Source organism: Acomys minous (assembly GCF_964271855.1).
Source record: "Acomys minous genome assembly, chromosome: 6".
In the NCBI taxonomy this organism is placed as follows: domain Eukaryota; kingdom Metazoa; phylum Chordata; class Mammalia; order Rodentia; family Muridae; genus Acomys; species Acomys minous.
This window is the reverse complement of record NC_140487.1, coordinates 126,935,541-127,078,154: the sequence shown is the minus strand read 5'-3', so window position 1 is coordinate 127,078,154 and position 142,614 is coordinate 126,935,541. Positions and strand designations below refer to the sequence as shown.

The window sequence follows — 142,614 nt, the reverse complement described above, 5'->3', positions numbered from 1 at the left end:
GGGAGACAGCAGGTAACTGACTCCTGCGGGCTTCAGACTTGCTGTCAGCACTCGAGGCTGCCCAGCATTGGCATCACCACCAGAGGCCTTAGCTGAGAGTTTCTTAGAATGTTTTTTTTCCCTCCTGACCCCAGCCTCCTGGAGTAATGACTTATGAGACTCAAAACTCATATACAAATACCTAGGCCATATAGCTAGGCTCTTCTCTGACTAGCTCGTAACTTAAAACAACCCATTTATACTAATCTACATTCTGCCACATGGCTGGTTACTTCTGCTCAGGTACCATGCATCTGTCCTCCTCACATCTTCCTGGGCAAGTCTCCCATGCCTGGCTCTGTCCCAGAATCCTTTCTGCCTACTGGATGTCCCATCTTCTATTCCATCCTTTCCTACAGGCCGTTGTGGTTGTGGTTGTTGTTTTGACAGGTGTTGCATCCATACAATACACAAGGTATTCTCTCTACAGTCTCTCAGCCCTGTTCTGCCTCTGTCCAGATGTGGCCCAACCCTGTGAGTGCCACTGGGAAGGCACCCTGACGTATGACCAGCTGCAGATGCATCACAGATGGAACAGAGACACACCAGGGCAGGGGACAGGCCTGAGTCACTTGCTTAGCAACAGCTCTGCAGTGCAGCCACAGTGACACTTCCTCCTGAGGGTTGCAGAAGAATCTGGCTTAAGCTAGAACCATCAATGTCTGGCTCCCGGCTTTTGAAAGCTTAGCTTCTGCCACGAATGGGAAAATGTCATAATTTGACATTGAAATGCCGTTGGGTGGCTGGTGAGAGGCTGCAAGCTCAGATACAAGCAGATGAGACCGTGAGGCAGGTCGGGTCTGAATTTAGTTCCCACACATAGATGTCAACTTGGACTCTCAGATTCAGCGTTGCTCAGTTACACTGATTTAGAATATTCAGTATTAAACCACTGTGTTGATTCACCCATAGAGGTGGGTTTGAGACAGCTGGTCTACCTTCAAACCCTAATCTGACGAGCCTCTGGAAGGGAACTTGCAGACACAGTCTTCAGTCTGCACACAGCTCACAGGACCAGGGCAAGCCCAGCCATCCTGACACATTTAGGTACCTTCACGAGACAACTGGTCTTTACCATGATGAGTTAACAATGACCTGCCCAGGCTGAGAGTTTGTGAAGGGCCTCTGTCCAGGACCCAGGGGCTGACCAGGCCACTGGAAGGGAAGAAATAAGGCACTAATTACATAGCTTTCTTGTCACCCAGAGAATTTACTAAGCCAGGAGGCCTGGGCACCACTGTTCTTGGAGGAAGATGTTCATTTGCACACTGTGCACCCCGGTGCTCAGGGCAGACCTCAAGGCTAGCACAATCTCAAGCGTGACCTAATAATGCTTCACCCTGAGGAAGGCGGTGGGGATGAGTGATGCCGCGCCAAGCCTCGGGTTAAGTAGATTCCAGGAATTGTTTTGGATTCTCAGCAGCTGTAACCTGCCTGGCATGTGGTCAAGCCCATCCTCGCCACTGAGCACTGACCTTCTCCGCGTGGCTGAGGACATCCATGTTGCAGGAGCTGAGGGGCCCACCTGACCTCACCTCATCCTTTCAGGACATCTATCTCAGGGGATTCCTCCATGCTCCTGGGTCTCTGCCGATCTCCACCTCCCTCTGAGCTGCTTCCTGCCTCTCTTCCACCACTTTCCAGACCCTTTGCGGTCTCCTGCTCCTCACTGGCCAGTCCATAGAGGGCAGAGCCCTCCCAGCCTCTGTTCTTGTTTCGTTTTCCAACTGGGTCACCAACTCCCAGCATCTAGCAACTCACCCAGGATGCCCGCCATCCTAGGGCTCTGGTCTCGTAGTAGACATACCTCTTTGCCTGACTCTACCTGAAAACCAAATGTCAACATCAAAATGAGGCCTGGTGTTCTTTGCAGCCCTGTAACTGCTTCTACCATCCAGGGAGCCCGACCCCAGACCCCCAAGTCAGTTATCCTTCGCCCTTCCCTGCTCCCCATCCAACCTGCCACGCCCTTTCTCTAACTGTCCCTCTGCTTGCCTGGCTTACAGCTCATTATCCTGGGGCTTGCGGCCGTCTCTGCTCCTGTTTCTCACCTCTGCATGTATGTATGTCCCAACACCCCCAACTACAACTATCCTTCTGAAGATGCACCCGGTGACATTTAGGGTGACTCAGGCAGTCCAGGGTTAAGCTCTTGCGTTATGCAGCCTGTGTCACCGCAACAGAAGCTTTGAGATGAATCAGTTCATGAGGAGAATTTTGTTTTAGCTCAAGATGGGGGGGGGGCTCAGAGGTTCATTGTGTGCTCGGCCATTTTGGACCTGTGGTGAGGCTGAGCATGCCTGTGTGGAGTGGGTAGAGAAATAACATAAAACTCATGGTGGCCAGGCGGTGGGTATGGGGAGGGAGAGGGAAGGAGGGAGGGAGAGGGGGAGGGGGAAGGGGAGGGGGAGAGGAAAAGGAGGGGGGAGCGCCAGGCTAATACCTTTTTCAAGGATACACTCCCAATTCCCTAACTTCTCATAAGAAGAAACCAACTTCAGAAGGTTCTAGAACCTCTTTCCAATCGTGGCTCAGGTTGGCAACTGAGCCTTCAGACATGGCTCTCTTGAGGGATACTCCTCACCCAGCTATAATACTTATATGTCAGCCCTGTCTTGTGATGGAGAAGGTACCATTTGCTCACTCCGGGTCCAGTACATAGGTGGTCTATTTTGAAACACTGTGTGCTGTGAGGCTCTTTAAAAAGCTTTGTTTCCAATGTGTCCTTGGGAAGAGCCTGCATCTCTGACAGGCTGGTCAAAACCACCCACATGAGCAGCATGACATTTGAGGTGACTTTTCTTTCTGTGGGAATATTCTCAACATGGAAAGATAAGGCTCTGGTGTTGAAGAGAAGGCATCTGTCTTTCAGGGAAGGCTGGTAGCTCTGGGCTAGATCCAGGATAAAGCTGTGGATGGCAAAGCCAAGAGCACCTGGAGAGAAACTGGGAGGTGGTGTCTAGACGCAGACCCAGCTCTGGTCCACGTTTTCCTCATTCCCAGAGCAGGTGCACCTGTTGTCTATTACATGTCACTCTATGTGACAAATATCCTTATACCCACGCTGACCTCTTAACCCCTGGGAGGACAGGGAAGGACAGGCGATGGTGACCCTGCTGTCAGCTCTCCACTACTCTTGAGTCTTCCCTGTCCAGTGTTACCAGTGAGAGATTCAGGTGACCCTTCTCAGCACTGAGATGCCCCTTTCTCCCCTCCTTCATTTGTCCAATACAATATACCCCCAGGGCACACCAGGGTTAGAAGGACTGCAGGCATCAGAGGCTGGGTCTCCACGGAGAGTAGCAAGGACCAGAACTCAGAATTCCCAGCCAATCACCACTTAAAACCCCTTGCAGTTTTGTTCCTCAAAATTGGGACAAAATAACGCACACTTCATTTTTCTTGCTAGAGAAGCGAAATGCAAATTACTGCTCTGGGGAAGCCGGGATGCCTGTGTGAGACGGGTCGCTCGTGCTCAATGTCCCTGGGTGTGTTTACTAGTCTCCGCCAACTTGTCATAACCTAACGTCACGGGGGAAGGGCAAGCATTAATGAAGAGTCGCCTGTAGGGCATTTTCTTGATTGATGATTGGTTTGGAAGGACCTGGGCCATGGGAGGTGGTGCAAGCCCTGAGCCACTGGCCTTGGGTTGTGTAAGAAAGCAGACTGGGCGAGCCACGAAGAAAAGGGCAATAAACAGAACCCCTCCACCTTGTCTGCCTCGGTTCCTGCCTCCAGGTTCCTGCCTTGACTTCTTACTCTGGTTTCCTTCCACCACGGACTATGGGTCTTGAGCAACAATAAACCATCTTCATCTTCTCCCCAAGCAGCTTCTGCTCAGGCTGTTTATCCCAGCAACACAAACTTAAAAAGGATGCTGGGACACTTCAGATGTGCACACGGCCAGCTAGGACTCTCTGGGACCCCACGAGCCCCTGGGCATCTCTGTGGCCTTAGGTCAGGCCCAGACACGAAGACCCTAAAGCCTGCAGAAATGAAGCTGGGATGCTGGGAAAAAATAACAAGTATAATACATGTTAGAACCAAACAGAATGGTGTCAAATGCCAGTTGTACAGTTTGGGGAAGGCCACTTTCCTGCACGAAATCGAGTTCCTGCAGTGAACTGGACACATAAACTGTGTCTTGTCGAGTTGTTAGGAAAACTGAATCAGAAAATCCAGCCCATCTGGCGTGTCAACACTCAAAAACTCATGATCTCTTCTTTTTTCCTGAGTGGAAGAAGGGAAGGCCACCCTCAGAGACCCGCCCTGAGCTTTCCTGACAGGAGATAAATGTTGTTTTGCTTGTCAACAGGAAGTTAAGGTGACACAGTCAGCGAGTGGTTAGTACCTGACAATGGTTCCCAGAAGCAATCAACCTCCCCTGGTGGGACCAAGCAGGAGATGTCAGGTTTAAAGCTTTGCTCTCCAAATGTGCAACTTGATGGTCAAATGTCCAGCCAGGGTGCAACTGTCTGTGGATTCCTAAAGGACTTTCACGTCCTGAATAGTGTGTGGTTCTGGGACCTGTGCATTTCTGTTTCTATAGCATAGTAGAACTTCCAAGGGGGAATGCTCATGCTTGATTGTTTGTGCTGGGCGGGGGCTGGGGGGAGGGCAGGAAGGAGCTAGGACACACTCACTGAGTCGCCATAGCACACGTTTCTCTGTAGGTACCCAGGTCTCTTGTTCTTCCAACCCAGGCAGCTGTGTCTCTCACTTACAAAGGAAAAGATACATACCCATACATACGCTTTTAGCAAAATCAAATCACTAACATGCACTGTAATAGCTTAATAGCCATCCTTGCTCAGAGACCATGGGATTGTGTAGGGATAGAGTGAGTTAAAGTTCTACTTTAGTTCGCTCAGTTCTGTGAGCTTGTTAAAGCCCTTTCCCCTTATCTCAGAAAAACAAAGAATTGCAAGAAACTGCCTTAAGGAATGATTAACATGGCTATCTGGTCGACCACAGATCCTGTTTTCTAAGGAGAGAATTATCTTCTACCTACAATGTTTGCTCCTGTAAGCATGCCTAACTGGGGTGGAAATTTCCTTGTGTGGGCACGGGGCTCGGAGACCGCCCTGATGGTCACGTAGACAGAGATTATCAGCACCGTTATCCAACCAACGAAAGCTCTAAGAAACTGTGGGTTGATGCTGAACGTCTGTGAAACACAAGCCTGAGAGGATAAGGCTGGGTGTCCCCAGTCCCCTCACGTCTGCCCGGTTCTCCGCCGATCGATATTTCTATAACATCTGCCTTTTATGGATCACCAAGACTGACCGACTCTGCTTCTGGCTGGCTGAGGCAAAGCCAGGAACAGAGGAATCCTCCTCAGGACACCAACCCCTGAGTCTGCTCCTGGAATGGACAAAGCCAAGATGTAGAAGCCCAGATGTAGGCGTTCAGAAAGAAACTCAGAACAAATGGACATACCGCCTTAGTGTCCGCTGGCCTCCAGCCTCAACTCAGCACCCGGGGCTCCTCCCACTTCTTCCGGCACCGCCCCCACCCTAAGCCTCCACAGCGCCTGAGAACGTCCCCTCCCCCACCACCTCATTCCCGTAGCCTGCCATTTTGGCCATGCGCTCTCTCGGTCTCTTTGGCCTCTGTCTCTCTTTGCTCTCTTTGTCTAACCCCCTTTTCTCACTCCTCCCACCCCTCCTCTCTCGGCCTGGGTCAGTCTGCTGGCCACCTTCAGTCTTCTAGTACTTTCCATCTCTACTCTGGACCCTCCCAGATGCCTCTGGCTGTTCTCTCCCTCATATCTACAATAAGTGCCTTCCCTTCAAGCACACCCTGTCCTTGCTTTATACCTAGTTCTGAAACCCACCCCCACCCCCACTTTATGCCTAGAAGAGACGAGCTTCCCCTACATTGTGGCAAAACACCTCCAACTACATGGCCCAAAGTAACAGGCACTACTGCTCTTTGGCTCCGGAAAGCACAGGTTTGGGATTGTGGCACACGTGGCGCAAGCGGGGTAATGGTCCCTCTGAGAGATCCAGGGTAAAATGCTCCTCACGTAGCCATCCAGCCAGTATCTGTGGCTTAGCTTCTGCACAGTTCTTTGCTTCTGTCCACACATGCTCTCCCCTCTCCTCACGTCACAACGGACTCCATCCTACTGTCCTCAGTGAGCCCTGGCCTTAGCCAGATCCATCTGCCATGGCTTCATAACCCACGCTGTTGGTGGCTCAGAGACGGTGACCATCCTCTAAGCTGGGTTTCACTGGAGGCTGGCTGTCACTTCATCCTTTGTAATGATTGTCAGTCTCCAGACCCATGCTGGATGGAGCTGGAGGCCGACAGACGTGCCCAAACCACTCCAGGCAGAAGAACAAAGGGATGACCCAAACTGAGAGCCTCAGAGGAAGAGACAAAACTGGTTTTGGTTGGCCAATCCCTTGCCCTTCAGTTGGTGGGACCTTGTGGCCAGGGCCATGAGAACTGCTGACAGAGGCTCAAGATTCCCAGGAAGAGACAGGGTAGGGGTCCTAAAGGAAATATGTCTCCTTTTCCTACAGGAAGGGGATGTGACTCCCCTGCACAAATGAAGAAGGCACCATCAGAACAGGCAAAGCAGGGCCATCTCAGCTCAACAAGACCCCAAATCTAAAGGCACTCAAGCGTGCTAAGTAATTCACAGGTAATTCTGATGAGCTGCAGTAAAATAGCATAAAGGCCTCCAGCCTCACCCTGAGCAGTGCAGGTCTGGCCTTCAGGGGCCCTGCCGACCTGGCTGTGTGTCTCAAGGGCTGGAGGTGGTGTTGTGGAGATCTCAAACACTCTCCTTTGTTTTCAAGATAAATAAAACAGGAGGCAAGAGAGCTGCCATTTTACTAATCATTAGAAAGAAGGACAAGGTGACAAGGGAAGGGTGGCCGGCCGGATAGCGCCTAGAGAGGACAGGCAGCTAGTGAGGCTGTGTCCTAACTCCCTGGAGTGGGCTTCGGATGTTTTCAGTGAGGACAAGGGAAGTGGGAAACGGGGGCGTCTTCTGGATGGGCTGAGCAGTGACTCATGAGAGCTGATAGTAAGACTTGGGGCGTGGGCAGTCTAGGACCAAGGTCCTGTGTCCTGAGCATCGGCAGAACACTGTCCCTCCCAGCCTCTCCTCTCTCCTTTTGTCCTACTGCCACTCCCCGCCCCCTCCCCCCCCCACAGCTCCATTCTGCTAATCTGTCTGAAGGATCAGCACGCCATGACAGCTGTCTTGACAGGCAAGGTCAAAATCTGCCCTCCATACAGCTGGCGTCCCTGGGCTCTCCTTGGCTACCGGTTGGGTGTTCTTGACAGAAAGACTATCAAGAAACATCCAGAAAGCTGTGTCTAGAACCACATCCCTGCAAGGCTCCCAAATGGGTCCCTGCGGATTCACAACTCTGCTAAGCTCATCCCTCCGAGGTGAGACCAGGCCAGGGGGCGTGGGTGCAACTCCTCTTATGAGAATGCCTCATAATCTGGCCTCTCCCTGTTCCTCACTCCCACTCCTGCCCAGGGCCTCAGACAGACCCCAGGGCTGGGTTGCCATTGTGTCTTCCTTGCCCCGTAAAGTGTCCTCACCGGATAAATAGAAAAATAAAGTTTAGTGGGCCCTGGGGTGAGTAGGGTTGGGGAGAGGGGGTATTGGGGCCGCTAAATGGAGGCTCACACATTGTCAGGTGCCCAAGTGGAGGCAGTAAATTAGCAGTTTCTCTGTAAATCAGGTTTATGGTTCACACTTTACATGTAATTGTTAAATTGTGCTAAAAATAAGTCACCTGATAAAATGGATAATGATTCAGTTTGCCTCATCCGGTTCGGGCCAGAGCTGCCACAGCTCCACCGTGCTCAAGCTCACCGTTTGGCGGCAGCAGAGAAAGGGACTTTATTTGGCTGAGTTTAGGACCCACTCAAACCAGAGAACTCTTAAGACTCCGTAGTCAGCTTGGACATGGGGTGCAGCTCAGTTCTGTCCTTCTTGCTCAGCCCAGCTTGCTTTCTCCACCCTAAGTGGAACTTGGTGGAGACGGAAACGTATCGAGGTAGAAGAGAAAACCCAGATCTAACAGCTCACAGAGGGATTTAAAACATCCTCAAGGGGCGTTGGCTACTGAACCCCTTACCTCAGCCTCTGCCTGGTGTCTACACCCTTGATGTCTTCATGACCATGGCTTCCGGAGTGAAACCATGGCAGGTGTGGGGCCTGGCGCCATCAAGCCACGCTACGCGAGGCCAGGTGCACCCAGTCACTAATGAGGCTGCCGCGAGAGCCAGGCTTTCTGATTTTGACTTTGTAGGTTGTCATCATGTAATCCCGGCTTGCGGAGTGTGAGGGGAGGAGGAAGTGGGGGGGGGTCCAGGGGGTTCAGGCACTTGATGAACACCTGGTCCCTGTCCTGTGTCTCTGTGAGCTCACGGACAGGTGGCCCCCATGAGAGAGCCACAAGCAGTCAGGAGGTGCAAAGTTGGGGCCCACCATGTGTACATGGGAGGGTGGGTAGGACTCATCCTTGGTTACCCTTGTGCCATAAAAGGGAGAAAGGTGACCCTTGGGGAGCTGGTCTCAAAGTTGTGACCAAAGCTGAGCAGGCTTTAAACAAGGCCCGGCCCTGGAGACACTGGTGGCTGAGTTAACCCCATGTGACTGAGTGGAGATAGTAACCGTATGGATGGCCGGACGCACTATGGGCAAACTGGGTCCCTGAAAACTGTAGTTGGGTGTTAGACCTCGAATGCACCCCACGGCTCCTATTTGAAGACTTAGACCCCAGCTGGCTGTGCTATTAAAAAGTGGTGCAGCTGGCTGTAAGAGTGACCTTCCCTGAGGGTCAGGCCTTTCCTTTGAAAGCGTGCATTATCCCCAGACCCCTCCATCCCTGCCTCTTCACTTCCTGTCCTCACGCAGTGAGCAGCTCTGCGCAGGCGCGTGCTTCCTTCATGATGCCGCTCTATCACCATGGCCAAGAAACAGCAGGAGCAGTGACCACAGTCTAAAAGCCTCTGAAACTGCGAGCCAAGGTAAACCCCGTCCTGCCTGCTTCAGGTTGACACGTGCAGTGGCTCTGTCCCAGGGAGGACAAGTAGCACAGCCAGGAAAAGGCGGGGCAGAGCCAGGAAGAGGCGGGGCAGAACTGGGAAGAGGCGGGTCAGAGCCAGGAAGAGGCGGGGCAGACTATGTAAGGAGATTGCAGTAGACAGTGTGTGGCACGCAAACCATGGAGTGATGTGTCCTCTATGCTGGGAACATCTGCAAAGCCCATCCTGGGTACCTGTTCTGCACAGTTGCCCACACAGTTGCTCCAGAGATGAAGGTGTGTCCCCATTCCAGCAGACCCTGTCCACAGAACAAAGGCTAGTCAGCCCACATGGGTCTGTGGGCGGGCTTGCAGAGACACTGCCTGCCCAAGGGCCACTGTTTGAGCCAAGTCTAGGAGGAATGAGCGGCGGGGCCAGATGAGGAGCTTCGGATGCTCCTGGCAGAGTGTCGGGCAGGGTAGGGGGTAGGGAGCGTTCTGAGTGATGGGGCCAGATGGGCATTGCCTATGCTACCTGGTCTGGGGAGTGGGAGTTCTGAGGATAGCGGGTTCTGAGAGGGCTGGCCTAAGGTGTGCAGCTGGGCAGCCACTATGACAGAGCTTAGCTCATTCTAAAGGTGACGATACCTGCTCCTGCCCTGATCTGCCCTGCCATACCAAGGCTCCCCCAACACGGTGCCCAGGGGACAGGACAGTGACAGAGGGGTTGAGGATGAGAAGATCCAGGAGCCGGCCGGGTACCGAGTGTTGCAGGAGTCGCACTCGTACACCTGTCTGCGCAGGAAGCCATTAGCAGGTGTTTTGATTGGCTCATTATTTTTTACAGGGAACATTTCCTAACCACTTTCCTTGTCACTCAGGGCGGCTGCTTCGAGCTGAGTCCCCCAAGCCCTTATAAGTACGGGAGCAGACACATTCAACCAGGGCTCGCAGGTAAAAATAATCCCTGTGGTATTTGCATGGCGGAGCACAGGTGTGAGGCCTCATCATGTCGCTGGAATCAGGGTCCCCAAGAGGCCGGGGTCTGCGACAGAGAACTCACTCAGCCTTCTGCTCATCCTGGGCACTCCACAAACCAGAACTTACTGTGTAGGCTTTGGCCATGCTCCCAAACACACCACAGGTAAACAAAGGCAGGTTCCCCACCCTCTTCAGCAGGCAGAGCACCCTGAAGAGCTAATGTCTGCAGCACTGTGTAGGCAAAGTTGATAACATGTAAAAGAACTTTCCAATCTGTCACGAAAATTGAGGAAGGTCTGAGAATAAAGAAGCATATAAAATAAATATATACTTTTTATATATTGATATATATAAAGTGCAATCCATTAGGATATATCTACATATTGACTATTTAATAGACATAGATAGAAATACAGAACTATGTAATACTTTTAAACATTTAAAAAGATTTACTATTTGTTGTTTGGGTGTGTGCACCAAGTGTTTGCCTGCAAATATGTATGTGCAGCACCCGTGTGTAATGCCCTAAGGGGCCTCAGGAGGGCACTGGATCCTCAGGCGCTGGAGTGGTAGATGTTTCTAGGTCACCATATGGGTACTGGGAACTGAGCCTGAGTCAATTGCAAGAGGGGCAGCCACCGAGCCATCTCTCCAGCTCCTATATGTTTATTTATCCTTTTTAAAATTTTGGTTTTCAATACATTGAGGAATCCATCGAAAATTTTCTGGAGGGGTTTTCCCCCAGTAGACTCTTAACATTATTTCTTCCTTCATAAAATTTCTGTGTTCTGAAAAGTTGCATTTTTTCCCCCTTTTGGTTAATAAATTTGAAATGGCCAACACCTTCCAGGGACTCCTCTCTGTTGGACCATGACATTTTTAATTGAGACAATTTTCTCTCCACGGGTGCTCAGGTACCTGGTAAGCTAAAAGTAAATTCTGCTCACTGCTGATTTTTTTCCCCCTCATACTAAAGTATGTAGCTATTTCAGCAACCGTGGCTGTGCTGGCTTCTTGCTTCCAGTCAGACGGCTTTACAAGAACGGGAAGCCTCACAGAACTCCTTCACGGGAGGTGGCTCCCTGCGTAAGCTGTCCGGGTGGAGTTGCTCCTCTGTGTTCTCAGAGTTTAGACGCAGCAGCGGACTGGTAGGCCCTTTAATGTCGCTCCCTTCTGCTCCTGGAATAATTAAAAGCGGGGGTTTCATTGCAGGGTGCTTCCTGTGAAGTGCGATTATGTAATCCCACAATTAAGTCTTGCATGTGTGATGAGGGCTCTGGTTGTCGAACTCCTTTGGTCCCCCTTCTTGGCTTGGATCAAGACGTCTCCTGGTTGGCAAGCTTTGCTGTTAATAATTGTGCTTCCCTGTAAGCCGTAAAAGCCACTCTTCTTTGTTGCTGTTTCATTTATTGGGTTCATTGAATTATTTGATACCGATCAAAGGGAGACAATTTGTTTACAAGCAGGTTCGGGACAGTCCTCTACGGATGACTCCCAGCCTGACTCATGAGGCAGCTCCTTAACGGGCCCCCACGTCCCTAGCATCGCATCCTCTGGGCGGGCTGTCTACCATGTTGGATGAAAGCTTTGCAGAGATTGGATGCCGGCTTTGGTAGGAAATGCTGTCATCAGGTTGTTGATGACTCAATACCCAGAAACACTTGCAAACTTTGCAGAAACATGACTTGGTTGCTGGCTTGCTGCACCTGGGGTCACAGTTTCTAGTGACAGGGGGCCTTGAAGCTCTTTCTTAGTTGGTGTTTGCTACTTAGGTTTCTTCTGAAAGTGTGTCAGGGTGCACATGGTATGACGCAGGGACGCAGTTTTGTTTTAGTGTGGGACCTGGTGACTTTTTTATGTCCTTTGCAAGAGGTTTGAGGCTTTACTTGGGCCAAATGAAACACTCAAAGCTATGGTGTTTGTTCGTGAGTGAAGCTGAAAGGTGTGACGGGCCAGCCTTGAGATTTGCATGTTCCTACGCGACCCAAGTGTGTCTCCCCAGGGCCATGTGGGGCTTCTAGGTTGGGTTTTGAGCTGAGGAAATAAGACGCCATCCTCCAGGCTGGAGAGGAAGGGACAGGAGGAAGGGGAAGAGAAAGACAGCAAGCAGAGCAGTGTGAAGTGGGCTCCGGCCAGGCTGTTGTGTAACACCTGTCACCCAGCCAGGGCTGGGGCTGAGACCTTGTCCTCTGTCCTGACAGGAAAGGTCCTCCCGGGCACCTTTGATTTCTTCACAAGGTCCTGCTCTCCAGCTGTCCACACAGCACACATTTGCGTCCTTCGTCTTTGGGCTGCACACACTGCTGTGGTCACACTCGGTCACCACAACTGTTTCCTAAGTTCCCTTTGCTTGAAAAAAACTCATAAACCACAAGCCACAGGCATCTTCCGCTGACTGCTTTAAACACAGAGCAGCTCTGAACCTTCCTCAGATGGAGCGAAGGCTGTGAGAGAGCTGACCTGGGGTTGAAGTTACCGATGGGCCTGGTAAGGGGCCTCCCTCCAGGAAGGATGCTGCGTTTCCACATCAGGGCTTCCCAGCTAAACCGCAAAGGTTGAGGGACTCAGAGCTCAACACAGGACTGCTTCTAGCTCTGAACACAAATGTGAGCCCAGAACCCCCAAATGTGAGCCCAGAACCCCCAAATGCGAGCCCAGAACCCCCAAATGCGAGCCCAGAACCCCCAACCTCTCCTGGGATTGGACATTCACTAGAAAGGCTCCTAGAGGGTGCTGGGATCTGAAGCTATCGGTGATTACAGGAAAGGGCACTGAGAAAGGAAAGGAGGACAGAGAGACTCTGCAGAGGCGGGTGGGCCCCGTCTCAGCTTTCTTCACCCACTCTCTGAGGGTCAAGGCGCCTCATGCTACAAACTTTGTAGACCATCATCACTAGCTAGGGAAACATACCAGGCCTCAGAGGTCAGCCAAATTCAGGATCCATTCAGGGTATATGACAGATGGCTAGGTGGTTGGTGTCTGGTGTCTGCATGAAGGGACGAATGAATGGATGGACGGATGGATGGATGGATGGATAGATGGGTGGATGGATGGATGGGTGGATGGATGGATGGATGGATGGATGGATGGATAGTGGGTGGATGGATGGATGGATAGTGGATGGATGGATGGATGGATGGATGGGTGGATGGATGGATAGATGGATGGATGGATAGATGGATGGATGGATGGATGGTGGATGGATGGATGGATGGATGGTGGATGGATGGATGGATGGATAGATGGGTGGATGGATGGATGGATGGATGGATGGATCGATGGGTGGATGGATGGATGGGTGGATGGATGGATGGATGGATGGATGGATGGATGGATAGTGGGTGGATGGATGGATGGATAGTGGATGGATGGATGGATGGATGGATGGGTGGATGGATGGATAGATGGATGGATGGATGGATGGATGGATGGTGGATGGATGGATGGATGGATGGTGGATGGATGGATGGATGGATAGATGGGTGGATGGATGGATGGATGGATGGATGGATCGATGGGTGGATGGATGGATGGGTGGATGGATGGATGGATGGATGGATAGATGGATGGATGGATAGATGGATGGATGGATGGATGGTGGATGGATGGATGGATGGATGGTGGATGGATGGATGGATGGATAGATGGGTGGATGGATGGATGGATGGATGGATCGATGGGTGGATGGATGGATGGATGGGTGGATGGATGGATGGATGGATGGGTGGATGGATGGATGGATGGATGGTGGATGGATGGATGGATGGATAGATGGGTGGATGGATGGATGGATAGATGGATGGATGGATGGATGGATGGGTGGATGGATGGATGGATGGATGGATAGTGGGTGGGAGGATGAATGAATGGATGTAAGGTGGTTGGATGGATGGACTGAGAAGTGGATAGAAAATAGACAGATGTATGGAAAGATGAATGGATGGCGGGTAGGTGTATGGATGGATAGATGCAAATATGGCTTGGATGGATGGATGAATAGATGGTAGAACAGACACAATGTTGATGGATGGATTGAAAACTGACTGGATGATGGACAGATGGATGGATGATGGACGGATGATGAATGGATGATGGACAGATGGATGGATGATGGACAGATGATGGATGGATGATGGACGGATTGAAAAGTGAATAGATGATGGCTGGCTGGATGGATAGATGGATGGATAGATGGATGGATAGATGGATGGATTGAACACCAACATCTGATCTTAGTCTGTTGTCAGCTGCAGTTTCAGTCTCTCTGGCACAGCCAACCCATTGTAAGTGCGCATATGGTGTCCCCTACCCTCCCTTGGGATGACAAAGCTTCCCAGTAGGTGCTAGGGTGAGGGCCAGCTTCTCCTTGAGTTAGGCCCAGGGTACTCCACTGCATCTTGTGTTGCGCAGCTGTTCCTCAATTTAAAAAAATACCTGGGTGAGGTATCTCAGAGAGATTACAGAGGAAGAGTATGGAAGACAGAGATGGGGGAGGGAGAAAGAGAGGAAAGGGGAGGGGGAGGAGCCTAGTTCACCTCAGGGCTTCCTCACAGGAGGGGGACCAGGCAGACATAGATTCCCATGTTCTTCAATTCACATCTGAAGATGGGCAGTCTCACAATGATCTCAGCCCCATCTCAGTACAGAGGAGGCGCTTCCTCTTGCTCAGCATCCTCATGTGACCTTTGACAGGGACGATAAAGGACATTAGTAGACACAGCTTTAAGACTAATAGCCATCGCATCCCTCTTCCACAGCAGGTCCCAAGACCAGTCCTATACCCAGACCATCATCTCTGCTTCCACATTTTCCCCGTTCCTGGAAAGTGGCTTCCCTCAGTTGGCCATGCGTCAGCCCCTGAGCGATTGCACCATCCTTGGTATCTGTTTTCAGGCATCTGCAGAGCCCAGATGGCAAGGTCTCCCCATAAAATGAGGTGACCCAAGACCTGTCTGTCACTGCAAGTCTGACCTCAAGGGAGGCTGATCCATGTGGGAATGCTGTCTGCCAGCAAGGCCACATCTCACCCAGTCAGACCTACAGTGTGGTACGGCTCTGGACTCTAGTGTCCACGACAGGAGAAAACTATGTCCTGGTGGGCAGAGGATCTTTGTTTGAAGACCCCCAAACACTTAAAGTGCTGCTGGCATTAAATGGCATTTCCTGAGCTCTTTGGTTTTCTGCAGGAGTCTGATTGCCCAGTGCTGGGCGTGGTGCTGGCATTGTCCTGCTGAATGAGTGCCTTGGTAAAAGGCCTGGATGCAGATGTGTGGCCTGGGATACAGCCACTCAGTGGTCAGGGTTTAGATGCTGTGTGGCCACAGGCTTGCACTTGTTTCTTTGTGTCTTGACATTTCAACCTAGGACTCTAACCCAAACACAGAGTTAGGTAGAGGGCCTGTCCACCCTGGGTCATGAGGCTTTTAGAACATACATGTCTTCCTTTGTCTATTCTGTTTGTTTCTGTTTGGGGAGAGGCAGGCACTCTCCCCAAGCTGATGTTCAACGATTTTTACTGAATTCACCGATGGCCTTTCCAAGCTAGGGCACTTGGATGCATGAAGAACAAAGGCCCCTTTACTTTTAATCTTGGTGGCCTGCATCAGCACACAGCCCTGGCGCAGCCTGTTCCCGGCCTGGCGATCCCAACTCTCCTGAGGACACTTGGAGTTCATGTGCAAACTACTTCCTGAATGAATTTGCCCTCTCCCTACTCAACAACACTGACAGGAGGGGAGGTACCCACTCACAGCAGGTCAGCAAGGCCACCCGGTGGCCCAGCTTTATCTACAGGACATAGGCCATCTTTCTGGTCCTTTCTGCCAAGTTTTCTTGGAGGCTTGGGATCTTCTGATTCTGTATAGCCCAGGGTCAACCCTGTATACAGGCCTGGACGTCCATAAATTCCTGTGGGATGAGTCACTGCTCCCAGGGGCGTGGCAGAGGTACCTCCACCTCCCTGTGCTGTTACCCTGAGCACCAGCATCTGGTATTGAGACACCACACTCTCCTGTGGTCCAGAGGTGCAGTTTGCCCTTGTAGGTGAGCAGAGCTGGAGGCTGGGCTGTGTGGTCCTAGCCCAGGGGAACCCAGGAGAACCTGTCATGTGACATGGGTCTGGAAGGCACAGAAGAGAGTTGAAAATGACCTTGAGGAAGATTTCAGGGGACAGTTAGATGTTTCTACCTAACACATCTGTGGACTGTGGCCTCTGCTTAGTATTAAGGTCTATGAGGACAGGGCCTGGTGCGCTCTGCCTGCTAAGGTCCAGCTGCTCTGGAGATCACTGAGGCAAGAGGCCCACTCGCAGAAGATGAGGTGCCTCCCACAGATCCGCTTCCCTGCCACGGGCCTGTGCTAATGACACCAGCTATCTAAGGGTGTCCCGTATGACAAGAGAGGCCCACAGGGCACCTATGCTTGGCCCTCCATGTTTGAGGATTCTACGTGCTTGCATTCAAGCCATCGATAGGCTGGAAAAAAAATATATGTATTTATTTAATGTGTGTGTAAAACATGTGGGTATCTGTCATTGTGCCCTGAATGCTGTGGGATGACAGCAGTCTGAATTGTAGCAGGGGTTGCAAGTCACTAGAGGAAGGAGGCACAGGAGAGGTCACACTCCGGGCACAAGCTAGCTGCATACCATTTTATATGAGGAGCTGGGGTGCCTGTGGGTCCCAAAGGGCTCCTAGAACGGCCACCTGTTGGCACCAAAAGACAACTACAGTCCAATCCCTGTCTCCTCCTGTCCTGGGAATGTGGTGGATGGCGCTCAACAGGGCCATGCAGGCCGCTGGAGAGCCTACGCACCCAGGGATTTCTTGGAGAGGCCTAGAGGATATTTGCTTTATCCTAAAGAACAAGACAGGAAAGCACAGGCGCCTTCTTGTGAGCTGCCCTGCCCTCCCCCCGCCCCCCCCCCCCCCCGCCTCTCAACCCCCTACCTCCCCACCCCCACCCTACCCCTGCTTGGTCCCTGCATGCCCACGGGTCCCCACTCCCACCTCTGCTGCCTGGCGGGGGGAACTGCCCTCCGGATGCTCCTCCTCCTCTGAGCGTGCCCTGATTGTTCCTGCTGCTTTATATAGCTAGGATTACAGAGACTCTGCAAGTTCATCGGGGCAGCTTCGGCCTGATTCAGCTTTGAAGCACCTGCTCTGTGCTCAAGGCTCCCTGTGGCCACCTCCAAACTCATGCCAGCCCTGTCACAAAGCAACCTGCCCCACCCCCACCCCCAAACCTTGGGCAGCCACCTGGAGCTGTGTCACAGTCCCCAGAGGCCTAGCATTTAATCTCTTTGCTTGATGAAATTTCCAGAAATTTGAGAACAAAGGGACAAAGAAGTTGGGGAGCTCTCTACCCCCTCCCCATTATGACGTAGACCAAAGCCAGAACTGTCTGAGGGAAATGGCCTAGATCACACAGGAAGTGGATCACCCAGGAAGTGGTTAACATGGGAAATTTCTTCTTGGGCCAGGCTAGGTGGCGCCTGCCTGCTGTCCTATCACCTCAGCCATTTGGGAGGCTCTGTCCAGAGGATTACAAGTTCAAAGCCTTGCAGGACAAGTTACTGAGACCGTCGCAAAATATAAAACACAGTGGTAGCGTACGTACTAAGCATATGCAACGCCCTAGGTTCAATCCCCAGTAGTAGTTGTAGTAATAGTAGTGGTGTACATGTGTGCATGCGTGTGTGTGTGTGTGTGTGTGTGTGTGTGTGTGTGTGTGTACACTGTATGCATGGCACAGCCCAGTGAGACCACCCTCTCTATGCATCCAATGCCATTGCCACGTATATTTATTATCTTCACAGATGGCTTGGGGCTAAGAGCACTGGCTGCTTTTCCAGAGTACTTGGGTTCGGGTACCATCAGCCACCTGGCGTCTCACAACCATCTGTGTGTAACTCTAACCCCAGGGAGCCCGACACCCTCTGCCAGCCTCCTTTCTTACCAGGCACACACGTGGTACACAGCCATACACGCAGGTAAAAAATAATCCCCGCCCCCGCCGCCTCACACAGCAGTTAAACTGAATGCATGAGTGTAAAGAGTCGGAGACGTTTCGACCACGAGGGTGTAGACCCTCCTGGTGTCTGCTCCTGAACGCCTGCGGGGCCAGCAAAAGCCTCAGGGTACAGGAGCAACTGCAGCGTGAACCCAGGAAGCACTTAGGGACTCTGGGGTTCATGTGTAAGTCCTCGACTCCTTGGTGGCCAGATGATCTCTTCCAGCTCTGGAGTTCGGGGTGAGCAGCTCCTACCCTACCGTTGTCACTCAGCTCTGACTGACAGCTCATGGTGACAATGTGGCTGCGCTGTCTTCTGGATCCCACTCGCATTCTGGGCGGGACCTACGGGCTCTACCAGAGATTACGAATCACGTGACTTCTACTTACACTGACCCAGCCAGAATTTCATACAAGGCAGACCTGGCAGAGAGGGAAGACTTGAACATGGAAACTTTCAGCTGGGCACATTTATTTGTCTGTCTCCGCCTGTCCACTGCCACTATAGTTTTGTTACAAAAGAAGAAGAGAAGAATGTCACTGAGTAACCAGCTGACAGCCTGTCCTATAGTTATTTAAGATTCACAACCACGTGCCACCAAGGCACAAACAAATACATGCTTTTCACTGGGGCCCAGCACCATGGGAGAAATATGGGCCTCTGTTTCTGCAAGGATGGCAGTACTGTATGTAAGGAAACAACGCAGTGGCTGAGAGACCGGAGAGCTCTTCTCTTGGCCATGTGTCCTTGGCCTGGGTTCAGAGAGTGCAGTGAAGTAGGCCAGGGCCAGCCTTCCCCACAGTCCTCCACACTGCAGCCTCAGACCTCCGCCTTGGAGCACAGGAGCTGTTTCAGTTACGTTGGCTCTTGAAGAAGCCCCAGAGCGCTTGTGCCTTCCATGCATCCCTGTGTGGTCATCTGGGCAGGCTCAACACTGTGGTGTCTCAGCCCCGTGCTTCCCAACACTGCCTCCGATTCTGACAGCTCCCTGGCCAGATGCCTGGGAACAAGTGAGCGGCCACCTGACTCTGTGGCCTTGGTCTCCAGTGTGGACTGTGAGGAAGTTGAGATCGTACGTGTATAAAGCCTCTCGGGAGAGTTGAGCTGACAGACCGAAGTAAACTTTAGGCCCTCTGGGGAAAACTTGCTGGGCGTCTGTCCCTCGTAGGGCTGTCCGTAAGTGACAGATTGCCCTCCCTTCAAGTGTGTTCCGGAAACTGCTCCACATCAGAGAACAGAGACTCTGACAAGGCAGTGCTCAAGGAAGTGGCTTTTCTGCTGAATTACTTTTTAGATTGGCAGTGAACATCCCAGATGCCACTTGAGGCACTGCGTGGGAAGACAGACTCTGGCAATTACTGGTCAAGTAAGAGGCCATGGAAGGATTAGCTGCTCTTGGATGTGCTGAGAATGGCTCTTGGCATGGGCTGAGCCCCAACCAAATGGCAAAAATTGATGATGATGATGATGATGATGATGATGATGATGATGGTAATGGTGGTGGTGATGATGGTGGTGGTGGTGGTTATAATAGTGATGATGATGATGATGGTTACGATGGTGGTGGTGGTGGTGATGATGATGATAAAGATGAAATGATGATGATGATGGTGGTGGTGGCGGAGGTTATAATGGTGATGATGATGATGATGATGATGGTTATGATGGTGGTGGTGGTGGTGATGATGATGATAAAGATGAAATGATGATGATGACAGTAGGGGTGGTAGTGAGGATGATGATGGTGGTGGCAGTGATGGAGATCATGGATACAATGACAGCTATGGCAGAGATGATGGCGCTGTTTATGGTTACAGTAATGAAGGTGATGGTTATGACACTAAACGGAAATGTTGGCGATAACGATGGTGACGATGACAATGGAGATGACGTTGACCCCGAGGAGCCCAGTGGTGACGGTGATTATCGTCATGGTGGTTCTAGTGATGAAGGTTATAGTGATGACGATGATAGAAATGGTGGTGGTGTTAATAGTGACGGTAATGTTGGGCTCAGAGATGATGGTGATGACAGTAAAGATGCTGATTTTTATTGACTGATCACAATGTTCTCTTCCAGCTAGAGGCATAATTGCCAATCTCCACCTTGGAGTCAGATGTGAATCACTCAACCCACAGATTAGCAGCCGACTCTGCATGCTGGCGGTACAGCCTGGCACTTGCACCAGGGGCAGGGGCTCAGGTCAGTCCCAGTGGTCCTGGTGTTGAGATTCAAGGCCCTGTGGCTACCGTGGGAAGGGAAGAAGTTGAACAAACCTACCAGACTGTCTTCCTTCTCACGGTCTGTCAAGTTCAGGGCCTCAGGCACAAGAAGATGCACGTTCTCTTCTTGAAGTGTTGTCCTTGGAGAGGGTGGAGGGGTGGGATGTCTGGCTGAAGAGTGGTTGAGGCCCGTGCTTCTTGCCCTATTGGCATGTCAGCACCCCGCTGGCATCGCCTCGGCCAGCGAGATGTGAGCAGAGGTGATTTTACCCCTTCCCAGCGGGCACCGTAGGGCTGTAGTTGGGCTCTGCTGATAGGCTCGCCATTGGCGCAGCCCCCAGTTAGATCTTAGCCGGCTATGGTGTGGAGCGGGCTGTGTTGGCTCCTGACACCAGGACCATGAGCAGGAACTCAAACCTGGCTGAGCCCTGGACTGAACTCTGGGGTGCTTTGTTAATATGAGGAAAACCGGTCTGAGCTGGCTGCTGTGATTTATGATCAGGCTCGGGAGAGACACGGGTAGTGCAGACTCAAAGCTGGGATCACACTCTGCTGCCTCAGCCTACATCCAGGAGTCTTAGAGCCTCGTGGCCTCAACCGCTTCTGAGCCTCACCCCGTGCCCTGGCATCTGATGGTCGTCCCACCTCAGGCTTCATAACCCCTCGAGTTGTCCTCCCCAGCCAGTGGGTTTGCCAAGGATGAGAAACCGGTCCACACAGACTCTCTCGTGCCGTGCCCTTTACCTTGTGCTCAAGTATAGTCAGATGTCTTGTTCCTCACGCCCTTGGTTGTCTGCCTCTTGCCACCTTAATGGCTTGGCTAAGGCCTACCCTGAAAACCTGGTGAAGGCCCGCATCCCTTCCAGAACCCTCTCCAAGGCTCAGAGCATTCTGGGAAATGGACAAGGAGAGGCCTTTCCTCCAGTTTCTACTCCAGGTGGTCGCTGTGCCCTAATTACTTCTGTCCTTTTTTTCTCACTATGGCTGTCTTCCCCTGGCCGGCCTGCAGCAGAGACTCCTGTCCCTTCCATTCCACAGTTTTATTCCGTGGGGCACCCGGAAGCTTGGTGGGGCACAAGGAACTGCGACACGGGACAGAAGCCTTAGATCCAGGCACTTGTGCCAGCAGAGAGAAGCAAGCATTCCCTGGGCACCTTCCCGGGACCTCCCCAGCGCTCCAGCCTGCATCTGCCCACCCTAGGAAACACTCACTTTCTTTTCTCTCCAGCTTTAGGCTTGTACCCTTCCCAACCCGGTAGTGCCAGGGAAATACTTTCCAACTGTGCCACTTTCTGAGGCAGATGGGTCCTCTTTTCCATCTGAATAGAAAAGGCAAAGCTGTTGTCTGGAGACACCTGAAAGCTCTACAGTGAGAGGCACGGGGTCCTGCTGGGACAGGATGGGTGGCCCTCTCTCCTCCTGCAGCTCCACTCAGAGCACTGGGGGCTCTGCCTTCTCTCAGCACAAGTCCAGGGAGCACCTTTCCCCATCTCTGCACCAGCAGATTGTCAGACAGAGCAGAGGAGGCTCCCCCCCCCCTTTTTTTTTGTCTGGCCCTGAGATGCAAGCTGCCTGTCCTGTGAGCCATTTTGCTGGTGGGAGTGTCTGTCATCTTCACTGCCACCTCTGACAGGCTAGCCTGGCTCCTCCTGCCTGAGCTCAGCAGTGAGCAGCCTTGATTGGAGACAGTTAGGATGACAGGAAGGATTCCAAGGCCCCCAGCACTGAACCTCTCTGAGAAGGCAAGGTGACTCTTGGGGGGGGGGGGAGCTAGCAAGGTGGACGGGGTGGGGAAGACACCTGTGTGAACACAGTACGGAAACTTATAATGATTTTAATCAGCATTTTTCCTTCCATTTAAAACCCCAAACTTAGCTACTTAATCAAATGTCATGCTTAAGACACATTTACCTCCTTGGGAGAAAAATGAACAATGGCAGCTCAATTTGGCCTTGGATGGGTTTTAAAAATAGTCAAGTCTGGGAGGGCCATTAGGTAAATGGCCTCAGAGAGCTTCAAGGAGGACCTCCCGCAGGCCTGCGGCTCCTTTGTGTTGAGAAACTGGAAAAGGGAGAGGTGAGGACAGCAGCCTGTTGTGGTGCTTGGCGGTTCCAGGCCAGGATGTCTGCCAGGCAGAAGAGAAACTGCCAGAAGCCGGAAGAGGACCTGCACTTTGCACAGAAAGCCTCAACAAGGGGGCCTGTCTGTGCACACTGGGGCTGACAGGTGTATGTGTATGCGTATGTGTGGGTGCATGCATATGTATGTATGTGCCTCTGTATGTGCAACTATGGGCACAAGAGTATGTGTGTGCACCTGTGTAGCAGCACACACGTGTTTGCATTCCTGTAACGCTCATGTGTGTGCGTGCATGTGTGCGGCTGTGTATTAGGTGGAGTGCCACATGCTCTCCCCCACTCCCCAGCCAGCTCTCAAGGACAGAAAAATAAATCATCTAGCTACAAGAGAGCCCTGAATTCTAGGGAGCAGGTCACACACGGTGAGATGGAAGTCTTATTTTTTTTTAATCTTTAAAATAATTAGGATTTTTTAAAATCAAATAGAGATTAAAACACACACACAAAGAAAGAATACACAAGGGCTTGCCTTGGGGAGGTTTGGGTGTGAGTTATCCCAGGGAAACCAAAGCTGTGTGCTGAGGTCCCAGGTCCTAAGAGGTTACATCAGTCCTGATGGGGGGGGGGGGGGAGGGGCTCCTCCCCAGCCTAAATGGAGCGCTCCCATTCATTTGTATGAGTGTGGTCTGTCTTTTTTTTTTCCTGGAGACTTTCGTCATTTAATGTTTCCATCCTTGCTTGCAGAAAATGCTTGTGGTCTTCCTTAGTCCAGCCCCTCCCTGTCGGGACAGCATCCCCCAGGTCTTGAAACACAGGCGAGGAGGATCTGATCTTGGCATAGTTAACTCCCCTCTGAAGTTGAACATTTTTCTGAGTCATAACTGTAGACTGAAGCTGACGGCTGAGTGTTGTCTGTGACATCAAATAGAAGCCACTTTGTCCCCGGCAACTGAGGTGGCGAGTGTCTCAGAGTGCATGTGGGTGTCGGTTTTATTGGTCTTTGCCACTTACTTATTTAGTGTGTCAAGAAGAACATACATTTCCAAGCCATACGTTGGCTCCATCAGCCCTGTCCCTGGGCGTGTGCTGGGATTGAAGCCGAGGCCTCACCTAGGCTCTTCCGCTAGCTGTACTCCAATCATGTTTTAGTAATCTTTGAGATTACATCTCAGTAACTCCCCAAGTTTAGCGGGAGTATATCCACAACGTTCCAAGAGGGAAGTGGGCGTTGTAAGTCCTTGGAAAGGTCTGTAGAAGAAAGAAACCAGGTCGGAACCTCACCCCCAGCCACCTGGCTGCCCAGGCTAAGAATTCTCCCAAAGGACTGACTCCTCAGGCTGCTGGGAGGTCCTCCCCTGCAGCACCCGGGATCTTCCGCTAGGTGGCAGCAGTGCAGGCATCTCCTGCTAGGTTAGCAACTGGATCCAGCTTCTTCCGCCCGGACCTCCCTGCTCTTTGCTTTGTAAGGTCTCCCTCCAACCCTTCAGGACGAGTGCTCAAGGGGATGGCCCAGAAGCAGCCAGGCAATCAAAGTGCTGAGTCACCTGAGTGTCTCTCTGGACCACAGACAGGCACACACGGCTAGTAGCAGTTGCACGTGTGCACAGCCAACCCATTTAGTTCTAATTAAAACCTCCAGGGGGAAGAGACTAGAAACCCAGAGGGAAGAGACTAGAAACAGGCCTGGCCTTGTAGATGAGGGGGGCAAGAGTCAGAGAAGCTGCATAACACACCTAGGACCCCAACACAGTAGCACCCCAAACCCAAGTCCAGCCTCTTGCTACCATGCTACTCTGCTCCCCGACACTTTCCTAATGCCTTGAGAGGGAAAACAGAACCACTCTTGTCCTGTCTGGCCTGCTGGGGAGAATCTCTGGCTGCCAAAACCTTTGCTCTGGAGCCTTAAGGGGAAGGGCCTGCCTGGGTGATCTGCGAGTCCCAACAAGACTGCCGGCTCCTCCTCCGCCACCGGCAGCCCTCCCAGGGAGGACTCATCCTCTCAGACAGGGGCAACAGCTGGGGTGAAGCCACTGCCAGTAGCACTGTGGGCAGGCAGAGCTATCCTCTCTTTATCCGTGTGGTTCTGACGCCCACATCCAAGCAGGAAGGCGGCTGGCTGGAGCCCATTTCTAAGGCCCTCGACTTTCCACTTCTCCCCGCCCCCCCCCTTCCCGTGGTGAGTGTGTGGAGTTCAAAGCTGGGTTTTGCCACTACACTTCCTCAGGGACTCAACAGCTCTGGCGTCCAAGGGAGCCTCTGCCTCTATGTCACTTCTGTCAGAGGAAGAGGACCACAGAGTGCCCGTCTGTCATTAACCAGCCACGCAGATAAGACTAACCAGGTAGGCACCGGGAAATGCTGGGCAGGGGTCGGGGGTGGGGTGCACAAGACGTTTGAGAGAGAGCCATGTTCATAACTCTCTGGTTCTGAGAAGGCAGCAGTTGCCACAAAAAACGAGGGAGGAGGGGGGACAATGGGCAATTGCACGCTCCAATGTAACGCTGAAACTTCCTGTGCCTGGACGGAGGCCAGGCTAGCGGAGACCCTTTCCAGCGTCCCTCTACACGCCCCATCCCCTACACACACACACACACACACACACACACACACACACACACACACACACACACACACAGCCTCTGTCATCACCAGCCAGCGCCTTGCATCTCCGCAGGAGGAAACTTTTTGCACAGCCCCAGCTCCCGAGTCCCATGAGAACGTTCCCTCCCCAAATCAGCCCTCTGTGTTCACTGGGTGTACTTAGAACCGGGTCCGAACCTCTTAACTGCTTCGCATGCCATCTGGTTACCGTGGCAACACCATCCGGCGGCGCCCGGCGGTCCAATCGGAGCCTGCGGCCTCTTTCGAGCCTTTCCCAAGGTGGAGACCAGGACGCGGCCAGGGATGGGGAAGGGGTGGGCCAGGCTCCTGTTTCTGGCGCCGCCCAGGCCACTCAGAGCCCAGGTCGCCAGTCCGGCTCGAGCAAGGTGGGCTGGCAAGCCAAGCCAGCCGGCCCGGTTGGGGGCTCCGACTCCAGGTTGAGGGGCGGGGAAGGAGGGTGACGTGAGCCGGGCCGGGCGGGAGGAGTTGGGACCCGCTTGCAGAGGCGGGGGCGAGCGCTCCCGGAGGCAGACGCGCAGAAGGAGGCGGCCGAGCGGCGCGGGCGGCTCTGCGGAGGGCGCGGTGGGCGCGGGCGGCGGGGCCCGGGATCCCCGCGCGCCTCCTCCGCGCGGCGGCGCCGCGGCGCGTCCCCACGCCCCGCGTTCCACGCGCCCTCGCCCCGCGCCTCCCCTGCCCACCTTCTGCCAGCCTCCCGGCCGCGGCCGTCTGCAGAGCAAGCGCTCAGACGGAGCTCTCCCGCAACTTGATCGGTGGCGGAACACGGGACAGAACCCACTCGACTCGGAGGCGCGTGGGAACGACCCGCGTGGGCCAGAGGGGCAATCCTCTAAAGCCCCCGGGCCCGCCGATCACAGCTTCGCAGCTCCGGCTGGAGGCTTGACCCTCGCACCGTGTGCCGAGCCGCCGGATTCGCTCTCCGCCGACCCAGTGGCGAAGCTCCGTCCCTCGGACTCCCGCAGCCGGCGACAGCTCCTGAGAGCGCCCGCCTCGCCGCCGCCCGCTCCGTGTGGCCTGTGGAGGGGGCCCCGCGTCCCGAGACCCGGCAGAAGGATGTGCGCCCCCGCGGGCCGGCCCGCCTGAGCCATGCGCCCCCTCGGCGGCGGCGCGCCGGCCGGCATGGAGCCCCGCGCGGCCGCGCTCTGACTCGCTGTGCGCCCCGCGGCCGGCGGGCGGCGGGCGGCGGCGGCCCGAAGCCGGAGAGCGGCGCCACGGGACGGGAGCGAGCGGGCGCGGGCGCCGCGCAGATGGCCGGGGCAAGCAAGGTCTGAGGCTGGGTTCCCTGAAACGTGACCATGTGGATCCAACAGCTTTTAGGACTCAGGTAAGCGACCCGGCTGGAGGCAGGGCGCGCGTGGGGGTTGCGTGGGTGCTGGGCTGGGCTGCTGCTCACTGTTGCAAACGAAGGCACCGCTTCTCGCCTCCCTGAGGCGGCCCGCGTGGTGCAGCCGAAGCCGTGCAGCGCAGCCGCCTGCATCTGGTGCCTGAGGCCGGGCAGGGAGCGACCATTCCCGCAACCTCCGGAGTCGTGGGGTCGAGGCAGGGGCGCTCGCTCCAGTGACCTGGCAGGCGGGCTAGCTAGGCGCGCCCGCGTCTTGGGGCGCCAGCAGCGCAGTGTCCTGGCCGGCGGCCCCGGCGCGCCTCCTCTCGGGAGCCCGGCGCGAGTTGCGGTCCACTGGGCGCGGCGGACTCGGGGGCCAGGGCTGACGCTGGAGCTGCCGGGGAGAGCCACCAGCCTTCCCAGTTCCCGAGCAGCTTTGCCTCGGAGTTCCAGGAACCCAGAACCCTACGGCCGCTCCACCGATCCTCCTCTCGGCTCCTCGGGGGCCCTGGGGCCCTGAACTGGAGTGTAGTAGGAGCCCAGCTGCCGCCCCAGCTGCTTTGGGGTGACCTCCGGGCAGAAGGTCGCACGCAGCTGGCAGGCAGCTGGGTCTGGAGAGCTGGGATTCTGGGGGAGCGATAACAGGCAACCCCCTCCAATCACCCTTTGCAGGCACACAGACACACAGGGCTTGTCTATGCCTGGGACTTTGGGGCCAGCAGGAACTCAACAAGCCCAGCGAGGCTAAGGGGCCGGCCAGAAAGACCCTTCTCTGCAAACTTTGCCCACCCACCTAATCGCTTTGGTTTCTCTGTGTTCTGCCTTGGGCGGATTTGGGGCTCGCAGGACGCAGTTGCCCCTTTTGCAGCGCAGAGTGCCTAGCTCCCCTGCCCCCAAGTAAGGGGTCTCTAGGCAGAGCTGCTGCGCCTGGGTGGGTGGGTGGGGGGGACGTAGGCTGAGCGACACTGATGGGAGCTGAGAACGGCTGCTTGCGCTTCTAGTGTTTGTCCACTGGGATGCACTGCGCTCCCGCGTGGAGGACACAGAGGGTCGGTGGCTGCTGGAGCAGGCTGCCTCAGCCACCCCCACCAGCATGAAGCTGGGGAGAAAGTGGGGCCGAAGGGGGGGGGACATGTGCGCGACCTGATTTTGAGAAGTCTGAAGGAGACTGGCATCCGAGTGCTTTCTAGCTGTCGTTGATTTTGCGAGCGGAGTTGGCGCCCAGGAATACTTGCTGGTCAGCATCATCTTACACGCACACGTCATTACTCGCATTCCTTTTCCCGGCGGCTGGGTTTGTTTGCGCTGTGGGCTTTAAGAGGTTAATCATCAGGCCGGTCTGCTGGGTGTGGGGCTCTGGCTGAGCCTCAGTCCATTACTGGACAGTGGTGAGATAAGGTTTAGGCTCCCACAACTCTGGGGTGTGGACCGAAGGAAGCAAAGGACAGCTGTTTGGGGCATGAGCAGGATTTAGGTGCCCTGTCTGTCTATCTGTCTGTCTGTCTATCCGCCCTTGTCCTCCGGACTATCCCAGTGCTCAGCTAGATCCCACAGCTTCTGGGCCAGCCTAGTGGATGCCCTCCCTGAGCAGAGGCAGCTTGAGCTCCCAGCTGCTTCGGGGAGCTGCAGCCTTGTACCTGCTTGCCGCTGTCAACTTACCTGCACAAGTTCTTAAATGGAAAAGGTAGCACATTTCAGTGCTGGGGCGGGAACAAATACCAGGCCTCAAAATTCACGCAAGCAGTTACCGTAGGGTGACAGTCACCACATAGGAACATGGCCAGGCTTTCAGAAACGGTTCTGTTGGGGGGTTTTGAAGTTTGACCGTTTAGGGTCCCTTCCTGCGCCCCCCCCCCATGTTAGCAAGCACGATTTTCTGCACTTACAGGCCTGAGGAGGACCTGCTACTCTCAGCAGCCCTGGGAGCAGAGAGAGCCCTGTGCTTGTGGCAGAGTGTCTTAGATGGTTTTGTCTCGCTCTGGACAGGCACTTGAAGCCTAAGCCCCGGAGTTGCACTTGTGCCTTTTCCTGAGGCTTGCCGCTGCTCCCTGAGTGAGCCCGGGGTAGCAGCTTGCATTCAAGCTTGGAGCCTGGTTAGGACAGGTGTCACCTCCAGCAGAGGGATCCGAAGAAGGCAGCATTCCTTCTGCCTGGGGAAAGGAGGCTCCCTGGAAGCCGAGGGAGGGGCTTCCTTGTTCCCATTCGGAGCCAGGCTCCGTTGCTTCTGCCATGGAGCCGAGCTATTCTCAGAGCCTTGGTGCTTTCGGAAGCAGAAGTGGGTGGAGCTGGAACTCTCTGCTTTTGTTTGTTTGTTTGTTTGTTTGTGGTTGGGAGATGTATCAGGGCTTCCTTGAGTCCGGAGAAAGGTAGCCCTTGACGAAGACTTGGGGGCTGGCTGAGCTGCCTGGTTCCTAAACACTAAGGGGGCGGGGGGCGGGGGGAAGGCGGTGCATCCTCAGCAGGCAGCCCAAGCCCCCAGGTCTGGCCCTGGTTGCCAGTTGCCTCTGAGTCTGTGACCTAAGGAGACTGTGGCCTCATGGGGTTGTGTGGAGTAGCTGGGAACAAGCGCCCACAGCTTTTGCTGGGTTGCGTTCAGGACCCGGCGGGCGGACAGCCATAGACTCAACCCTGGCCTTGGTCCTCAGGGTCATTCCATCTGCTAGGGAGGCCCGTGTGTACACGTTAGGAATGCAATTCACAGCTTTCGCAAGCCATCCACTCTCCCCCCCCCCACCTGCCCCTCCCCCAGTGTGTTGTGTCTGGGCTTCCAGCAGGATCCACGGGGATGGCTGTCACCATCGTTGTCGGCGGCACCAAAACCCTCCAGCAGCTGGGGCCGCGCAGCCAGGATTCAGTGGACGGAAGTCAACGCTTTGTCCACAAACACTGGGCACAGGGTGAATGCTGGCGCGCTCTCGTTTCCAGCTGCTGCTACTAAATTGATTGCAACTGGAATCCATCTAGGGTCAGAGGCCATGATACTCATCTGGATAATAATGCTGTGGAATAAATGGTAAATTTAGAAGGTAGTGGAAAGCGTCCAGCAACACCAGCACACCCCACCCCTCTCTCTCTCATCCTGGGGCCAAGTGGAGGAGCTGGCAGTGACACCCCCTTCCCTGCCTGTCTCTGTTTATTACTTGTTTGTTTGTTCCTTTCTCTTCTGTGTCTTGAGGAAAGAACCAGGCCAGTAGCAGCTCCACGCCTCCCTGAGCTGTCTACCTCTGGTCCCCGGAGACGGGACAGCTTGTTTATCCCTCTGTGTGTCTGCATCCTACTAGCTGGGAATCACTTGGGGGTGGGGGGAGCTAGCTGCCCCCACCCTGCCTTGTAGTCTCGGTGTCATTTCTGACCCCAACAGAAGCAGGGCGTTCCTTAGACATTGGCACGAGGATTCTTTGGGAAATAAACGGATGCTCAAAGGGTGCCATGGGAGCCTGGGGTCTTATACAGCCTATGGGTTTGGAACTCCAAGCTGTGGGTCTCCCCAGACTGGGGCTTTTCTCTAGGGGTTACGTGGGAGTCGCATGGTTTTAATGCATGGTTGCTAGGTTTGCTTCAAAGGGTTACAAGTCAGTAGAGACCAAATTGATGTAAAGATTAGCTCAGAAAGCCAAATATATCCTTGATCTAGATTCCTGCGTTTGAAGTCTGGCTGGAGAGGGTTTTGCTTGCCTCCTGCCCGGCAGACGGAGGGGGAGACAGGCTGGGGGCTTGTGGGGCCGGAGCAGTGGAGCGCAGCTGTGCCCAGTCCTCCTCTGAGACCCCTTCCAGGAATTCAGAGGGGCTGGTGACTCACGGCGTGCTAGTGGGGAGCTGTTGTTACGTAACTCAGACTAACTCAGCTGAGCTGCCTGGAATATCAAGTCTGGCCAGAGTGTGCCCCTGTCAGAGGCCAGGGTCCTCTAGTGGCCCCTGGGTGCCCCAGACGCCCAGCCGTTATTGTGGGGAGAGTCAGGCCAGTTGTGGGGATTGGTCTGGTTGCTCAGGACTCGCACCCAAGCCATCGTCAGCCAGGAGTGTGGGGTGCTTCTTCAGGGTACGCCACGAGGGCTTACTTGGAGAACTCTAGCACGCTGAGGACGGTCCCCTGCTTCCATTGGAGCAGTGTGATGGCTACTGGGCTGTTGGCAGATGGCCGCATTTAAGTGGGACAGGCAGGTGCAGGGAGGAGGCTGGAAAGCTCTTCTGCGCCGCCCCCCCCCCCGCCCGACTTTCTGCAAAAAGTTCCAAGGATGATGGGAATCCATAAATCCGATGTGGGTCTGTGGGACTCCCCAAAATTCTTCACCAGAGAAGAGGCCGGAGTGAGGGCAGTGTTTTGAAATTGTTTGTAGTTTGCAAGAGCCAGATCTCCTGTGCCTCCACCTATTCCTTCCCCTCTTCTTCCTTCCTTCTCAGTCTTATCCTCCCTGGGTCCAGGGCAGGGGAAGGGGAAGAGAACTGTGCCTGCACCCTGCAGAAGGCCACGTCTCCCACCGGTATTCCTTCTGTTCCGGGAAAAGGTTGTGGTACAGGGCTGAGAGTCACCTGCCCAGTGGTTCATGTTACCTGTCACCTCCACCTTCCCCTGCTTGGCTTGATGAGGGTCTCCGTCTGCTTGTTGTCTTTTGTCACACTTAAGAGGGCCTCCCCCTTGCTGTTGCCAGCCTTCTGGGCAGTTGCTTGGGCACGGTCCCCGAGCCTGGCTGACTGCTGTCTCACGGTGTTGCCTCCATGCTCCTGCTTGTGTTTGGCATCAGCAGTGGCAGGAAGGGGCCCCTCCCTGTGGGGACTGGACGCAGTGGGAGGGAGGTGGCGTCATGTACGGGGCCCAGTGACACGCACACACGGGCACCCTGGGTTGTGCTGGAGGGGACGTCCAGGGCCCACGGGCCACCAGGCTGCCTCGCTCCTCATTGCTTCCCGGGAAGATTGCCCGGCGAGTGGTAGATGCACGGGGAAATGCCTGTACAAGCTTAAGTGTGTCAGCGTGGCACAGTGCCCCTGTTTTTATCAAGTCCCACTTCTGTGCTTCTCCCTGGCTCTCTACTGAAATCCAGGAGAGAGTTTCCAGCCTTAGGCTCGGGCGCTCTCATGCTCCAAATAGACATGGCTTCTTCAGCTTGCTTTACTGGGGTGAATCACATCATTGGGTTTTTACCATTAGAGATGCATTCCTTTGACTTAAAGATTTTTTTTTTCACAATTAGAGTAGAGACATGGTTGACAGAACAATCCCTTCTAGCTCTTTCAGTCATTATCAGCTCAGTATGAGAGACAGTTTCAGACTTTTAACTGTTTGGGAGAATGAGGCTTGCGGGTGAGAAGAGAGCATGGAGGTGGTGGTTCCTGCTTGGCACTGGGTGGGGGAGGGGGAGCCCCAGGGGGAAAGGTGGGCAAAGCTGTGTCTGGCCTCTTGTCTCTCCTTGTCTGCGGCCAACTTTTCTCTGCCCTTTAAGAACGTGGGTGCTCGTCTGGCCCAGCTCGCTCTGAAGATGGATCTGTGGTCAGTGTGCGTGTGTGTCTGTGTGTGCAGAGGAGGCTGACGCCGAGTCCGTTAATGAGCTGTGGCCAGTTACACACCCGAGGTGCCTGCTTGCTGTGCCAAGCCTTGCAGTAGAACTGTATCTGGATGAGGCTGCCCCCCCCCATCTCAGTGCCTCCTGCAGGGGATGGATGTACCCAGCTCTGCCCTCACCTGCCCACCCCAACCACGTGCGCATGGAGGCCAGGCACCCACAGACATCAGTCCTTTGTGTCCTCAGAGGTGTCACTGACCAATGATGGCACTCAGCTAAGGTGTTCTTCAGAGGGTCGGGACACAGAACGTGGGCTGAACAGAGACTTTGAAATTTCCATTAGCCACATTAAGATAGATGGTAGCCACTAAGAATCCGTTTTGCTTAGTCTAGACAAACAGTAAAGTCTCAGGTTGTGATTGTGACTCCGAACAAATCTCAAGTGAGGTGTCTGTGCCCTTCTTAGGACACCAGTGGCCACCTGGGACTAGATGCCATTATGCACGACATTGGCTTGCTGAGCATACTTTCCACAGAAACACAGGCAGGAGCAGAGTGATTTTTCTCTAAGCCCGTTCCCTCTGCCCTCACGCCTGCCCCTAGGACAGCGTTGACTCAGCACAGGCTCTGTGGCCAGTTCTGGCTACAGCCCTCCTCAGCACCGAGGGACTCCTGACCGGGCCTTTGCTTTGTCTCAGCATGGAGGTGAGGACAGCCCTGATGTCATCAGAGGCCCGCAGTCCAGAGAGCGGAGCTGCTGAGCCAGCTGGGCCCCGGGTGTCTTTCCGTCATTTTTTAAAAAACAGTTGTCTGACACTGGGGACCTAAGGATGGGTTGCCCTGCTCACTTGTCATAGCGGCCTCCTGAAGTCAGGAGATAAGAGATAAGGGGCAGCATATGCAAAGGGTTTAGGCCACCCAGGGAAGGGCGAACTGTCCTCTGCGGGAGGCATCACCAACATCCTCCTCCTATGATGTGCTCGGACAGCACTGGGGTGGGTCATGTATCTGCTGAGGTCATTCATATAGCACGAGACACAGGCCTCCCAGGCTGCCTTCTGGGATCTGTGGGCTGCGTGGAGCCACTTTATTCTGTCCTTACACTGGGCACCCAATACAGATGCCACCTGGGACCATATGGAAGAGGAACAATGCATTTTATGTGTGCGTGCGTGCTTGCACTCTGTGTGTGTGTGTGTGTGTGTGTGTGTGTGTGTGTGTGTGTGTGTGTTGGGGAGTTGGGGGACCAGTGTATATCAGACCCTTTGTCATTGGGAGAAGAACCAGCTTTAGGGAAGAAAACTTTCTGAAGGAGACTTGAGCCCTCTCAGGGTGGACTCTGAGTGAAATGCTGTGAAATACAGTTATAGCCTGCCCACTGCTGCTGCTGCTGCCACCACTGCTGCCAGAGAGAAGCAAGGGTCTTGGGGTGAGTGTGTGTGTGTGTGTGTGTGTGTGTGTGTGTGTGTGTGTGTGTGTGTGTCTTTCTTCTGGCACTAGGCAGCCGGCCAGGCCCGGTCTCTCTGAGGTGAAGCTTAGTCTGTGTAATGGGATGATCAGAAAATACCCGGCACCTGCCTACTGAAGACCCAGCAGAACCTCAGGGGTCATTTGTGGCCACCTCTCCTCAAGTGTTCAGGTAAAGAAGTTGGGTCTAGAGTTTGAAGTTATGTCTAAACCAGACGGGAAACTGCGGGTTCTGAGTCAGTGACGATTGGATTTTGCTGGCATTGATAGCAGGGCGCAGATTCCTTCCAAGATCCCTGACTTCAAACTTGAGAAGTTTTAGTCGCAGAGGAGCAGGTCACGTGGCTTGGCCCGGGCGGATCCAAGGCTACAGCTGCACCGGCTTACGGATTTCCTCAGCTGTGGCTCAGAGTCCATCAGAGAGAGGCGCCCAGATGCCTGGGGCTGTAGGCGCAGAGTGGCACTGGAGGAGAAAGGGCTTGGTACTGGCTGGTGAGCCACAGTGCAGCTGGGCTGTGGCAGTCATTTCTCTGATTTAGAAAGGTGTGTGAGAGAAAAGGACCAGGGTTCCAGCAGAGGCAGCCTGCCATCTGTAAAAGGCTGTGGAGAAACGAATGTTCTTTAATTCATTGTATAAATCATTTTGAAATCAAACTCAAACAAAGCTCTCTCCCACTCACACATACATCCTTACAAACTAATAATATCCATAAAAATGCACAAAATATTCTTTAAAAAACCATTTTATGTGCACAAGTGCTTTTTCTTGCTTGTAAGTGAACCACATGCATGCAGTACCCAAGGAGGCCAGAAGAGGGCACCAGATCCACTGGAACTGGAGTTATGGATGTTTCTAAGTCTCCAAGGGGGTGCTGGGTACTGAATCAGGGTCCCTCCACAAGAGCAGCAAGTTCCTCCGCTGCCCTTCTCACAAAAATAGTCTCAGTTAAATACTAGTGAACAGATGTCAGCAGCAGGCTAAACAGAGTTCCCAAGAGAAGTGAGGTTCATCTGTAAATGCAAGGACGGTTGGATACCGGACCATTGCCCAGTGCAGCCGCCCACTTAAAAAGCCAAAGGAAAAGGTCAAATGATCGCCCTCCATGGGTACAGAAAGTGAACTTGACAAGGCTCGGCCTCTTCTCATGACGGCTCTGAGGCTGGGAGCAGGGTTTTCTTTTTTTCTCAGCATCATAATGAACAGCTATCTGTATTGGCCTGTGACTCGCATCATTCTTTTCTTAAAAATATATTTTATTAATTTATTCATATTACCTCTCAATTGTTACCCCATCCCTTGTGTCCTCCCGTTGCTCCCTCCCTCCCAGTTTTCCCCTTACTCCCCTCCCCTATGACTGTGACTGAGGGGGACCTCCTCCCCCTGTATATGCTCATAGGGTATCAAGTCCCTTCTTGGTAGCCTGCTATCCTTCCTCTGAGTGCCACCAGGCCTCCCCATCCAGGGGACATGGTCAAATATGGGGCATCAGAGTTCCTGTGAAAGTCAGACCCCGCTTTCCACTCAACTGTGGAGAATGTTCCTGTCCATTGGATAGATCTGGTTAGGGGTTCGAAGTTTACTGCACGTATTGTCCTTGGCTGGTGCCACAGTTTCATTCTTGATGGTGAAAAGCTGGCTTCCTTTATATTGAGACTGGGGACAAGTGGACAATGCGTGCGGCCGTCACTCTTGCTCCACGGCAGACACTGTGGCCGGTTCAGCACAGGAAGGTGGGGACATTGCAGGCAGACAGATAAGGGGAGATGACCTTTGCGATGGTGTGATCGCCTATGTGAAAATAATAGCATGCAGATTGTTAAAAAGCAGCTTCTTAGAACTTCTGAGTGAGTTCCATAAGGGTCACAGGAAACAAGATAAATATACAAAAAAAGTTATTTTTGTTGTTGTTGTTATCTCTATCCATTGGCAATGAGCCCACGGGGAATGAAGTAAGAAACACAATACCGTGAATTTCAGGCTCCTTCCTCTTGCTGTGAAGATCATTTAGGGAAAGGCATTTATTTCATCTTACAGGTTGTGGTTGACCATTGAGGGAAGTCAGGGGAGGAGCTCAGGCAGGGTGTGTGCCAGAAACCATGGAAGAATGCTCCAGCTTATACTGCTGCGGCTCACCTGCCCAGCGATGGCACCATGCTCAGTGGGCGGCGTCCTCCTACATCAATTGCCAATCAAGAAAATGCCCCCACAGACACCGCCGCAGGCCACTCTGACGGGGGCAATTCATTCTTCAAGTGAGGGTCCAACTTAGAACTCTGCGCTACGTCAGGCTGACAGCTGCAGCCAACCAGAAGACTGTTATCATCTTTCCTTTCCTCTGGCAAATGCTGAGCTCATCCTAAGAGAATGGAGGACTTATTTCGGCTCACAGTTTCAGAGCTTTCAAACTACGTTCGCTCGGTCTGTTGCTTTGAGCTGGGGTGACAAGGAAAAAGGAGGCGGGGAATGTGGCAGCATAAACTGCCTACCCGCCTCATGGCAGCTGGGAGGCGCCGGGGCTCTACTATCTATCCTCTTCTGGTGCACACCCCAATGACCTAACTTCCTACCGCTGCCTCAACAACCGACAGCCACCACTTCTCAGCAGCATCACGAGACGGCAGCCAGACCTTTGACACATCTTGGAGATGCAATCCAGTAGCTCAGAATTAAACCCTTGTGGGTATATCTGAGAAAGAAACAGACTGTTGACGCTCCGTGCCTTGAGAACTATACAGTGCAGTAAGAGACATCTAAGCAGCGGACGGAGAGACATACCATGTTCATGAACCAGACGGCGTCGGTTCTCTTCAGATTGATTAGCCTCTTCTTGATCACCACCTCTCACCCAAAACTCAACAAAAATTGTGTATCGTGAAGGGGAAAGTTTCCATGTGAAGCCAAAGGAACCAGGTCACCTGACGGTAAGATTCACCATATACCAGCTGTTGCAAATAACTTATCACTATGGCCTGGAGCGCAAATCACCGAAACAGTGAGATTACAAGTGTGTTTTAAAGCTGCAGCCACTACTCTGGGCAGAACCTAAACTACTATAAGCCTATGGCCTCAAAACCTACATATATACCAATAACTTGCCAGTCTGATGACTCCTGGGGCGGCTTCCTTCCCAACTGTCAACTGTCCCGGCCTTTCCAGCTCCTCCAGACAGCCTCCCTTGGAAGCCCCGCCTTCTGCTTCCTGTCTTTCTGCCCAGCCAATTGGCTCAACAGCGCTTTATTGACAGCTGCTACATCCACTCAAGGCGTTCCTCCACAGGCAACATTGTTGTCTGTGAACATGGAGACCTGTAGGCCAGGGACACAGAGCAGACTTGGGAGTGAAGCCCACGTCCGCGCCTGGCTGACTCTTGACAGAGGGGTTCAGGTTCACTGGCGAGAAGATTGCTTTTGTTCCAGATGGGGCTGGTGCAGCCACATACCCAGTGTGGCAAAGGAGCACGCTGAGCCACAGCTCTCACGCCCTAGTAACAAGCCAACTCTGGATGGTTCACAGACTTAGGTGCCAAACGCAAAACAGTAAACTTAGGAAGCAAATTTCTTCCGGAAGAGTCTTCAGACTTGAAAACATGACCTGTACAAGGAAGAATGTGATAAATTGGTCCTGATCAGAATTGTGGAGTGTGGTGACCGAGGAGGCGGCCCCCCAGTAGATGAAGACCTCACTGCTGGATGAGGATCTGAGTTTGGATTCCCAGGACCCGTGTTAAGAACCAGGAGTGGGGATGTGAACCTGTGTAGAGGTGGTGATCCCTGGAGCTCCCTGGTCTCCATGTGAATACCCACATGTGCATGCACACTTAATACACATGTGCACACACACACATTTTTATTAATTTAAAAATTTTTTTACACATACATTTATATTATTACACATATATACAATAAACTACCTACAGAAAGAAGAACCATGACACAACCAGGAATTACATAAATGTTATATTCGCACTGTTTTGGCTCTTTGTATTTGGCTTCCTCAATGGAAACATCTTTCCTATTTTGGTGAGTCTAGAATTCTGAATGTAAATTAGTATTTATCATATCTCATCATTATCAACTTAAAACATCTATCTAGACCTAAAAACATCTTAACTCCTAAACAACTAAGCTTAATTGTAAAACTAAACTGTCTGGTCTTCAACCCCATCAGAGACTTGAGAAGGAATAAAATTAATTATCTGAATAGACAGGAATTGCAGGTTAGCAGCTTCCAATTTGAAAAAATGACGAGACAGTTTACTGCCTGAACAGCCACCCAAAACTCTCTACAACGTTGGAGCAGCATCTTCAGCCTTCTGGCCCAATATATCTGACAGACTTATTTGTGAGGCAGGATCTATTGAGGACTTGCTTACTCTGTATTGGCAGAGTTTGACTCTGCCTGCATCCATGCTTGCCTATTTTTAGGTAGAGTTCTGTCTGTGGTAGAAACGAGGACATTTTGCCCAGTGGCTAGTTTGCTACATTTGAAGCCATCTCCATAAGGAGGTTCCTTGATGCTCATCATCCTCTTGAGGCAGGCTGGGAGTTGGCAAGAGTCAACCGGTCTCATTTTCAAAGAATTCTCAAAACGAACAAACAAAACCTTTAAACGCCACATTCCGTAGGTCTCTGAGGTTTTTGAAAACTTTAACTATTTTACCTTATCTTTCTATAGAATCATATCTATCTGTTGCACCTAAGATATATTCTTGTGATGAAAATAGACTAGTGATTGATATGACCATGATTTGATTAACTAACAATTAGCTTATTTATCCTAAACAGCCTGTCTAATTCCTAGCTTGTTTAACCATTTCCTCAATTTTATTTGAGCCCCTATAAAGGTATTATTCGTCCCAAATCAGCCAGAAGAAACCTTAAGAGAATGATGCCCCATTTCCTTTAAGGGGGGATGGGTACATTTTTTTGGTTGCTTTCTTGGGCTATAGAGGGTTATTTTCAATGGGAGTTGGTTATAAGTTATTATTGGTCTTATTTAGAGAGAAAACAAGGTTGGACTCAGGGATGTCTCTCTTTTCCTTTATCTTCCATTCTTAGGTTTGGAGATAGGGGTTGAAAAGAGAGAAGGGGGAATATAGAAATATATAGGGAAGATAGAACAAAAAGTAGATTAGTGAATCTACTCCTCAACTTAATGCCTCAATTGTCACTCAGGGGTTATTTTTAATTCACCAGTATAGAATTTTGTATATAGATACAAAATAAGTTTAATTTTAGATATAGTGGAATAGAATTCAAATTTAAGATTATTCTTCACACAAAATTATACACACACACACACACACACACACACACACATGCAGTATTGTACCCCTATAACTCAATTATAGTACAAGATTTACTTCCAATACTTTGAAAGTGCCGTATGTAAAAAATTTAAAGGCTGTGGAAGAACAATCTTACGCTGAAAGTGGAGGAACAGAGTGGGAGTTGGTACTTGTGCGGGGTTGCTCTTCTTAAGGCAGACAGAGCCCTTGAACCTAAGAACTGCACTGACAAAAAACAAAAGCAAAAAAACCCAAAAAACCAAACAAACAAAAAAACCCAAACAACAACAAATACAAGAACAACAGAAACAGCCAAGAGGGCCCATTCACACGCAAAAATGCGTACATGACCCACAGCCCAAGTAATTCACTTGGGGAACTGTGAGAAAAATACTCAGGGATACCCCGGCCAGACACACTGCCTGTCCATCGGAGTGGCTGGGATAAAGAAAAAGAACCAACTTGGCTCTGGCAGAACACTGGCAGGGATGTGGAGATGCCGTGGCTGTGCTGAGAAGATCTTGGCGGGCTCTCCTGAAGTTAGCCGCCTGCACCTGCCCTGCACTGTCTGTCTCGACTTTCTTCGCGTGGGCAGAAGGAACCTGCGTGCAAACGTTTGTAGCTGGTCCGTGTGCAGTTCGAGCAGGGCTTCCAGTGGGTCCCCAGCTGTACAGACAGGCACATCCACACACAGAATGGGGCTCATAGGCTAGGGGCAGGCTTAAGTACCCGGCAGCCTGCAGGGATCGCCAGGGAGTGACTCTGGGAGAGCTGCTCCCAGAAGGATGTACGCGTGAGAGTCCCAGGGCAGGATTTGGGGAAGCTCTCGGGGTGTGGTGCCTGGGGCCCTGGTTTCTAGGGGCCCCAAGGAGAAAGGAGTGAGGGGGAAGCGGGTATGCTGACATGAAGGCCAGACGGAGGAGGGGTCTTGGAAGGGATGGTGGGCAGGGCTGCCGTCCACCTGGAGCCCGGTTGTATCATTTACTGTAGTCTCTCAAGGTGTCACCACGAGGCAGGACTGAGTGAAGGGTGCATGGGAGGTCACCGTACTTCATGGGGCCACGGGAGTGAATGTACGGTGAACTTAAAAGCAGACGTTTAATTAAGGAAAGCAAGCTGATGCCGTTTACTCATGTGTGGGAGACCAGCACCTGCAGATGGCGTGCGCCTGCGTGCTGGCCTTCTCCGGGACGCAGATCTGGATACCGTGGCGGTGGTGACTTGGAAGTGTGTGTGTGTGTGTGTGTGTGTGTGTGTGTGTGTGTGTGTGTGTGTGTGTGCGTGCTTCTTTACGAAGCTGGCTGCAGAGTTGAGTTGTGGGGTGGGCCCTGTGTGTGACTGCTGCAGGGCCCTGAGTGTGCGATGGGGCAGGAGTGTGTGAACCTGGCAGGGCTGGCTTTGAGATCGGCTGCAGTGGGGGTGACAAGTGACCTCCTGCATAATTACAGGGTCAGACGAGCTGTCCAAGTCCTTACGTAAACCAGGTCAACTCCGAAAATAGAGCAGCCTTTTTGGGGTCAGTCCTACCATCCTACATTGGCTCCAGTGTTCCGAGGCCAGACTCGGAGATCTGAAGTCTGACATGAAACAGCCAGTGTCTTCTTCCTGGTTCAGTGAGGTGGGGAGACAGGTGGGGCCGGGGCGGAGGCCGCAGTGGCCCTGGTCCTCACAGTTTGCTTGGGGGAGGGAGTCCGCCAGTACAGGCTGCTCGAAATCAGAAGGCAGGAGAAAGTGCTACCCTGAACTTGGCCGTGGGCTTTGGGTGACCTCATCTGCACCCCATGTCCTGAGACGGATACATCCCCGCCTTCTGCACTCTGGTTTTGTGCCCAGCTGCAGTGAGCCTGACACCTGATCTGTCTCAGCCCTTCCTCATGGCACTCGTGCGAAACAGGAGTGGCTGTCCTCATTTCTCCACAGGAAGAAAAGAACTGAGCCGAGAGAAGTAAGCTCACTTACCTAACGCCACGCGGCCAGCAAGCGGACGGACCCTGGGTCTGAACCCAGGTTTCAAGGGCTCCAAGGTTCACTGTTCCTCTTCCCACAGTTCCCTGAGGACTTTGTGTTTTATGTAAAATTTCTCCGTCCCTTTCTCCAGTTACTTATTAGCCTTTAGGGAAAAGAGAGGAGAATAAATAAGTAATCAGAAAATCTGAGCTGTGGTGACAAGTTCGTCAGTGCTGTGGAGTCAGCCCCAGGTGCAGCTGACACTGAAATCACAGCTCTCTGGCACCCACGGCCCTCAGGAATATGTTCTCGGATTGGGTGGTTATTTTGCATCACTGTGCACGTTTGAGAATGCATGTGTGTGTGCGTGTGTGTATGTGCGTGCACGTGTGTGTATGTGTGTGTGTACGCATGTGACACAGACATTGCTGTCCAATGTATTTAGCAAATATAAATAGCACATCTGGGAGGTCCCTCGGGACGGCTCTCACTCGAGACGTGGTATATGTCGCATAGAGAGCGTGCAGACGCGCATTAAGCTGTGAGCTGGCGCCATGTCTGGGAAGTCTGTCCCTTCCCCGTGTCTGTGTGTTTGAAGTACGTTGGACACATTGTGAAATCCCTAAGTTCAAAGATCCTGTCAGCTCACTTGACTGAGCTCCTGTCTGCACAGCCCTGGTGCAGCACAGTTCGAGCCCTGGCAAGCTCCCTCTTGCTGTGCCAGGCTGATCTGGGTATTGGACCCTCCCCTAACAGCCTCTGACCTGTCCCTCTCTGGGTTCCCCTGCCCTGAGATAGCCTGCAGGCGGAACCCGTCACGGGAGGGCTTTGTATCTGGCTTGCTTCGTTCAGCCTCCGGGTCTCAGGGTCTGCCCATGTGGACCTGTGTTTCTTTCACTCTTTTTTTTTTTTTTTGGATTTTCAAGACAGGGTCTCTCTGTGTAGCCTTGGCTGTCCTGGACTCACTTTGTAGACCAGGCTGGCCTTGAACTCACAGCGATCCGCCTGCCTCTGCCTCTCAAGTGCTGGGATTAAAGGTGTGTGCCACCATGCCAGGCTTTTTTTTTTTAATTGAGTCGTGTTCCACTTATCTGGGCATGGCACAGTGTGTTTCTATTTACTATTTGCGTGTGTGCCATTGTGATTATTGCCCTCATTCCTGTGCCTCATTGTTCTTGTGTTTTAATGTGTATGTGTGTGTCTACACACACACACACACACACACACACACACACACACACACCTGCACCATGGTTGCTGGCAGGGCTCAGAGAAGAGCCTCATGTGTTGGTCCAAATCTTTCTTGTTGTTTGAGCGAGCCCCTTGTTTACCACTGTGCACCAGGCTACCAGGCTGCAAGCCTGTGCTGACTCTACCGTCTCTGCCGCCCATCTCTGCATATGCGTGCTCGGATGACAGAAGCTCACTGCTGTTATGAGTTCTGGGCGGCTGCTGCCCCCAGGAAGCTCCCAGTATGTGCTCAGGCTGTGGGGTGCGCGTGGCCAGCTGGCTGGCGTTCACTTCTGGCTGGTCTCTGAGGAGACATGTTCTCTACAGAGACTACTGTTTCGTTGTCTGTTTCTCCGTCCATAAACATTTATTATGTGTCCTCTGCGTGCTCCACAGTGCTGTGTGTTGGTGTGCTTAGTCAAGGGCAGAATTTTCCATTCTCCTTGGTACAGAGACACTGTGGACGGGGACATTTTAGCTCCTTAGAAGATGGGCTCTTGGCCAGTGCAAGGCTTGGAGTTAGGGAGGAGATGCCACCAGGGTCCCAGAAGGCTCCACTGTGCGCATCCCCGTGAATAAGGGTGACATGGCCTGTGGGAAAGGAGAGAACGTGCCACCTCCCAAGCGCCTCTGGGACCATCTGCCTTATAAATCGTCCTGTGGCCAGGGCCATTATTTAGATGCAGGGAGCCAAAAGTGCGCAGCAGAGCTCCAGGGAAGCTCCAGGAACGCACGGGCCTCTCTCTGCCCTGTGTCTCTCCGTGGAAGGACATGGAACCCTAGATAGGATTGTCCTTGTGGGAGCCAGGAGGGGATCTGCTGTTACGAAAGGCAGGAAAAACTGACAGTCACCTTCTTGGCAGGACAGGACAGTCCCCTGGGCACTGTTGATGCCCTTCTGGAGCTGTGGGGATGCCTGGAGCACAGGCTGCGTGGCCTGCCTGGGCTCAGTGCGCTGTGTAAACCCAGCTCTGTGCTGAGCAGAATTCTGAATTCTGCAGGCTAAGGGGACAAGGCTCCTTTGGCCGCTGGTCACACTGGGGTTGAAGTGTGACAGCCCGAGTGGTTTTGTCTTTTGGAGGACCGTGCACCATGTGCACTGTAGTTCTGAGGCAACACCCTCCACAGAGGCAGCCGTAGGTTCTGCTACTGAGCGCGGCCCTGAACCAAGTGGTGGCCACATTCTCCATCGTCCTCGTCCTCAACGCCTGCTGGTCTTCCCAGTGCCATTGCTGCCCTGAGGTGTTTTATTTAATCCCCTTTCCCAAAACAGCAGGAGGACTTCCGGGAGACGCTGGGATTTTATTTATGATTTTGGATGGGGGTAGCCTCTAATCTGATGTGCAACCGAGGACTTCTGATTCTTCAGCTTTACATCTGGGTGCTTGGCCTGCAGGCTCACAGTGCCACACTTAGCCTACGCAGTGCTATATGGATGGAGTCCGGGGTCCCCACACGCCAGACAAGCATTTTACCAACTGAGCTACATTAAAGCCAACAACTTGGTATCTTTAACAAATGTTTTATATGGGGGGGTGTTGCCTGCATGCACGTTCATGCACCATGTGTGCGCAGTACCAGCAGAGGCCAGAAGAGGTCAGGGGCCCCCCTAGAGTAGGAGGGTTACAAAGGGGTATGAGTGCTGGGGATGAAACCTGAGCCCTCTGTGAGAGCAGCCAAAACTTGGACATGCCCCCCCCTCAACTTCACAACTGGATGCTGCATTTCATGCATCTGAGCATTTGCATGCATGTGTGTATCTATATGTGCACCACGTGCATGCCTGGTACCTGCAGAAATCAAAAGGGCCATTGGATTTCCTAGAACCAGGGTTTCTGACAGCTGTGAGCCCACGTGGGTGGTAAGAATGGGCCTTAGGTGTCCCGCCCTCCCCCCCCCCCCCCCCCGCCTCCCCTTCTGTGCCCATAGCCACTGAGCCGTTCCTCCAGCTCCACGGCTGTGTTTTTGTGAGTCGGTGTCCAGGCAGGTCTCTATGCCCAACATCTGGAGGCAGCCTTTGTGCAGATGTGCAGATGCTGTTTCCGGACTGCCAAGGGCCTAGCTCTCTCCCAGGGCTGTGTTACCTCTGTGGTGAAGACCCTGCTTCCAGCCAGCGCTGGGCCCCTGCCCTGCCTCCTCTGCTCTGTAAAGAGAAAGTTCTAGGCTGTGCTGAGATCCTGAGGAGGGCTGTGTTTCCTGCTGCGGCAGATTCTTTAGGGAGCCAATTACACGAGGAGAGAGCAAGCATGTTTATTTTTACGACACTGTTTCAAAACCCCAGAAATTGGTGATGGAATGGCCCGGTTAGGTCCCTGGTGCTGTGGCACTGTGCCGTAGGCTTCCTGGGCCTTTGCCTGGATCCTAATGCCTGGCCTGGGCTGGGGGGTCTGATTGGCACAGATCCCACCCAGGAAGTCACTTCAAGCCCCTGCCAATGGCTCTGCTGCTCCTTTCAGTCTTCCCAGCCCTGTCTGAGGCCGGCCGGAGCTGAGTTCGTGTTACAGCGGCCTCGCTGTGGCTAACTAGAGATGGGGAGCTGTCTTGTGCTGGGCGCCATGTGAACACAGGAGGAGGCAGTGTAGAGCCATTCCCAGAAGCCCAGGAGAGCCAAGGGCTGGAGTGAGGTCAGCTGGGATTTTACAGGTGCCGGGACGAAGCAGGACCCTGGCTTGGTACAGTGAGAAGTGAGGATCGAGTCTTGTGAGAGAACCCCAGGAAGGGCTGAGGGAGAAGGGGAGGCAGGGAAGAGGGAGAGGAGGGGGAGAGGTTTCACACAGAGGGGGTGGGGGACAGACAGAGAGAGACAGAGAGGGGGGCGGAGTTTAAAATCCCTGCTTACTTTTGTGAGGCATCAGGGCACTCGCTGGTCCAGGCCTTCCTCAGCCCCTCAAAGAGAAGTACAGTTGCTGGAAGGGACCAGGGGCTGGTGGGAGGGGCTGCAGAGGGAGCAGCCAGGGCTCCCACTTTGATCAAGTTTGGAGCAGTGGAACACTCTGGGGAAAGACTCTCGTATGTCCGTGGAGGGGGAGAGAGGCTACTGGAAGGACAGCGCGTTTGGAACAGGGGGCCCTGTGGGAGCTGCGTGCAGAGCCCCGTGTCCTGTTCAGAAGCCCGGTTACAGGAAAGCACCCCAAACCCAGAGATACACAGAGAGAACCGTGAAGGAGGGCCTGGGCTCCAGAGGGCAGTGGCCTGGCCAGGCAGCCCCTCCTCAGCCAGCTCTGCTGCCTCCCAGACTGGTTCCCAACTGTATCTCCAACCCTCAAGCTGGGCCCTGGGCCCTCACCCCTTACCCACCCTCTCGGGGATGTCACTGGCCCACTAATACGAACCCAGGTGGCCCTTGTGCCGAAGTTCGAGTGAGCGTTTGGGGCTGAGCTCCTGAGATGTGGGTGTGAGCGCGCAGCTGGAGGCAGCGGATGTTGCCGGTGTGGTTGGTCTTGCAGCTCCTGCCGTCTGTCTGTCTGTCTGTGGGGCTGAAGCTGTGCTGTGGTGAGGCTGAGGGTCTTGTTCTCAGGGTGGCAAGTGGGAGGAACAGTGTGCAACAGTGTGTTTCTTCTGTGCCTAGGAGTGTGTTAGGTGCATGAGTTCCCATGAGTGTGTGTGTCTCACCCTCTGTGTGTGGCTGCTGTGTGCATGTGTGTCTGATATGTATGTCTTGGTGTGTATCACAGCCATATCTGGTGTGTGTGCCTGGTGTGTGTGTGCATGTGCACACGAGTGTGTGTATCTATGTATGCATGCCTGGTATGTGTTGGTATGTGTGCCTTTTATGTGTATGTGTTTGTGTCTGGTGTGTGTGTGTGTGTGTGTGTGTGTGTGTGTGTGTTTGTGTGTGTGTGTCTTGATGCCTGTGTGTCTGATATATATGTGTTTGTCTGTGTCTGGTGTATGTGTTTCTTGGAGTGTGTGTGTGTGTGTGTGTGTGTGTGTGTGTGTGTGTGTGTGTGCAAGTCCTATGTGTGAGTCTGTATCTGGTATGTGTATGTGTTGGTGCGTGTGCTGGTTGTGTGTATGTGTCAGTGTGTACGTGTGCTGGTGTGTGGATATGTGTCCATGTGTATGTGTGTGTGTGTGTGTGTGTGTGTGTGTGTGTGTGTGTGTGTGTGTTTGTGTCCTGTGTGAGTCTGTGTCTGGTATGTGTATGTGTTGGTGTATGTGTTGGTGTGTATGTTTGTGTCAGTGCATGTGTATGTGTGTGTGTGTGTGTGTGTGTGTGTGTGTGTGTGTGTGTATGTGTGATGTATCTACATCTCAGTGTGTGATGCCCTGAGGGGTGTGGGTTCTGAGGCACCAATGAACTTGAAAATCACCAGTCCCTCTACTTGTGCCCTCTCCATCTGCAGCTGCCCAGCAGTTCAAATACTTTAATTAACAGACTTGCTCAGCAGTTTGTTGAGGTCAGGGAATATCATTAGCCTTACTTCACAGATGGGTAAACTGAGGTGGAACAGGGCTAAGCAATTCTCCGAGGTCTTGCAGAGTCAGCAAAGCAGTCCCCTAAGGATACCAGCTGAGCTCGCGTGATGCTGGTGCCATCTACCACTGTCCAGCGGGGGGATCCGGTGATGCTCTGTGCACAGGCATGAGGCCCAGGGGCTGGAGCTGGCCCTGGCGAGGCCTGCAAGGCCCTGGCCTGCCTTTTTTTTTTTTACCCTCACTCACTCTGTGTGGGGTGTGGGGCTCACACAGTTTCTGGGCCTGGGAAACCCTATGCCTGCCTCCTTCACCACTGCACTCTCATTTCCAGTGTCCAAGCCGTCCTGGGCAGGAGTGCCAGGACTCCGAGTCACACTAGATAGGATTTGTGTCCGTGGCAACAGGTACGTTTGGGTTTCCAGAAAGGACTCGGAGTCATAAATACTGGCTTGGACTCAGCCTGACTAGTAGGAAGGACACAGACTCAACCCACTGGAGTTGATGGCGGTGTTTAAGGCTCGTGCCTCAGTGGTGCTTAGCTCATCCCTAGTCATCACTGCTCTCCAGTTCCAACCCCTTTTGCCGTTGTCTGACAGGCAGCTCTGCAGCCTTCAGTGTCCTCCCCCTGGTGACAGTCCATCTATTTCCTACTGTCTACTGGCCAATTCCTGCGGATTGCTTAATTCTGGGCATTTTATGTAAATCTTGGGAGGCCGGTTGGGCCTGGCCTCTCTCGCTTGGCATGGTGCTTCTGAGAGTCACTCACACTGGAAGGAATCAGTGAACGAATGCGGGTTCCGTGCCAGCCTGTGGCCCTACTGGGTGCTGCTTCATACCTTCCTTCAGAGCTGCACTGCCTCTGGCTGTTTAGAGTGGTGCTGCGGAGGATATGCGTGTGTGTGTGAGTGCGTGTGTGTGTGTGAGTGCGTGTGTGTATGTTTCTGTTCAAAATTCTTTTCGAATTCTGCTCGAATGCTTTTTCTTGTCACTGTGACCAACACTTGGCTGAAAGAGTTTAATAGACAGCCTTGTCCTATTCATGTTTGGGGAGAGTGCTTTCCACCGAGGAGGGGACCCTATGGAGGGGCAGCCAGGAAACAGGGTACAGACTCCAACCAGAGCAGTGTAAACTGCCCCTACAGGCCTTCTGCCAGGCAGGCCGCCCTTCCTAAAGGCTCCACACAGGTGTCATAGGCTGGAGATTGAGTTAAGGACTTGAGCCTCTGGGAGCATTTCAGAGCCACAGCCTGGCAGGGTCACCCTGGCTTCTGTCTTGGTCGGGACTTGCCTCGCTTCCCCTCAGACACTGCCTGGGTTCCTTCGTCCTCCTTGTGTGTTTCTGTGGTTCCTCTGAGCTGCAGATGGAGCTCCTATCACTCCACAGAGGGACCTGAGGCTGGCAACTTCCAGGAGCGTGTGCCTCTTACCTGGTGACACTTGGAGACTCCCGCAGGCCACCCAATCCAGAGAGAGGCCCTAACGCACTGGAGCACAAGTTCTGAGTGGCCTTCCAGTCCGTTTTCTTACCTAACCGGTCCCCTGGGAGGGAAGCGGGCATTTTTATAAGCTCCGTGCTAAGCAGGGATTAGGAGCCATTTGGGGGAGTGGATTAGTGCAATTGCCCCTGGGATGAGTTCTACTCTTGGCGACTTCTGCTTTTTCCTCATCCTGGACCTTAGCACTGAGCCATGTGGTCTATTGAAAGCACCTAAGCTGACAGTGATCCCTTCGCTCAGCACCAGCCAGGACCCAGGGTAGTGGAACCCGTGACCCAGCCATCTCATGAGCCCGCTGCTTCCCTGCTGTGGATCCCCTGGCTTGGAAGCCTGCCTGTCACTTTCTGCTTAGTGCAGCTTTCTTACCAACTCCAGTCTGCACTGCTTGGTCCTCTGGGGCTCCCCACAAAGTGTCGGCCACAGCCTCTGGCTGGAGGGACAGCGGTCTTTACTTGAAGCCTTGAACATCTGCAGGCTCTGACTCCAAGCACACGAAGGCAAAAGCAAGAACAAGCCCCTGTTAACCAGAGCAGACTTTCAGCCGTGTTTTGGGGGGTGGGTTCCAGAATGTGCTGGATATTTTTTCTCTTCTTTTCTGGAAAAGCAGACATGTAGATATTGGGGGCTGAAGTTTTCCCACAGTGCGTCCCAGGGAGGCAGTGTCTTGAAGCCCTTTGCCCTGCTGGAGGGGCAGCGCTGCCCTGCAGGAGTTCACTGGACTTTCCCAGATAATTCCCTTGATCTTCACAGGGTGGAGCTGAGTGGGGGTTGCGCCTCCTACAGACAAAACAGAACAGAACAGAGGCACGGAGTTTAAGATTGACACCAGCGCCTTCATCACGATGGTGACATTAATAAAATAGCAACAGCAGCTCCGGGTCCGCAGTCGGGGATCAAGCCGTACCTCCCACTGTGTGTGCCTCCTACTGTGCGCAGTCCTCTTTCTTGGTCCTCGCCCACCCGCTCCAGGCTTCAGTGCCCTCAGAACCCAGGTCCTCCTTGGCCCTCATTTCTTCTCTAACGCTCCCCCTGTGTTATAGCCAAGACCCTATCACATCCCCGTCCATCCACAGAGTTGGCGTGAAAACCAGGAAACCCCTCACCTCTGAGTCCCAGGGTACTGGCATTTTGGGGGGGAGCTGGTGAGACCTGATTGTCCTGCAGCCCCCCTCTCCACAGGCTCCAGACTGCTCCAACCTGCTCTCCCAGGAGCTGCTGAGAACAGACATGGGTGTCCCAAGCCCCACGCCCCACTTCCGGCTCAGGCAGTGTCCGACGCCCTTGTCTCCTTCTGAGACTCAGAACTCATGGGAATCTGGAAATGTCATGTATACATTGAGCGAGTGGCCTGTCTCCAGTCCACGTCATGTGGCATGATCTTGGGGCCCTCAAAGTGCCTCGGAGCAGACAGAACACTCTGAGTCACACTGGCCTCCACAGTGTGCTCTTCCCCCATTGTTTTCTTCTGGGGTTGTTGGGCCCCAACTCATCTCAACATGGAGAGGATTAAGGTTTGGCCGCCACGAAGTCTCCCAGCCACGTTGCCTCAGCCCCCAAGCCGAGTGAACATACAGTTGGTTTGGACAGACCTGCTCTGCCAGCCTCAGTGCAAGCTAGTGGGCTGACCTTGACCTCACAGAGACCCACGTGGCAGGGGATGCTTTGTTCCTCTGTATTTGTTACCAGCTCGCCCTCCTGGCCTCTAGCCCCATCACCAGGTGAATCTGGGGTTGGGAGAGGCCTCTGCAGGAGTGCTGCTGGCTTCACAGTGTGTGTGTGTGTGTGTGTGTGTGTGTGTGTGTGTGTGCACACGCATGTGTGTGCCTGTGAATGAACCATCCTGTGAATGATACGGGAGAATTTCAGGTCCCACTGAGATGTCCTACTGGAACTGCAAGTCTCACTTCAGCCAGACGCCCCAGGCGAGCCTGCGCAGCTTTGGCCCAGTTCCGCCGGCATGGCTCAGGGCCAGTCCCAGGCCCAGGGTCAAGGAGAGGCTGGCATAGCTCTGCCGGGAGGATACAGGACATGTGTGCAGGCCACATCTTCTCCTCTCTCCCGCCTATGTTTTTGGATCTCTGGCAGAAAGTTTGGTGCAAAAGAAAGGCTCGCTTCGTCTCCGTCTCCACGGGCCTATTTCTGTCGTGCTGTCTGCCTCTGCCCTTCCTTTTTTGACATTCAGCGTTTTCAAACACAGATTTTGCACAGATCCAGTGTGAGTCACAGGGCTGTGTGGCCACACGGAGAATTCTGGAGTGCAGGCTGCAGCGTCTTCCTGCAGGCTGGTGAACACTCCCCTCCCCCACCCTGCCTTTGATGGGGGATGGGGACAGACATCTGGACAGAAAAGAGGTGTGTACCCATCAAGCTCTGTCCCTCCTCACTGTTCTGAGAGCCCCCACTCTGACACCCTCCTTCAACAACCTCACCCCAACACTCCACTCTGACATTTGCTGTAGCTACTGGGGTCCCAGGACCCCCAGACTCCATTACACCCAAGACGGGCAGGAAACAAATACTTCCATACTAGGAGCTACGTTCTGTCATAGAGAAGGGACATGGACCCCAGTGCACCAGGAGAAAAATCGTGTGGGGCAGCAGCCAGGACAGAGTCCAACTGACCCATCTGTATAGTCAAGATATTCCACTATGCTGCCATGTCCTGTGGGTGACAGCACACATAGACATATAAGGCGCAGCCATATAGGCATGGCTGAATACTACACGGCCAACTTCTGTCTCAGTCCTCTGGGGCTTGGGGGATGACCAGTGTATGGCAGAGACATTTAAGTTGGACAGAATAGCCCAGTGGCTCATGCCTCCCAGGAGCTGAGAGCAACGGCCTCTTCTAGACACTTAGAGTCCTCACCACCCAGTGTGCCATGTGCCGGAGACCAGATGCTTCAGAGCCTCACAGTCTACAGCGGGGACCCTAAGGCAGCTAGGCTGCCTGGAGAGAAGCCGGGGAGAAGCCACCAGTGCTGTCCCGCCCTCAGCAGGACTCACCGGCCAGCTTCCCTCAGGGTCAGACACCCATGTCCAGGAGAAAGCCTTGCGATGTCCCTGTACAAAGGCAGCCAGCCTGTGGGTCGCTCGCTCGCTCTCCATCTTGCGTGTCCTCCTGGCCTTCCCAGACACTGACACCCTGCTCGGGGAGCTGCCTTCCTCTGGCTTCTTGTTGCCGCGGACACAGAGGCCAGCACCACCTCCGTGTTCCGTTTCCCCTGCCTCCGCGTTAGTCACGCTCCTCTGCCTTCCTCATCTCCCATACACACTCGCTCGTTTGATTTAAGGGGGGGAAAACAGCTCCAAAAAAAGATGATTTGTGTGAAGGCACTGAAAATTGAGTTTATTTACGACAAATCAGTAGAATCCAAACTTTGGCAAAAAAAACTCCAGAAGAGGCCGCTGGCGGCCCAGGCGTGCCTGGTGCGTCACCGAGTGTGACGTTTCTGGTCCAGCTGGCTTGGGGAGGCTCTGACCTGGCTCTGCCTCCTAAGGACAGATGCCTACCTGGGCAGCGTCTCTTCTCAGAGACCTCATGCCAGCGCCACAGAAGGGACTCTACAGAGCTGCCAGCTCCAGAGCAAAGACAGGAAAAAGACGTAGTCCTCTGGGGAATCCGACTCAGGAAGTGCTGGCCTTGGGGAGAATGAGGGGCTCAGGGTGAAAGGTGGCCCACTTGTTTGTCCTCAGACTTTGGGGACAACATACCCCAGACAGGTTCTTTCCAGGCCAGTCTGTTGGAGAAGCCAGGAGACAGGACACACAGGAGGAGGGCTGTGCTCTCAGGAGCACACAGGGAAAGTTTACTGGATTTGCCTAGAGTGTAGGGAGAGCAGTGGCATCGGTGTTAGCTTCAGAAGTTAGCACCGAAGATCCAAAAGCCGTGGTCCGAAGAAGGGCCACGTTCTCAAGGCGAGCAGGTGGCAGTCCAGCCACAGGGATTCCCAGAGTCACCCTGGCTTGTGACTAGATCTTATAAGCCGAAGAAGGTGTGGCCAGGCAGAGTGCTTGAGCCCTCCTGGCTGCCCCAGGCTGAGCCCCTGTCTCTACACTCAGCTTCAGCTGGTTCTTCAGAGCCAGGTGGCTTGGCTCGGTCTCTGCCCAGAGGAGGGCCGCTGGGCCTCATGGCTTGCCCACACATGCAAGGTACTGAACTTGCAGGACAGTCCCTGGAGAGGACCCTGAATCTCCTGCCCACACCCTCTACACTCCTTTGTGTTCATTGGCAGACACGGTAGGCCAGACCATTACTTCAAAAACCATGGAGAGAACATTCTGGAAGCAAGAATAGCTCTCTGGAGGGGCTGGGCACCCACACTTTTCTTGGCTTGGTAGTTCTTGCCTTGCAGGTCCTGGTGCCAATGGTTTTCCTCTGGCCACCCTACCCATGGGGCCTGCCGTATTTTTGTCATGTTTTTCTTGTCAGTGAGGCACTTAGCTCTCCTCTGGTGACTGTTCATGCTCCTCACTCAGTGACAGGTGTCTGTGGCTTTGTTGGTCAGCTCTTCCTGGGTCTCTGCTCCTGGCTCATTCCTAGTGGTGCCCAGATGTGGCATACTTGCCACATGGGTGAAGCATCATGGTAGAGAGGAAGAGCCTGTAGACATGTATTTACCCAGGATGGGAGGCAGCTTGGGAAGTGGAGAGTGGGGAGATCTGGACCACAGAAGCTGGCATGCTAGGGGCGTGCAGGCTGAATGTGTGTGCAGACCCCAGGCTATAGTAGGGTTACCCAGAAGCTCGGGGCGGTTCAGGGTAAGCAGCGATGCCATCATAGGATATGTCTGTCAGGGAAAGGAGGGAATCTCCGTCACGGTGAGGATGCGTCCCCCCTCAGGGGAGGCAGGTTAGTCTGTGGCCGGCATGCGGCAGGGGCTATGTCCACGCAGATTGCATACACTGTGGTTTTGTGCAGGTTTCTGCTTGTACGAAGGCAAAGGTGGAGGGTTCCGACCTCACAGCCAGCCCCCACCCGCGCATCCTGGGCTACCTGCCTTCACTGGTAAGGGAGCCTCCACACAGAGGAAGGGAGCCTCCACAGCGCCCGGATGGCGGCCTCCCATTCCTTCCCTTTCCTGGAGAGAAGTCTGCTCTGCTTTTTCCTGGCCTGCTGGTTAAGCGACAGAGACAGATCCAAGAGAGAGGGGAGCGCATTATTACAAATCTCTAATGGCTGACATCAAAGCTCACCATGCTGGGCATGCCAATGGCCTTGGCACATAGGGATGGCTCGTGGGGTGGGTGGAACAGTGACGCAGCAATGCAGGGGACAGCATATGTACCTTCAGGCCATGAGCAGCTGAGACCAAGCTGGCTGGTCCTTCCACAGCTGCTGTTGCTCCAGTTGGGGCGCAGTTCACTGAAGGCATGTGGTGGGCAGTGATCCTTGTTTGAGTGGGATGGGGGTTTTCCTGGCTGCTCCATGAGGCAGAGAGGGGCTTAGCATCCCCCCACCCCCAAGGCGCTGATGGACATTCAACCCGCACCCAGCAGGGATAGCCCTCCAGCGAGTCAACAAGGCGGTTCCCCTTTTCCAGTGAGGGGGCCTGGCTGACTTGCTCACTGAGTTTGTGGGGTTCCTGATGAGTCCCTAGGGGAGTCTGTAGAACAGGCTTAGACATAAGTGCCCTGGCGGCTTGTACTGTGAGCTTCGGCCCTTCTGAGCCAGGACTGTGCTCTATCAGCCCATCTGTTGCTGACAGACTACCCGCAGCCTGGGCATCTTGATAGTGCACACGTTAAACCACCTGGCATGTTATACGTGGGCATGGCTAGGCTGGGCACTGTATAGGGCTGAGGCAGGTGCCTGGGGTCAGGGGCAACGCGCATAGCTGGGCCGAGTACATTGTAAGGCTGAGGTCGAGGTGTGGGGTCCGAGCATGGGCGAGGCCCAGCTGGACATGGTGCAGGGCAGCATCAAAGCTGGCAGCTGGAGGTTGTGGTCTAAAGTGCAGTTTGGCTGGTAAGAGTGGCTGCCAGGCTCTGATGGTAATGGTGGTGGTGGTGGTGGGCAGGATCCTGGAGGCTGGCTGGCTGAGGGTCTCTGTTTTATGAGGTCTGTCAGCTCTTCCTCATAGGGCCGCTGACACTGGGACTGTGGCCTTACAGTCAGCAGGGAATTCAGCAGCAAGATGGACTTTGCAAGTGGTGACGCCACTTCTGTGACCAATCAGTTCTGCTGCAACCGATCTGTTCATCAAGAGCAAGAAACGGGTCCCACATCCTCACAGGAGAGGTCTGTGCAGCGTGTGAACCAGGGGGTAGGGACCCTGGATGACTCCCTGCATCCCGTGTGTGTGTGTGTGTGTGTGTGTGTGTGTGTGTGTGTGTGTGTGTGTGTGTACACGTGCAGAGAATTGGGTGGAGGAGAGAGAGAGAGAGAGAGAGAGAGAGAGAGAGAGAGAGAGAGAGAGAGAGAGAGAGAGAGAGATGTATAGGGCTCAGCTCCTTTGAGAGTGGAGGATAAAAAAGTCCCAAGATTTTCAGGACATCAGCAGCTGGAGAAAGAGTGAAGCTGCCATCAGCTCCTGTCTGAAAAGGGTCAGTGAGAAGAGAGCCTGCCGCGCCACCCCGCTGTTCCCTCAGGCCCTGCGTCAGTTGGACACTCCTACTCTGCCCCCACTCGAAAGGCACCAGCTTTACCCATCTGTGAACTCAGAGGTTCATCTTGCCCAGAGACACCTCACAGAACATGCAGAGTGATGTGTGACTGACACTCGGGGTACCTGCATCCCAGTCTCCTGGATATATCCTGTCCTTGGCACCGCTGGGTGTAGGGTCTCCCCAATATGACACGGCCTCATCTTTGCTCAGGCACATCTCAGAAGATGCTAGAACCAAAACACGGGCACAGTCTGAGGCTCAGATAGACCTGGTGAGATGGGGGCACTGCTGGGCCCAGTGCACAGCTGCAGGAGGAGGTGTTGGCTGAGCAGGTTTTGGGGTACATCCCTGTCCTGCCAGTTTCTTTCCTCTCCTGCTCCAGGCTGCCCACTCTGCCTCAGGGGACATTATCAAACGAGCGAATCTCACAGAGCCACTGGCTCCCATCATTAGCCACCCTCTCCACCACCAACGTCCATCTTCTCAGTCTTGGGAGGCTACCCTTGAGCCCGAGAGTGATGCTGGGTGTTGGCGCCTTCTTGGGAGAGAAAGATTAACAGCTGTATTTGCAGGTGCACTGGAGTTTTATACAGACATAAAACCCGTTTCCATCCCAGTTAAATGGTGGAGTTCAATGTCGCGTGGTTCCTTGGGCTCCTTGACTCCGTTGTAGGCGTCTCTTCAGCGGTGTTTTTATATGGACTTTAGGCTGAAGGGAGTGTAAATGGCCCATTTCTCTTCAGGATTACACTTTACTGTCTTATAACCTGTGCAATATATGAGCTAAATAATGGGTCTTTGGCATCAGAATCTTGGTGGATTTGGAAAAACAGCAAAGATAGGCTTTTGAGGAGGTTGTGTTTGAAATAGAGTGTTCGCGAGCACCCAATATTGGCTTAAAATCCTGGGGGGAAGAGTTAAATAAATCAAAGAGACAGGTGCAGTTTTTAGATTAAACAGCCAAACTCATACAAAATCCCTTTGTCTAGACTGGACAAACACGGAGTGTTATTTGAGACACTTTGGTCAAATGCCCCACTGTTAACCGCAGCCCGCTAAATGCCCACAGTGTTTGGGGAAAGCCCGTGTTTGGGGCACCTCGGACAGTGTGCAAAATTGCCACAGACTGTGGCAGGGAGGAATGCCAAGTGGGCCACGCTCAGCATCCCTGTCACCAGCCCCCAGCCAAGGAAAGGAGGCTGCGTGTCGGACACACCCGCACACACTGCAGGCATCTGAGAGGACCAGCCTGGGGACAGGCCCAGTGGGCAGTTTTCCTGCCCTGGGCAGGACTGGAAACCAAGTCTATAGAGAGACCAAATCTTCCTGCAGCACCCGGATAGATGAAGCCAGCAGGTGCATTAGCACAGGGCTAGACGCTGCGCTGGGTGAGAGTGCTTCTCCATCCACCGAGCTCTGCTCCCATTCCCTGGCTGTGCACCTGAGAGACCTGTGAGCAGGAAGCTGCATACCTGGGCTCAGGTAAATAGAGGAAGTCAGTAGCTTGTGGTTCCTGACACGCCCTTATGCTCCCTGTGCTGGCCTAGGCACCCAGAACTCCATGACCGCACTCCATCGGCAGCTGTGCCAACTGCTGGGGACCCAGCTTTTTAAATGAAATCAGCAAGCAGCCAGGGTTCAGCATCACCTGCTGCATGACCACAGGAGCTTCTGGTCCTTGGGAGGTGCAGTTGATTCATGCCGTGGTTTGCCTGCCCTTGGCAAGGATGGGGCAAGGCTTTCCTTTAGCTGGAGTTCTGAAGTGTGGTTCAGAAGCCCACATTTACCTGGCCCCAGTCTGCCACATCAGCATCACAAGCACGAGTGGCGCTGATAAAGTGACTCTCCCATCGGTCCCTGAGTGATACCTGTACTACAGAGCTGGGAATCCCGTTCTTGGGGAACTCCGAGACAGGCTCTAAGTGTCCATGGTTCTGTGAAACAAGGGTTTGTTAAGGATAGATGTGACACCCACTGCCCAGGAAAGCAGGCTAATGGGGCTGCCCGTTTCCCTGCAATTCAGTCCCATAGAGTAGACTCCACATAGAGATTCACCGGCTGACAGTGTTCATTATTCATTCCATATGTCTGAGGGGACTGGGGTACCTGCTGGCACTTGAACCGTGCAATGTGAGTGGATCAGGTCTCTGGCGTCACAGAGTGCAGCGGAAAACAGGCCTGGGTGGTAGAGGAGAAACAAGGATGACGGCCTGGCTGTCTGGGGACTGACTTAGGCTCAGCAAGTTGCTGCCTTATGTAAGGCCCAGGGCGAGCATGTGGGTAAAGTTCTCAGCCTCCTAGCTGTTTGGAGCGCAGCGGTGAGCCAAGGCTGGTTCTCCCTTGAATGACCCTCCATCTGGTTCCGTTGCTCTTGGCTCAGCTCAGCTCCAGGCTCAGGAGCCAGAGCATTTGCAGAGGAGCAGGCCCATGCTAGGGAGTCACAGTGCCTTTGTAGGTGGGTTTGGGGACATCTGGCTAGCAAGCCGTTGGAGAGGTCTGGGTGCAGCTGGGGTGCTGCTGTGGAGGTGAGAACTCACAGGTGCACTCACATGTCCCCACTGTCGTGAACCCCGGGTTTCTCCACTGCTTTGCGTTCTTCCCCTGAATGCTGCAGAGAAGCTGAGTCTTAACTTCCAGATAGACAGGCCTGTGTCTGCCTCTTAGAGGCCAATACCAAGGCTTAGAAATGTCCAGGCAGATAATCGAGGTTGAACAACTAAGATACACCTGACATGGGCCTCTTGGCCAAGCCTTCTCCACCTGGGACTGTTAAAGAGGCTGCCAAGGTGGCAAAGGAAGTATCGTGGTCCTATTTCAACAGCACGGTCCAGCAGTGGACGGACGTGGTGAATGGCATTCCAGTCCACCCCCAGGCCATTGTCTTTTCCGTCTTTGTTACTGTAAGCCCTCTTGGCCAGGGTAAAAATGGCGGGACACCAAAATCAACGGGGCTGCCAGCTTCCTTTCTGGCAAAGCCTCCCTAGAGATGTTGACAATAGCACACCCCGGCTCCCGTCCCTTCCTTTCTGGGTGTGGAGCCTGTGAGAGCCCGCCTCCCTGGGTATGTTGCTAGTGCGATTGCGTCCAGCACCAGGGGCTGCAAAAAATGTTCCAAGTTCATAAATCACGAGAAACAAGGACGCAACCTTGGTTCTCAGCGCTGCCAGTACATTTCTAATCCAATCGTGAGATGGAAGAGCGGCAGCCCCATTTGTATAATTCCCCATGAAAAGTCAGCAGATCTTTGCATTGTAAGTGCTGCCCATCCAGCCTGCTCCACTGGGACGACCGACCGTGGCCTCCTTTTGATGGAACAAGTATTGAGCAGGAAGGATGCAAACAAGACCTGGTGTAGCTACTTCCTTCTGAGGACATTTATTTACGGCCCTTTTAATGCCTAAACCTGCCATGGCTTCTTTGAAAACGGTGTCCAAGACACCAACAACGAACATCTCACGATTTGATGGTGTCGGGAGCAGCCACCGTGCAAAAGACAGATGCTGACCTGTCTTTAGGCTGTTGCTGGCTGTAGGACCCCACTCCTCCTGCCGCCCCTGCCCAAGTGGGGACGGACAGACGCAGTGACGAGCGTGTGTGAGTGGTATATTGGTTTGTACTGCAGGGATATTCAGTCCACTCATCTCAGGCTATTTATGGAGCTTAAGCAGCCATCTGGTCAACCTTCGACACAAGCCTCAGATCTACTGGGTTAGTTGTAGCAGCAAGCCTGTGCCTCAGAGCTGCAAGGAAGTGTCGGTTACATTAAAGGGCCCACACAGGCACTGGACCACATGTCAAGTCTGAGAGGACCCCTTTAAGGGCTGAACTCTGTGTCCTCTGGGTCCAGCTTAAATGCATGTTGGCAGCAAATGTCCAAGGGGTCGACACATGGCACACAGGGGCAGCTGATAGCTGATGTCTTCTAAGTGGGCTGGAAGATCTGGTCTCCATCTGACGCCTTCACTGGGGCCCTGAGGGGCCCCTCAGTGCTGACTCTGTCAGGTCACCACTGAGTTAGTGTGCTGGATTGCATTAGGAAGTCTCCACAAATTACGTGTCTGACGCCAGCAGGAGTCCTTTCTGTGTTGTGCTGGAGGTCGCAAGTGCAGAGCAAGATGTCCTTGGTGCAAGACACCCATCAAAGGCTCTTGGGTGTGGGGCCCCTTCCTATCTCTGCCAGACCCTGGTAGCTCTTGGCCAGCAGTTGGCTTCCCACCTTCCCCTGTCCTGTGCCTCAGACGTCTGTCTCCCTTTGCCTTTTGACGACACATGCCTAGTGATCCCAGCCCTCTCCCCGAAAGGGCACAGGATGTCTCCTTGCATCGAGATCTTCATTCTTAAGCGTGTCTCACTCACAGGGACAGGGGCTTACAAAGGCCGTTACTTCTCTGGAGCGGCCAGCCGGGACGCTACAGTGACACAGGCATCTGACGTCCCCTCCCCATCATTTCTGTTGCTCTTTAGGGCCCCCCCCCCGCCGTGGGCATTTGTGTTCTCCCGTGACGACCCAGGGAGCCACAAGACAGAGAACACGGAGTTACACCGGAGCCACGGCTGCGCTGAATGTCAGTACAGTTAAAGGCAGATTCCCCCTAAGCACTCTGGCTGCTTCCCTGCCGCTGTGCAGGCTGTGCAGTGCAGTTAGTACCCTAACACCAGGCCCAAGTTGTACCCTGCCTCTGTAGAAACATAAAAATGCATAATAATACATACATATGCATATAATGCACACATGAATACAAATGCACACATACATACACATGTGCATACATAAATACATGCACATACACATAACTATTCATATATATATATATATAGCACATAGGCATATATGCACACTCACACAAACACATATACGTACAAACAAATAGACATATAATCACAATTCACGTATGAATCCATATAGGAACACATAAACACCTGTATGCACATATATTCATACATGTTCTCACAAATAAATTCATATGCATATACATACATGTACACACAATTTAAACATACATAAACACATAATGTTAATTCGTGTGTAAATATACAATGTAAAGATACATGTTTATACATACAAGCACGTGCATACTAATTTACATACTTGTATATATGGATACAAACACACACATAAACATATATATTCATAAACGCATACATACATGTATAAACATAGATTGAACTAATGCTCATGTACATACATAGACATACATATGTGTAAATATACATGATCACGTGAACATACAAATACACACATGTGAACAAACACATTCATGTATACATACACACATGTACAAATATATACAAGTATATGTATACACATGCAGATGTACACATACACATGCGTAACCGTCTGTGCACACATTCATTCGCATATACACATTCATAAAACCATGTCTAAACATGTAGTTGTTCGGCTTCTATAAACAAGTTAAGCAAAAATGATCTGCTTAAGCCTGGCCCAGGCCTCCCAGGTTTCTCAGAAGAAGGTGAACATTAGAAATTCACTTTGTCTCTGCTGGCCAGTGACCACAGCACCTTACCATGGAGCAGGAGGGTGGGCGGCTTTCATGGACACTGAGGTTCTAGAATGTTCCCTACTGCATGGCTCTGGTCAGGATAAGGGCCTGGCCTCAGCACTGCTTTTGAGGCCAGGGACCATTGTTCATCTTCCTCTAAAGGTGTCATAGGTACATCTCAGTTTCTGACGATCAGCTCAGTTTGGGGCTGTCGCTCTCCACCCAGGGGACACCGCACCACAGGACATAGTGCTCTGTGCTCATTTCCACACCCCACCCCCAGGTCCCCAGGGCTGCTCTGTCAGTCACTGAGCGTAGCCAACCCCCCCTACCCCCCACCCCCGCTTAATGGACGGAGCCAGGGACTAGGCCAGTCCCACCACTGGGCTTTCTTACAGACGCCATGCCTCTGCCTCTGCCTCTGCCTCTGCCTCTGCCTCTGCTTCTGCCTCCTTCTTCTGGTCTCTACAGACTCTGTCCCAGGAGTGTGGAGCCAAGGTCACCTCAAGAGTGTCAGTTTGAGGGGTATGCCTGAAACTCCTTGAAACCTGCCACCAGCACCCACCACTTAGCAGCGCCCCAGGGGAGTTTATTTTGGGAATCCAGGGATGGTTTTGCCACATCTAGGTAACTGTCTGCTCCTCTCAGCTGAGACTTGGAGCTGAGTGGCCCTAAGTTTCCAAGCATGGGAGGTACAGGGACACCCTGCTGCCCTTCATCTACTGCAGTGTACTGACTCCCTGGGACTTTCTGGGGTGTACGGTGGGGTGTGGTGGGGTAGGGGTGGTATGCGGTGGTGTGGTGGGGGAGGGGTGGGGTGTGGTGGGGGAGGGGTGGGGTGTGGTGGGGGAGGGGTGGGGTGTGGTGGGGTAGGGGTGGGGTATGGTGGGTAGGGGTGGTATGCGGTGGTGTGTGGTGGTGTGTGGTGGTATGCGGTGGGGTGTGGTGGTGTGTGGTGGTGTGTGGTGGTATGCGGTGGGGTGTGGTGGTGTGTGGTGGTGTGTGGTGGTGTGTGGTGGTATGCGGTGGTGTGTGGTGGTGTGTGGTGGTGTGTGGTGGTGTGTGGTGGTGTGTGGTGGGGTAGGGGTGGTATGCGGTGATGTGTGGGGGGAGGGATGGGGTGGGGTGTGCAGTGGGGTGGGGGGTGTGCAGTGGGGTGAGGGCGTGGGGAGAATGGTGAGTGAGACTATGAAGAGGAGAGTACTGTGGGTGGTCCGGTGGGCAGCATCAGCACAGAGAGGAGGGAACGACAGCGACTCCTGTGCTACTTACGTACAGGCACCCTGATGGCTCACACAGCGTGGCAGAGTTAATTACGGCAGAGAATGGGCCAAGAGCTTTGAGCAGTTGCACGGAAGTTTGGATCTCCAAGAACAGAACATCCTTGTCTAGACCTCGTGTAGATTGGATCTCTGGGGGCAACAGCTGATCAGTGCGGGTTTGCAAAGAGCACATGGCTGATCCTGAGAGAAGGCAGAGGAGAGAGCTCCATGCAGGCTCGGCACGGCAGAGGGAACACAGCCTTGCTCACTCTTCCATATGTCAGCCTCCTCATCCCCAGAGCACCCTGTGTGGGTGCTGTGGACACAGGCGGATGGAGACCCCCGGCCCTGATGGAAGGTGATGGACAGCAGGCCAGCCACGTGAATCGTCTAAGCTAGAGTCTCCATGGGCCTTTCACTGATTACCCCTGAGTTGTTTCGGACCGCAAAAGGGTGTCAGGGGATGGACGACCCCTGGGCCAGAGGGAGGACAAGTAGGCATCAGACAGGGACCGGCTTTTATGTCCTACTGGGTGAAGCTCCCTGTTGTCTTGGCTCCCTCAGTCTCTTGGGTGGGCAGGTAGACAGGACGCCGAAGTGTGGATTGTGTCAGACGGAGAGGGGACTGTCCGGGCCTGGCGACTATAGGCACCTGCTATCAGGGCTCCTGCCTGGATGAGGCTGGCTCTTCTGTTTCCAGCGTCCTGGTAGATGCGGCCCCTCACCATCTGGTGACACGTGGTCTGCCCAGGGTCTCTTGCAGGCTGCATCCTGAGCTCCTGGCACCCTTAACTGCCCGCCCCTCGCCCTAAGACGTGGCTTGTGTCTCGTCTCTTATGCCCAGAGCTTGGAACGAGAGCCATACAGAGAGCCCAGCCCTGTGTGTTGACCAAAGGCCGGCTGGAGGGACGGAAGAGGAAAGAAAGGAAGATGGATATGTGCAGGTGGCGTGGGGTCGGGTGGAGGGGAGTTGAAGAGTCTAGTGAAATGACGCCTGGGAGAAGCGTAAATACCAGCGTTATTGGTCTTATTTAGGGAAAACAGCTCCTTGTAAACAAACACGCGCTTACCTCTGGGGAGAAAAGGCCCCGCGTTTGCCGTTTCTCTTCATGTTTTATTCTCCAAGATCATCTCAGCCCATGAAGCCCCTGGGAGATTCCCCGAGCACATCTTTCTGCTGAAAGGAGAACTGAGCCTGGGAGTCACCCACTGTGCTGCCCATCTCTGGCTTGCCACGTGGTGTGAGTGCCCGCTCACCGCCCATGCTGAGAAGGGCTTAGGCTGGGAGGCCTGACCATCTCCCACTCAGGAGTGGCGAGGCAAGCTTGTAGAGCGGGGCCTGAGATTGTGGTCCACTCTGCCCTTTCTTCTCCAGGGAGCATCCCCCCAGGTCTTGTGGAAGGAACTGAGCATCCAGACCTGACAGGAAAGATACAGAGAGAAACACTGAGAATTCCCTGCCCTGAAAAAGGTTTCAGACACAATTACCGGTAAATCAGAAGGCCACACTGGTGGGAAGTCAGCTGATAAAAGTGGTTAAATTGTTTTTCCCTTGCCAAAGGATTGCCCGGTTAACCACTGAATAAGCAATTTGTTGCAACTAAAATACCTATTTTGTGATTTAATAGTCAGGGGGAGTGGAGCCTTGTGTAGTCCTGCGCACAAGGGCCAGGAAGAGGGAGGGAAGGTTGTCCTGTGGGACAGGACTCTGCACAGGCTGGGAAAAGCGTGTGTACGGGGGACGGAAACACAGCGACAAGATACAATGGGGGCTTTAATGCTAGGCTCAGATTCAGATCTTTGTGTGGGGAGAGGGATGCAACTGTCACTGGACTCATGCCTCAGTTTCCTGAGCCTGGGGCATGAGGGCAGAAGCTGATCTTGTTTCCAGGGGCCACAGTATCTGGAATGACCTTGAAATTGGGGTGAGAAACAAGTGTCTGCCCTGTGCTTTTGTCAGAAAAAGAAAAAGTAAAAGAGTCGCAGAAGCCATAGAAGCACATCATCCTGTGTAAAGGGAAACTGAGCCTCAGTCAAGCGTTGTGCTGCCCATGTCTGGCTTGCTGTGCGGTGTGAGTGTCTGCCCAGCTTTTATGACCCCTAGTCCCGGCTACGCCCCCCCCAGAAGTTGGGCATCCCCCAAACATCCACACAGGAACCTGTGTGCTGGCTCCAGACTCTGGATTTGTGGGGGCCACATTTTTGACTGCGGTGGAATCACAGGCTGGGGCTACCCCGGGTTCCAGCGCAGGCGTCCGCAGCCTGAGAGAGGTTCTTGTTGCTAGACCCGACCTGTCCGTCTTCTCCACTGGGGAGCACTAGACTCCCACCCTTGATCTAGAAAGCTGCAGCTTTCATCTGCTTGTTGAGTATCAAAGTCCTGGGCCTGGGGGACAGTCCTTCCTCTGGCCCCATCCTTGATGCCAGGACCTGTTTTTCCAGATGTGGGTAGTTTAATCAGCTGTGAGCCTCATGGTCCACAAGTCAGGATAGGCCCTCCTCAGGCCATCTTAATTCTTGAAGTGCTCAGACTGTATGTGGTGAGAAGGAGCCTGCCCACAGGAACTGCATGCAGGGGCATCTTTGCTTACGTTGGCAGAACTCTTTACCCAAGGGACCAGGACTATGGGGCAGCCAATGGGCTCTGAGTGATTGGTTGACTGTAGCTGGCCTCTGTCTCGTGTCTGTCCACTGTGATCTCCAGTCTTCCGGACTCGTAGCTGGTCCCAGAAGCATGTAAAGGCGTCCTGTGGGTGGCATGAGGCCATGAGCAGACAGCTTCCCTGCAGAGGGAAGCAGCTTGAAGCCCAGGGTACCGTTCTGAGCCCCATGTGCTAGGCATGAAGAAGAGGAGGCTGCAGCCCCGGAGTCAGGGGCTGTGAGGTTGACAATGGCGTGGCTCCTACTTATAAAAATGACTGGGCTGAAACAAGGTGCAAGGCACCCATAGTGCCCCATCAGGATCCTAGGCAAGGAACTGGACAGTGTTCAGTCACTCTAGAGCCATGACCTCCCCAGCTTTGTGGGACAAGGCCAACTAGACCCACAGTTGGGTACTGTGCACGTGGCAGTTAGCAGGGTCAGTGATTGCATGTGATGTCACCCTTGCCTCTAGTCCCCCAGTATCTACTGTCCCTGCTGAGCACATAGGGGCCCGAGGAATCACTGCACACACTGTACTGGGATGGCTCTGAGGGTCCTGAGAATGTCCCACGGTGCCGGGTCTGTGGGTTCATCCTGTCCATGAGCCTGAGGTGTTAGACAGGAATCCAGGAGGCAACCGACAGCATCTAGGGGGTGTCCCTACAGGCACCGGCAGTTGGCACTGCACAGTAAGAGCATCCATCTACCCAGGGCTGTGTGTGGGGGTTCTGTACCTCCTCCTTCCTGAGTGACCTCACAGATCAAGCTCCAGCCTTCCCTCTGTTCTCCCCAGTACATTGCTACTTGGTCCCTGAGACTCCTCAGCCTACCTAGAACTTTGGGGGCTTGCTCAGGAAGATCTGACTCACTCCAGGATGCTGACTGGCTTCTTCTAGGCCCTGAAAGCTGAAACATCCATTTTCTTTGGGTGGACACTTACTTAGCTGCTGACCTACCCACCCTCTCACCCCCCCTGTCTACCTCTTCATGCACCCGTTCACTCTTCCATCCACCCATTCGCGAGTCCGTCCGTCCGTCCGTCCGTCCGTCCATTCATGTAGCTATGCATCTGTCCATCAGTTGATCCACCTAACCACCCACTCCTTGATCCATGTATCCACCCAACCCTTCACACACCAATCTACCCATCCATCTGCCCACCCAGCCACACATCTGTCCCTCCGTCCAGGCATTGCTTTACCCACCCATGTTGCCATCCACCCACCCAGCTGTCTATCCATCCACTCCTCCCTCTGCCCATCCACTCATCCATCCACCTGTCCATCCACCTGTCCATCCATCCTGCCATCCAGTCATCCACCCACCCAGCTATCTACCCATCCACTCCTCCCTCTGCCCATCCACTCATCCATCCACCTGTCCATCCATCCTGCCATCCAGTCATCCACCCACCCGCTTATCTACCCATCCACTCCTCCCTCTGCCCATCCACTCATCCATCCACCTGTCCATCCACCTGTCCATCCATCCTGCCATCCATCCTGCCATCCAGTCATCCACCCACCCAGCTATCTACCCATCCACTCATCCATCCCACCGTCCACCCATCCACCCAGCTATCTACCCATCCACTCCTCCCTCTGCCCATCCACTCATCCATCCCACCGTCCACCCATCCACCCAGCTATCTACCCATCCACTCCTCCTTCACAGGCTCATCCACTCATCCATCCCTCCATCCAGTCGTCACCCACCCGCCCAGCTCTCCACTGTGCCCTGTGGTAGACAGGAGAGGAGGGGACATGACTACTCAGTCCTGGAGCCTGCTTCCCCACCCCGGGTGCTTCGTAAGCGAGTGCTGAGTAACTGTATCAACTTAACGTGAATAAGCGCGGTTGGCATTCATATTCAAGCATGATCAGTATTAAACAAGAATCAGGCTTCCTGAACACCTACCTTGTGCTCTGCTGGCTTGTGCAGCTGCCTCTGTCTTGGTTCCCCCAGAGGCCCCCATAATGGCCAATACTGTGAGGAAAGGAAAGACCATGTACGTGCTCAGGAGACAGGTACTGACCAGGTCACTAACTGGCATAGGTGCCAGAGGCATGCCTGGTGAAGAAGGAGTCATGGGCAGGAAGGGCCTCCTGGTCAGCAGTGGGGTGGCCTAAGCCCTGATCAAAGGCACCAGAACACATCTCTAGTTGGCTGCAGGGTGGTCCTTCGAGACTGTCCGTAGTACTCTGGGCTCCAGGGGACTGATTGATGAGGGCAATTAGGGGCGGCAGGTTAAGCCAGGTAGAGAGAGAGGGGTCATGTTAGGGGCCATTCTCCAATTGCTGGGCAGTTGTCTTTTTCCAGTTAAAAGCTCCAAGACTCTCAGTGTGAGCTTACCTTGGGGAAAAAGGCCAAGTCCTAGCCCACCACAGGCCTTCAGCCAGCATCCTGTGTGTGAGGTTGAGAGAAGGGCAGCAGCCACTGTCAGGCATTCATGTGCCTGAGGTCAGTCTAGTGCCTGTAGGCACTTGTCTTAAGTTCAACATCAAGGGCTACCAGGGCTCTTCCTCCTCTTGGGAGCCTCTCTTTCAGGCATAGGGATTGTGTCTCCCCTCTGTGCCCCCAGCCTGGGTCTTACCCTCACCTTAGAGAGGCACCCCAACACTGAGCGGGCCTGCCTTGCCAACCTCCCTCTGTGCCCCCAGCCTGGGTGTTACCCTCACCTTAGAGAGGTACCCAACACTGAGCGGGGCCTGCCTTGCCAACCTTCCCTCTGTGCCCACAGCCTGGGTCTTACCCTCCCTCACCTTAGAGAGGCACCCCAACACTGAGCAGGGCCTGCCTCGCCAACATCCTTCCAGTTTCCCTCTATTCAGTGCTTACCTTCAAATATTGGCACCTTCTGAATTGTCAGGATCTGACAGTTGTCAGGAAGGGTCAGGATCTCATTTGTCGACTTGGGAGATAAACAGTTTGTCCATGACAGAGCCTCGCAAGGGAGGAGGCTAGCATGAGGGAGGCTGGACAGCCCAAGGGAAAAAGAAATCCCCTGGTCAGTAGGCGAAGTTCACTGAAACCATGACTTGGTTTAGGAGCAGAGGGAACGTCTGGTGACCCGAGACCCCGCTTCCGTGGTCATCGTCACAGAGCAGTGAGTCAGAGGAAGAGCAGAGCATTCTGGAACAGATGAGGGCCCCCCTCCCCATATGGGTCCTTCAGGGAAGAACTTACCTCACGTCCCACAAGGGCGCGTGATCGTGCCCAGTGTTGGGGCTCCAGTGTCATTATGTTTTCCTCAGGTGCTCTCCTGAGGGACTTGACCTCGCTCTCAGCATCACACCTAGAAAATGTGCAGTGCCAACGAGAACCACCTGGCCTTCCTCTTCCTCTTCAGAAACCGCCTGACCACCTCCACCTACAATACAACAGACAGAACATCCCAGATCATGATGTTAAATCCACAATGAAAGAAGCTGGGTGTGGCCAGGGAGAGGCTCAGGACCAGCAGACACTAGAAGCTTGCCCACGTTAATTCCAGAAACTTTAGGTGTGTTGCTGCAGGTGAGGGGGGACCTCCAGGCCCAGCCGCTCGGGCCTCCGGTCAGCCAGAAACCAGCCCCCCTGGACCTAGTGTTTCCCCTGTTTCATATCTCTGGCCAGAAACCCAGTCTTCCAGGAAACACTGTTGGGTTTCCAGGCTTCCACAGAGTCCTGTGACACCTACGTCCCAGGAACACAAGACAGTGTCACTAAGAACCTGGCACCTCCGATCCCAGGGGAGCCTCTCCGGGGCTGCACAGCTGGCTCAGCTCCACTGTGCTCTTTGGAGGAGTAATTACCCAACGACTACATCTTGTCTCCAAGCCAGCCACTTCCTGTCACGGAAGCTTCATCCCATGTCATCCCTGCTGGGCTCTGGTTGCTCTTCTGGAAGGCCTCTGCAGACAGTGTGCTGCAGGGAGGTGACCGGGAGGGTCCAGGAGATACAGGGATCACCAGAAAGGACAGTGTGTGTGTGGGCTAGTGATGCTGTGTGTATGTGCGTACCGTCTGCATGTCTGTGCAAGTGCATAAACCTGTTGGCACACATTTCTTATGCGTGGGTGCTATGTCTGTGCATGCACGTGTGGCGTGAGCATGTGTGTGCATGTGTGCCTGTGAACTGTATGTGCTGTCCGTGTCTAGTCCCGTGACTGAAACTCTGCATGTATGTGCGCATCCATGTTCTGTGTTTGCAGAGGTGGCTACGTTGGGTCGCATGTGAACCAAAGATGAGGATGCAGCATAAGAGCAAAGGAGACCTGGGACCCTAGAATCAGGAGACAGAAATCTCCAATAGGTATTGAGGAGCCTCACACGGGGAAACTTCTCGGACACCGCTGTCTTCAGTCCGAGTTCTTTGTTGTGAGACCCCCAACCCACCACCACCAGCAGCATTTCAGTTCAGACAGCAACCAGGAAACCACACGCCTGCTCTGGACCACTCTCCATAGGGCATCCAGACCTTGGGGGTTGGACTGGCCTTCTAGACATCTACACTGACACTGCTGCCTCTGCACTGCCTCCCCCTGCCTCTGCACTGCCTCCCCTGCCTCTGCACTGCCTCCCCCTGCCTCTGCACTACCTCCCCTGCCTCTGCACTGCCTCCCCTGCCTCTGCACTGCCTCCCCTGCCTCTGCACTACCTCCCCTCCCTCTGCACTGCCTCCCCCTGCCTCTGCACTACCTCCCCTGCCTCTGCACTGCCTCCCCCTGCCTCTGCACTACCTCCCCTCCCTCTGCACTGCCTCCCCCTGCCTCTGCACTACCTCCCCTCCCTCTGCACTGCCTCCCCCTGCCTCTGCACTACCTCCCCTGCCTCTGCACTGCCTCCCCTGTCTCTGCACTGCCTCCCCTGCCTCTGCACTGCCTCCCCTGCCTCTGCACTGCCTCCCCTGCCTCTGCACTGCCTCCCCTGCCTCTGCACTGCCTCCCCTGCCTCTGCACTGCCTCCCTCCCTCTGCACTGCCTCCCCTGCCTCTGCACTGCCTCCCCTGCCTCTGCACTGCCTCCCCTGCCTCTGCACTGCCTCCCCTGCCTCTGCACTGCCTCCCCTGCCTCTGCACTGCCTCCCCTGCCTCTGCACTGCCTCCCCTGCCTCTGCACTGCCTCCCCCTGCCTCTGCACTGCCTCCCCTGCCTCTGCACTGCCTCTTCTGCCTCTGCACTGCCTCCCCTGCCTCTGCACTGCCTCCCCTGCCTCTGCACTGCCTCCCCTGCCTCTGTACTGCCTCCCCCTGCCTCTGCACTGCCTCCCCTGCCTCTGCACTGCCTCCCCTGCCTCTGCACTGCCTCCCCTGCCTCTGCACTACCTCCCCTCCCTCTGCACTGCCTCCCCCTGCCTCTGCACTACCTCCCCTGCCTCTGCACTGCCTCCCCCTGCCTCTGCACTACCTCCCCTGCCTCTGCACTGCCTCCCCCTGCCTCTGCACTACCTCCCCTCCCTCTGCACTGCCTCCCCTGCCTCTGCACTACCTCCCCTCCCTCTGCACTGCCTCCCCCTGCCTCTGCACTACCTCCCCTGCCTCTGCACTGCCTCCCCTGCCTCTGCACTGCCTCCCCTGCCTCTGCACTGCCTCCCCTGCCTCTGCACTGCCTCCCCTGCCTCTGCACTGCCTCCCCTGCCTCTGCACTGCCTCCCCTGCCTCTGCACTGCCTCCCCTGCCTCTGCACTGCCTCCCTCCCTCTGCACTGCCTCCCCTGCCTCTGCACTGCCTCCCCTGCCTCTGCACTGCCTCCCCTGCCTCTGCACTGCCTCCCCTGCCTCTGCACTGCCTCCCCTGCCTCTGCACTGCCTCCCCTGCCTCTGCACTGCCTCCTCTGCCTCTGCACTGCCTCCCCTGCCTCTGTACTGCCTCCCCCTGCCTCTGCACTGCCTCCCCTGCCTCTGCACTGCCTCCTCTGCCTCTGCACTGCCTCCCCTGCCTCTGCACTGCCTCCTCTGCCTCTGCACTGCCTCCCCCTGCCTCTGCACTGCCTCCCCTGCCACTGCACTGCCTCCTCTGCCTCTGCACTGCCTCCCCTGCCTCTGTACTGCCTCCCCCTGCCTCTGCACTGCCTCCCCTGCCTCTGCACTGCCTCCTCTGCCTCTGCACTGCCTCCCCTGCCTCTGCACTGCCTCCCCTGCCTCTGCACTGCCTCCTCTGCCTCTGCACTGCCTCCCCTGCCTCTGTACTGCCTCCCCCTGCCTCTGCACTGCCTCCCCTGCCTCTGCACTGCCTCCCCTGCCTCTGCACTGCCTCCCCTGCCTCTGCACTGCCTCCCCTGCCTCTGCACTGCCTCCTCTGCCTCTGCACTGCCTCCCCTGCCTCTGCACTGCCTCCCCTGCCTCTGCACTGCCTCCCCTGCCTCTGCACTGCCTCCTCTGCCTCTGCACTGCCTCCCCTGCCTCTGTACTGCCTCTCCTGCCTCTGCACTGCCTCCCCTGCCTCTGCACTGCCTCCCCCTGCCTCTGCACTGCCTCCCCCTGCCTCTGCACTCCCTCCTCCTGCCTCTGCACTGCCTCCCCTGCCTCTGCACTGCCTCCCCTGCCTCTGCACTCCCTCCTCCTGCCTCTGCACTGCCTCCCCTGCCTCTGCACTCCCTCCCCCTGCCTCTCCACTGCCTCCCCTGCCTCTGCACTGCCTCCCCTGCCTCTGCACTGCCTCCCCTGCCTCCTCACTGCCTCCCCTGTCTCTAAGCCATTTCCCCACCCTCTCTAACTGTTCCCTCCTTCTGCACTGCCTGTCCAGCTTCTGCACTGTCACTACCTGAGACTTTTTATGTAGTGACCTCAGAGAAGAGACTTTTTCTAAGCTTCTTCCAAACCTTAGACTCTAAGAGATGTCAGAGAGGCATATGGTGGAAGTCAGAGCGGAGGTATGGGTAGGTGTGGCCTAGGGATCAGAACACTGTGGGACATATCTGGCTGTTCATGCCACCCACTTGGTCACCCCTTCCCAACACTTCCTTGGCTGCCTATCTTTTAGTTTTGGGCACAGCTACTCTGGAGACCATGGGCCACCATGGCCAGACTCCACGGTCTCCTCCCCACTTCCAGCAAGTATAGCTAGGATCTCCACAAGAGCTCTGCCACAACTGGCACATCTGTAAGTGGCTGGAGAGGCCAATGGACTCACACTGGCCGTTTAGCTAGGGGACTCTTTGTGGCATAGATGTCAGTTCGCAGTCACCTAACTTCTCTATGTCATCACGACCACTTGTCCTTGGGGCCCGTGGCAGCCCTCTCTGCCCACCAGTGCATCTCTCCCTCTGTGTCCTGGGCGATTAAGCACTGGGGCCAGTCATCTGTGCTCTCCACTCGTTTCTTTGCCAGTTCTAACAAGTTCCTGGTTGTCTTCAATGTAGCAGCTGCAAGCAAAACCAAAACAGAAAACCCCAGTGGGTGCTTCAAAAGCTGCTACAACCTGGCATTTGTTAATAATGAGCTGCCATGGTGTCCCCAGGAGCAGTGGCTTCAGGTGTGGGCAGCTAACTGGGCCGATTCTGCAGGTTCCAGTCCAACAAGCCCCCTCCCCCGTCCCAGGACAGACTGCTTCCTTCTCTCCACACTGCTCCCTTTAGTTTGCATTTTAAGATACATGCCTGTAGGGAGAGAGAGATGCCCAGCTACTTTTTTTTTTTTTCCTCTTCAAGATCGGAGTAACGGCATCTCCTCTTCTCGGTTCCCAAAGCATGTGACGAACAGTGAGAGGAGACGCAGAGCTCCGCGCCTGGCTCGCCACTGTTGCTCAGTCTCCGTGCTAGCTAATTTTGGATCCCACCATCTTTTTCTCTCCACACACAGTTCTGTGCTGTTTGGCTTGCCATAGTTTAGATACGCACGGTGCCGTGGCTCTTGTGTTTTGCATGGTGGCCTAGAACCTTCGCCAAGCATCTACCCAGCCAGATATCCCTGCCTGGGAGACTGGGTCTGCCCAGACCCACGCTCTGCTGGAGGGTCTACCCCATCACCAGCATCCGGCGCTCTCTCCTGACACCATCTTCCCACCCCCACCCCCAGGCTGTATCTTTTAAATAGAATTAAAGTGAGGCCCTCAGGTGATCATGGGAGATTTCTGACATGCCAACCTCGGGAAGATGCCCAAGAGGGCTTTTTAGGGCCGGCAACTCCCCCATGGCAACATGAAGAGTGGTTCCTGCTCCTTGGCGCTATGAGATTACTGGAGACATGGTTGTTGGACTGCAGGCCTAATCTGTGTATCTGTGCCTGGCTGTGTCAAGTCTGCCCTGTACCCACAGGCAGATGGAGAGGGCACGGGGCTTAACCCCGGTGGTGCATCGGTTCCTTCTGGGAGGCCTCATTTGGACCTTTGTCCCTCTCTGCAGAGGAAGGCTCAAGGCATGTGGCAAGGCAGCAGGCAGATGAGCCATTTCCGACTCTGGGAGACGCAGATGTGACAGGGGATATGGTGGCAGCAGCTGAGCTAAGGGGTCCGGCGGAGCTACAGGCGCTACAGAGAGGGGGCAGTTCCTGTGTCTCACTGGGGGGTTTCTGTAAGGGGATCAGCCATTGACACAGAAGGAGGCTCCCCACTGCTGGGACTGAGAACTGAGAACATTGCCACCCACTGTCCTGCCCACACGCAGCTTGTCACCACTTCACTCCTCCGGAATGCTTGCGGGCATGTTGCCCAGGCAACCAGAACGCCAGCATGTTGCTACCCTTCAGTCTCCTTCAAGCACCTGTGAAGGCTGTGGAGCCACATCTCCCTGGCCCCAGAGTCATCATGTGCTCCCAGCAGGGAGCAGGGGCCTGGGCTTGCTTGGTTTCATGCAATCAAGAAAGCATAGAGCCTCAGAGTACCTACAAAGACCGTGGCCGACAGCACTCGCCACACTAACCCCCAGTGTACCTTGCAAAGAGCTTCCTGAGTTTTACTCTGCTTTGTATGTAGGGAAACTGAGGCACAGGGCAGTCTGTAAATTGCCCGTGCTCATATAGGTAGTAAGTTGCAATACCAAGGAGGCACAGGCCACCCTCTGAGACGGTCTTCACTCTTGCCAGGGTGTTAATGAGATAAGAACAATGCTTCAGGCCTGGGTGGCCCTGCTTTCCAAAATTACAATCCCAGTGCCCCCAATTATCAGAGCCCAACTGAAGGACATCTGCAACGAGTCCCATTACCCTATAGATCAAGCTCATCAGAGTCCAAAACAGAAAAGCAGCAGTTAAAAAGTAGACAGAGGATGTCAGAGGCTGCAGGCAACATCAGGCGGGGTCTGGCGAGACTGCAATGGAGCTCGGAGCCGCAGCCGTGAGGTTGTGAGAGGGGGAGCCTGTGGTGTGTCGTGTGTCATGTGTCGTGTGTCATATCAGGAGAAACCGGGAGGAGAGCCCCTGGGACGCACTGTTCCCTTGCAACTTCTGTGTAAAACTGAAAGTATTCTGAGGTGAACAGTTCTCGGCAAGTTCACAGAGGTGGGGAGCAGCCAGCAAGTATCTGGGTGTGGGATCAGGGTTCTGCCGCCGCCCCCCTCCCCCCGGCCCAGGTGAGCCCCCAGCGAAGGGACATCCTGATCACACACGGAGAGGGAGGGTTTACACAAAGCAGACCAGACAACATGTCTCCAGGCACTTGTCTCAGGCTTGTGGAGGCATTACTGGTCAAGGAAGCTTGGGTCTCCTTCGAAGGGAAGGAGGCCTCACATTCCACAGTTTTGCTGTTTTTGTGCTGGTGGTGAGAAAACAGGGCCTCGGGGAGAAGAATCAACCAGCCTGCGCTCTGACTAACTTCTAACATGGTGAAGAGCTGGCGTAGCACAGCAGGTGCAGCTCCTGCGATGGGCCCTGAAGTGGAAGCAAGGACCGCCATGTCTTGGCAGCTCCGCCACCTTATACTACCTGAGGTTTCTGAGGTGGCCCTGACCACACAATACCAGGGTGCCACCCTTCCAACTCCCCTCGGCTGTGTGCCCCACCACCACCGAGAGGAGGAACTGCTGTTTCCGGGAGCACGTGCTGCCACATTTGGGCCCCCAGGGAGGATGTGACTGTGGGTGAAAAGACGTCTCTGTCTCCCTTAATTGACAGTGATTTTCTTCCTTGGAGGAACTGTACAGAAGGGAGAGAATTGAAGCTCAATCCACTGAATTTTATTAAACCGTTCTTGGGGGAAAGTGATTTCAATAAAAACTTTAAAAGGAAGAGAAGCGCAAGGAGCTGCAAACTAGAAAATAAAGGCCGGCGGAGGAGGCAAGCGAGCACACACGGTGTGCGGGGTCTGTTTTTCTTTCTGCACAGTGTCCTTGGAGACGCCAACCAAGAGGTGACTATCATGAGGCTTATCCTCGAAAGGGTGGGTGTAGGTGTCTGTGTTCAAGCAAGGAGGGGACCCTAAGTCCTAGGCATTCCCGTGATGCCGACTGTATACAGCCTCCACAGGGCACCAATTGTATACAGCCTCCGCAGCACTCACACACCTTCCCTATGGCCCTTGTTTGTAGCCAGGGTCCAGGATTAGATGGTCACAGAGAATCCCAACCCCAGACCTTAATACACTTACTCCCTTCCGGGTCCAGGCCCCTTTTAGTGGTTACTGAGGTGTAATATTCATGCTGTTAAGTTCACTCTTTTGAATGCATGGTCCGGTGGCTTTTGTGTATCTGTAGTATGTGCGGCCACTGCTGCAGTGATCCCAGAACATTCCATTACCCCCCACAAGGAACCCCTCCAGTAGGCAGTCACTCCAAAGCTCCCTTCTCCTGTTTCCTTAGCTGCCACCAGTCTCCCTGCAGTGTCTGCCCCGAGTCCTCTATCTGTGTATGGCTCTCCTCCTGGCTCCTGATGAGGTGGCATGGACGGCCCTTCCTACATTTTGAGGGTCGAGTGCTACTCTGTTTCTTGTCTCTTGGGGGATGCTTGCCGGGCGGGGGTGTTTGCACTCTTGGCTGCTGTACACACATGAGCACACATGTATGTACGTTAAACACCGCCATTGCCACATCGGGGGTAGCTCTGGTTTTCTCAGGGAATCACCAAACCGTCTTCTACAGTAGCCAAGCCAGTTCAGGCCCACCACCTGCGCGTAGGTCCCATTGTCATCGTCAGTGCTTGGTGTGTTCCGTCTTTACCGCTCTGAGCACCTTGGGGATGGACGTGTGGGTGACGTGTTCTGGAGGGGCCAGCTCGACGTCCTGGAGTTTTGAGGAAATGGTATCCTCTCTAAGTGGCCTCCTGGGTGAACACGCGGCTCACTGGCCCCTATGAGCTAATAGAAGGGTTAGGCCGCCGTGTTTGCAAGACCTCCTTCTGCCCTCTGGGTGGATGGCGGACAGCTGGCGGCGCCTTGCTGCCTTCCTGAGGTGGAGTTCTCCAGGAACAGTTTCACTTTGTAGCTGAGCGCAGGGGAGCACCCCCTTCCCCCATGCTGAGCATCCGAGGTTCTGCAGGAGGCACAAGGAGAGGAGATGCTGGTGGGGTTACAGGAGTCCTTAGACTGCATCAGGTGTGTCCCTGTGGACCAGGCCTCGTGCAGGGCTCAGCATCTCTACTGTCCAGTGGGACAAGCCCGGTCCCAGCTGACAGCCACCTCCCCTGCACTGCCTTCTATTTCTCCTCTGAACAAACACACCCCTTTAAAAGGGAGCCTCTGGGCTGAGGAGGGGCAGGACATCCGCCTCCCCAGCCCCACTGCCACAGTTAGGTTTTCTGCATAACAGCTGGGTGTCTTGGAAATGAGAAGGTTTCTATGGTAACCAATTACAGCCTGTGATTGGTGGAAAAAAATCACAGAAATATCCTGTGTGTGAAGTTATACTGGGGAGGCAGGTCCAGGCTTAGGTACTGTGGATTTAATTTCCTGGGGCGACATTTCTCCAAGTACTCACGGCAGGCATGGTTGCTCTCAGTCTTTCCCAGTCAGGCTGCCCAGTGGGGCTTGGAAACATCTAGAGGGACCTAGTAGGGCCTGCTGGCATCTGGCAGAATTTGGACCTACTGAGTTCTAGTGGGAGGTGATGGAGCCTGGTGAGGCCATGATAGGTCTAGGGGAGCTTGAAGGGCCCAGTGTGGGGCCTGGTAAGGCTGGGGCGTCTGGACAGGTCTCAAAGGGCAGCTGGGATCAGGGCACAAGTGTTTCTGAGGCCTGGAAGGAGGACCTAGTGGGGCCTTCTGGGATTCAGTGGGGCTCGGTGGGGTCGGGTGGAGTCTGGTAGAGGTGAGTGTAGCGCAGGGGCCTATGGTAAGACTTGGTGGGATCTGATGAGACCAGGAGGGCATTAGAGTATTCCAGTATAATCTGGTAGGGTCTGATGAGCCCTGGGGTGAGGGGTGGGTGCTCAGGGGCCCTAGAGAAGCCTGGAGGAAACCAATGGGATCTGGTGGGGCCTGCAGGGGCCCAAGGGGCCTGGCAAGGTTCAGCAGAGACTTAACAAGAGGCTGGTGTGTGGTGCCTGGAAAAGCACGGCAAGGCTGGGTGACGCCCAGCGGGCCTGACAGAGCCTAGTAGGGCCTCGCGCTTAGTGAGAGAGCATCTCACTACAGGGACCCGCCCAGATACACAGGCAGGGAGAGGACCCCGGGGCTCCCAGCATCCCAGCCCCACAGGGTCACCTGCGGCTCTGAGGAGATGCTCTCGCACTGGCCCAGATCCCTCCTCACAGCCATGACAGCCCTGTCCCTCCTGGAGCGCAGAGAAGCTACGACCCGAAGGTGGAAGCAGCGCAGAGGAACCAGCATAATTAGCTGGCTCTCCTTCCAGCAAAGCACTTCCACTCTGATTAAAAAGCCAGGCCTTCTTATTTGGGGCCCAGTCCTTCTTTGCTAATTAGTCCCAGCCAAACTCCAATTCCTTTCTCGGGGACCGGCTTCTTCCCAAGCATGGAAGAGTATCAGCTTCAGGCACGTGGGGTTCAGCACAGGCCGAGAAGGAACGTGAGCACCCCTGAACAGACACGGTTACACACACTGAAGGGCAAACAAGGACATGCTTGCACGCTCGCACTGACAGAGACCCACACTTGTGTGCCGTGGCCCGTGGAGATATGTTGCTTAAAGGTACACTCACCAACGCACACGGATACACACAAATACAAGGCAAATAGATGTATGGTGCCTTCTTGCACGCTGGCTCTCACACCCAGAGGGATAGTCGTAGACACATCATCACGCCCACACAGGCTCTGTCTCACGCTGGCGCACACACACACACAGATTAACCCCCTCCTACTCTCAACGCACGTGCAGTCACATCCGGCACTCGTGCACACCCACCTGGATGTGCTCCGCCCACTGCCAGCTCGCACACGTCCATGTGGACTTAATATGCATAGACAGTGGCACACCCTGACACATGCAGTTGCTTTTTAAAAAGCACGTGTGACACCTTGTAAAGAAAAACAACCCCACAGGTGTGTTGCTGAGCCTGGTGAGCACAGCTGTGGAGGCTGTGGTGCTGTGTGTCTGACACTCCTCTGCCCTCATCCCCCGTCCCCACCCCCCAGCAGCCTCTGGGGGGAAGTTTTAGACTCCTTTCTGACTTTCAGATGTGCAGTTGATTGGAGCTGACTTTGAGTGGCACCTATAATCAGTACTCAATTACCTATGCCTGGGGAAGCAGGGGCGTGGGCTGCAGCCTCCACGCCTGGCTGCGTGGGTCTGCGTGCTGCTCTGTGGCGCTCCTGTGATGTTTCAGCATCCGTGGGTCTACAGAGGACTTGTGCCCACCTGGTGGAGGTGCCCACAGACTCGGAGGCGGGGGAGACTGCCCCGCGGGGGGGGGGGGATTCAGATGAGTTGTTGCACCTGCCCCCAGCAGGCTGAGCATCAGTCTCGTCTCACCTCCCGCCTGGCTGTGCTCAGTCTGGCCTTTCTCTCCATCCAGCCCCAGCTGAAGGGGAGACGTTTCCAAAGCGCATCGACGCCGGAGATAAACAGGGCGAGTGGAAATGTCAACAGAGCAAGTGCCTGGTACCGCAGCTTCCAGCCTCTCCTGAGTGCCAATCAGTCCCCACAGCGGCACCCAGGGAAAGGCCGACCTAGGGGCTTTGCCTGGCTGGGCCCAGGCGGAGTGCAAGCAGGTGTATGCTCAAGCCAGAGCGGCAGGGCAGACCATGGGCTCTAGGGACGGCCCCCTTCTTTCTGCCCCAGGTAGCCTTCCAGATCCTGTGGCCTCTTTCATTTACAGGCCTCAGGGATCCTGGTTCTGAGTCAGTTATAAGGGGGGGGGGGATTTGTTCGCATCACCTTTTGTGCCTTTTGTATTCTTGGAGTCTCAGCTCCCTTGTAGGCAAGTCTTCAAGGGCACTTTGCAAGATGGACATAGGGGACTTTGGCTACTTGCTCCCTTGCCATTAAAAAAAAAAAAGCCTCAGGTTACCAGCCAGGAGGTGCTTGAGGTGGAGCACCTATCTCTGGCACACAGCAGGCGCTGCCCTTCCAGGTTGTAGAGCAGCAAACTGCCTGAACACACCAGACAGCTTCTGGAGTCCTTTCTGGGTTCCGATGAACGCTCTTTTACAAGCAAACGTGGTCCCTACCCAGTGGGGGGGGGGCGTGGATAAATGTGGAGTCTTCCTGCTGCCCGGCTGTCCACTCACCACTCTGCTCTCTCTCCCCAGCTCCATGTCCATCCGCTGGCCCGGCCGCTCTCTCGGAAGCCAAGCCTGGATACTGATAGCCATGCTGCAGCTCGTAGTTGACTTCCCTCCCTGTGACTCGCTGGGCCCAGGGCCTGAGTTCCGGCTCCTGTCACGGCCACAGAGGCCCCAGCGGCTGTGGAGTCTGCGAAGCGGGCCCCCAACGAGGCTACCGACGCCAGCCTGGAGCCCACGCGCTGCCAGGGCAGAACGTGCCCACGGACCCATACAGACACCGACTCCCCGTGCTCGGAGGGCCCATAGGCCCAGGGACCAAGTAGCCACCCTCGGACCCAGAGGGGGACTCACCAAGCCCCCAGCTGCCACCAGTCCTAGCCCTTCCCTCACCTCTGCCTCCTCCTCCTCCTCCTCCATGGTGGCCGCCGGGGCTGCAGAGCATCACAGCCTCCTGAGGCGGGGCAGGAGGCACACGCACGATGCAGAGTTCAATGATTTTGACTTCCGTGGTGGCAGGCCCACGACAGAGACAGAATTCATAGCCTGGGGGCCTACGGGGGACGAGGAAGCCCTGGAGTCCAACACTTTCCCTGGTGGGTTCGGCCCCACCACAGTCTCCATCTTACAAACACGGAAGACAACTGTGGCCGCCGCCGCTACCGCCACCACCACCACCACCACGGCCAGCACGGCCACTGCCGTGACACTGCAGACTAAGGGGGTCACCCAGTCCCTGGATCCCTGGAAAAGGGCCCCTGTTGGGGTTAGCACAACGGAGCCTTCCACCAGTCCCAGCAACAATGGGAAAGACATCCAGCCCCCACGGATCCTGGGGGAGACCTCAGGTAGGAGACCTCTTTCTTGTCTTCCTACTCTGGCTTGGGGGGAGCTGGGACGCAGGGTGGTTTGAAGCAGGGTGACAGTGACATGGGCCCAGGAGCATAGTATAAACAGTGCTGAGCGTGGACCCCAAAAGCAGAGATTGGGTGCCGTAGGGAGCACAGAAACTTCAGTGTCTAGCTACATGTTTGTAGCTAGGCGACAGTATCCTGGGCACATCACATGCCACGGTTAAAGGGACTGCACCTGCAGTCCTCAAACCCTGTCAGATGAGGTTTTCCCACGGTTGCAAATGACCTTGAATAGCAGGAAAGACTAAGGGCAGATAAAGGGAAGAACTTCCTGTGCTGCTGACTAAAGTTCTGCCGATGCAGTGGTCAGGCCTGCAGATGTGGTGGTCAGCTCTTCCCTCAGGGAGGAGCTCGGGAGGGGACGAGGTGCAGGGCTTTGGCTGTCGGGCCCTGAAACCTCTCCTTGGGCTGTGTGCACAGTTGCAGCTCCTTGGCTCGAGGCATCTCCTTCTGTGCAGCTCTGTTCATTTCCTTACGTGCTTATTTCTCTAGTGGCTGCCACAAGAGTAGCCCTGGCCACATCCCAGGCCAGAGTTGTGTCCCCGTGCCAGCAGTCATGGGAGAGCGAGCTGGCAGCTAGATCCCTTCCCACAAGTCCCAGCATCTGCCTCTGTTGACAAGCGCGGCCCACGGTGACGTGGAAATTCACAAAAGGCACATGGGCAACGCTTTCCACAAACAGCATCTCTTGCTGACGCTCCAGTGTGTGTGTGTATGTGTGTGTGTGTGTGTTTTCCCCTTGGATGTGCCTCATCTGACCTTGGGCAGGCAGACAGCAGCTAGCAGTGGATGGACTTTCTCAGGATAAGCAGGCTTTGTCCTTTGGCTACCAACATCTTTCCGCCCTTTACTGAAGAGCAGAGCCCACTGGTTTGACCCTGCAGCACCATGGGTAGCTCGCCTCTGGAAACAGAGCCGGAGACTTGTACCAGGCACGGGCAAGGCTGAGGTTGGCAGCTCCTGGGAAGGAGATCTAGGGCTGCATTGGCACCTCACAGCCTCCCAGGGGAATCCGCATGTAAGAGTGGGTCACAGAGTGGGTGCGAATGGCTGTTTAGCTCAGACGCCTGCAAGCAACTCCCTTAGCATCTGTTTTAACCTCTACCGAATCATCAGCCATAATCATAATGGAATTTGGCGCTCCTCTCACTGACTGTCACCTCCCTTGAACACGTCACTTACTGTATAGACACGGATGAGGAAACAAGTCCCCATTTGTCCCAAATTACATCTGCTATTACGAACGCTAAACGCCTGGGACGGCACTGTGAGGCTCAGCAAATTAACTCATGGTACATCGGCTGTTGCTAATCCAACCCGACAGATGCTTATCTCTGAAAAGATTTATGGTTCTTCATAATATAATCTGCTGCTAGATTAATTTGTTTAGCAAAACAGATTTAGAAGAGGGAAAATATGTGTGTTTGCTTCGAATGCAGAGAAATGTAAATTCTGGCAATGATGCCAGCCTGCAGGGAAGGGAGGCCTCTGAGCTGGCCCTATTGGGGGCTGGACCATGGAGGCTCAGTGAAAGAAGAGAGGACTTTCAAGGACTCCCGGGAGCAGACGCCCTACGTCCCAGCTGGCATTAGCTCTAAGCAGAAGCCATTCAAGTTAGACCCTGGGGAGAGCTGGCTATTGGTACCGAAGACGGGATATTTTCTTGGATGACTGAGGGAAGACCATGTAGTCTCCTATCTTTGTAAGATTCCTGGGTGGAGAGATGCTTGGAAGGAGGTTTGACTTTTTGATCCTTCGACCTCCATGAGACATAGACCTGGGCACCTTGCAACATCCTATGGAATCTGAGGCCGTAGGAGTGGTGTAGCTGTGGTCTGTGGAGGTTCCGAAATCAGGGCTGAGAGCAGAGTCTAGCGGCTGCAGAGAGGTCCCCATGCCGACCTGCTGTTTTTATACCCAGCTAGCCTAACCACAGTACATCTTTGGCCATCTCAGAGGCAGAAAAGCTCAGCAGGGACTGGAGAGTCTGGTCATCTTACCCCAGATTTACCCAGTTCCTGCTGATGACACCCTGACACTTGGAAGTCAGTTCCATTCTCCACGGAGGAACCTTTTGGCATCTGACTTGGGAATTCATAATTTGCTTCTGTTGCTCCTGTGTAGAACAATTTAGGAAAAGGGTCAGGTTACATTTCCCTGTGTGTCTTTCCGAGCTCCAGGAATTCCTATCGGCAAAGTGGGGAGCTCTGGAATTACCCAGGGCCTAGGGTTAAAGCAGTAGCTGCTGGGACTTCTAGAAAGTTCCTCTCTCAGGAGTCAGATGACAGGTGAGATAAATGAGAAGTGTCCTTGGACAGCATGTTTGTCCTCTCCATGGACACAAGAGAGATAACTGCCTCATAATATTGCTGTGAGGACAAAGTACACAGTTCCCTTCATGAGCTTAGGGTCTGGCACCTTGTAGCTGTGTTGGGTGCTCTTACTGTAAGGATGAGGATGATGATGGTGGTGCTGATGATGTTGAAGATAGAAGTGACAGAGATGGTGACGGTGATAGTATCAGTGGTGGTGATGATGATGGTGGTGGTGATGGTGATGATGATGATGGTGATGGTGGTGATATGATGGTGGTAGTGATGATGATAATGGTGATTATGATGATGATGGTGATGATGATGATGATGATGACGATGGTGACGACGACAGAATGTTGAGATGATAATGGTGGTAAGGATAGTGGTGAGGAGGTGATGATGATTGTGTTGACACTGGTAATTGTGGTCATGCTGGGTTGGTCATTCTGGTGAAAGCGATGATGATGTCAATGGAAGTGGTAGTAGTATTTCTTGTGATCTTGAAGAGGGTGGTGACGTTGGTGATGGTAGTGATGCAATAATAACGGCAGTATTGATGGTGAGCAGTGGTGATGGTGACAGTGACAACGTTAGCGACGATGATGATACAATGATTAATGGTAGTAACGGTGGAATGTGAGTGACAGGGGTGATGATAAAGTTGAGGGTGGTGATGGCATTGGTGATGGAACTGATGGTAGTGACTACGGAGATGGTAAAGGTGACAATGGCTACAGACTTGATGGGGACAGTAGTGGTAATGGAGGTAGGTGGTGGTGATGCTGGTGCTGGTGAGAGTGGCAATGATGATGATGGGATGGGAGCAGGAATGTAGGTGACACAAATAACTTCATTTCCTGTCCTTGTGCTGACTGGCCGTGGCCAGCTTTGAGGAATCCTTTAATGAAGTCCGAAGGCTTTGTCTTTGACCTTGATGCTCCCTGCAGAGCTGTAGATGCCCTCGTGCGGGACTGCTTAGGATGGAAAGTCACCTGGTACATGAGCACCGAGGTGACAAGCTGCAGCCTAACGTGAGTGCTTGCAGCAGAGGGGACAAGTCAAGTGGGCCACCAGTTTGCCTGGGCTTGAGCGAGAGGGCTCCCTGCAGGGCGGCTCTGTCCCACAGCCCTCTCATTGGCCATGAGTCAGAAACCAGAGTCTCTCAGAAGAAACCAGAAGTCCTTGCATGAGTCTTGGCCTTAAGCTCACAAAGGAGTTCATGGGAGCTAAATCCGACTGATTGTGGCTACTGGATGTGCCCACTGTGAGAATACCTGGAAGGGGGGAGTTTGGCTACAGTTAGGGCCTGGACCTGCACTGTGGCCTGTGCCCCTTGATCCCCAGAGGACTAGGGGGTAATCCGACCCTTCTTCCAGCTGTGAAATTCAGGTCTGTCAGAAGGTGAGGCACTGAGGAGGGCAGCCAGGCCTGGAAGAAGACAGTGCTCTTCCTCACCAGCCCATCCCTTCTTACGATTCCAGCCCCTTGAAAGATGCAGCGGCTTAGGTGCCACTTGGGTCTTGCCTTGTCATTTTCTAGCTTTGAAATCCACTCTCCACTCGTGCCTTTCCAAGTTGCTTTGTGTTTCTCGCCTACCAGTAGGCTTTCAGTGCCATTTGTGAGCACTAGAGTTAGGGTTCTTGTTTTCTCAGCAACTCAGTGGCCAACTGGCCTGGGCAGAGGGATACCCAGTCTTGGGATCATGCCCCGTGACAGCAACGTGTTCTCTAAACACTGGGGTTGGCGTGGAAGGGAATCAGAAACAGTTAACACTGGTAAGAGAGTCACTGTGGCGATCTGAACCATGAGCCCCGTGTAACTAAGTCACTGGGTGTTTGCTACCAGGAAAGTGGATATGTCCTTAATTTAATGGTGTCTGAAGCAAATGGGTCATGGACTTAAAAAGTTTTGAGGCTTAATTGGGATAAGAGCATCAGAGAACAAAAGTATAAGAAGCTACGCAACACCTTAAATGGCAGCCTGCGGTCTCCGGAGTCTCTATCTGAGCCAACAAAGCCCACAACATGGGGACGCTATGGGGTCAGAAGATGCTGTACATGTTTGGTTGTACTCACAGATGAGGACGCAGGATGGCCAGCCACCCACTGGTCCCACAGAGTCTGTGGAAACAACCCTTCCCTCTGCTTTTGCTGAGAGAAGCTCTGCTCACTCAGAGGTGGGCCATTTCTGCTCTCCACGCCTTCTGTGGGGGGCTTCCTTAACGTCCCTCATGTGTGCTGTGGCCTTGATTTATTGCGCTCAGCACATCTTCAGCTCCTCTCATCCCCTTCTGAGAGCACATCTGGAACGAGAGGCTCTCCAAGGCTGACCCCGCCCATAGCCCATCCTGAGCCCAGGTTACCTGGGAGCTGCAGACACTGGCTTTTCCCAGCCTTTCCCTTGCTGGGACCTGTGGCACTGCCTCCGCCTGCAGTGAGGGACTGACCTGCTTAGAAGCGAATTTCCTCTCTGAGGGCGGGGCTGCTGCCTAGGCAGGGTTGGGGGAGTCTCATGATTGTACCCCGATGAATACGTCTCACGTTGCACGCATAATGCTGCATTGGAAGCAACTCTGTGTAACACACATATGGCTGCGTGTATGGCTGTTATCTGTGCCTGGGGGAGCCATCCTAGAGCACTGAGCTTAGATATCAGACAGAATGCCATTTTTAGCACCATTATTCGCGCGTGTAAGAAGACTAGCTTTAGAGTCTCCGACTCCTTGACCGTTCATGCACCAAGCCATCAGCTCTCTTTTTAGCTGATGTAAAAGACTTTGTTTCTGGTGGGAACAGAGAGAACAGGGCTACCCAGCCTCTTACGCTCTTTCTAAGATGTTTAAAGACCCATGTGGGAAAATGAGTCAAGCCAGGACATACCCCTGAGTAAGGACAGCAGAGCTGTCACAGAGCTACAACTTCATGAGTGACACTGGCAGTAAGTGCTGGGGTCAGAGGAGACCGCTGACATGGGAGGGGGTGGGGGTGGTGGCTTTGATGATTGGAGTGGGTAAGGCGCCTACAAACCTGGAGTCCTTGGTGGCAAAAGTGATTCTGAAGTCCCACTGCTCCTCCTCCTCCTCACTTACCTCCACCCACCTGCCTCCAAAGCCCAGTCCACACCCAGCTGCTGTAGTGAACTGCTTCTGAGCTGCTTGGCTGTTGTGGAGAAGGTTCTAGAGCTGCCAATTTGCAGTTATAAGACCTCTCCCGATCAGCTCTGCCTTTGCTCTTGAGCAGGAGGGTCCTGCCTCAAGGATATCAGATAGCAAAGCCACAAGGGCTGTCCCAATAGAGTGAGATTCACTGGCAGACGTGAGTCACCCCCACCTTAACAGCGGGGAAGCTCCCAGTGACGCTCCAGCCCCCAACACCCCGCCCCAACACGTCACAGTGTTGGCCAGATTCTGCAGAGTCAGCCAGAGTCGAGTCGCAGCAGCTATCAGCCTGAAGGATGTGCCAGATGGTCAGACACAGAGATGAGGCTGCAGGCCTCTGCTCAGCTGTGGATCAGTGAGTCCCGAAACCCGACACCTTGCATTCTGTAGTAAGGGTGCAGTAGTCAGCAGGAATGGAGGAAGAAAGGTTCCTTTCTAGAATTTTCTTCTAGCAGTAAGGGCCAAGTACAGTAAGTCACGGGGGGGGGGGGGGGGTTAGAGAGCAGATATCTGCCCGGGGAAGTGCTGGAGGGCCAGTTGAAGAGAGGAGGCCAGTCATGGTGGGAGGAGAGCATGTAGGCGAAGCCCAAGCTGGGCCTCTGTCCATGGTGGCATCTCTCCGTGTCCTCGACTCCACCTTGTGACCTCACTGCCCTTGTGGCTTCTTTGCTTGCACAATTAAAAAGGAGCTTTCCTCTTCCAAGGTTGTTCTGAGAAAGTGCTTGGCCAGTTGTGTGGACACCAGCACCGTGGCCCGTGGCCAGGCACATTAGACACATCCATGACCATGCCCTTTGACGTTCCTGGGTGTCTCAGTGTGGGGGCTCAAAGGGCTGTGTCTTCCAGCCCCCTTTGTTACGTTCCCCAAAGTCGACAATCTAAGTCTGTTCTGCTCCTCTTCTTCTGTGGTGGTCCTCCAGACCCCAGGACCCCTCACACTGAGGTGACAGGTCCACCATTGCCCTGTGCTTTGCGAGATTTGCATGCCAGACTCATGTTTTAGGGGGAAGGAAATGTCCGTGTCATTCCTATGAAAAGCTAGTCATGTGATGAACAGAGCATTGCATTCATGTCTGTTCCATGAACCGGCACCATGGCCCAGTCTTAAGGCTCAGAGGCAGCTGCTCTGTCACCCACTCTGCACCAGTGTGTGTTGGAACTATCCTGACCCGTCGTCACAGCCTGCTGGCTTGGACCAGACGTGTTTTCTTAAAGCCCTGGAGGCCGGAGGCCTGACTTTGGCTGAGGGGGGACCGTGTTGTGGCTGGTGGCCCCAAGGGAGGATCTGACACACCTCTGAGCTCCTGCGGCGGCGGCAGGCCGTTCTCAGACTGTGGCTGTATTGCTCTGACTCCCACCTCCCTAGCATTTCAGTACCCTTCTGCCTGTCTCGTAAGGCCATCTGTCTTAGATTTGTGTCTGCTTCGATAACTGTCACACTTGCACCGCCAGGCACTTGGCCGCATTGCGTCTGTGGGGCCCATTGTCTAAATGAGATCACACCCAGGAGTTCTAAGAGTTAAATTCATACTCAGAAAAGAAGGGTCTTGTCTGGCTGAACTGTCCAGGTCCTGTGGTTTTGGGGTGTCAGGGTTTCTCTGCAGGGTTTCTTCACCCCAAATCCATTTGTGCTGGAGAGGAGGATGGGGCCAAGGGGGCTTTGTGGGCTCCCCAGAGAGCCCTGGGACTAGAGTGGGTATCCTCTTGGGAGATGGGGCCTCGAGAAGATGAGGCTTGAGGAAGCTGGGACCTGGAGGAGGTGGGGCTGGCCCTGGCACTGCTTGCAAAGCTGCCGAAGCTCAATACACAGGAAGTGCCTGCATCCCATGGGCCTTGCCCACGGGAACTGTCTGTCATCCTCCTGTGAGCCTGCAGACTTGTGTGCAGTGTGGTCAAGGCAGAGGGCAGCGACCCCCGCGACCCCCCCCACCATCTTCCCACCTGAAGCATCAGGCGTAAGAAACGAGAAATCTCCACCTCTGTGGGAGGAAAGGCGAAGGGTGCCTCAGAGATGCTTCTCTCTGAGCTCGCTATGTGGATGGACCTGACAACAGTGGAGGAGGCAGCAGTGATACAGAGTGTCCGCTAAGCAATAGGCCAGGAAACAAAGAGCAGGGCAGGAGAAGAAAAACCTCCCAGGGGCGGATGAGGCATCTCAGCCGTGGGATGCTAGGAGTGGGCAGGGCCAGGACCTCAGAGGTGCCCAGAAGCTTCTGTGACAGCATAGGATCACAGAGTACGATGGGGTTGGCCTGGGGAGATGGCTCAGTGGGCAGAACGCTATGGTACAAATGTGAGGACCCCAGTTCAAATCCCCAGGACCCGTGTAAACCTATGCATGTTGCTCGTGTCTATAACGTCCTGGATGAGAGGTGGAAACAGGCTCCTAACAGCTAGCGTGGTGGATGCAGCGGCCAGCAGGAGACCCTGCCTCAAATAAGAGTGAAGGACCAACACTTAGGATTGTCCTCTGATGATAGCACGTGTGCTCTGGCCTACAAGCACTTGTACTCACACTCAAAAGCATGCACACTCAAGTCACGCTTACACTCATGCACATGAAATGGGTATGATGGGGTCACGGAGGTCACGGGGTGATGCACAGTGACTCTGGGAAAACCCCGGTGTTCTATGGACAGGTGCAAAAGGAAGATGGACCTGGGTTCCAGCCTGGTGACCACACCTGGGACATCCAGGAAGAGCCTTCCAATGAACAGCATTCAGTGGAGAGTCACTTTCAAACTCATGTTAAGATGGCTACGTGAGCCAGGCGTGGTAGCACACGTGTTTAATCCCAGCACTTGGGAGGCAGAGGCAGGCGGATCGCTGTGAGTTTGAGGCCAGCCTGGTTTACAGAGCGAGTCCAGGACAGTCAAGGATAAATAGAGAGACCTTGTCTCAACAAAACAAAACAAAACAAACAAACAAAAAAGATGGCTATGTGTAGGATTGACGGGGTAGGTGTAAGTGGTCAAGTTTCCCCAATGCCAGCCTCCAGATGCTGGGGAATTCCTCCTCGGCCACAGATCCCTACTTGCAGTATGCCTCTGTGTAGTCTGAGACAGTTCTTGGATATGCCTCGTTGTTTTATAAGCTTAGTCAGTCCCCAAGAGGCCCAGCTCAAGGCTTCATGAGACTCAAATGTACAGGCCCTGTGGTAAATGTGGCCCTCGACTTGCTTCTGTAAATAAAGTTTTATTGTCACGCAGACACTTCCTTCAGGGTCTCCATTCTTTTGAATTCTCTGGATCACATTGGCATCTACGCAAGTCCATGTGCAGGGTTACTCAACTAAGTTACGTTATGACGAAATTCAAAATAACCTCATGTTTTAAGTAAGTTTATAACTTTGTGTTCAGCTGCATTCACAGCTACCCTAGGAGTCTAGACTGTGTGTTAGACAGCCCGGGGTGTTCTCAACTCCTACTTGAAGAATTGAGTGGTCGCAGCATGGACCATTATACCCAGAAAGATGAAAGCACTCTCTGGCCATTTGCTGATAAAGTTTAGCGTCCTCCGACCACTGCAGGCTAAGGCGGGCCCTAGGTGGGAAAGTGTGCTGTCTGTGACGCCTGCGCTTGCTTTAGTTAGGAGCAAACAAGTGCTGGAGACAGGTGTCAAAGGAGAGAGGCCTGGATGCGCCAGGGTCCTGCAAAGGGATCTAGTCGGAGAAGGGCTACAGTGCGTGTGGAACATTGTAGCTTGGCTCTCTTGGTCACAGGATGGTTTAGGCGAGTCTCCTTTCCCGGGCATGCCTCTGGCCTGGGACAGTCAGAGGTCAGTCGCGGCATAGCACCAGCCACTGACACGGGAAGTGCAGCAAATCTGTCACAGAGACTTAGCATGCCTTTCAGACACGGGGCGTGGAGGGGGGGGTGGCGGGGGGGGGGGGGGAGTTGGGCCTGGCTAGGGCATTGGCAGACCTACGTTGGCAGACCTGCTTTCTACAGCTATGAGCTGCTAAAGTGGCAAATTTGGGAGCCTGGGGTAGATTCGAATGTTTCCGTGCTGGAGGGCCTGGCCAGCTCTGTCCATGCACTAGTGGAGTCGAGCCTCCTGCACTGCACGGACTGTGGTGGTGAGAGCCCTGCTCCCCTGCTCCCCACCCATGGAGTTAGCACGCTTCTGGTCCCTCTTGGCCTCAGAGAGAAGCCAGGGCAGCTGAACTCAGAAGCCCCATGTAACGGCCGCACAAGAAGCAGCAGCCAGGCACCTGGTGCTGTTGTGAGAAGCCACCTTATTTTAAAGAGGTGTTTTTATTATTTAAAATCATATGCATGTGTCTGTGTGTATGAGTGCAAGTGTCAGAGGGCCCCCCGGGGGCCTCTTGGAGACGGGGTTACAGGTGGTTGTGAGCTGCTGACATGGTTCTGGAAACCAAATTCAAGCCCTCTGGAAGAGCAGTAGGTACTCTTAAACACCAAACCATCTCCCCTACCCCGGCCCCCACCTCTAAAATAGACTTTAAGGCAGTGAAGGAAGGCCATGGCCCCAAAGGGATGCCCCATGAGTGCCCCACCCTCTTCTCGTGGCCTCCTCTGGGTGTTGAATCTTCACAGAAGGCCCAGCTCCCAACCCCCAAGCCCTTTCTCCCCCCCTCCCCCCTTACTACCTGTGCAGCGGTTCAGTCTGAGGTGTGGGCGACAGCTGTTCCTCCCTGAGTCATCAGCTCACTCGCTCTCTCAACACTCCAGGTGCCGTTTCCCAGGCTCAGGCTGCTAAATACCAGAGGATGACAAACCCTCACGTCCCTCAGCGCAGCCCTGGGATGCTCAGGATGCAGCAGGCCCGGAGGCACACTGACTGCTGCAGATCCCCTTCCTGTCTGACTCCCCAGCAGGTGTCTGCTCCCATCCCCCACCCTTCCCATGGTGCCTCAGGAGCCTTAGATCCCCACCAGTGGTGTTTACCCCTGGTCACCTCACCCTGGCCTCTGCAACCCTTGGCTAAGGCTACCAATGACCTTAACGTCGGCGTCAGCGTCATATGCAGCCTTACCCTTACACCTTTTCCCCTTACCCTTGGGAAGCAGAAAAACTGTGGTGTGTCCCTGCGTCCAGCCTGACCAGAGCCAGGGGCCAAGCACACTGAATGAAATTCCAGAACACTCCCTGATGCTGTTCCTGCATCTGCAGAGCCCTCATTCCAGCGTGGGCGGGGCCATCTCCCACCTGTAACAGGTGGATGTGGTCATCCGAAACTGTTTCAGGTGTAGGAGTCTGTCCCATGGTGAGCGGGCTCATTAGGAGGCCTGCCTTGCTGGCCTGGTGGACGTGGCAGAACTCTGTGAAGGGGCCGACGAGGGTCCGTGTGGTGGGGAGCTGAATGCTTAGGAGGTCCTGCGGCTTCACAGACAGACACTGAGGAGGCGGGCAGTGCATCGTGACAGCACCTGGGGTGAGCGTGAAGCAGGCCCTGCCAGGCAGTTAGGACCTAGAGCAACCTCAGAACAGGGAGGCTCTCACCTCCCTCAGATCTATGAACCCCTGAACAGGGCCCTGAGCCTCAGCCCCAGACCCAGCAAGGTTCCTGTCCCATGTCTGTCCTTCTGTCCTGTTCTCCGTCAAGTCAGGGTGGGGAGTGGGTCTGAGTGAGTGGGTGAGTGTGGAGTGGACACAGCCAAGGGCGGCAGGATGGGGTCATTTGGGTGAGTGACTGTGCCCGGCTGACCCATGTAGCCGCCACCATTGGCTGCTTAGTGTTAATGCTGTGCTGGTCTGAATGAAAATGCGCCCCTGCTCCCCCATCCCCCCACCCACCCCCCACCCCCGCCGTAGGCCCATGTGAGGTGGCACTATTAGGAGGCGTGGCCTTGTTGGAGGAAATACGTCACTGGGGGCGGGCTTTGAGGTTTCAGATGCTCAAGCCAGGCCCAGTGTCTCTCTCTGCTGCCTGTGGATCCAGGTGTAGCGCTCTCAGCCCCTTCTCCAGCACCACGTCAGCCTGCGTGCTGCCATGCTTCGCACCATGATGACAACGGCCTAAACCTCTGCAGCTGTGAGCCAGCCCCGGTTAATTGTTTATCTTTACAAGAGTTGCCACGGTCATGGTGTCTCCTCACGGCAACAGAGCACCAACCGAGACAAATGCCAAGACTCAGAGGGACTTAGGTTATACAGCAAACTGTTTTCCCAGTGTTCCCTGCATGGTGGAGGCCCATCTTCATTAGATCATAAAGAAGCCACTGCCATCCATCCACCCTGCCCTGGGTGCCATCCAACATCCCAAAGGGCCCCTATGCTTACTGGGTACCTGACTAGTGGGCATGGGAAGAGTGGGTGCAGGGACAGGCACCCACAACCTTACAACACAACCAGGAGGGCAAGAGGAGCTGTGCTCAGTGCTCAACCCAGGACGTCACAGCTAAAAGCCACAGCACTGTTGTGGAACTTCAGTCTTCGGTGGCAGATGGCTGGGTACTGGCACCCTACAGCAGAACAGGGTATGCTGGGCAGAGTTACCGGTGCTTTTCCCTAGCCAGGCCCAGGGCTCTTTGCTTCTGGCATGCAGCCAGGCTCTGTCCCCCAGCTTCCAGTATCTTCTGTGGACACATGGCTCTCTGGGCATCCTTTGGAATGTGGCCTTGATTACAGACCCCACGCCCGTCTCCCTTTACCCACACACGCACGCTTAGGGTGAACCTTGTACCTGACACCCCAAGGAGACTTACACATTGTGCTTGTGGTGCACGGAGCTCTAGGTCATGTGGTATGAGGCAGCCTTGGGAAAAAGTCACTGAGGTGAGTTCAACTGCAGCTCCCAGAGATGGTTCATTCAGTAACGAACAGCGCCCTGGACCTCCTCTCCTGAAGCGTCACCTACAATAAACAGATAAGCAGCCCAACTTCTCAGATCAGGACACAGCGCGTTGTCCTATTGGCAGAGGCAGGGCAGGTTGGAGGGACAGGATAGGGTCTGCATAGTGTCCGCATGCTCCAAGGACCGCTCCACCCATCTGCTCTGCCTGGGGAGGGATGCCGCGAAGGCGGAGAGATGTTGTGCGTGCTTCCGTACCGAGGCTCTTCTTGTACAGCCACAGTGTCGGGCTCCTCGCCAGTATGAGCGGCTTCAACTATGTGGGCTCCGACCAGCTGCCCATTGGTCCTGAGAGCACAGTGGTCACGTGCAGGTCTCAAGGAGGCTGGAGGCAGGGGAAGGGGGTGTCCCTGCAGTGATCCCCCAGCAGTAGGCAGGGCTGGTTCCTTCTGAAGCTGAGGGAGACTCGGTTCCTGCTTCTCTCCCACATCTGGTTGCCTCGCGTTATTCCTTGCCTAGCGGATGGACAGATGCTTCTTCCTTTTTCACGTGCTTCTGCCCAGAACTGCCTTTCTTCCCAGGGACCCAGCCGTGACTGCCCTTGATGATGTCATGGTAGCAAGGCCACATTCACATGTGTTAGGGGTTAAGATTCTGGTTTGCGGAACGTCAATGCACTTCCTGTGGACTTGGAGGTCATCTGATAATCTAGAAAGATCCCATCTCGGAACGTCCTAGCTTGATTCTATCCACAGAGATAGGTCTTCCACAAAGTCCCATCCACAGGTGCCCAGGTCAGGCCTTCGCTGTCCCAGGTTTAACCCATGTGGTCCCCTCCCGTCACTCTGTGCCCATTGCTTAGCAACACGGAGTGCTTCTGAGAGCCATGGCCCCCGTGTAACTCTTTCTGGGGGAAGCTTGAGGTGAGCTGTGAACAGATGGGGTGCAGAGGGAAGGGCAGATCTGTTAGAGGTCTGCATTGTGTACCCGCCTACAAACTTCAGCCCAAGGAAAGACAGGCAGAGCGGCCGGGCCTGGGGTCCTCGAAGTCCACTTCCAGCTGGTGCTCGCCCCAGCTAGGCCCTGGAGAACACCCGCCCTCCTGATCTCTCTTCCCTACAAACTTTCAGCAGAGCACGAGCTACAGGTTCTCCCGCTGAACTTACGTTGTCGATTGCCCATCGCTGCCTGGAAGGCACGCTGTGCCCCTGCCAACCCAGCAGCAGAGTCCCTTAGCTCAGTCATATTCCTAGCCGCTGTTCAGACCAGAGCACTCACCTTCCACAGAGGGGAAGGCCACTTGTGGATAGCACCCCGCTGGAGTGAAGAAGGCCCCGTGGAGAACAGTCAGTGACCCTGGAATGCCTGCTGGGGCGCATGGAGCTGGGTACCCAAAGGCCAGATGCCTAGAGCAACCCTGCCTAGCTCCGCTCCTGCTGCGTGCTGGTGTCTCACCCCCCTGGATCAAACATCAGAGCCTGTCTGTTGCTCCCTTCCTCCTTGTCTCCCCTTGGTCTGGTTCTGTAGACTCGACTCCCAAGACTTTAGGATGCCCAGTCTGTGATCTCATGGAAATTCACATCTGCTCAGGTTTCTTCGTGACGCTGTGGCCACGTGGGTACACAGCCCTGCTCTTGTGTGAAGATGTCTCCTGAAAAAAGCTGAGACTTTGGGGTCACACTGAATAAACAGGCAGGCAGGCAAAAGGAGGCCTTGGGTATCCTCATCTGTGAGTCTCCTTACTTCAGAGTTACAGGCGCAGCTTGAGGAGTGAGGAGGAAGCTCAGTGCTCCTGGGACCACTGCCGGCCCTGTTCGCATTCGTTCCTGCTGTGAGCACAGCAGGGCTCTCCGCTTGCCTGGGAGGAGGAGGAGGCTAGGACTCAGGTGTGAATGCACCAGTTTCAGGAGAGAGGTCAAAGTGAGGGCTTTTGGAAGAGTAAAGGCCGCTGTCCTCTGCACCTGTCCCGGGTACCCATTGCTCCTGTAAATGCTGCAGCTTGCCAGCGACGACCTCTCTGCCGAGTTGGTACTCCGTACCTCTCCATGGTCAGCGACATCTTGTGAACTGAGTGAGGGCTTCAGGTTAGCCAACACTGCTGTGGCATCTGTGAGCCTGCTTCCCAGGGTGGCTGGGTGCATAGTGGGAAATAAACATCTTTGTGGGAGCGACAGCCGCATCGCCCTTCCCTTCCTCAGGACAGCCTGAGGGAATGCTGGTTAGTGGCTGATGACCCCTCTGCTCTGAATTGTTCTGGGGATCCCCCATTCTATGATCTTCAGGAGACCTTTTACTCTTTCTTTGATGCATATTTCACTGTGTGTGTGTTGGGAGGGGGGGGGCAGGTGCAATGTTCCTGTGGCACTCAGGGCAAGGTCGCCCCCTGGGGGTCAGTAGGAGATATTGTCTGACTTACCCCAGAGCCCTGCCAGGGCCTCTGCTTTCCTCACATGGCTTGTCAGCAGCCCCCCCAAACTCCCCTCAACCCCCCCCCCACTTCTCCTGAGTTCCCAAGGGCCAAGGAACTCAGGCTTCTTAGTTCCAGACATGCACCATTGCCCCACTGCCAGCAGCCGGCCTCTGTCCTCAGAGCTGCCCATCCTGGAAGCCTCACTGTGTGGGTGGTGGCAGCACAGAGCTGCCTGGCAGGAGCCCTCCTAAGGGACCTGGGTGAGTTAGAGCATGTGCCTGGCACAGATGGGGAGGTGAACAGCCACAGAGTGGCGTCGTCTGTCCCATAAGGCCATGCATGGGACCCGGCTGTCCTGACAATCAACAGGCCCCCCTGCCCTCGAGCTGTGTGGCCATCAGGCAAAGCCTCCAGCTGAGACCCTGCATCTTCTAGAAACCACACACAGAGGGAAAGCCACTTTGCTTTGGGCCTAGGCCTTCAGCCCTGCTGTCTACAACTCTAAACCCTGAACACAGCCCAGAAGGGCATCCTAACAGGGCCCACACTCTGAGCAGGAGAAGCTGCTCCTGGGCTGCCCACTCACCTGTTCTTCACTCAGCCCCCCAGAACACACTCGTACCCATGCCACACCCTGTCCTGCACACTCGTACCCACGCCACACCCTGTCCTGCACACTCGTACCCACACCACACCCTGTCCTGCACACTCTCACCCACGCCACACCCTGTCCTGCACACTCTTACCCACACCACACCCTGTCCTGCACACTCTCACCCACACCACACCCTGTCCTGCACACTCTTACCCACACCACACCCTGTCCTGCACACTCTCACCCACACCACACCCTGTCCTGCACACTCTTACCCATGCCACACCCTGTCCTGCACACTCTCACCCACACCACACCCTGTCCTGCACACTCTTACCCACACCACACCCTGTCCTGCACACTCTCACCCACACTACACCCTGTCCTGCACACTCTTACCCACACCACACCCTGTCCTGCACACTCTCACCCACACTACACCCTGTCCTGCACACTCTCACCCACACCACACCCTGTCCTGCACACTCTCACCCACACTACACCCTGTCCTGCACACTCTCACCCACACCACACCCTGTCCTGCACACTCTCACCCACACTACACCCTGTCCTGCACACTCTTACCCACACCACACCCTGTCCTGCACACTCTCACCCACACTACACCCTGTCCTGCACACTCTTACCCACACCACACCCTGTCCTGCACACTCTCACCCACACTACACCCTGTCCTGCACACTCTCACCCACACCACACCCTGTCCTGCACACTCTCACCCACACTACACCCTGTCCTGCACACTCTTACCCACACCACACCCTGTCCTGCACACTCTCACCCACACTACACCCTGTCCTGCACACTCTTACCCACACCACACCCTGTCCTGCACACTCTCACCCACACTACACCCTGTCCTGCACACTCTTACCCACACCACACCCTGTCCTGCACACTCTTACCCACACTACACCCTGTCCTGCACACTCTTACCCACACCACACCCTGTCCTGCACACTCTTACCCACACTACACCCTGTCCTGCACACTCTCACCCACACTACACCCTGTCCTGCGCACTCTCACCCACACCACACCCTGTCCTGCACACTCTCACCCACACTACACCCTGTCCTGCACACTCTTACCCACACCACACCCTGTCCTGCACACTCTCACCCACACTACACCCTGTCCTGCACACTCTTACCCACACCACACCCTGTCCTGCACACTCTCACCCACACTACACCCTGTCCTGCGCACTCTCACCCACACCACACCCTGTCCTGCACACTCTTACCTACACCACACCCTGTCCTGCACACTCTTACCCATGCCACACCCTGTCCTGCACACTCACCCACACCACACCCTGTCCTGCACACTCTTACCTACACCACACCCTGTCCTTTGTGAGAAGCCTGGACCCCAAGGTGCACAATCAACCCAGGGTGAGCACTCCCCTCCTACTCTCTGTGTCAGGGTCAGGGGAGGGATCCTGTGACACATACTATTTCCCAGAAAGCAGAGCAAAGGCTGGCCTTGGGCTCCGCCCACACGCCGTGGTCTTTTGGACCAGAAATAGAAGGGGAAGCATCTTGCTCTGACTTCTGTGCTCATAATTCTAGGACAGGATGCCCTTATGAGACGTAGATCATGGAGGGGGGCATGTGATTGGTGTGCGGGGTTGCATGTCCTTGACAGAGCTCCAGTGAGCGGCTCTCCTAAGTGGTCACGTCTGCGTATTGACTTGTCTCAGCCTGGAGAGCAAGAGAGCAGAGACCAAGAATCCGCAAAGGCTTCCTTCTCATCACGACAATTAAAATGCAAATTCAGACAGATGGGCAAAGGCCCTGAACCCCGGGCTCCTGCTCTGAAGAACAGACACACACCCAGACTCCACACATTTGCAGATGAAAGCAACACACAGTGGCGCGGGTCTCGTTGGCACCGCCTGCCTTAATATTAGCACTTAGCACAGCTGTCCCGCGTCCTTCCAGAGAGCACGTGCTAATGGTTCGTCTTGAATTAAGTCTAGAAATGTGTGCAGATGATCCAGGAGGTGGAACACGCCCTGAGTCAGCTGAGGGTGGTAGCAGAGGCTCAGAGAGGTTAAGCCACTTGTCCTAGGTCACACAGCCTGGCAGGTTAGGGTTAGGGTTGGGCTTGGTGTTGGGGTTGCAGCTGTAATTACGCATTAGCCTCGTCCTATTTCTGTCATAGCCCGGTGAGGTAGATACTATTTGAACAAACAGTGTTGCAGCTCAGGAAGTTGAGAGAGTCTGACATCTCCATTCCTGCTGTTTGACCACAGAGCGCACTGGGTGGAGCAACATCTTGTGGGTGGGGCGTTCTGAATGTGATCCTTGTGCAGCCTTTGTGGGGCTCCTGAGGAGAGTGAGGGAAGGAGGAGGTGCGCCCCCCAGGAGGAGCTATGGGGAGTGTGCAGCAATGTGGGGGTATGGGACCTATAGGGGGAGGGCAGTGCTCTAGCCGCCCCCCCTCCCCTTCGGGGCCAGGAGCATCCTTGAGCTCTTGAAGAAAGTGTCGCCTTTCTGATTCTTCTGGTCCCCAGCCCCCCACCCCCAGGCCCTGCCCTGCCTGAGCTGGGTCACTGTGCTGGTTGTTCGTTTGTTTTTGTTCGTCAAGTTGACACAAACCTAGAGATGTCTGAGAAGAAGGAATCTTAGTTGAGAAAATGCCTCCATAAGTTTGGCTCCCTATACAAGTCTGTGGGGCGCTTTCTTCCTTGATGGCTGATGTGGGAGGGCCCAGCCCACTGTGGCAGCCTGAGCAGGCTGTGGGGAACAAGCCAGTCAGCAGCTTTCCTCCGTGGTCTCTGCACCAGTGCCAGCCTCCAGTTCTTTCCCTGACTTTCCTCAGCGATGGGCTATACTCCGTGAGGTGAAATAAACCCACCCCAAGTTGCCTTTGGTCACAGCAAGAGAAGGCAAACTAAGACAGTGATGAGGGTTGGCCTGCTGTAGCCTCCTCTGAGACACCAGGGTGGACCTGGGGGGACCTCGTGGTGACCCTGGGGCCAGTGATGCTGGTGTGTCTGGTGGCCAATAGGAACAGGGCCTTGGAGAGTCTCATGCAGCCCGTCCTCAGGCCCCACACCCCTCTGTCCTGAGAAGAAGGAGCAAAGATGAGAAGCAGCCAGTTCCAGGCTCTTCCCCTCCCCCGCTTCCCCCCCTACCCACCCCCCCACGACAGCTCAGTATCTCTCCTGTTGGGGGCGCCACTCAGGTTACAGGGAGGAAATTCTTTCCTTGGCGTGGATGCGATAGATTCCTGGCCGTGGGGGGCAGAATGTGGCTGGAAGACCCACCCAAACAGTGCCAGCCTCTCTGGCTGAAGGTCTCTCCCACAGTGACAGTTACGTGTAGGCCTCACCTGGCAGGGTAAAGGCAGGAGGTGGGGCTCCTGGCTGGGCTGTTTGGAGGTGACCTATGGAAAAGGGTAGCTGTGAAGGGAAAACCTACCTTGCCAGTAGGGTCGGCGTCATTTCCTGCTGACGCCCAAGATGGAACCAGAGCTCAAGGGAGGTCTGCCTTCCCTTCCTCTCCTCTTCTGAGCGGGGCTGCCTTCCCTCTCCTCCTGTCCTTCTGAGTGGGGCTGCCTTCCCTCTCCTCCTGTCCTTCTGAGTGGGGCTGCCTTCCCTCTCCTCCTGTCCTTCTGAGCGGGGCTGCCTTCTCTCTCCTCCTGTCCTTCTGAGTGGGGCTGCCTTCCCTCTCCTCCTGTCCTTCTGAGCGGGGCTGCCTTCTCTCTCCTCCTGTCCTTCTGAGTGGGGCTGCCTTCTCTCTCCTCCTGTCCTTCTGAGTGGGGCTGCCTTCTCTCTCCTCCTGTCCTTCTGAGCGGGGCTGCCTTCCCTCTCTTCCTGTCCTTCTGAGTGGGGCTGCCCGTCCTTTTTCTCTTGCCTGGTCCTCAGAGCCCCAGCGTGTTCGGCTCTTGCCCCTGTAGCCCTCATGTTCCCTGGTCTCAGATCTGTGACTGAGTGGCACCCTAGACGCCCTGGCTCCGGGGAGCTTCCCTGGGTCTCATGCTGCACACAGCCCCAGGGTGGGTCCACTCAGCCTCCATGACTCAAGCACACTCCCCTTCTGGGTCTCAGACACACACCCCGTTGCTTGTAAGGGGTCTGAGTCTGGGCTTTGCCACTTTGCAGCCATGCAAACAAAATCACCCAGTACCTCCCGTAGAAGCTGCGCTTGCAGTGCTGAGTTTGGGTCTGACTTGGGCCAGGACTGTGAGGTGTGAGCCTTTCCTGTGAGGTGTGAGCCTTTCCTGTGAGGTGTGAGCCTTTCCTGTGAGGTGTGAGCCTTTCCTTAGGCGCTGGGCTGGCAGCTCTGCCAACAGCAGGGACATAAATGGCTTGCTCCCTACACCGTCCTGTGAGGCTAAGACAGGCTGGGTGTTTGGGGGGGGGAGGGGGGCTGCACAATACCTGCCTTTCCAACCTGTGCCAGCATCAGCTCGGTGTAGGCTAGGCACAGTGCAGTCTGTCTGAAGCTGAGACTGTCTGTGTCCCTGTCTATACCGTTATCCTGGCTTCTCAGAGAATCCATGATTAATGTACCCACCAGAGTTCTGGATGAAGAGCCCAACAGGAAAACAAATGAACAGAGAGTTTGAAGATCAAACATGCTGGAAACAAAGCAGCCATCACTGACCGTGCCAGAGGGTGTCAGGGGCACAGCTAGGGTTGAGCAGGCTCAGGTTGAGGATTGGGGGTGCGGTGGAGGACAGGTCAGGGCCACCTTTTATCCTCTCCCTAGGAGGCTGCATTTTCCATTGATTGGTTCCTGGAAGAGGCTGCAGGTACCCGAAACTAAATGTCAGGGCGATTGAGCAACCGTGGAACCCCATGCCCCAGCCCCAGTGTCCCACCCAGGCACCGATGGCTGCCTGCTGCCCACGGTTTCTGACATCCATTGCTACGTGGCACCAGGAGGCCCCTGTCCCACACCTCCCACAGAGTGTTAACTGCAGATCTCCTAGTGGCCTCTGGAGCTTTCTGGGGGAAATAAGTCAAAAAGTTAATTTGATTTTGAACAGATTCTTAAACTAGTTCCCAGAGGCCTTGATCACTTTGCATTCTGTGCTCTGCCCTCTGGATGATGGCACAGGGGCAGCGTTGGTTGCTTTCATGTTCTGTCGCCCACAGAAGTGACCCTCGGAGCACGGGGTTTGAAGTCACAGCCAACCGAAGACAGGAACAGGCAGACAGAGGGCTCTATAGGCTCCTTATTTTCTTTTGTGCTTCTGATATCAGTCTCTTGTGTGGAGGCCCGGCTGCGTGGCCCGGCTACGTGAAATGGCTGCGTGGCCCAGCTACGTGAACTGGCTGCGTGGCCCGGCTACGTGAACTGCCTGCGTGACCCGCTCTGTGGTCCAGCTAAGTGGCTCTTAACACTGACATGGAACTGTGTGTTTAATCAGACAATTATTTGATTTCCTGTTTCTCTACAAGCTTTCTTCACCTGCTCCCAAAAGAGCTGTAGACCCTCAGCACTCTGCTGAGCGGATTTCTCTATACACTCTTGACAGGCACAAAGGATCTTACAGGTCTGTACCCCAAATGATTGACAGTAGGGTGCCACCAGATGTCGACTCCCGTGTTCATAGTGATGCTATCAGCAGGAATTGAGTGGTGCCTGTTGGCAGATGAGCAAGGTGCTGCACGGCCTTCAAGTGGGAAGCAATTGTACCACCCAGCTGCAGTGTGGATGGGCCAGAGGCATGTGCCAGAGGCCAGGTACTGCTCATTTTACATGGCAGTTCTTGCATTGTCTAACTCTTGGAGACAGGCGGCAGGACCAACGTGGTACCAGCCATGAGCCGTGAAAAGGTGCTGGGCACAAGGTCTTGGGCTGAGGTGTGAGGAAGTTCTGGGGATTAACAGCAGTGACAGTTGCCTAACATGAGTGACCAGGACACTTCGGGTGGACACTTAGAAATGGCTACCTGTGTCACGTGCATGCTATTAAGACATACAGCATGTCTAGGCAGGAGGAGCGTCTCGAAGAGACGAGAACCAGATTCCCATCCTGGGCAGCACCTGACTCCCCATCTCTCCTGAGGTCCCAGCACAGTACCTTGGTTAGAGGTGTGGTGGCCTGAGCGTGGGGACATCCAGCCAGGATGTGGAGGTCAAGTGCAGTGAGTAGTCAGCAAGACAGGTTTCCTGCATGGAAGAGGGGCACACATGGAGGCAGGTCACAGCTGCAAGAAGCTTACCCTGCAGGGCCACGCCCCTCCAGGTTCCGGGGCACGGTGTCCCGGTGTCCCTCGGCTTGCAGCCACATCACTCCCCTGTGCTCCCCGATCCTCTGAGGCTTCACCCTTGAGCATCTCTGTGCCTTACCCCTCTCCTTATAGACAAGTGCACATGGAGATGACACCTCCGAAGGTCTCTCCCCCAAAGGGGTGCATTCTGGGACTTCCGGTGAATGTGTATAGCAGTGCTGGTTCCGGGCCTGTTCCCGAGGACACCCTTGGCTCCCCACCCACAAGTGCCCTGCACTCAGACTCCTGTTTCCAGCACTCTCAGCACTCTTCATGGGAGGAACCCCGGCTCGGTGTTTAAGAGCACCTGCCGCTCTTGCGGAGGACGGAGGACGGAGTTCAGGTCCCAGCGCTGATATGATGGCTCACAGTATCTATTACTCCAGTTCCAGGGAATTCCCGACAGCCCTCTTGCCTCCTCAGGCACCGCATTCATGTGCGTGCACCTCCATACAGACACACATGCATACACATGGTCCCAAGTGTTCGTTGTCACTTCAAGATGTCCGATGACTGTCCCCGTCAGGGTTTGGAGGAATCACCCTGGTGGGGTCCAGACGGAAACCGCGTTAGTGATTTTACTCAAGTGCACTTCAGGAGAACGGCCCGTGATGAGATAACTGGCCGTCTGAAACACTGCAAGGTCACGGAAGCCTAAAAGTTGGTAACGGGAGAAATAGAAGCTGTGAGACACTCAGGACCCGCCCCCCATCTTCCTGCTTGGGAAGGCAGACGTGACACCCTGGGGTGGGGTGCCGGTTAAGGGTCTCTGCATCACCGCCTCTTCTTTCCAAGCTTCGAAGGTTGAAATTGTTTCAGAATATAAAACAAATAAACCAAATCGGTAAATCGATCACATAAATCCTGTTGCCTTTTTCACTTAGTCTTCCTAACACAAGGGTCACGTCCCCTCGGGGGAAAAAGTTTCTTGCCTGTGAATTCGGGTGAGGCACTGTGGGAAGTGCTGCATTACTGGTCACACACGCGCACGCATGGTTCTCCTCCTCCCTGGGGGTTGTTGGCCACCAGCCCACACAGGCAAGAGGAGCAGAAGGTGAGACACAGAGCTCAGAAGGCTGTGAGCCCAACAGAGAATGACCACTCTCTCCAGGGACAACTTTGGGGAGCTAGTTCTAATTTATTTGGGGAGAGCAAAAGCTATATAGCCCTTGGGGAGGTGGAGCTGGGGAGGCTTCCAGGGCAGGTGTACATAGTTGGCTGAAATTGGGCACTTTAATGATGCTTTGTTTGCATTTGGCAGTATGCTTTGTTCATGTATGAACAGGAACACAGTACTAATTGTCTTATACACGTGGGGAGGGGAGAGCCAGCGGGGAGCTGTGTCAAAGGCACACATCAAGTGTGGTTAGGGGCATCTGTGTCTAAAGACACTCTCCAGATGAAGTGAGGCAGAGAGCAGGAGGCCTTGGTTGAGAAAAGGAGTCCCATGTAAAGCTGAGTTCAGAAAGGCTGTCCAAGCCGGGAGGATGCAACCTCAAACAGCAGGGCTCTTCCAACACATGCACACGCTGCAGTCTTGGCAGGACATTGCAACTCTTCACAATTGGTGCTTTTTCCTTTTTCTTTTTGTTTGTTTTGTTTTAAGGCGTGTGTGTGTGTGTGTGTGTGTGTGTGTGTGTGTGTGTGTGTGTGTGTGTGTGCACATATACACAAGTGTGCACATACATGCAGAGGCCAGAATGGGGTGTCACAGCCCCTGGAGCTGGAGTTACAAGTGGTGTGAGCCTCCCCATGTGTGTGTTGTGAACAGAACCCTTATTCTCTGCAAGAGAAATAAGCGCTCTCAACCACCCAGTGTCCCCAAGTCTGGTGTTTTCTTTCAGTCACTGTGTTTAGTACAGACTTGTGTCCATGGCGTTGGTGAAGGCCAAGGGACCCAGCCAGTGTGCTAGGCTAGAGTTCAGACGCCAGCTACCGAGAGGAGAAGGTGCGGGGGTGCAAAGGTGGTCTGAAAGTGCCCTACCAACCCCTTGTGGGTTCTACCTCTGTCTGTAGTGTGTACTAGGGGTCCCAGAGCCTGGCTTTTGTCCCTCTGCCACCCCACTCTCATGGACTCTCTTCTCTGAGCTTCACTTGGCTGTTACAGTGACACCAGAGAACCCGGGCTCGCCTGCTGAGACCCTCCGCCATCTTGTTGCTGTTCTCTGGCTGCAGGTGGTGGGAAGGGCCACCCGGCTGTCTGTCCCCTGACATTCCAGACACTAGGGTGCATAGATGGGCGGACTGAAGCAGAGGGCTCCACCCGTGTGGCGTGGGGAGGCTGTCACCCACTCTGGGTTGGGAGTTGTCAATGATAGAGTTGTGTTGGCTCAGCCTCAGTCCCCTGTGAGTCCTCCGTGCCCCGTGGCCTCCTTTTCCCATGTTTCTGTAACTATGCTTCGGGAATTCATTGCTTCACCAACCTAGACATGGGTTGAATCATTTCTTTAGTCTGTCATCCGTCTGTTCATGATTCCGAAGGAAAAGTTGTACCACACCCCCCACGGTCACCACAGCACTGACTTTGTCTCTGACTGTGTCTGCCCTCAAAGTGTGGAAACAGAGCCCTATTCTCTGCTTAGGACCCATGGGGTCAATTGGCTCTTTGTTGCCTGGGTAGTGGGGAGACTGGCTGTACAGCAGAGCCTGAAGGACTAGGATCTGTCAGGGGTGTGGCCAGGGAGGGAGCCATGAGGGCTGAGAGCATCAGGGATGTGGCCAGGGTGGGAGCCACGAGGGCTGAGAGCACAGTGAAGGGGCAGGAGATGTACCCAGGCAAAGAGTCTGAGAGACAGGCTGGTGTGGAAATATAATATGGAAAGATGAGCACCCTAAACCAGAGAGAGAAACTGCGGGCATCACCTGCCTACTGCTCGGTACACTCACTCATAGAGGTGTGCGGTCACTCATTCCTTCGTGCTTTCATTCATTCATTGACCCACCCACCCACCTGCCCGCTCACCCACCCGCCCGCTCACCCACCCACTCGCTCGCTCACTCGCTCACTCACTCACTCGCTCACTCGCTCACTCCCGGATGTGTGTGATCACTCATTCACTCTTGCATTTGCTTATTCATTGATTCACTCATTAATTCATTGCTTCATTCACTCACTCACTCATGCATTTGTTCACTCACTCTCACCTACTCACAGCAGGCCAGCTGCTAGATGCTGAGACTCTGCAGAAGACCCGGAAGGACTTTCTGGTCCCCTGCTTCCTCTTCCTGCCATGGAAGACTTGTCCTGAGCAGCTAAGCTTGAACCCATGGGTGCTTTGGGCAGCAGGGCAGGGCTGCAGTTGAAGGTCAGGCGGACCCAACCCCATCTTCAGGGGGCCTGCAGGAGAAGAATGCCTGACTTACCTGCTGGAAATCGATCAGAGGGAAATTGTCCTCCTGACTTGAGCGATCTGCATGCTGTTCTGCCTTGATGATATAATTATGGAGGAGGCAGGGCTGCAGCAAAGCCCAGAATGAGCCCATTCGGGGCTCTGGCTCTACTACACACTACAGAGCAGGAGGTGGGGAAAGGCAGTTTTATTTGGGGGAAGCCGAGACCCATGTTCTCAGGGCCTATGTGTTGGATGCTCAGGCCTCAGAAAGAGTGGAGAAGACACAGAGGCATGCTGGATTCTGCCTGTGCTACAGAGAACTCCAGGGACCTGGGTGTGAGGTCAGGTTGGCTGGGGAGGGTCTGAGCCATTGTGTCGGTCACCAGGGCCACTTACACGTGGGGGCTCAGAAGGCGCCCAGGCTTCCTGTGGTAGCACAGGAAGTTCCTCGCTTGCAGAGCACAGCCATTCCCCCTCACAGGAGCTGCACGCAGAGGCCTCCTGTTTGCACAGTGCTCTGCAGTTGTCAAGGGCTTGCACCTATTGGTCCTCGGGCAGATGAGTAGGCTGAGAACGTAAGTGATTTGTCCAAGGTCAATGAGTCAATCAGCAGAGCAATTATTGAACCCTATTAGAGAGCTCGTTGCAGCAGCCTCTGGGAGAGGCTGGTGGGGAAGGGACGCAGACCTGGCTGGGCTCTGCGGATTGGGAGGAAGGCTGGGTGCAGAGAGAGAGACACACCCCAGGCACACTCCAGAAGGCACATTCACATATGCACAGGCACCACGTCCCTTGCACAGGTGTGTGTGTGTGTGTGTGTGTGTGTGTGTGTGTGTGTGTGTATGTGTGTGTGTGTGCACACAGAACATATGCCTTCATGCCTTCATGCCCAGCCATGTCACAGAGCACACGCACTCACACACGCAGGGGCACACGTACCAACCTATACACACACGCACACCACATACATACGAAGATGATCACTAGAGTGAGGTCAAGCCTGGTGGCTTGGGTGTGGATGGCTGTCACCCACAGGCGTGACCTGCGAGTCTCGGAAGCAGCCCCGTGGGGGCCGAGAGCTTCCGAGCTGACAGAACCCAGCGCCAGACTTGTGAGGAGCCAAGTGTCCGGATGCAGTTGCCCCACCTCTGTCTCAGCCACCGCACCCCACAGTCCCCTTGGAAAGAGTGAGTGAGCCCAGGCAGGCGTTTCTTGCTGCGGCTCTCTCAGCAGCTGGAAAGGAAACAATCAAAATAATAGGAGCAATCATGCTAAATAAGGCTGCCTAACGATAACAAATGGTCTTCGGAGACACCCTCCGAGGCCCGAGTGTGCTGAAGAGAGCACCGCGACAACTTCCTAAATTAATTGTTTCGGGCCTTCCAGCCACAGGCAGCCTGTGCCGAGATGCGATAGCCTGAAGTTACCTGTGCTGGGTGTGGCCGGATCTTCCATGACCCCCCAGCTCCCCCACTCCCCCCAGTCCCCCCAATCCCCCAACCCCACCCTCGCCACTTTTGCCCAGGGAGAACATAGAGTCCTGGCTTGGCTCTCTCTCCCATGAGGGCCTGGGCTCTCCTGAACGCCTTTGGCAGCGATGCTCCCCACCTCCACCCCCATCTACAGAAAGCCTAGCTCTGTGGGGTCTGCACTGTGGCTCTGGTCCCCGTCATCTCCTTCAGGCCTCTGCCCCTCATCGGTAGTGGCTTCTGTACTTGCTGGCTCATGGGACCGAGTTGTGTGTGCCTTGGGGTTCCAGGGTCCCCGTAATAGTACACTGTAGATGGTGTAGACACTCACAGAGGGGGACCTTCTCCAGCCTTTGTATGCCGGAGAGATGAAAAGGACCTCACAAAAAAATGTGGGGCCCACTGTGTGACTTTGGCTCCAAGCATTGAGCTGTCAGGTCTGCCATGAGGGAGCTGACAGGGGCCCTGCAGTCTCTCTAGAGGCTCCACAAGGATCCTCCTGTCTCCCCGCACCCCCCAGCTTCTGGGGAGACAGGCAAGCCTTGGCTTATGCATCTTTCCTGTTCCTCTCTCTGTCTTCACAGCGCCAACTCAGATGCTATGCTCCCATCTCCCAGCATCGCCAGGGTCTGTCCTGTAGACAGGCAGAACCTAGCTTCGCACATCAGAACCCTCGTGTGGAAGTCTGTTTCTGCTCTCTGCTGCCCAGGCCCAGCCGAGGGTGCGGGCTGACCTTTCTGGCCCCTGGGTATCAGGGCACACACTGTAGATGGTGTAGACACTCACAAAGGGGACCTTCTCCAGCCCTTGTGTGTGGGCAGCACCTGCTGTGATTTCACTGGCCCTCAAAGGTAGGCTGCCCTGCAGTGTCTTCTGTCTTTGTGCGAGGGCTGCCCGGGATGCTGGGCTCAGCTTCGCTAGGAGCTCGCACCGAGGTAATAAGCTTCTGCCTACGTAAGGTCTTTATGATGGATTAGCATCTTTCAAAAGAGATGAAATAAGCCTGTCCTGCTGTGAGGACAATAGCAAGCAGCCATCTTGGAAACAGTGGGTCCTCAGCAGACACTGGATCTGCTGGCCTTGACCTTGGGCATCCAGCCTTAAGAACTCTGAGCGCCCTGTGGGAGAATGCTGTTACGACTATGCCAGAGGACCATGGTAGGCGTTCATCTGCCTTCCCTGGTGGACAGGATTCTACTGGTAACACTGCACTCAGTGACCGTCACACCCCAGCCCCAGCTCTCCCCTCCCCCCACCCTCTGGTTCCCACGCTTGCTCATGCTGCTCCCCTCTGGCCCGTAAAGCACCCGTCAGTGAGTTTACACAGCTGCCAAGAGCTACCCCAGGTTTCAAGGGATTTGCAACATCTCTTGGGGGACACAGTACCCAGGCAAAAGGAGCATCCCACATGCTGAGTCAGCACCACCTTCAAGCCATATTCACTGAGCCAGCCAGTGTCCTGCTGAAGTCACCTTATCCCGGAAGCTCCGTGTCCCTGTCTGTAAAATAGAGATAAGTCTGACTCACCACCGGACGGTGTTTCTACAAAGAGGAAAAAGTAAGATAGGAGATGCTAAAATCCCAGAGCTTCAGATGTTGGCTGATGCCATCTGTGGTTCCTGTCATCATTCTCCAGGCCGACAGACCTGCTTTACACACACGCACACGCGCACGTGCATACACACACACACACACACACACACACACACACACACGCACGCACACGCACATACACACACACACATGCACACACACTCACTCATACTCACACTCACTCACATACACTCATACTCACCCACACACGCACACTCACTCACTCACTGGTACTCACACACTCATACTCACACTCACACACTCACTCTCACACACATACTCATGCACATGCACACACTCACACACATTCATACTCACACATACGTACTCACACACAGTCACATGCACATACTCCTCACACACATCCTACATACACTCACACACACATACACACACTCACACACACGCATGCACATACACACGCATGCACACGCACGTATGCACGCGCACACGCACGCACACATGCACACACACTCACTCATACTCACACTCACTCATACTCACACTTACATACACTCATACTCACCCACACATGCACACTCACTCACTGGTACTCACACTCACACACTCATGCTCATACTCACACACTCACTCTCACACACATACTCATGCACGCGCGCACACACACATTCATACTCACACATACGTACTCACACACAGTCACATGCACATACTCTTCACACACATCCTACATACACTCACACACACATACACACACTCACACACACACGCATGCACACGCACGCACGTGCACACACACACACTCACTCATACTCACACTCACTCACATACACTCATACTCACACACACACACTCACTCACTCACTGATACTCACACTCACACTCACACACTCACTCTCACACACATACTCATGCACGCGCACACACACACATTCATACTCACACATATGTACTCACACACAGTCACATGCACATACTCCTCACACACATCCTACATACACTCACACACACATACACACACTCACACACACGCATGCACATACACACACACACACACGCATGCACACACACACGCACACACTCACACAAACAGAGGTGACAACACTCCTGTGTACATGGAGGAGGATCAGAAAAAGTAGATAGAAGTCTAGAAGTCCTGGGTGCAGAGGAGGTCGCAGGAAGGGCACACGTATGCTTTGTGCATGTGTGTACTTTGTGTGTGTGTGTGTGTGTGTGCATGTCTACCCGTGTGTGTGCATTTTATGTCCATGTATATGTGTCTGTGTCTCTGTGCTTGTGTGTCTATTCATGCCTGTGTGTGTTCACAGCTGTGCATATTTACATGTTTGTGCATGCATGTTTATGTATGCATGTGTGTATTAGTGTGTGCATACATGTACACCTGAAGCAGACACTGGACATGTGAACAGACTTTTCCCCTGAGGCAGGTGTCTGGCTGCCCCACATTGCTGACCTCAGACTCTGGCCATGGGACCTCGAAGTTGTTTTCAAAATCAGTTTCCGGTTTTGAAAGAAAAGTATACATAGCGACTGCCTTTACAGACAGAGCCGCCTTGCCTGCCAGGTCTGGGTGAGCCACTGGGAGGGAAGGGACTGCAAGCCTCAGGGAACCCCTGACCCACTTCGCCATGTGCGGATGAATTCTCAATTCAGGAAGAGCCCGTGGTCCCACATGGGACTAGATAAGAGGGGTCCCCATTCAGAGAAAGAGGATAGTATGGCCCCTCCATCCCATGGCACCCCTATTTCCCAGAGAGCAGGGACACATCGGATGGGGTTGCTAGAAAGCAAGGCCAAGACCTACACCTCTGTGGCTCATGAAAAAGGGTGAGTGGAGGAATTTATGGAGCTTGCACCGATCTGCAGAGGTCACCAAGCTGGCAATGGTGAGGTCACAACCAAACATGTAGGCCTCCAAGACTAATGTCCCCCTGTATTTCTCAGGACAGTGGCTGACTGTCTGACTATGAGCCTGCCCAACAGACAGGTGCGTGCCCTAGTAACCATCTGAGGTGGCCGCAGCTCTGTCAGGAACGTCCCCAGCACTTGCAGCTCCACTTACACAGCACTTTGAGTCGGCTCAGTGACAGAGCACGATGCGCTCGCCGGACATGCCCGCTGGCTCCCTGACTCGTTATAGGAGCCTCCGAGGGAGGCCTGGCCCACAACCAAGCTGTGCCTCTGGGGAACTGAAAGAAAGAGCAGTACCTGGGACGGGATCAGAGGCTGTCTCCTCCTCCACTTAGTCAGTCAGTCAGTTGCCAAATATTTACTCTGTGGCTGTGCTCTAGGGACACGGAGCCGAGAGAGGCACGGTGCCTCATTCGAGGAGTGCACAGCCCAGGCTACTCAACTCAGAGCTGTGCGCATCCCGCCCCACAGTTTTATACAGAAACTGGCCAGTTTGTCTAAGAGCAGAGAGACCTGATGGGCAGGCAGGATGGCAGTGCTCTGTCCAGGAGTAGAAATCACAGTGCCAGATAATCCAGAGGAGACCCCGTTGCCTGAGCAGTGTCATTACGTAAGACAGGGCTACAGGCAGCAAGTCCCCTGAGTCTCCTTGAGGACCTGGGGCAGAGCTGATGGATAGGACACCCCTTGGCTGCGTGCTCATCTTTCTAGCCTGATAAAAACTCCTCACGCCTCAGCTTTCTGTCTCTCTGGATCACAGTGCTGCTGGCTCGAAGGAGACAGGGTTGGGGTGGGCTTGGGTTGGCCAGGAAAGAGACAGGCCAAGCACAACCCTCGGCTTAGATGGAGAGAGTTCCATCCTGGCTGTGCAACACAAAAGGGTGGCGAGACAGCATCATGAAAGAGACTGGCAGTGTTGGTGGTGGAAGAGAACAGGACGGAAGGGAGAAGACGGCCAGAGAGCTGGCAGAAGTGGGGTGGGAGCTGGAGACGGGAAGCTGCTGTGGTACCCGCTGGGATGAGGAGGCAGAGGGGGCAAGAGGCTCGCTGTGTGATGGAGGCAGCTCTGAGCTGCCTTGAAGCCACTGTCAGCCCAACGCAGGGGTGAGGAGTTGGGTTAGAAGGACCTGCTGGTGTGGCCAGTGCGCAGATGGATGGCTGTAGGACTGGGAGGTGAATTGGGCAGCCCCGTGCTACCCTCCTTACAGAGCTATGAGACGGGCTGGCCCGCCTGGCAACACAGTAAGTCTTAGGCGGATGACAAGCTGGAAGGACCTGGCCCAGAGAGTGTCTGCAGGGATTTGTTGTGGGAGCTGGTGTCCATCTGCATCGGTGTCTTGTAGTGACGAGATACGTGGCAAAAGCAAAGAGTGAGGGTTTATTTCCGGTCACAGCTCATTGTGGTGGAAGGGTGGACAAGGCGAGCAGGAAGCAGTTGTCACACTGTGGCCGCATCACATTCAGGAAGCAGAGGTGACTGACGTTCAGTTCACTTCCTCCCTTTTTGTCTGTCCAGGCTCTGTCCCACCAATGTTCAGGGAGCTTCCTCAATTAACCTAATCTAGATAATCCTCACAGGCATGCCCGGTTTCCATGGTGACTCTAAATCCCATCAAGGTGACTGGCAAGATTAGCCATAGTCCTACTGAGTGTGTGTCCTGCCAGGGGCACCTTCCCTTCTCTGAGCCACCTCTGTCATCAGGAGGAGCTCTGACCACTCGTGACCACTCCTACCCTGCTCCCCTGTGAAGATGCCTCATGACAATTTACCCTTCTGAGCAGAGTCTCTCAAAAGGCAGGAGGCAGAGGGTGGCTTCTGAAGGTTTACCTCAGAGACTGGCTGGTTCTTCGCAGACTTCTGCCGTTCCAGCCTGGGGATCCCTGGCTCCCGGCCACTGGTGGCGGCCAGTAAGTCCTCTTCCACGGCCCCCCTCTCCTCAGCCTGCCAAGAGGCTAGATGGAGCCTACGTCAAGCTGGTGTTGCCCCTGTGCACTCACCGATCCAAGATCCAAGGAGTGTCAAAGTTCTTTTTGGCCGAACCTTCCTTGCTGTGTGTGGGGGGAAGGCAGGTTCAAGGGGAGTAGGCTGAATGGAGACTGAGAACCCAGGGAGTTTTGTCTAAGGCTCCATTCTGGCCCCAGCCGTCACAGTCTTAAATCTTTAAGGGAGAATCTGAATGCAGGCAGAGGACCCAGGCCCCACTTTGTCCACAGAGGGCAAAAAAACCACACCCAGCCCAAAGGAAATAAAGCATTGCTCACAACCAATGACAGTGTGATTAACAGGGATAAACACTTTCCTCAAACACTTGACATGTATTATTCATATATGAATTATTCATGCACATTATTTACATATATAATATCAGCATTATCTGTGTCCCAACTCTCTCTTGGAATTCTCCATCCTCTCATATCTTTTTTATGTTTATTAACCACTGTTCTTTCAGAGCTAGCATCAGGGAACTGCAGGCCGTAGTTAGTGGTTCCCTGCAACGCCTTCTTGGGTCTCGTCCCTTTTTTCTTTCCCTGTCCTCTGGTGTGTCTGGTAATCTTGTGTTCCGTGCTGGCCTCTGTGTGTGTACAACTACAAAGAGGGCGCGAGGCTGTGGATCAGAGTTTGGCAAACGACAGCCCATGGTCCAGGTTCAGCCACTTTGGTGTGTTTAAACGGTTGAAGGGATCAAAGGTGTGCTCCTTCTTGGCACGTGGAGAGGGCTTGAAATTTGAATTTCAACATCCATATGCAACATCACATGGGTGCTTAGCCACGGCCCTCCACTTGTATTTGTCCTTGGCAGAGTGAGCGGTTGCTACAGAGATGGCGTATCATCCCCAGAGCTGTCCTTCTGCCCTTCCCTGCGGGGGGGGGGGGCGGGGGGGGACTCCTTTCTCTGCCAGCAAGCAGCCGGTCTGGGACTCTGAACTAAGCACCTGGCTTCTGTCTCTACAGCTTGCCTTTTTGGATATTTTTTTTTTCCTTTGTAGCCAGTGGCTGCTGCTCCCGGGGCCTCCAGGGATGCTACTGTGGGGTGGGAGGGATCGAGGTTTGCTGTGTCCTCCTGGCTTCTGATTTCCCAGGCTGCACCTGGATGTTTTGGGCCCGTATGTATCTCCTGCTCTCATGATGATGTCATAGTTGTGGGCCTTGGAAAGCCTCTTTGGAAACACAGGTTAGGACGTCATGGGGACCAAACAGAGCAAAGAGCCGGTGGCTTCCTGCTGGCTGCTTTCTTCCCAAAGGAGCCCCCGAGCTCTAGGCCTCAGACTCCTCCTCCCTCCAGTCTGTCACTCTTTTGGCAGAGGACAGGCATGGTAGGGACGGTGCCTGGAGCTGATGCTACCAGGTCGCTCGTGTCTAACTTACAGCTACCCCAGTGGGCAAATTTGAGGTGGGCTGCCCGGCTTGGGTAGGACTCTCCCTGGCTGGCAGTGAAGCTGGGCGTGGGGTCTGATATTCCTCAGGCCGTGCCGTGCTCTGCAGGCGCCTCTGTGCACAAGGATATGTTGACTCTGCCCTGCTCACTGAGAAACCAGAGAAGGGGTTCAGGGGGCGCAGGAGGGGGAGGAGCCTTTCAAGTGGACGTGCTCACCCTTCACTGTGTTAGTGGCATAACTGTCGTGGTTGCTACTAAATTCAGTGACAGTCCCTGGGGGAGCCTTGGAAAGCACCAGAGAACCCTCGGGGTTCTGTCTCCACATTGACCCTTTCTGGACTGTACCCTAACTTCAGATTTCCCTGCAGCTGCTCAGCTGCTAGCTGGAGCTCCCCCAGGTTCTGCGAAGGCTCTGAGAATGACGCTGCAGGCACATGAGGAAGCCGGGCTTGTGGGGAGCTGTGGGTCTTGCTCCAGGGTGACTAGGCTGGGGTCACCCTGCCTCTGCGGGCAATATAAGCATGGAGGTGTGACTCAGAAATCTTGGGAAGCTCTGTGGCTAGGGTCAGGGGTCAGGGCACTGCTGGATCATGGGGTGGGACACTCTGCCTGGCGCCCTGGTGGGGCGTGAGGACCTGCCAGCACACATCAGGGTCTTGCTGTGGGGAGGAAAGGCAGCCAGCCCAGCAGGGCAGGTGGGGACCAGCTTGGGGTAGCGCCGAGGTGCACAGACGAACAAGGGGAAATCCCCATGGAAAAGGGATCTGGCTAAACAGATCTACCTGGAGTTTTGCTAAAGGCAAGCGGGGTCTCTGTGGAGTTTGGGGTGGAGGATGAGGACCCCAGTGGGGGCTCTAGCTAAACTGACTGGTAAGGCTGGTAAGGTTCTAGGAAAGCCTGGCTTTAGAGGGAGTGCACATAGGCCTGGGAGCCGCCGTGAGTCTGGTCAAGCACAGACTATCACTGATTTGAGTAACTCCATTGGGGCTAGTGCTTTCCAAGGTGGCAACAGAATATGACCGCCACCAAAAATCCTCTGCCGGAGGAGAGGGGGAAACACAGCTGGGTAGAGCTGTTCCTGCGTGGTGGTCAGGAATCTGAGACTGACTGGGAAAGGATGGTAAGATGATTCTCTTCAAAGCTGCACCCTCAGTGACCTAATCCTTCCAGCAAGAACCACGTTCAACCGCCCACAGCCGTGCCATTGAGTCAGAAACCAAGGAGGGGGCTCTTCAGATAGGAGTTACTCCAGTGACCCATCTCTCGGCGGTTGCCTCCATTGACACCAAGCCTGCATCAGGTGACGCTCCCAGGATGATGTGCTTGATGAGCAGCCTGGAGCTTTCTGGCGGCCGTAGCATGGGCCCTTTTATTTGGACCCAGTCTCCTCTCTGAATGTCTTGCACTAAGCCAGGCATGTCTTGCCTCTGCCTCTTTCTGTAGAATCATCCAAAGTCACAGCCAGAGTGAATAGTCACTGCCCTCTGAGAGGCTGCTGTGTGCCTGCAGGCCTCCGTATGGGCAGCTTTATCTCAGGTTCCTCTGCCCGCCTCCCCAGGCGTTGAGCCGTTCGCACTGAGCCTTTTCTGAGAGGTCATTGTAGACACTGGTGCGCTGACTTTGGTAGGAGCTGCCTTCCCTGGCAATACTGGCCCCATTTGTACGTAAAGGGTTAGAGTAACCAGTGTTGGCAGGGGTGTCGGGACCTCCGGGATGGGGTGCTGAGTGCCTCTGGTTGAGGTGCTGAGTCTAGAAGTTCAGAGCTCACAAACGGCTTGCGGAGCCTGGGACCTGGCCCTGGAAAACGTCTGCCTTGTCCCGTCCGTCACTCTGCCAAGTGACGCTTCCTAGCCTGAAAAGAACCTTGAGGTGTCCTCTCTACACTGTGTCCCCTCCCCTCCTGGTAGTTGCCCCTCCTCATCTCTTCTTAGCACCTATCAAGGCCAGTTTTCTGGAACCAGGCTCTGGAGCTGGCTTCTTTGCTCTGGAGCTGGCTTCTTTGTAGAAGATTCAAACGCGGCCTGAGCCTGAGTGGTCTGAGTTCAGAGAGAGAGAGAGGGAGAGAGAGAGAGAGAGAGAGAGAGAGAGAGAGAGAGAGAGAGAGAGAGAGAGAGAGAGAGGGAGAAGTGGGTCATTTCCATAGCTGTGTCTGCTCTCCAGTGAGATGAGCAGTTCGGGACATGCTGCTGCTGCCCGACTGAGCTCCTGAGTGGAAATGCTGGAAGTATCTAACGCAACCCTCCCTCCCTCGGCAGGCTCTGAATGTCCCTGGTGACGAGCCTTCCTGCTGGGGAAGACACTGCCTGTCAGGCAGCCAGCAGAACCAAGTCTCCTCCATCGCAGTCCAGCCCCTGTCCCTACTTATCTGCCAGGCTGCAGCCCATGAGGGTCAGCGCAGCAGATGGATGAGCCTGCCTTGTCGGCGTAACCCATTTCCAGAGCCAACGAACTGGATCCGAAGGCGGCAGCCTCCTCTGGTTTTCAGAGCGGTTGAAGCTATGCCAGCTCCCGCTGCCTGGGCTGGTGATGCAGTAGGAGGAAGATGGAGCAGACCCTGATGCCTCCCGCCCTCCCTGCCTCACCACAGCATCCACCCTGGAGCTCTAGAGTCCTCCTGTGCAGCAGCAACAGACATGCTAAAAACATCGTGCGTGTGACTGTGTGGGTATGTGTACATGTGTGTGCTTGTTGACATGTTTATGTGTATATGTACACACATGCATGTAGACACCAGAAAACAGGGTCAAGTGTCATCATTAGGAACACAGTCCACCTCCTTTTGAGACGGGGCCTCTCACTGGTCTGAAGCTGGTTTAGACTGGCTGATCGGTGCATTCCAGTGATGCCCCTGTCTCTGCCTCTCCTAGCTGGGGTTGCAAGCATATGTCACCCTGCGAGGAATGGTTCTGGGGCCTCTGGGGATCGGACCCAAGTCTTTATTCTTGCAGGAGAATCACGTGACTAACTGAGCTCCCTCCCCTGCCTAACTGGCCAGGTGGATGTAGCCCGGCCTATGGAGGCTGCCTCTAGGGAGGATGTAGAAAGGAGTGGGTCTGGAACATTCCACCAGTGGGCCTACCCCACCATTCCCTTCACTCTTTCTTCAGACTGGAACTGTGGGGTCCACATCTGCAGGGACAGGTGAGGTCGGGAGGCCCGAGGCATCAGGGTCCATAACCTTCGCCCTCCCTAGAGGTCTCAGGTGCGTAGCTGGATGCAGGTTCAGAGCTCTGTGCATAAAAGCAGCTGCTCATGAGGACCTGTGCGCTGGATGTGGCTGAGAGGCCATGCCCGTCCTCTGCATGGTCCTTCCTACACCTGGTCAGTGCAGTGTGTGGCTTCTCAGGGCTGCTTTGAGAAGTAGCTGTTAACAGCCACTGAAAGGAAACAAAACAAAGCAAGAGTCACTGCCTGCCAGTTCTGGAGGTCCAGCACCCTGCTGGGAGTCATTTCTGGAAGCCTCTTCTCTGTGTCTTGGCTCCCGATACCCCGTTTGATGGCTGTATCACTCTGTGCTCCCCTCTGTCTTGTCACGGGATTTCTGAGCGTCTCCTCTCTTGCCCCTTAGGAGGACACTATCTATGGATCTGAGGCTGATTCTAAATCTGGGTTAATTTTGTCTTGAGATCCACAGGGAATCAAGAGACCCAACTGAGACCCTGTTTGAAGTGAGCTGCACTTGGATGGCTAAGGAGGAGGCCTGGCTTCCGGAGGGGCACCTTCCGAGCTGCCACAGAAGGCTAAGACACCTGCCCAGCTCCCACGCCCAGGGAAGGCATTGGGTTATGATTCCTTCTCAGGGCCACCATCCTGCTCACATGCAGGCCACTCCTGCCTTTTGAGAGCTGGACACAGCTGCCTTTTGAGAGCTGGACACATGTGAGGAGCAGGAGGGCCCCCCAGAACTCACAGAGGCTGAAGTTCAGTTTGTCTTTGGAGTCGAAAAGTGGCTCTCAACTTTTCTAGTGCTTTGACCCTTTAATACAATCCCTCATGTTGTGGTGACCCCAACCATAAAATAATAGTAATAATAGTAACAATAACAACAACAGGCAGGTGTGGCTTAGTTATTTATTATTGTTGTTGTTTCTCGAGACAGGGTTTCTCTGTGTAGCCCTGGCTGTCCTGGAACTCACTCTGTAGACCAGGCTGGTTTCAAACTCAGAGATCTGCCTGCCTCTGCCTCCCCAGTGCTGGAATTAAATGCCATTTGCACTACTTCACAAGTGCAATTTTGCTACTGTTGTGAACCATAATGTAAATATTTTTGGAGATAGAAGTTTGCCATCTTGTCTTGGGAGCCGAGGGCACAATGGCTCCGGTGGTGCTCCGCAGGTCGTGACCCACAGGCTGAGAACTGCTGCTTTGGCCTTTGTCCTGGATAGCATTTTTGTCAACTTGACACAAGATAAGATTCAACCAGGAAGAGGAAACCTCAGTTGAGAAAATGCCTCCTCCATCTGACTGTCTTTAGACAGCCTGTGGGGTATTTTGTTGATTAGTGATTGATGGGGGAGGGCCCAGCCCACTGTGAGTCAGGCATGTGCTCCCGGGTTGTATGATAAAGCAGGCTGAGCGAGCCTGCTTGGGTCAGTTGCTTTGTCTTAGCTGTGCGTGCAGTACAGGTTCGCCCCACCCTGAGAAACATCCTTTATTTAAGTTCCTAGCGGGACCTCCATTAGGACATCCTACCTAACAGGATTACTTTCACTTGTTTGGGGGCTTGGCTAAGCAGGCAGTCAACCACGCCTGCCTGATGGACACCGAGCTAAGAGGACCACCTGTCATGGCCACTACACACGTTGATATAGAATTATACTGGGGCGGGGTTGCTATGCCCCTTTCACTTTAACTGTCTATTGGCGTTTCTGTCCCACTTTAGACCATTTAGTCCTGGAATGAAAGACACAGGGACTTATTAGATTCATAAGAAGCTTTAAAGTGCTGGAGCTGGGCAGATATCAGCCCTCTAAGCTGTTCTGTTATTTCCCAGCCATGTTCCTCAATATTACTTGTCATATTGTCCCTTTCTGGGCTGCTTCTGCTCCATCAGGCCAGCTCATGGCCATGTGCTTATGGCCCATACAGTCCCATGGTGACTTTCCTCCTCCTCCACCTCTTCTTTCTCCTGATCCTCCTCCTCCCCTTCCTCCTCCTCCTCCTCCTCCCCCTCCTCCCTCCCCCTCCTCCTTCTCTTCCCCTCCTCCCCCTCCTCCTCCTCCTCCTCCTCGTTCTTCTTCTCACTCCTCGTGGTCCCTACCTGAGACTCCACCTACCTTCTTCTGCCCAGCTATAGGCTGCCCAGATTTTTAATTAATTAACCAGAGATCATTGGGGAGCAAAGTTCATACAACACTGTTTGGTGCACATGGAAATGCACTTGTCTGGACTGCAACGAGATCTCGGGGCCCAGAGTTTAGCATCTGGATACATACAACACCGGAGCAACACTCAACAACACGTCACCCATGGCTTCTGGAAGCAGTTAGCTCTCCCTGGCCTCCTGTGCTGCGCGGGGACATCCAGATCCTCACGTCTGCCCTCACCTCAGGCCCTGAGGACATTTGCTCTTCTGATCATGAACTGTGTCCTAAGAGCCATTCAACACAACCCACCTCAGGCTCCCCCCAGGGCCCCTACCACCTCACCCTTCTAATCCAGGCCCTCTTTTTCTCTTGTTATTCGTAACCCCTTGAGTCCAGTTAGAACTGCTCATATGCACGTGGGTGTGCAGACAACCTTCCTGTGTCCAGTATCCAAAGAAGAGTTACACTTCCCCCCCTCAACAACCATCAACTGCCAGTAACGCCACACAAGACCCCACTGCTGGCGGGAAAGCATTAATAAAATGCGTATAGGGTTGTAGCCGACGTGGCCTCGAACGTGCTGCCTAACGACGGATGACCTTGAGCTACTGTCAGACATGTGTGCAGCACCCTGCTTTATGTGGTGCTGGGCGTCAAACCCAGGGCGATTCATGCCAGCCGAGCCCTCTGCCACCCAAGCTGCATCTCATCCCCGTGCTGCGCTGTGGTTACACACGCAGACTCCTCCGAGTGCCATGCGTCTCCTTAAGTCGAGGATGGTCATGAGGACCCCAAACTGCACAGTGCAGAGTTAATATCCTTGAATTCCGCCCAACCTCCTTGGTGCTGTAGCAAGGTTGGCGTGACTGAATTCTCTTAGAACAATGACTAGCACACTCTGCCGCCATCTTGTCCCTTGCCCAGGCCACCTTGTTACCAGTAAGGCAGAGCCTGGAGGGAGAATTGTAAGGAGGAGGGGAGATCAGAGAGAAAGAGAGAGAGAGTTTTGAGGCCACACACGTGCGGTTAAAGGACTCTTCTATCACTCCAACCCATGTGTCCTCAGCCTTAGTGGTGCGGTCATTTCAGGCCAGTCCCTCCTTCCTTAAGGGGTGGACTTGTGCACTGTGGGATGGCCGCCAGCAGAACCCCCGCCCTCCGCCTCAGCATCACCATAAAAGTTGTATCAAGATACCACTAAACAGTGTCTGTCGATGGTCCCTGCACCACATGGGGATGAGATCCTTCGGGGTGGTTCTCTGAGGACCCGCCTTTTCACTGAGCTGCTGTGATAAAGCCGAAGCCAACGAGGTAGCCGCATGGTCCTTCTCTTGGTGCGCTCTGCCTTTGAGTGTGACCCTGTCCTAAGCCAAAGGCCTTTCTTATGATTGGACACCACCGTCATCATCTTGGCTTGAAGCACTTCAAGTTGGACTCTCACTCAAGGTGACGGTGAATTTTGTGTGTCGACTCAGCCAGGTGAAGGGTGCAACAATATTTCTGGTTAGTTCTGGAACTTACCAGTGTTCATAGAAGTAGACAGAGCCCAGATCCTCTGTCATCATGGTATACAGCCATCCACTAATCGGCTGAGAGGGCCAATGGACCAGAAAGGCCAGGGAAGGGCAGTATCCATCTCCTCCCGCCCTTGGGTGGTGCTAGATCTCTTAGACCCCTGGGCCTTTGAACTCTGGTGCTGGCCCCCATTTGTCCCCGTCTGATGCTCAGGCTTTTGGCCTTGAACTGACATTCTCCCTGTGAGTCCCAGCTCATAGGCCTTTGACCTGGGACGGAACAGCATGAAGGATGTGCTGGCTCTCCTGCTCGCTCGCTGTTGGCAGAGGGTATGGTTTCTCAGTCCCGATAACCTCATGAGCCAGTTCCCTCTCACCCCGCAAGGTTCTCTGTGCACACACCCTGGCTCTTTGTCCTCAGAAGGGCTCTGATGTCCATACCGGCCCCTCTGAAGGCTTCACAGAGTTGCCTCTCCGTGTTCCTGCCGTCAACATCCTGGTTTTCCTGCGAATGCCTAAGAGCTGGCCTACTCGGATGTCCCACGTAACCTTCCACCTGTCAAAGCAGCCCCTACAAGGCAGCCTCGCTTGCCTCCAGTGGCCACCAGGCCTTTGCATCTCAATATAGGTCCAGAATAGGTCCCCGCGCCCCCCCCCCCCCCCCGCATTGTCGAGCGAGCTTCTCTGAGCACAGAAATGTCATCCATTTGCCTTGGGAGATCCCAGCGCCATCACTCTTGTCTCCATCCAAGTTTGACAGCTGGGACAGGATGTGCTGCTCGCCTGCCTCCTCCCGTGCTGGAGGAGAAAGCCATGATGAGTTTGTTCTCTTGCCACAGACAATGGTCCATGTTTGATTCGGCTTCTTTTAAATAAGACCTCGTTCAGACCCGGAGATGGATTACCAGCTTCCCCATCAATCTTGAGGGCCAGATCTTACCACAGACCACCGCAAATATAACCATAAAAGCCCCATTGATTGATGTGGAGCTTGGTAATCCATCTGTCCCCATCCATTATCCCGGATATAATTTTTCATTATCTGCATGGCAGCTGATTCCTAGCACATTAGTATACAGTGGCAATTACCAGGAGCAGAAAGAGCCCCTAAATTAGCCGGGACAATAACACCTGTCAGCGCAGGGGAGCAAGCATCCCCACAGCGCATGCTTTGGGGACTCCAAGGCCGCATCCGAATTCAGAGCTAGAAGATGCAGTTCAGCACTGACCTTGAAAGGGGAGGGGAGAAAGGTCATAGCTTTAAAAAAAAAAACTTTATCTGAGGAGCATAATTTCCTTGAGGTCATGTGATTGTCAGGACGGTCACAGCCTACCTGACAGCTGGAGTGGGGATGGCTCAAAGATTGCTTTTTACGGAGTCAATGGGTTTATGGGGCGAATGTCTCCCCACGTGTTATTTAGGGGCCACCAGAGACTTAGGCAGAGGCAGCTGACTCAAGGTGTGAGTGTTGAGAGACACTGGTGAGGAAGGGTAGGGTTGGAGGATTTCTGCCCAAAAGTTTGACATCCACACAGCAGGAAGAATCCTTTCCAGAGACCAGTGTGCTGATCCTCTCTCCACCCAGTGACTGCAAGACCTGGATAGTCTTTTTTATTTAATATTACTTTTTAAATTATGTATGTGTATATGTACATGTGTATTCATATGAACACACATATGGGTGTGCATATGGAGGACCGGACAAGCTCTGATGTCATCCTCAAGATGCCGCCCACCTCCTTTGAGGCAACTCTCTCCTTGTTCGACGGTTGGGCTGCAATATAAAAATAAGTGGGTGGTCAGCAAGGCTTAGGGATGCTTTTCCAATAGACCACACGGCAGGCACCAGGCTCAGCCCTAGGATGTGGATTCTAGGTGTCAGACTCAGGTCGCTGTGTTTACAGAGCGAGTCCAGTGCTGGCAGAGCCATCCGCCGTGCTGTGTGTGATCCTGGCCATCGCTATGAGTCACTACCATTCACAAGACGCTGGTTCCGTTCAGTGTGAACAGGGAGACTTGAGACCGACAGACACATGGCTGAAATATTTCTGAGTGCCACTGAAGGGATTAAATTGGTCAATTTCTCTCTGAGTTTTGATTTTCAAAAATCAAGAATCCTGTCAAAGTGAGTTCTCAAGAGGCCCATCATGCAGAGCTGCCTACTGTCAAACTGCTGCTGGGGGCGGAGGCAGAGCCAATCCAGCAGCGCAGAGAGCACTGCTGCTGGGGCAGGTAGGAAGGGTGGGGGGTGGGCGATGGGGGGCACAGAGCCAATCCGGTGCAGCGAGCACTGCTGCTGGGTGGAGGGCCTGGGTGTAAGTAAAAGGCTGTGGCTGTTTTCAAATCACCTAGACAGTGGCCAGTGAGAGGGACCTGGAAGAGGATGGCCGCTACACTGGGAGCTTCAGCTTTAGTCAGTCATTCAGAACAGATAAATACTTTCACTCAATCCACAGGTAAAACCCCCTTTGGCTGCTCGCCTCAGTGAGGATTTTGAAAACTGTTGTCCACGGACTGAATATGGCAGCTGGTTTTCCTGTATATAAATAAAATTTTACTGAAGCACAGTTACAGCTAAGTTTTCGGCGCATTCTCTCTGCTGGGTTTTGCATCTTGGTGGCAGAGCCTAGTACCATGGCTGATTTGTTTGGTGGCAGAGCCTAGTGCCATGGCTGATTTGTTTGGTGGCAGAGCCTAGTACTGTGGCTGATTTGGTTGGTGGCAGAGCCTAGTGCCATGGCTGATTTGTTTGGTGGCAGAGCCTAGTACCGTGTCTGATTTGTTTGGTGGCAGGGCCTAGTGCCATGGCTGATATATTTGGGGTGTAGTTTAAGTGCCTCCAAGGGCTCATTGCAGCTGGAGACTTGGTCCTAGAATGACGGTGTGGGCCCAAGGGAAGGTCCTCAGATCACAGGGCACATGCCCTCAGCTGGGACCATGAGATCTAAGGGCACAAGTCTCTCTTCTCTTTTCCTCCCACTCTCTGTGACTATTTTTCTTCTGTATACTCTCCGCCCCCACTGTGAGCTGAATAAACCTTTTCTCTTTATAAAGTTAGCTACCCCCAGTATTCTATTGCAGTAATGCAAAGTGATTGTAATTAATAATTATGCATAATAGTATACCGATATTATATTATTATTTTATTACAATAAAATTAATGATGTTATGATATAACAAGACAATATTAATGTACATATATATATAATACAAGCTGGCTAAAATGCCTAAAGTATTTGTCTTGTGAGAACGTATGTGCCTACATTAGCTCCATCTGAAGATGAGTAACTTCAGAAGAGGAGTGAAGAACCCCTGGAAAAAACCAGAGAAGATCATGTCAGAAAACACAGACTCTGTAACTATCATATAACTTCTCTCGTGGCTCTGTCTCTTCTTAGTAGACAGCCTTCCAGCGGGAGGAAAAGACAACCGTACATCTCCCACAGTTCAAACTGCTTCCCACAAGTGTTATTTGCACTCTTTGCTCAGCCACCATGACTGGAGGGTCTGTAGTTTCTTCCCAGAGCCCTTCGCTTCTGATGCAGGAGGCCAGCGGCCAGACAGTGTCTTCTAGACATGATAGAGGCTACACGTACCCATGGAACCTCAACAGTGTGGCGGCCTAAACAGGACCAGCAGAGTGAAAGCCCCAGTCAACAGGCCGAGGTGTCAGGCAACATCCCGCAAGGTCCCATCCCTAGATTAAAAACTGCAAGTAATCAATGGTTACTGAGAGTGGCATAGTCGGGCTTCTCTAGGGACACCCCCGTCCCCCAATAGGCTGTCCAATCCCAGTGGTCAGCTCAAATACATGTACATAGAAGAAACACTGAAGGGACTCAGTGAGTATGTGTGTGCATAATAATAATTATAGAAGGCGAGATCATGAACTTGAGGGTGAGGGGGGACACAGGAGGAGTTGGGGGAGAGGAAGTGGAAGTTGTGTCCTCATGTATGAAATCCCAAGAAAAACAATTTAATGTGTACTAGCCTCTGACACGTGTCTTACTAGCGTCTCTACTGCCGTGGTAAAACACCATGACCAAAAGCAACTTGGGGAGGAAAGAGTTGTATTTTATCATAACAGCTTGTCGTCCGTCATGAAGGGAAGTCAGGGTGAAAACTCAAGCGGAGGCCGTGAATGAATACTGCCTACTGCCCTGCTCCCCGTGTTTGCTCAGCCTACTTTCTTACAAACTCAGAGTCACCTGCGCAGGCGTGGCTATTAATGAAGAACACGAACGCTCAGGCTTGCCCACGGGCCTGTCTGATGGAGGCGGTTCCTCAGACGCGGTCCCTCCTCCCAGGTGATTCTAGGTTGTGATTCTAGGTTGACAAGGACCTAACCAGGACCCCATCATCGTCCCTGTGTCCCTCGTCTCTTATCTCTTAGTAATAAACATAGCAAAGTGCTATGTGGCCACCGTCGAAGGTGCTGGGCAAGGCTGTATGTGTGCACAGGGTGGACACAGATTAAAAAGATGCTGATGCTTTCAGCCCCTTTAAAGGAGTTCCAAGACTCACAGAACCCCAAATCAAAGGTTGGTACCCAAGCCGGGCGTGGTGGCGCACGCCTTTAATCCCAGCACTCGGCGGCAGAGGCAGGCGGATCGCTGTGGGTTCAAGGCCAGCCTGGTCTACAAAGCGAGTCCAGGATAGCCAAGGCTACACAGAGAGACTCTGTCTTGAAAAACCAAAATAAATAAATAAATAAATAAATAAATAAATAAATAAATAAATAAAAGGCTGGAAGATCTCTCTGTTCATTGACCTTCCTTGAACTCAGGCATCAGCTCAGTGAGGGGCACCCTGATTCTGAGGATGAATGGAAGTAGAAAGCAGAGTCTGTTGTCCTTATGAGGGGATTCTCTTTGCCTCTGAAGGGCCCCACCTCTCTGGTGAGCAAGTCCCTGCTGTTGCCTGCCACTCAGCTCTGCCTTCTGCCCCTTTCTATCTGCCTTGTGTCCAGCCATTAAGTTCACTAGCTTTGACATAGAAGGTGGCGCATTCACCTCAAGGAACAAGCGTATATAGGTCCTGCCATGGGAATTGGCATGTGGAATGTCAGGAAGTGGCTGGAAGGCCCCTGGCATTGGCCCAGAGCAGTGTCCATGGAGCCTTCCCACAGGGGAGGTGGTGGGTGTGAGCATCTGCCTCCATGAGTGTCTGAGCTTGTTTCCCCCCGGCTCTCGAGGGAAGAGGCGCTGGCATCTGACAGAGAAGCAGGAGAAAACACATCGAGATGATACTTGGGTTAACCGAGCCTGCCCAGGATTGAGCTGGAGCCAGCAGGTCCTCCATGATCTGAGCAGTGCACACAGATTCCCTAGGTGGTATTCCCTCTGTGACTGGAAACCGTAGAATCTACCAGTAAGAGGCGTTGTGAGGACTACAGGGGAGAATAGCACACTGACCACAGCTGTCCCTTGTTGAGTTTGTGCCTGTGATCATCACTGCCACCATCCCCTTAGTCCTGTGGCCGTCATCTTGTCACTGTGATGGTGGTAGCAATGATGATCATGATACCGATGGTTGTGACGGTGTGCTGCTGCTGCTGCTGCTGCTGCTGCTGCTGCTGCTGCTGCTGCTGCTGGGCATGAAGAGGGTTGGAGATGTGCTGCTGCTGATGGCTGTGACTGTCACTACCACCACCAGAATCTAAACATACATCATCACCAACATCGCATTACCGTCATCATCAGGATTTTACCACAATCACCATCATCACATAGACACCAAAGTCAGCATCATCCAGTACTACAGTCTCTGTAACCATGGCCCTCCTCACCATCACCACCACCATCCTCACCATCACCACCACCATCATTACCATCACCACCTTCACCATCACCACAGTCACCTTCCTCACCGTCCTTACCACCATTCTCACCACCATCCTTATCATCACCACAGTTGCCATCCTCACCACCATCCTCACCATCACCACAGTTGCCATCCTCACCATCCTTACCACCATCCTCATCACCACCACCATCCTCACCATCTTCACCCTATCCTCACCATCACCACCACCACCATCCTCACCATCACCACCACCACCATCCTCACCATCCTCATCACCATCCTCACCATCACCACCACCACCATCCTCACCATCCTCATCACCATCCTCACCATCATTATCACCATCCTCACCATCATCATCACCATCCTCACCATCACCACCACCATCCTCACCACCATCCTCCCATCACCACCATCACCATCCTCACCATCATCACCACCATCCTCACAAGCATATCATCACTATAAACATCATCGCCATCACCCTGATTGTCATCATCACCATTACTACTGTCAGCACTGCCGTAGCTACCACCACCATCACCACCACCATCACTGTCTTTATCATCATCTTCCTCCTCCTCCTTGTTGTACGCACAGGCTAGGATCAGGGTGCAGTCTTCAGAATGACATGGCTACCTCTTGACTGTGCTAAGGGGATTTGTGGAGATAGCAGGCAACACCCTCTCCATGCTTTTCTGTTAAGCTGCCTGTCCTTTTCAACCCTTGCCTCCTTACAAGATCTCAGACCCTGACGAGCAGACAGAGACTCCTGGGCTGGCATTCCATTGCTGGAGAGATTGAAGGTCGTTCCCGGAGTGTAGCTTGGCTTGAACCCCACTGGCAGACAGAATAACAGTCTCTGTGGAGTAGGAGACTCACCCAGAGGTCTGCAGCGAGTGCCCGACCTTAGCACAGGCGTAGAGGAAGCAACAGGCAAGCTGAGCAGTGAGGGCTACAGCTTCAAAGCAAGCGGCATTGAACTGCTATTCCCCCAAGGCAGCCGCAGTGGTTAAGATGGATACTACCAGCACCATGCGGCACAGAAAAAAAAAAAGTCCCACAGTGGCTTGTGAATCAACAGATAAAAATGGTGGGTGGCCATTACACTCTTGTGTCAGCCCCATTGTGTCCTAGAGATGCTCCTCCTGTGAACCAGGCTGGGAATCCTTCATAACGAATGGCAATTCGTCACAGAAACAGGGGGAGGTAGGGAGGTGGGACATGTGCTCTGGCCTCGCCAACTTGGACTCGTTCATGAACGAGTCTCCCTCGATGATCACTTTGAGCAGTGAAGTGACATCTGCTTGTGTGATGGTCTCTGGGAGGCTGCCAGAGACCTCGTCTGCCACATGGGAACGTACGCCCTAGCACACCCAGACCTGACAATGTGATGGTCTGGTGTCTGTAGAGTGGGTGTGAGAATTCGGCGCCAGGTAGAGCAGGACAGGGCCTGCACGTCTCCAGAGCATCAGCCCTCAGAGGATGACGCCTTGGTCTCCTGTTCGGGTCCCTAGTTTCCCAACATCAGGGACGAGCCAGGGCCGTGCACCTTGCAGACCACACTGGCTAGGTAGGCTCCTTATGCCCCTGTCTCAGAAGGGCTGTGACCGACGAGGTCCAGACAGAATGCGGCCGAGGATGGACTCAGAGGCGGGAACCATAGCCTGCCTTCTCCCTTCATCACTGACTGGAAGCCCTGGAGGCCTTGGAGGCAGATGATGGAGAAACCATGACCTTGGCCACCTGTCCGCAGGGTCAGCAAATGCTTGTTAGTCTCTGGCTGTCCTACTGCTGATGAGGCCCTGCCTGTCTAGCCTGTCAACTCCATGGTCCGTCCACTCCACCACTGTCATCATCCTCCACTGGGGAGAGGGGTGGGGCTTCAAGGTCAGGTGACAGAAGCCCCACCCCACCTCACTTGCATCCTTTCCCTGGTGGGAACTGACTTTGGGGAAGGCTCTAGGGACAGGAGGCCACCCTGGGGAGAGTGCCTTCAGGGTCTGCACTTGGCTGGGCCAGGCGGGCACCACTGGGGTCAGGCCAGTCCCCCCGACTGCCCCCTGTACCTCTCCCCCCCCCCCCCACCTCCGTGCTCATGGCTCCAGAATGGAGAAACAGAACATTTGTCTTATGCACGAGGAGGATGGAGGTCTTGGGACTCTCAGCAGAGCTACTTGAAGTCAGATAAAGGCAGCAGGTACAGAGCACAGCTGCCTGTGGCCTGAGGCACTGAGAGTGGGAAAGGGAATGGTCAGGGCTGCAGACGCCCTTTCTGGGCCCAGGTTAGAACAGTCTCCTTGCTTCAGACAAACACCTAAGCACCTGCCGAATGTCCTTCGGCCTGCCCCGCGTACCGACCTTTGACCTCCGCGTGCTGACCTTTGACCTCTGCATTACTGACCTTTGACCTCTGTCTCCCTGCTCCAGGTCTGGCTGTACATCAGATCATCACCATCACCGTCTCCCTCATCATGGTCATCGCTGCACTCATCACAACCCTTGTCTTAAAAAATTGGTAAGGCCTGGGCGCGGTGGGCTATGGGGGACCCAGGGAGGTCTGCACAGACAGCCCCAAAAGCTGGGGACTTAACTCTGTTCGCAGAGTGCTTGCCCCATTTGCACGAGACCCTGGCTTCCATCCCAGCTTTGCATACACTGGGAGTGTTGGCCTCTGCCTCTAATTCCAGCCCTCAGGGGCAGGAGGCAAGAGGACCCGGCGTTCAGGGTCATCCTCAGCGACAGAGCTGGCATACACGAGGCCCTGTTTCACATAAGACAGAGACTGGCCCTGAATGGCAGCCTACAGACGGCATCCCAGTGGAGGAGGAGGTCTCGAGTGCCTACATCCACAGGCACTCTGGCCACCACCGGATTCAGCTGGGGCTGCTTTCTAGTGTAGCCCTCAGCATGGATGCTCTGCAAGGAGTGACGAGCCCCACCTATGAGGCGCAGTTTGTCAGGATATATGTTTCTCCCATCACCCCGAGGTCTGTCTGGACCTATGTGTATCTGCGCTTGTTGCCCACCAGGGCAGAGTCCATTTTATACCTCCCAGAATGGCAGAGAAACAGCAGCAGCAGCAGCAGCCTGCCTGGACCCCTCCCTCCTACAGCCCTGCTCTCCGCTGAGGTCAGGGCAGCTCACCCAGCCAGTCTCCTGCATCGCTTTCTCTTCCTTGAGCCACAGCTCTCTGCTTCTGACTAGCCGCTGCCTTGCTGCGACTACTGGCTCTCCTTCCCTGTCCCCATCTGTAAAGTGGCTTTGTTTGTAAAGGCTGGCCTTGCTGAGGTGTGGACCTGACACAGCCCCCCAAAACCGAGGGAGTTGCTAGGGTTCCCGGTGGAGCACTGTGCCCCATGATTCCCAGATACATGTGACTGACAAGTAGGGTTCCAGCAGCTAGACAAACCCCATTATACTGGCCTCGCACCTGTGGACCCAGGGCACATGGACAGCGATGCAGCTGGTGCAGGGCTTGTAGAGCAGAGCGTGGCTGTGGGTGGGTGGGGACAGCCCCAGACCCCGTGCATGTGGGGGAGTGCAGCACCATGCCCAACCCAGGAGTAGGGAGGACCTCTGTGACAGGCCAAGCCCCCCCCCAACTCTGGGAGAGCAACCAGGCATAGGTTAAGGGGTCAGCAGAGCTCAGAGCCCCTCCTGCCGAGGGCCTTCTGGCTCCTGCTTACTTTCAGCAGGAGTCAGAGACAGGAGGAAACTGAGGACCGCGGAAGACAGGGCACCCAGCTCCAGGGTCACCTTGCATTCTCCGTGAAGTTACCCAAAAGACAGTTTGTAGATGTGCTCTGGGTGAGATGATTGCTAGGAACTCCCTCTGGGCAGCCCGTCCAACAGGGAAGCCGACTCTCACCCCGAGCTGCCCCCACAGGCCCCTCCTGCCCACCCAGCACTCCTGCAACCATTGAGAGAAACTGAGTCAGCCCCTCCCCTCAGTGTACTGATATTCCTTAGGCCCTGCCACGCACCTCAAAGCTCTCTCGTGATAATGGCCACATTTGAAATTCAGATTTTATGTTTGAAAAAAAAAATAATAAAAGCTGATTGCTTGATCTTCCTGAAGAGGCTGGGGATTTCTATATAATACAGATATGATGCCTGATGGTGAAACTTCACTGTGGATGTGCGGGAAAGATCAGCTCCTGTGCCTCAGTCCGCCCCACTCCAGCCTCCCTCTCTCTCCCTCCCTCTCTCTCTCCCAGCTGTGCCCCAAGTGGGCACACTCGGAGGAACAGCCACCAGCGGAAGATGAACCAGCAGGAGGAAAGTTGCCAGAATTTGACAGACTTCACCCCGGCCCGGGTACCCAGCAGCGTGGACATCTTCACGGCCTATAACGAGACGCTGCAGTGTTCCCACGAGTGTGTCAGAGCATCTGTGCCCGTGTATGCCGATGAGACACTGCACTCGACCGGGGAGTACAAGTCCACGTTCAACGGAAACCGGTGAGCTCCACATGACCCTGACCCTGTCTGTGAGGCTCTGTGTGGGTGAGCAGGGCACTGCCATCTTGTCCAGTTGCTCTGTAGATCTCGCAGGGGCCCAGCACGGGCAGACAGGTCATCTGTCAAAACAGTAGCAGTGAAATAGAATCAACAGGCATATAGCTTCCCCTCCCCGCCTCACCCCAAGAGCATGGCAGAAGCAGACACCAAAACAGTGATAAAGACATATTCTCAGCCCCTCACTACTGTGCCTGGAGGCTTACTAGTGCCCTCCAGCCTTAGGATTAAAGCCAGCCAAGTACTCAGTGACCTTTGGAGTATCAGCAAATTGTGTCGGGGTCCCTGGTCCCTCCCACACTCAGTATCTTTGACACGCTGTCAATAATATGTCAGCAGCCAGATCAGAACACAGAAAATACCAAGCGGACGCCAGGGCAGGAACCTCTTATTAAATGCTCTTTCATTATTCATGGGTGATCCCTCAAAGGAGACACACTTGCCCAGCCGTCTCTGGGAATGGGCAAGAAAGCCCTGAGTCAGCTGCTCAGGGTTTGTCCAGCATTAAATTAAAACATCAATAAGCTATTTTTTAAGTGGCTATGCACCTATGCATCATTTGTAAATTAGAAAAAAAGAAAGAAATGAGGCAGTGAGCAGGCTGCTCATCTCCCTCGGAGTCCTCCCACCCTGGTCAGCAGTTAGATGGACAGTATAAGGACACTCTCTGGGGCCTCCCGTGAGAGTCCTCTAAGACCTGCAGCCACAGGGAGGTCAGCTTTGGGTCACTCTGCTTCCTCCATCTTGTTTGCTGCTTGTCCTATAAGTAGGCATGGGCTTGGACATCCAGCCCTTCTGGCCACCTGTGTGCCCGCAGGTCATCTGCTACTGTGCTACTGGCTGCAGTGAGCAGGTGTGTCATACTTGTGCCATGTGGACGGTCCTCTCCTGATGGAGAGGGCAGGTATGCCATGTGGACGGTCCTGTCCAGCTGTAGAGGGCAGGTGTGCCATGTGGATGGTCCTGTCCAACTGTAGAGGGCAAGTGTGCCATGCTTGTGCCACATAGATGGTCCTGTCCAGCTGTAGAGGGCAGGTGTGTCATGTGGACGGTCCTGTCCAGCTGTAGAGGGCAGGTTTGTCATATGGACAGTCCTGTCCAGCTGTAGAGGGCAGGTGTGTCATGTGGACAGTCCTGTCCAGCTGTAGAGGGCAGGTGTGTCATGTGGACGGTCTTGTCCAGCTGTAGAGGGCAGGTGTGCCATGTGGATGGTCTTGTCCAGCTGTAGAAGGCAGGTGTGCCATACTTGTGCCACATAGATGGTCCTCTCCAGCTGTAGAGGGCAAGTGTGAACTGTCCTGTCCAGCTGTAGAGGGCAGGTGTGCCATGTGAACTGTCTTGTCCAGCTGTAGAGGGCAGGTGTGTCACGTGGATGGTCCTGTCCAGCTGTAGAGGGCAGGTGTGTCATGTGGACGGTCTTCTCCAGCTGTAGAAGGCAAGTGTGCCATGTGGATGGTCTTGTCCAGCTGTAGAGGGCAGGTGTGTCATGTGAACTGTCCTGTCCAGCTGTAGAGGGCAGGTGTGCCATGTGAACTGTCTTGTCCAGCTGTAGAGGGCAGGTGTGTCACGTGGATGGTCCTGTCCAGCTGTAGAGGGCAGGTGTGTCATGTGGACGGTCTTCTCCAGCTGTAGAAGGCAAGTGTGCCATGTGGATGGTCTTGTCCAGCTGTAGAGGGCAGGTGTGTCATGTGAACTGTCCTGTCCAGCTGTAGAGGGCAGGTGTGCCATGTGGACTGTCCTTCCAGCTGTAGAGGGCAGGTGTGCCATGTGGACTGTCCTTCCTGCTGTAGAGGGCAGGTGTGCCATGTGGACTGTCCTTCCTGCTGTAGAGGGCAAGTGTGCCATGTGAATGGTCCTGTCCAGCTGTACAGGGTGTGTGATTTGATACTCTCACATCCTGATACTGAACCAGGAAGGATAACACTATAATGCCACTGGTCCTGGGACACAATAGTTGCCTGCTGTGTTTCTGTTGCTGTGCTAAAATACCCTGACAGACAGCAGCTCAGGGTAGGGAGGAGTTTACTCAGCTTATGATTCCAGGTTTCAGTCTCTCCTAACAGGGATTTCACAGCGTCCAGCAGCTGCTCGCAGTCTAGAGCAGAGAGAAATAAATGTGTGCTTATGTGCTGGCTACCTTCCTTCACTTTTACACAGTTCAGGGTCCCCAGCCTAGGGAATGGAGCCACTCACAGTGGTCTGAATTCTCCATCAGGGTCACTCCGCACAGACATGCTCACAGGCCAACCTGACCTATGCAATCCCTCGCTGAGGCTCTCTCCCCAGGGGTGATTCTAGGTTGGGTCCAGTTGGTGGACCCAACCACCATAGGAACTGGTTTCCATGACAAAATGTGAGGCGGGCATTTTAGGAACTGCGTCTTGTCCTGTCTATCATATGCAATGCTGTACATCCGGCCTCTGCTCTGGAGATGGCACCTGAGTCCTCACCTGCCGGCCTTTCTGCTGGTGGACCGGCGAGATGACGGTGGTCCCTTACAGACCCGTCACGAGAGAACAGACTGCCCCCATGCACGCTGCCCGGCTCGCCTGCCCTGTGGCACTCTCAGGCTCACAGAAGCCCTCTCTGCTCTTCACAGATCCTCCTCGGCAGATCGGCATCTCATCCCGGTGGCCTTCGTGTCTGAGAAATGGTTTGAAATCTCCTGCTGACTGGCCGAAGGCTTTTTACCTCCTGGGGTCGGGGCAGACGCCAAGTGTCTGTTTCATGGTATGTATCTTCCTGGGGCAGGATGCCCTCTAGGTCTCCTTGCTGCTCCCCACCCCCCACCCGCTCCCCTCACCTCTGTTTTGGGATGGTCAGGAGCCCCTCTCAAAGACAGTGGGTTTCCCAGGGTGTTCCCCTGTGAGGATACTGGACCATGGGTCTCTGAGGCGCAGTTATTAGACATAGCTGATACTTGTCAGTGAGGGAGTGAGGGAATAGCTGGAAGAGGCTCCCTGGAGCAGCAGCAGCAGCAGCCCAGCACCATGACCTCCCTGTGCAGAGCTGCAGGCTGCAGTCACCTTCAGAAACAAACTCCGGTTTGGCATCCCCTTCCCTCAGCAGGAAGCCACCAGGTCAGCAGCTGAGCAAAGGTGCTCACACTCTAAACTCACAATCCTGCTGGGGCTTGGGGGAGGGGTAAGGGGGGGAGCAGAGGAGGGGAGGGGGGTAGGAGTGGAATTAAAATACTGCCTTGAAATATGAAAATAAGAGATAAGAAGCCCCACAATGAAGAAAGAAACCGAAGAGTTGAGACATCTACTAATTTGAAGCTGGAGACTGGCACCCAAACAGGATGAATTCTTCACGCTCTGCTGCCTGGGAACTCAGCTTGCTTTGGATGGTATTAACGTGGATGCAAACACTAAAAGGCATCTGTGCTGAGTCTGTGGACGCTGGCCTGAGGGGGAGTGAGTGCCTCAGCCAGGAGCTGCACAGCCCACACGTCCCACCCACACATGCTGCAGGCACCACCCGTGGGGGGCTGTCAGGTTTTTCTTCCCCTCCTTTGTGAGGCAGGTCTTGCTGAGGCCCCTCCCCTGCCCAGCGTGTCACAGCAGAGTGATCCAGTCTACATCCCCCTTGTAAAAGAGGCATCGGGTCGTTTTTTCCATGAGATGATAATCCTGTCTCTCAGATAGGACAGAGTATCCTCAAATATTTTCCTCCTACACGTCACTCTCCTTCTGCGTGGTGACTGAGTGAAAAGGGCAGAGGGGTGCGGGCTGGGCACAGCCCAAGGGTTCCACACCCAGCATTTGTCCAGCAGGAAGCAAGGAAGCCGCCGCCAGCACGGAAGCGAATCGGTCACTTCTTAATCCCGGCACTAATGAATCGCAAGTTTGGTCCAAATCAAATCTCCAGCCCCCGGTCTCTGTCCCAAAGCCAACATGTTCTGCCAGCAGGCAAGAGAATGTAATTAGATTAGACTGCAAATGAACCTCCCGCGGAGGCCTTCACCGAGCCTGCATGGCAAGCACAGCCTTCCAGCAGGCAGGACACGGAGCCTGCGTGTCCTCCGAGCACAGTGCCGCGCTCTGCCAACACGGCTCACTCCATTAAGGCTGTGGACATCCCTCATGGATGGGCCAGCTCAGCTAGTGTTGGGGAGCAGTGCTCTCTCCTGTGGTCGTTTGAGGCTTGGCAGGCCCCATGATCGGGTGGGCATCACATCTCTGTTGTAGCTTTAAAAGTCCATCAAAGGTGGGCGTGGTGCTAATGTCTGTAATCAAACAGGCAGGAGTCTGAGGCAGGTGAGTCACAGAGACTGAAGACAGCCTGGGTACAGAGTCAGATCCTATATCTATAATACTTATAATTATAATTAATAATAATAAAATAGTATAAATAATAATAATAATTATTATTATTATTATTATTATTATTATTATTATACAAGAAAAGTGTGTTAAACCATAATTCACTGACATGGAGATGCTGAGCCTGCCACTCAGACATCACTTCCTGAAGGAGCTGGAGACTCATAGGCCCCATATTTTGGGGCAACAGTCATATAGGTGTTAGATAGGCTGCGTTTTAAGTACAGGAACGCATTCAGTCTCCCAGCAAGCCCATGGACAAGGAGGGAAACTGAGGCTGAGGTAAGGCAGATGTCTTGGCCGTGGCTCTGGTCTTGATTGTCAGTGGTGAGGTCTGATCATCCAAGGCCGCCTGGTTCCAGGATGTCACCTGGTCACCCTACAGATAGATGGCTCTGCTTTGCAAACCAATTGCAGGGTCTGAGGCCAAGCCCTTCTTTCTGATAGGTGCCTCTGCTCACACCAGGCCAGCCCCAAGCACTAGGCAGCCTAGGGGAGTGGGGGAGGGGGGCTGCTACAAGATTGACACTCGGGGAGTGGGACGTGTGGTTTTACTTGTCCCTCAGTTCCAGACCTCTTGCCTTTCCATGGCATCCTCTCCTCCCTGGAGTGAAGAAGTCCCCACAGTTTCTACCAGGCACCCCAGTATGCTGATCTTGGATGGGGTGTAAGGTGTAGGCTCCCAGGAGCTACTTCAGAGTCATCCCCCCCCCCCCCCCGCCTACATGACAACACTTGTTTCCAGAGCACTCCTGCCCCTCCCCCCCGCCCCGTGTGTGCACCGTGGGAACCCTGTGGGTTCACTAGAGCCGGATGCTGTGTCTCCTGCCACGCCCGTCATCCTTCACCTCCAGTGACTTTCCGTGGACCAGAACCAGGCGAGCTCTGCAGAGAGACTCATTAGTCGCTGATAAATGCTTAAAGATCTCCTTGCTGTGAGCCGGGCGAGCTATTCATCACTCACCGGGATGAAAGCCTTCGGAGGCTAAGCATCCCCTCATTCTTACAATTAACGCCTGAGCACGAGCAGCAAGCAGAGACCTTCCGGAGAGATCTCTCAGATTTACACGGGTACTTACTGTCCCCTAAATAAATAGCAATTAATAGAAAAACATTTAATTAAGCTTTAATAGTCAATAGAGATATTTATCTCTTGAGAAGCCTTTAAGACTTTTAGTTAGCTTTTTTATTGGTGATGGGGCAGTTTCTTTAAAAGAATTTGTTTTATCTCTCTCTCTCTCTCTGTGTGTCGTATATGACAGTGTGTGTGTTAGTGTGTATGTCTGTGTCGTGTGTGTGTGTGTGTGTGTGTGTGTGTGTGTGTGTGTGTGTGTGTGTGTGTACATGGGCATGCATGCGTGTAGTCACTTCTCCTCTTCCATAATGTGTTCTGGGCATAGGAGTCAGGTCGTCAGGCCTTTGAGGTAAGTTTTTTACTCTCTGAGTCGTCTTGCTGGCCCCAGTGTAGCAGTCTCTTACGCCAACACATTCATGCCCCTCTCGGGACCATTCCTGAAGGGGTGCCTCACTATGGCCAAGTCTTTCCCCTGCAGACAGACTCCTGGTCAATCCCGGGTCTCGTGACAGACAAGCAGCTGCGTCAGACAGTCCTTGTCTCCTAACCACCTCATGGAGGGAGCACGCAGCCCTGGATGAAACTGGCTTCGTCTTCTACTCTAAGGCTGGGCCCTCAGAGACACCTGCCTTTGGCTAACGGCTCCTTTCCTGTCAGTAATCCCTCACACACACATGAACGCCCCCCCCCACACACACATACAGGAACTCACACAAACACACACACACACACACACACACACACACACACACACACACACAGGAACCCCCACAGAAACACACACACACACAGGAACCCCCCCACAGGAACCCCCCCCCCCACACACACACAGGATGGCTGAACTTCAGAAACCCTCATTACACTCAGGTCTGTTTGCCAAAGCCACCTCGTTCTCAACAGCACCTCAAAACCATAAAGACTCGTGAGCCTGGAGCAAGCGGATAAATCATTATTAATATTCCCAGAAACAAATTGAAAAGCCTAACTGACAAAGAATGGGAAACGCCTGAACCTTCCCCAAAACAAAACACACCCCAGGGCCTGGGGGGACAGCTCGGTAAGTGAAGTGCGTTCAGATCCATAACGCCCACATAAAAAGCCAGGCACAGCCAGTCTGTGAGCTCTGGGTGGTTCTTTGAGAAACCCTGTCTCAGGGTGGATGGCAATTAAGACCTGACACAGATCCCCAGCATCTACATGCATGTGCACAGGCAGGAACATGCATACACACAAACACTATGGTCATACAACACAAAACTCTAGTAACTTATAGGAACACCTCTTTGAAAGTAACACGGAGAACCTTCTAGAAGAAGCTGTGTTCTCTGACATACAGCACAAGGAAACATGGGCACAGGTGCCCTTTCAGGCTGCTTAGGAGCTGTGGCACCAGGGACCAGGCTGCCCTGTTGTCTGTTTTCAAGAGCAGGTACTGAGCATCCAGCCAGGGGAGCCCAGGGAACCTGCCGCCCAGTCTCCTTCTAGGCAACAGGAGGCAGAATTTATCCCAGAATTTATCTGCAAGATCACTTGCTCAGCTGCTCCCACCTTCTTTCCCTGACTTGCCCTGCCTGTTTCATGTGGGGTCCAGGCTGACTGCTGCATGCTTCCTCCACTAGCCTGGACTCCTGATCTTTCTCCAACTCAGGATGGAGAGGCTCCTGCCCTGAGCCTCTGCAGCTGGAGATCCCAGCCCTCCCCTGTAGGCCAGAGCAGTAGGGCTGAGAGCTCAAGGCAGGCCTGCGGGAGGTAGCAGCCCTCTCGTCTCTCCTCACTCCTGGCCTGAGGCCAGCATGGTGCCCTGCCCTGCCTGGAACCTCTTCAAGTCTCTGTATAAAGTCAGTTCTGCTGTTAAATGGCAGAGTTGGTGTTGGAGCCATCACTGGCTCCATCTCCCAGTGTTCTACCTGCAGACAAGTGCCCCGTAGGCTTGGGAGATCCGAAGACACTTCCCTCCCTGTGGGGCTCACTCCTGTCCCTGTCAGTGGCCTCTACCTTCCAGCTACACTGGGAGTGGTACTTAGGTGAAGAAAGAGCGGTATTGGTGCCCAGAATGCGTTGCTGGACCTTGTCTGTCTCTTGATTTCCTTCAGTGTTGATTCGCAGTCCACATAGATGCAGAGCAGGAATCCAGGGGAGCCTGAGGTGACCCCCCCACCCCCACCGCACTACCACAGGAGACCTGTCCTCAGGGAGGGCTCTGTTGCCAGAGAAATGCCATGCATGCCTTGCTGAAAAGCCCAGGACACTCTCTTACACTGGGGAGTGAAGACAGAAATTGAGTGCACATCTGGGTAGAGGAGAGAAAGAGGGGTGTGGTGGAGGGAGGGCAGGCGGGCGGAGCCAGCATAAACCAGAGGATAAAGGTCCCACTCTGGTGTGTCCAAGAGAAGGCTGGCAGGGAGAGGGTGGGGTGGTCCCTACCACCTTTCCTTGTCTCATGAGCCTTTCTCACGAAGGCGAGGCATCCCCGTGATTTACAGCCAACCTTAGCTGGAAGCCAGGTTCTGCCAGTGGCCTGCCACATCAGAAGCCAGGTTTGACAGCGCATGCTTGGGACACCGAGGCAGGGAACACTGCAAATGAAAGCCCAGACCAGGCTGTGTAGAGAGCCCCTGCCTCAAAAAGAAAAGGAGGGGACAGGGACAGAAACCTGAGTCACCCAGTCTACACGACCAAGGTCACTAACTACTTCACAACCTTAGGTCCAGCCTTTAAGTCCATTTAAAATATGTATTTAATTGTAGAACAGTGGATCTAGTAAATACCATTTAACTTATGTCTCTGTGTGTGTATGTGTCTGTCTGTCTTGTCTGTGTGTGTTTCTCTGTCTCTGTCTGTCTGTTTCTCTCTCTCTCTCTCTCTCTCTCTCTCTCTCTCTCTCTCTCTCTCTCTCTCTCTCTGTGTGTGTGTGTGTGTGTGTATGAATTTTTGTTGTCTTTGTGTTTCTGTAGGTGCATACTTATGTGTGGAGGCCAGAGGTCAATGTGGGGAGTCTTCCTCTGTCAGTTTTGCCAATTTCTACTGTATTTTTTTGAGACAGAGTCCCTCACGGACCCTGAAGCTCACCAATTCTGCTAGACTGGCAGGCCAGTAAGACCCAGGGATCCTCCTGCCTCTGTCTTCCCAGAGTAGGGGTTCTAGACCCACAATGCCATGCTTAGCTTTTATGTGGGTTCTGTGGATCCAAGGTCAGGTCTTCACACTCACACAGCGGGCACATCACCCACTAAGCCACCCATGGTCTTCACACTCACACAGCAGGGACATCACCCACTAAGGCAGCCATGGTCTTCACACTCACACAGCAGGCATATCACCCACTAAGCCAGCCATGGTCTTCACACTCACACAGCAGGCACATCACCCACTAAGCCAGCCAAGGTCTTCACACTCACACAGCAGGGACATCACCCACTAAGCCAGCCAAGGTCTTCACACTCACACAGCAGGCACATCACCCACTAAGCCAGCTATAGTCTTCACACTCACACAGCGGGGACATCACCCACTAAGCCAGCCAAGGTCTTCACACTCACACAGCAGGGACATCACCCACTAAGCCAGCCAAGGTCTTCACACTCACACAGCAGGCACATCACCCATTAAGCCAGCCATGGTCTTCACACTCACACAGCAGGCACATCACCCATTAAGCCAGCCAAGGTCTTTACACTCACACAGCAGGGACATCACCCACTAAGGCAGCCATGGTCTTCACACTCACACAGCAGGCACATCACCCACTAAGGCAGCCAAGGTCTTCACACTCACACAGCAGGCACATCACCCACTAAGCCAGCCAAGGTCTTCACACTCACACAGCAGGGACATCACCCACTAAGCCAGCCAAGGTCTTCACACTCACACAGCAGGCACATCACCCACTAAGCCAGCTATAGTCTTCACACTCACACAGCGGGGACATCACCCACTAAGCCAGCCAAGGTCTTCACACTCACACAGCAGGGACATCACCCACTAAGCCAGCCAAGGTCTTCACACTCACACAGCAGGCACATCACCCATTAAGCCAGCCATGGTCTTCACACTCACACAGCAGGCACATCACCCATTAAGCCAGCCAAGGTCTTTACACTCACACAGCAGGGACATCACCCACTAAGGCAGCCATGGTCTTCACACTCACACAGCAGGCACATCACCCACTAAGGCAGCCAAGGTCTTCACACTCACACAGCAGGCACATCACCCACTAAGCCAGCCAAGGTCTTCAACACTCACACAGCGGGCACATCACCCACTAAGGCAGCCATGGTCTTCACACTCACACAGCAGGGACATCACCCACTAAGGCAGCCAAGGTCTTCACACTCACACAGCAGGCACATCACCCACTAAGCCAGCCAAGGTCTTCACATTCACACAGCAGGCACATCACCCACTAAGCCAGCCAAGGTCTTCACACTCACACAGTGGGGACTTTACCCACTAAGGCAGCCAAGGTCTTCACACTCGCATAGCAGGGACATCACCCACTAAGGCAGCCCCTATCCCCTTACCTCTTCTGAGCTGTGGTTCAGTAGCATTAACTGAGTCCAGTTAGTCCTGCCATAACTTCCGACTGAGCACTAAGTCCCCTCACTGAACAAATGCACATCCTAGCCACCCCCACCATCTGCCCATTTTCATGCACATCGCGTGTGCCTCATGTGAGTGGATTCACACAGTATTATCTGTTAACTGCCAAAAAAAAAAAGTCAAATGAAAATGGGCATACACCACTCCTTCTGTGTTAAATTCCCTTTCTGTTCGAAACTCCTTTGACGCTTGGTCTCTGAATATGGGGTTGTGGTTGGGGCATAACTGGAGGAAGGTCACCAACAGGAGCCTAGTCCTAACCTGATCTGAGGTCCTGTTCCTCTATGCATGATGGCCCGAGGTCCACGGAAGATGGACAGCCCCACAGAAGCATTGTGGATTCTTCAACTTGGGCCTCAAAGTAGCCAAGCAGGCATCTCTTGAGATGGCAGGCAAGCTGACTTCAGGGAGCTTCTGTTGTCCGTTCTGGGACCGCAGGGAAGGTGCTAGACCTTTACTTCTCTTCTTCACCTCACTGGAGAGACAAGTATGAGGCTCCTGGGCACAAACATGGGTTCTTCCAGCCCTGCCCACAGCTCCAGGATGTGCCTCCTGGAAAGACCAGTGATCATAGTCTATCACCACTGAGACAGGAGAAAGGATGTGTCCTGGAGTCCCCTGGGAGAGCTGGGTCCCATAGCCACCCTGGCTACCATTGTGGGGGACTCTGCCCAGCTCACAGGCCCTGGCCAGAGAACTGGCTTCCAGGTCTGCAGCAGGGTCTGAACACACTGTGATGGACCGTCTAGCCTGGCCATTTGCTGGGCCTGGGAGCTATAGGGTAACACCAGCATTCAGGTCCCATCTGTCTGTTAGGGATCACTGGAGGCACTCTTGCTTTTCGGCTTGTGTCACCTGCAGGTATAACTTTCCTCTGCTTGAGGATCTAAGTGGCCTGTGGTTATGGGGTGGGTGTTTCTAGTGAGAGCAATGAGGGGGCCCCCCGCACATCACCCCATTCCCATACCTCATACAGCACCAAGCAAGATCTCGCTTGGCTGTGACATGACACGCCCTCACACCCAGGAGCAATGCCGACCGCTGCACTCTCTCTCTGTGTTAAAGACCTAGCAATGCTTGCGCACCGGGGAACGGGGCAGCCGCTGGCCTGCCCTGCACACCAGCACATTCCCTTTCTCTCTGTCTTGGAGGGACTCTTGGTTGACTTTGATGATGGGTCCTGACTCTTGGTCCCAGTGAGGCTCTAGCTGGTGGTGGATGGATAGGGACCCTGTGGGTTCCTTCCTGCACTGCAGGTGTAGCGAGCAAAGCCCTGCCCTCCGCGGGTTAGAGAGGGAGGGAAAACCTGGTAGGCATGCTAGACAGTGGCATGCATGCTTGAGTGCTAGGTACTGTATGAGTTAATGGAGGACGGAGACCTGTCAGAGGTGAGGGGACAGCTCCACGTTGCCAGCCTCGGCAGCTTGAGCACTCCTCGGCTCAAAAGAATCCATGGCTTTAACATAGAAAAGGAAAAGTTCAGAACTGGCTGGTGTCCTAAATCGAGTTGGGAGTTTTGTAAAAGATATTTTAATATGGGCTTAAGAATGAGGGTTGACAGTAAAAGAAATGCTCAGAAGAAATTAAGACGCCCACAGGAGCATGGGTGTGGGCTTCCCAAAGGAAGAGTCAGATTTCAACTAGGGTGGCTGTAGATTGGAGGTCAGGAGCTTTTTGGAACTGTGTCACTTAACGTATTCTGGGACCACCACCCGTGTCTGCCTCTGTTTCCTTCCTTGAGAGTGAGGTGACAGATTGGCTTCGGAGGTGCCTGGGAAGAGATTAGGATCCAACCAGCTAAAACCAGGAGCCATTCTGATCGTGCGAGGCATTTAGGACACGCCTTTTCCATGTACGTAAGGCCTCTGGCTTCCTAGACTGCAGAGACACAGAGAAGACATGAGAAAGTCCGTACAGTTGGTAATTTGCCACTGAAAGACTTTAATCAGATGCCTAGGGGAGCTTTTTGGGTTTTCCCCCTGCTCATTACCCCACCTCACCCCACCTCACCCCACCCCCCGACCCCCCAGAATGTCTGTATCTTTCTGTGTGCCTTAGGCCCAGATCTTCTTGGGCAGCTTTGAACACAGGCCTGAAGCCTTTCACCGTGGCCCCACCAATCCCTGGTGACCACCAGCGTGTGTGTGTGTGTGTGTGTGTGTGTGTGTGTGTGTGTGTGTGTGTGTGTGCGTGTGTGTTTGTGTAGTGAGTCTCCTTGTGCCCTGGGGCCTGCTGCCATTTAATTTCTTCTCTTCTGCCTCCACAGGATTCCGTTGGTGAACTTGTACAAACAAAACAACAAAACAAAACAAAAAAATTATAAAACCTAAAACTAAACTATCTAATGGGAGGGTCCCGCACCTGCCGCTTCCGTTTGCCGACAGGAAACTCGGCAGAGCAGGACACCCAAGGCCAAATCTATTTTTGTAAAATTGCTCGTGCCTAGGGGCGCTCCCTTCTCCCAGAGTTTTCTTCGGAGAGCAGAAAGAAAAAGATGCAAGCCGACTGGAGACAGCAGAGAAGGACCAAGCAGAAGGATAGGAGACAGCTCCCGACACCTGGGACTCGCACCACGATTCTGAACCTGTGCCAATAATACCACTATGTGCCATGTAATGACCCGGAAGCTCGGCAGGAGCCGAGCCCAGCGAACCACGCGGAGAAATCTTACAGAGGACAGGGGTGGGGGGATCACTTCCGGTAGAGTCACTATTTCTGGTTAATATACATATATAAATATATAAATACCAACACACAGACACACACACTTTTTTTTGTACTGTAGCAATTTTTGAAGATCTTCAATGTTCCTTTTTAAAAAAAAAAAAGAATTGTGTTATAGTCACAAAACTTGATTTATTTAACATGCTTAGTATGAACAGAATAAACTCGTGTTTTGTACTTTGGCAACTCACATCACACACAGCACACGCACACACACCTGCACACATGAGCATACAAGCATTTATACGCATATATTGGAGAAACAGTTCCGCAGGTGACCTGGCATTTCATCGCCGTTCATCCAGGGAGGCAGCCTCAGCCCAGATGACGAGGCCCTCACATGGCATCTTTCATCTGTCAGATACTTGCCAAATGGTACTCGGCGTGTGGCTTATCACCTTGGGCCAGACTTAAGAATGCTGTGGTTTTCTCTCTATGTATTCACACACACACACGGCCAGTGCTATATTTCTTCATTTAACTGTCTGGAGGCGCTAACAGCCACAAGCGTTC

General features: G+C 54.0%; 1 protein-coding gene across 2 annotated transcripts; it reads left to right on the top strand.

Moving 5' to 3' along the window:
• Nucleotides 1-22,904: 22,904 nt before the first annotated feature.
• On the top strand, nucleotides 22,905-141,710 carry AJAP1 (adherens junctions associated protein 1). Of its 2 annotated transcripts, none has more exons than XM_084786535.1 (6): nucleotides 22,905-24,674; nucleotides 78,191-79,011; nucleotides 127,286-127,373; nucleotides 129,076-129,318; nucleotides 131,975-132,105; nucleotides 141,644-141,710. In XM_084786535.1, exons 2-5 carry the CDS (start codon nucleotides 78,195-78,197, stop codon nucleotides 132,045-132,047), a joined length of 1,221 nt encoding a protein of 406 aa, XP_084642661.1. In that variant the 5' UTR covers nucleotides 22,905-24,674; nucleotides 78,191-78,194; the 3' UTR covers nucleotides 132,048-132,105; nucleotides 141,644-141,710. The 2 variants fall into 2 exon arrangements, with proteins under 2 accessions (XP_084642661.1, XP_084642660.1); XM_084786534.1 differs by lacking the exon at nucleotides 22,905-24,674 and adding an exon at nucleotides 26,102-26,276.
• The last annotated feature ends 904 nt before the right edge of the window (nucleotides 141,711-142,614 follow it).

What these genes read in the sequence shown, in the direction of transcription:
- AJAP1 (XM_084786534.1), top strand. Translation starts at nt 26,248, where the DNA reads ATGTGGATCCAACAGCTTTTAGGACTCAG. An exon ending in ACCCTTGTCTTAAAAAATTG is followed by an intron (nt 127,374 to 129,075) that starts GTAAGGCCTGGG and finishes TCTCTCTCCCAG; the next exon opens with CTGTGCCCCAAGTGGGCACA. An exon ending in TCCACGTTCAACGGAAACCG is followed by an intron (nt 129,319 to 131,974) that starts GTGAGCTCCACA and finishes TGCTCTTCACAG; the next exon opens with ATCCTCCTCGGCAGATCGGC.